Here is a 144,179-nt window from a genome sequence, read left to right on the forward strand (position 1 = left end):
ATTTCTTTAGAATATTTTTCATTCCATTATATTTGATTATCTTTCCTGGTTTCCCTATGATATCCCTTAATTCAACTTCCTTTCATTCCCAAAAAAAATCAAGAAAAGTTCTTGAAAATCAAAATCTCTCGTACCCAAATATTGTAACCATTGGACTCCTAGTACAACATCAACACCACCCATTGGAATGGAAAGCATTGAACTATTCAATACAAATTCTCCCATGGATAGCTTAATATTATGGAACTTTCGAGAGAAAAATATGGTTCCTCCATTTGAAACCATCACTTGACACTATGATGCTGGATATAGGAAGAAATTCAATTCCTTGGCTATCTTACAATGAATAAAATAATGGGTACTACCCAAATCAATCAACACTATTACCTTTTTCTTCTTGATATATCCTTTTATCTTGAAAGTTTGAGGAGTGTTAATTCTTGCCAATGCATTACAAGATATGGTCAGATTCATTTCTTCTTTCTCTAGGGTTGGTTCCTAGTCTATATTCTCTTCTTTTGACATTTCTTGTTCCTTTTCTTCCTCCCCTTCACAATCTATGTAAATTAATTTATTCTCCGCACACTTATGACCTTTAGTGTATTTTCTATCACAATTGTAACAGATCCCTTTTGTTCTTTTTTCTTCCAATTTTTGTGGTGTCAACCTTATAGGTTGTGGAAGGCTAGGAGAAAAAACACTTCCATCTTTATAGTTGTGAGTGGTAGGCTTCCTTGTTGCCATAATTTTTCTTTCAATTTTTCTTGCCAATCTGAATGCCTTCTCCAATGAATCAGGTTCCCAAAGGAGAACCTCATGTTGGATGTAATCCTTTAAAGTCTCTATGAAGACATCAATCCTATGCTCCTCTGGAATATCATTTACCCTTATATTCAATTTTTAGAAGTCTTCAATGTGCTCCACCATTGAACCCTTTTGTTTGAGATTTATAAATTGGCTAAAGAAGGTGTTGCTCTTTGTATCCTCATAATGTGCTATCATTTACTCTGTAAAAATTGACCAGGTGATAATTTATTTACGAGAGCAAAGGCATCGATACCATACAAACTGATTGGGTTCTTAATATAAAGTTGCAATGCGCACCTCTTATGTGTTTTGCACATTATGGAGATCAAAATATTGCTCCATCTGAAGTATCCATGTTACGGGATCCTTGCCATCAAAATTCCTCATATCGATCTTTGGAATATGGTGGGTCTTCAATCCAACATTAGAGTCTATGAAATCATGATTAACATTTCTTTTGTCCTCATCATGAGTTTCCTCTACTACCTTTTCACCATTAGGAAGGATTTCTTGTAGCAACTTTGTCAAAACTTCCTTCAAACCTTCCAAGTCTTCTTTTAAACCATTATTCAAATATTACATGTTGTCTTTCATTTTTGCTTCTATGCCATCCTTCAAACCGTCCATGTATGATTTTAAACTATTCTTCAAACCATCCATATTAGCTTCCATTTCATTTTTGGTTACTCTTTGTGAGTTCAAAATTTGTTACCCCTGGTCTCGTAATTTTCATATATCATGTTGGATTTCTTCTTCTTCTTCATGTGTCATAGTAGAAATTTCTGTTTTCTTACTAGGTGTTTCCATTTTTTTTTCCAGGCATTTCGAAATCAAACAATGATATATATATTCTTCACTATGCCCTTTGAATCACTTCAAACTGATTTTTCAAACAAAAGTTATGCAAATTTAAAAAAAAAATGATACACACCTTTTTCTTCATTTTAGGAGATCGATCTTGAAACAATTGTAAATTTATAATTTCGCATCTCCAAGTTTTGAATTTTCTTCCTATGGTATCTCTTTGAGTCTTCTTTCCAACCCCACAAGTATTATTGAGATTGTATTCTTCGAGAAAGAGCTATGCGAAATCTCCCATGATGACCTAATTATGGACTACTTTAGTAGAGCGAAGTTGTACGAGATACCACGTGTCACTGTTTCAACCTTCAACCCTGCAATTGCTACAAGAAAAACTACAGTCCGTGCACTTTCAACCAATTCTTACATAATTCAAATGCGATGCCTGAAACAAAAGTTATGACGATTTTCTCTATGTCACCTGTTTGAGACAGAATTCTGGAGCCTGCCAAAACCCTAACTTCCTCAGAACATATCTCTGAAAATATAGCGAACCAATATCTGAATTTTTTACACGAATCTCTCTAATATTTCGGATCCACGTGGTAAAAAAATTCGGCTTTTGAAGTCTTGTATAAAAAACTTTATAGTGAAAATTCCAAGATGGCCCGTTTGAAGAAGCAAAACCCTAGAATCCAAAGCTTTGATACCAAATATTATGCAACCAACTCACAAAATAGAAGAAAATATAGATCAACGACTTCAAAATTAGCCTCTTTGAGGGTGAAAACTCCTTTACATTACACAATGGAACAATTCTTGGATGATTCAAATGACAAAACCTCCTTTCTATATAGGAGTCTAAGGGGTCACAATATAATCAGAGCCGACATAACAATAATAATGTAAGGGCACAACAATAACAATAGTGGGCTTCTACGAGGCACAATAATAACAATATGGGGACTACATGGTTACAACAACAAAAATAAGGGGGCTACACTGATAATACCAATGTGTGATACACTAGTATTATAGGGACCTAACAAAAAAAGATCTTCAAATATTTAAAGGCCACGATGGACTTTGGTTTATGGTAGCTCAGAGGTGAGAATTTTTCCTTAACTACATACATAGATGTTGATTGGGCTACAGTGTAGATGATCATAAGAGCTCAAGTGATGGTGCTTTCTTTCTAGGATATCATTTGGTAGCATGGTTAAGTAAAAAGGAAGCATTAATTTCAATGTCCACAACTAAATCTGAGTACATAATAACTGTTGGGTGTTCCACTCAGACTTTGTGAATGAAGCAAACATTGCAAGACAAGAAGGTAACGTATGATGCACTAATTCTCATTGTGTGATAATACCAGTGTTATAAGCATGTCCAAGAATCTCGTTCTTCATTCAAAAACCAAGAATATACCCATAAAGTACCATTTTCTTAGAGAACAAGTGGTTGATCAAATTGTAAGGTTGGAGTATATATAAATAAAGGAAAAAATAGCTAATATATTCATCAAGCCTTTTTTATGAGAGCCATTTGAGTATTTGAGGAAAAGTTGATAGTGATGACTCCCTCATCTCTTCCATAATTTCCTTAGAAAGGAACAAAAGCGACTATCCACTTCTATCAAGAATAATTGTCTACTAGGATGTCAAAGAGAACAAAAGTGAATAAACTTAGGAGGAACTAAAAGATCAATAGGAGAAACACGTGTTCAGGTGAAGAATTTGGATCTTGAAATAGTCATTGGTGTACATTAGCATAAAATTGAATTAGTATAGAAATATAAGACTTCATTTTAGAAACAAAGGACAAATAATAAAGATATATACCTTTCTACAGAAAATGCAATTTGAGCCACACCTGTTTTCTATTGATGCTAAAGGGGGAGAATAAAAAGATAGAATGAGAGAGTGAGCATACAGTAGCCTAATAGCCTACCAAGGGGAGTTGATAGGGGAAGTCAAGTCCAAAGCCATCAATGACTAGCAATGTCTAGTGATGTTCCCATCAATGCCAAAGGGGGAGACTGTTGAGTATATGTTGTCATTGATGAAAAATTCAAGGGGAGATTGTTGAATGCGATAGTAGGTTTCTAATTTTATTTTTTCATTGATATATTTGATGTCATTATTTCTCTAAATTTTGGTTTCCTAGTTTGATTCCTAAGTGTCAATAGTGTAGCTTGAGTAGCATATCTTTGCAAGAACTTTGTCTATAGGTTCTTATTCCAGTTGAGTCTGAAAGATGTATGGTTAGCTAACTTGTTCAAAGTCATTTCCAATGGTATATGGAACTTTTCCTAACTCCCATAGACTGAAAAGAAATTTGGGTTTGAAGTGGATTGGCCAAAATGGGTGATAAAAGGAAAAAGTGCGCCATCAGATCAAACTTCTTGGGTAGATTGACGACAAGAGGGGACCCAAGTCTGTATTAAAGTTAATAGGGATGTAAATCATTGTGGAAACCATCATGGTTTATCAACCAACTAAGTGGCAGCATGCAATTGGTTACACAACCCCCCTCCCTTGTTTTATCCCAAATGAAGGAAGGGCTCCCTCGTGATACTAGTGGTTTCTTAAGGGAATGCAACACACTATCCCATCATTGGATCGACACCAAAAACCCAAATCACAAGCTCAGGAGATAGTGCCAACAACTAGTAGGTAGTGAACCAACAAGTTGTTGGTCACAATTCCTTGTCACAAGGAGCTTGACGATAAGCACCCAAGCATCCATCATACTGCTAGTTGAGACCTTATTTGCACACAACAATGAAGTATACTAACAGGTAGTGGAACAACAAGCCATTGGTCACTGTGCCCAATCACAAGGATCCTAGTGGAAAGCACCTAGGCATGTATCGAACCATTTGTTAAGATTTCTATTTGCATACAACAAAGAAATGACTAGTGAGACAATGGCTAGCACACGTGACAAGTTGGTGGCACATTTTACAAGGATGACAAGTTGCATGACATGGCTGCCACAGTGGAACATATATGAAAAGTAGATGTCATGGCAGGATGTGTGGGTGATATGTGACAAGTAAATTCAACATTTTTTATCAGACAAATTGATAGTTGGTAAGTGACACATGGTAGGAAAGCATGAACAAGTGGACACATGGTAGGCACTTAATGAAAACAATAGATGGTGTGTCAGTACTGATGGTAGGTGATGTGGTAGTGGACCCTATATCAGAGTCTCGACCTCAGAGTTTCATGTTTGGAGTATTGGAAGGTGTTCCCAATATCTGAGAATCAAGAAGCTTAAGCTTATGGCCATAACTCTCGGTCACATAGGGCTTAATAATAAAGTGCTCAAGATCTCATTGTCAAGGGACTTTGATCTTAGTGTTTATGTTTGGAGCTTGATGTTGAAAATATCTTCGAACTTCGAGATTCAAGAAGAGCTTAACCCAGTGGTCACAACCTTGTTCATGAAGGGTTAGCAATGAAGCGCTTCAGAGCTCATTGTCTCGAGAATTCAACCTTAGAGTTGTGTGTTTTGAGTTTAGTGTTAAATGGATCTCTGTCCTTCGAGATCTAAGAAGAGTTATTTAATGACCATGGTCACTCCTTTTGGTCATGAAGGGTTTAACAATAGATACCTATGGGTCTATTATCTTGAAAATGTGGTCTTGGGATCTCGGCCTTAGACTCTAGTGTATCAGCATTGAACCTCATCCTAGACCTTCGGGATGTGAGAGTGTCATTTAAGCTACAATGGTTAGAACTGGTCACATGGGGTCGATCATTAAAGCACTCAAGGCAATGACAACTAATGTTTTAGGTGTCAAAGTTATTAAAACAAATTTAGGTTGAAACCATTTGAGATATGGAGCCTTGCATCTATAAAAGGAAAAAAATGATGTCAGATCGAGCTATTTGCATGCAAATTAATAATGTAACTACCGTGGACGAGTAGAACAACTAATTCAACTCATGATACCATGGGTGAAAACCATGGATCAATACACCTGATAATAGATGCAATAAAGTATAAATACAAAATCTAAATGCTTGAACAAATTGGTTAGCTAATGCATATGAGAATCCAAGAACTAATCTAAAGTGCAATCAATTTGCAGTTGAGCCAAGAGCAAAAGAGAGCATAAGAAGATAATGAAATAACACAAGATCTAAATGTCAAATCAAGTGGATCTGTGAGAGAGAAGTGTAGTATAGAGGTGCAAATGTAGATTCATTGAGTTTTGTAGTTGTTACGTAAAGGATAAAATGTAGATCTAAGGAAGTTAGGAGCCAATGATTACATATCTAAGACAATGGGTGTTGAAATATATACTAAACAAAGGATGAAGGTGAACAATATCAGAGCTATAGAGCTGTTGTGAAAAGCAATGTTTGGAGAGCCTGCAAAGAATTGATGCCTAGAGAAGATATGAGAATATAATTTGTTGTTAGTATTATTCTATGATAAAAGTGCCATAGATCTGAGTCTTAAAATTTATGAGAGAGGGATTTGAGTGGCTAAAGCAAGTGGGTGCTTGCAAAGAAAAGGGGGTTGATGTCTCTTGTAGGCTGGTGCTGACAAAATCTAATGTAAACCACAATTGGCACTTGCATTTACATTGAAAATTAAAATAAGATTTGTGATTTTCCCTTGTATGGGTCTCCATGTAATATCCCGAGTTCAAGCTTGATATGATTTGTGCACTATTGTATTATTGAATGTGTTTGATTGGCAAAATATTTAATTTCTTTTATAAAACACTGATTCAAACCCTCTCAATATTTCCCTGTTTTCCAACACTTACTAAATGAAATCACTGAAAGTAAAGAAAAATAATCAATTACAATTAATACTCTTAAAAATAAGATTTAAGTGAATGATTCACTCTATATAGATAACCTAAAAAGCCATACCTCCTATAGAAAAAAATTACATTTTTCGTATTTAAATTTTAAATATATATATATACATATTACTATTCACCAAATTGGTGTATGAGACCCCCTTGTTTGTGGGACAAGGGACCCACCTTTTAAATATATATATACATATTACTATTCACCAAATTGGTGTATGAGACCCCCTTGTTTGTGGGCCAACACCAAATTGGTGTATGAGACCTCCTTGTTTGTGGGACAAGGGACCCACCTTTGCCCATCGATTTGATTGCTAAGCCTACAAAGACATACATACTCTACCCCCCTTTGATTTTGAACCCGTGACATCGTAGGAGGAAACACATGCTCTTAACCATTAAGCCCACTCATGTTGTATAATTTCACACTTCTAAATTAGAAATGGTACTTAATTAGTTTACTATTTAATTATATATATAATTTTAAATGGTGAAATTTGAGGCTACCAGTTTTAAAATATATTATTATTATATATATATATAATTATATTATATCTATATTATATATATATTATATATATATATATATATATATATATATATATATATATATATATATATATATGAACTATTATTTTAGTAAAGAGCTTTCCAAATTTTAATTTAATTATCTATAATTATTAAAATATTTTAGAATACTCATAGTATTATACAAAAATTAATGGTTGAGATTAATTATGTCATTTTTATTGTTTTAACTAAATTGATTAATTAAAAAAATGTCATATGTACAAGTGTCATTTGAAGTGAGTTACCATTTTTTGGGTATGCACTATTGATAAGCCATGGTATTGACCCATAATATTGTAACAAAACATATTTACAAACAAATTAGGAATCTCCATAATAAAGCGATAATAAAGTAAGGGTAAATCTCCATAATTAAAAATTGTGTCCCATATTCCTTTAAATGTGTATATGTTTAATTTGTATATTAATTTTTTTAATTAATATTGATTTAAAATAAAGTTATAATTTAGTTCAATTTTATGATTATTTTAATTTTAACAATATGAAATGTATTATAAAGTAAATATTTTGATGCGATAAGAATTATTAAACTATTTTAATTTTTGAAATTTTTTTAGCCAAAATTTAATAAACTATATTTTTCACTATATAAATAGATTTAACACTATTAAAAAAACACTCTTATAAAACTTAAATTATGAAAATTTAAAAACTCAAAATGTAATTCCAACTAAATTCGACTCAAATGTATATCCGAAAAAAACTTCAAAACGTAGTACAAGCCGACTACAGCTATCTGCATATCTTGAAATGAAGCCCAATCAAAAAGTTTGGGAACAGGTGAACCTCAATAATTCCGTGACTACAAGTTCGGGGAATAATTCACATCACTATGGCAGCCGTACATGACTTTTTGCACAGGTCATTCTCTATAAAAACATACTTTACACAAAAAGCTTTCTGGTTGGTTACATCAGATATTGTGTGAATTCATGTGTTTTTTAATTCCCGGGAAAGAAAGCATAACTAGTGGGCGCTGGTAAAGTTAGTGACCACCACCTTCACCTTAGAGTTCAAATCAAATCAAAACCCAAATCCTGCATTTGTGCGATACAGGCCATACACCCTCTGCGAACGTCTCAGCCGTCAGTTTTCTGAAAATATCCACGCCCATGTCGGGGATTTGGAAAAGGTTCACACTGCCTACGAAAGTGATCGAACGTCAGCAACCAGTCGATTAAATATCGATATTATATAACTCCGTCACGATTTGGTTAAACCCACCTCCATCTCTACCTTCATTTTCATTTTCAGTAGAGGATGGCAGGGGGTTGTGTAGACGCACCGGGAGTATCAAACGAAAGAGCACAGCAATACCAGGGCCGAATAACGTTCTATGTTGTTTTTGCATGCATGGTTGCTGCGATTGGGGGCTCCATCTTTGGCTATGATATCGGTATATCAGGTATGTATGTTCGAGGTATATCCAGTACACTTATGTATGTATTATGGTGTAAAAGTTATTTCTGGAAAAAAAAACTGTGTTAGGAAGAGGTGGGTGAACTTCTCCCATCATCAGGTACAAGAAACTGTGTGAACTTCTCCCATCATCAGGTACAAGAAACTGTGTGATGAAGAGGTGGGTGAACTTCTCCATCATCAGGTACAAGAAGTAACAAAACATAAAACTTTTCCAATCATTTCTCATCATTAGGAACAAGAAGCATCTCTCATCATCACGGACAAGAAGTAATAAACATAGTTCTCTCATCAAAAACCAATAAACACAGATTAACACTATGTTTATTGTTTCTTGTTCTTGATAATGGGTGCGTTCATCTGAAATGTTAAAAGTTCCACTTTTTCATCCCACAGTTTTCTCAAAAAAATCGCTTCTTTTCAATTTCAGTTTAGAGTTAATGACAAGAAGTAATAAACATAGAATTTCTCTTATCAAAAACCAATAAACCTAGATTAACACAACATAGGTTAACAATATATTTATTGTTTCTTGCTCTTGATAATGGGTGCCTTCATCTGAAATGTTAGAAGTTTCACCTTTTCATCACACAGTTTTATTCAAAAATCGCTTCTTTTCAATTTCAGTTTATAGTTAATGACCAGAAGTAATAAACATAAAATTTCTCTCAACAAAAACCAATAAACATAGATTAACACTATTTCTATCGTTTCTTGTTCTTGATAATGGGTGCGTTCATCTAAAATGTTAGAAGTTTCACCTTTTCATCGCACAGTTTTCTCCAAAAAAATCGCTTCTTTAAAATTTCAGTTTATAGGTTCAGTGCGTACAGATCACTATTAGATTACCATGATAATAGGTAGGTTCATTGGAAATATCAGACATTTCACCTCTTCATCCCATAGTTTTCTCCCAGAAATTGCTTCTAGTTTTCAGTTTCAGTTGCTTCTGGTTTTCAGTTTCAGTTTATAGTTTGTGTACAGATTGCCATGACTCGATTAGAGGATAACGCTTAATGGAGTTGCAGCCGAGGGCTGAATTATGAATTATGTTTTGAATTTTAGGTGGAGTGACATCCATGGACGATTTTCTCCAGAAATTCTTCCCCGCAGTGTACCACACGAAGCATTATGAAAATGACCATGATAGCGATTACTGCAAATACAACAACCAAGGCCTGGCTATGTTCACCTCATCCCTCTACATTGCAGGTCTGATTGCTTCGGTGGGCGCGTCTCACGTAACGAGGAGATATGGGCGCAAGGCCAGTATTGTAAGCGGAGGCATCTGTTTTCTTGTGGGTGCAGCTCTCAACGCCGGCGCCATCAGCTTAGGCATGCTCATTATTGGGCGCATAATGCTTGGAGTGGGAATAGGCTTCGCAAATCAGGTTGGCTTGTATGGGTTGTGGGCTCAATGATTTCGAAAGAGTTTCTCCAAGATATATTGATAAAAGCACGCATTACTAAAGCTTTAGACATTTGGCTTTGAATTGGAGTGATTTGAGTTACAGAGTTTTTTGTTTAGATATGAATGCCTTGGGTTTACAGAGCTTTTTGTTTGAATTTGTGTCAAGGCTGTTCCTCTGTACCTCTCAGAGTTAGCTCCACCAAAATTCCGCGGAGGGCTTAATATAATGTTCCAGTTGGCCACAACACTCGGGATCTTCACAGCAAATATGGTTAATTATGGGACTCAGCACATAAAAACTTGGGGATGGCGTCTCTCTCTGGGCTTGGCTGCAGGTCCTGCACTTTTGATGACCGTTGGAGGGATGTTCCTTCCTGATACCCCCAACAGTCTGATAGAACGTGGTCATCTGGAGAAAGGCAGAGCTGTCCTGGAGAAGATCAGGGGCACTAGGAATGTAGAAGCAGAGTATGAGGATATGGTCGATGCAGCCGCACTGGCTAAATCCATCAGGCATCCATTCAGGAATATTTTAGAGAGGAGGAATCGACCACAGCTTGTGATGGCCATCTGTATGCCCATGTTTCAGATATTGACTGGAATCAATTCAATATTGTTCTATGCCCCTGTCCTTTTCGGCAGTTTGGGCTTTGGTGCAAATGCTTCCCTCTACTCGCCTGTCAGGACTGGAGCTGTTCTTGTAGCTTCAACCCTTGTATCTATTGCCGCTGTTGACAGGTGGGGGCGCAGAGCCCTGCTACTTAGTGGGGGTATTCAGATGATAGTCTGTAAGGTAAGACTAAAACACACAGAGGTAGTCTCTGTTCTGTTTTTCACAGCATTTCATGTTTCCTGTTTTTACGAATGACAGTATATATCTTAGACCTGGTAGTTGAGCTGCCAAAGCTCAAGAATCATGACCCATGTTCTAACCATGGATTGGGAGGTCCCCACCAGACAGGGAATACCAGTTCCTATCCATTTTCTGAGATTTCCTGTTCTTCAAATCTAGAAACCGAATGGAAGTGATGATCTCTTATCGATTATTAGGGTCAGAAAAGTTTTAAACCATGGGAATTGTATTGGTCTCTTACTTTTACACCAGCTAAACAAAGCCCCAGATAACATGCTTTCTTTTTTATTTGAGTTTTCTGCAACCATGGTAGCTCTCGATGCCCGAGTCCTTTTGTGACCTGTCTCGCTTACATTTTCAGAGCTGAATAGGAAACCAGAGTTCTTGCCTGCAGAAGCTGCGTTAGGTGAGAACGGAGCTTGAACAAACATGCTTCAATTATCTTGATGAATGCCTTTATTCACCACAGAAGTCCCTATTACTTCTGAAATGGAATTGTTACAGAAATTCCTGTTAATTTATGGAAAAAACTTGGATATAAATTCTCCAATTAAATTAGAAATTTACTTAGCCAGCGTGATTCAAAATTGGGGGGAGGCATTACATTGTGCCAACCACAGATATGGGATATTTAAAATTGGGTGGAGGGGATAATATCGATGTAGGATTTAAAATTGGGTGGAGGGGATAATATCTCATTGTATCAGCAACCACTCAGATGTCCAAAATGAGATGAATTGTAAGTTTGTAACCCCATCTTCTAAATAGCTTGGAAAGAGAGATTTTATAATCAGTCCAAATCCGAGTCCAAAATGAGATGAATTGTAAGTTTGTAACCCCATCTTCTAAGTAGCTTGGAAGGAGAGATTTTATAGTCAGTCCAAGTTGCAACAAGACACCCGAATCTGTTTCTCGAGTTTTTAAATTTAAATCCCTTCTTTAATCTGGGAAACTGACTGCACTGCAAAAACGAAGTTGACCATATTTTCATTTGATCCCGAAAGAATTAGTAGCAGATTATAGAGATTTGAATTAGTCTTTCTTGCTTTTGACATGCTTGAAAACAAGAAGCAACAAAATTAAAAAAGGCCCGTCGTCTCTCAGTTTTGCTCTTACCTGACATGATATCATTAGAATACAACCACCGAAAAACAAGGGTCTATGGCTCCACCTGTCAACAGTTGCAATTGATACCAAGGTGGAAAGTACAACAACAGCTGCGGTCAAAACAGAGGAATACAAGGAAGCATTTGAACCAAACTGCCGAAAATAACAAGGGCATAAAACAATATGGAATTGATTCCAGTCAAGATATGAAACATGGCAGGGAGATGGCCATCACTAGCTGTGGTTGATTCCTCCTCTCCAAATATTCTTGAATTGATGTTCAATGGTGTTAGCCAATGCACTTGCATCCAGCATATCCTCATACTCTGTATCTACATGCTTGGTGCCCCTAGTCTTCTCCAGGATAGCGCGACCTTTCTCTAGATGCCCGCATTCTATCAGACTGTTGGGAGTCTCAGGAAGGAGGATCCCTCCAATTGTCATCAAAAGAGCAGGAATTGAAGCCAAACCCAGGGAAAGATGCCATCCCCACGATGTTATGTCCTGAGTACCGTAATTAACCATATTTGCTATGAAAATCCCAAGTGTTGTGGCGAACTGCAACAACATATTAAGTCCTCCACGGAGTTTTGGAGGAGCCAGTTCTAAGAGGTACAGGGGAACCGTGGAGTTTTGGAGGAGCCAGTTCTAAGAGGTACAGGGGAACGACCTTGACACAAAATCAAACAAAAAAAATTGTTAACCAATTCGTTCAAATTCCAACCAAAAACTTTGTAAACCGAAGCCCTCTTGTGTCCAAACTACCAAAAAAGTCTGCAAACCCTAGTAATTCAGATTAAAGGGCCTGTAAACCCAATTCGTTCAAAGTCAAACATAAGCTTTGTAACCAAGTCATTATAAGTGGAATTTACATTGCTATGACAAATGACCTCCATTACTCCTTATTTTGGAACGGTGGCAAAGCAACAAGTAACAAGGCAGAGGCAATGGCCGTACATGGTCTACTTTTATTCTGCATTTTCATGGATATAGAGCCTATTAAGGTATACGGGGACTCAAAAATTATCATAGAACATGTGAAAGGCATACATGCAATTCAGACCGACAGCCTCACTGGATGGTTAGCAAGGATAGCAGCTCTATGGAAGCCGGCGACATTCCCTATCACTCATATAAGGCGCAAACAAAATGGACAAGCAGATATTTTGTCAAAGAAAGGATTACATTCGCCTCTCGGTAAGTGGCACCTGTTTATCACTTCTGTCCCCTGTACATATGACATACAGCCCTTCACAATGCCAGGAATATGAAGTCAACATGTACAGGTATGCAATTACAGCCATATATCTGAAAATATCTCAATCTGCTGGCTTTCTACATATTCTGGAAAGTTATAGATTTTGTTTTGATCATTCGATAACAAGATCCCCAAAAAATTTTGTAATGTATAAGGAAAGATATCTCCAGATGCTCGCTGGAAATTTTGCCTTCTCCTGGGACAGATGCCCGCTCTTTTGTATACAAATCTGTTTATATTGAACATAATATAATCAATACTGCTTTTTTTTCTGAAAAAAAAGTCATTATAAGTGGAATTAAAAATTATGTAATCCCAAGTCATTGAATTCCATAGAAATAACTGTTAAAGCCAAAAGACTATAACCGTTGGTTACCCACAATTTTTTCGGTGAAGAAAACCGCTTTCAAAATCCCCAAAATCCATACAAGCCTACTTGATTTCCAAAGCCAATTCCGACTCCAAGCATAACGTGCGTAATAATAAGCATGGCCAAATTCACAACACTAACATTCGGAGATGCACCTATGATAAAACTGATACCTCCACTGATAATACTGACCCTGCGCCCATATTTCCTAGTCACGGGACACACAAACAACGAAGCAACGAGGCCTGCAATGTAGAGGGACGAGGTGAACATGGCCAGACCCTAGTTGTTGTACTTGGAATAATCACTTTTGTGGTTTATTGCGATAGACTAGAGCGAAGAATTTCTCAAGAAATGGATCCATGGATGTCACCCCACTTGTTATTCACAACACAACACATAATTCAATAAATTCATCGAAGTAGATAGGCTTCAATTATTGTCTTCTTATCATTATCAATTCATAGCATTATTTTCCAACTCAAAATATAAATTGAAATTGATTTTTTTTAAACATTGGTCACAAATACCAGATATGTTGATATCATAGCCGAATATGGAACCCCCAATAGCACCAATAATGCATACAACAACAACATAGAACGTTACTCGGCCTTGGTATTGTTGTGCCCTTCTTCATGACACTCCCACTACATGCAGAGAACCACTTGCCATCCTCTACAGAATCAACCCAGGCGGAAATGGGTTCTAGGAATATATAGGCTCAAAAGTGGGATATGAATCCTAGTGTGTAAATTCAGCATCTCATGTATAGGAAATCCTACATTTAGTAGTGGACCTACGTGATGGTGACTAACGTTATCAGCGCTGCTACTTGTCACCCTTTCACAACCATGGACAATAAAAGCTTGAATGGGATAGTTTCCTCTTCTAGACTTAGCGGAGGTACCCTTATTAGGCAAGTCGACATTACTAGATTTCCAATTTGCTATCAACGTTATGTGTCAAGTAAACCAGTTAACCCAACAAGATCAATCACAACAGCGATAGTTCCATAATGGATAGAGAGGCATATAAATCAGAAAGGTTGTGTGAATGGATAAATTATCCACGCACTAAACATGTCGCGGTCGACCCGGCTAGAGTACATTAACTCACATGTATGACCTTGTTGTAGCTTTTTCTATCACCTGTCTCGCAATTGCTTCAAAACATATAGAAGCCTCCTAGAGATAGCCTCTGGGTTGAAACCAGACTAGTGCCTAGGGCATCCGAGAGGAGTGCTTTTGAAGATTATCTAAGGGATTTCTGCCGCATTACATATGTCACATAATTTGGAAATATATAATTCATGGGATTGGTTCAATAGTCCTTCATCAAGGTAAACTCAAGCAAATACATAGATCTAAATACTCAGGGGGTAAATATGGCTAATTTGAAAGAGAAATGTCTTGGTTCTAGTCGCTGACACACAACAATAGGTAACTTAATATTGGCGTTGTACTAAAAATGAAGATGGGGAATGAAATGAGGGAATTCGATGCAAAGGGTTGGCTACAACACAGAATCCTAAGCAACAAGTTCCAGCAGAAGTATGGAAGAATGAAGAGGTGAAAATGCGTAAATAGAGGAGTGCAAATTAAGGTCTCATGCTCTATGCCTCATGGACACATTTATCACCAAACAACAATAAGTAAATCTGTGCACACATAGGTACTATAAGCTATAAACTAACACAAGTAAATTTGTCATTTCCACAGGTATTGTTCACTACTTAGCACCATAGATACATCCATCAATCAGAGTGAAACCGATAGCTTCATTACACAATTTTAGAAGAGGAAAGACATATGTGAAATGATATACAGAGGGGAAAACATACTGCGCATTGCTCTTATTGGAATCAACAAAAAATTTCATTAATCCTTCAAGATGGCGTCCAAATCACTGGTCCATTTAGATTCAACAATTGAATTGCTCAAGTCACTCATGAACAGGGAAAATAGAACGAATGTGGAAACACAGAAATTGAGCCTCTTGGATGCAGAATTCAGGAACCTCTCTTAAGTGTTTCTTCCCTATATTTATAAGGAGAGGGGAAGCTTTGAACAACAGTTACAAAATATCTCAGTCGAGCTTCGACTATCTAATCGACTAGCTATATCAACGTGCGAAGGTATGCTGCCGAAATCATTGCAATCAGATTTGATTTCGTTCTTTAAAATGCAGAAATTATAGAATAAAAGAAAAAGGAAAACTGAATGATGATTTGAGGAAAATACATCCACACCATTCTTGTTATTGCCTCTGATTATTCCAAGTCTCTGCCACAATGTTCCTCTTCAGTCACTCTGTCGGTTCACATGTCGCTTTCGCCTTAACAGCTTGAATCTCCCACTTTCTAGAGCCGAGAGCAATCCACTGTAGTTTCTTGTCACAGAGCAGAAGTGGAGATTGACCTGGCAGTATTTCATTGCCTAACTGCGTGGAGCTCCATGCTGAGAAATTACTACTCCCTGAGTTCGATACCTCCATTTACCTCACTAAAGACATGCACGCAAAACAGTAGACTTCATTTCTGCGACCACTGTTGTCCTTGGTTTCTTGTTATAGGGTCTTCCACAGGATTAGACCTTTTCAATCACCAACTCCTTTGCGCCTTCATTCAATATCGCAGCTACCGGCCCATAGGCCCTTAAAGCTCTGTACTTCCTTATAGGAGCGATTCCATATCGCAAACTTCACGGTGGTGCAATATTATAATATTCTGATTACCGACCTCCGATATGACAAGACCCTTTCTGCTTAACCCTTCCTGCATTTCTCACCATAAGACCATGGGTCATGACCTGTTGCCTAACCTTGAGGCGCTAGAGAGTTTAAATTCCCGTCGGGGGCCATTCTCCTTTTGTTAACTGCTTAGCACCCAAGGTTCTTTAACTTCTTATAGACCATGCACTAGACAAATGTCAGAGCCCCTCTCATTGGAGGTTTCCAATCAAGCAAATAAATTTGGAGTTGCGATATTCTGATATGTCGATAACACTTGGTGCTCAGCGCCTGCCTTTATGCCTTTTTTTCTTTAAGTCCTTGTCACTGTGGTGCCAGCCTATTATCAGTCCCCTTATTGGAAGTTTCCAATTGAAAACTGTTATAAAGTGTTGACATCCTTAACCTATGATATGACGTTATCACTTCCATGTGGCACCTCATAAGTGGTGACACGTGTCACCCAGATCTGTCCCCTTAGGCCCCCTCAAAATGCCAAAAATGCCTACCATGTGTCCTGTCGTACCGCCACGTCAGATGTCACTTTAGCTTTATTGGAACCAATCCTATGTCTCCATGTGTCCGGCTAGAGGAGAGAGAAAAAGGCCCACTCACCTTTGGTTTTACGATTAAATCCCTTGGTAATATTTTTCGGCGCTGCCCGGTGGCTTTTAATGTTATCATAACTTTTCCATGTCGCAAGTTATAAAAGGTTGTCACCTTCAAAAGCTTTGATTCTCCGATTGTCAATTTGTTTGATGCTCCGACGTGTCGATCTCCTCGAAGCTCTGATACTTCCTACTCCGATGGATTGGACCTCCAACATGTGGGACCTCCGATATGCCAGGACCTACGATATGCGATTGCCTATATGTGATGCTCTATTGTTGCAATGTGGTGGTATGTTTGACCTCCGATATGCGATTGACGATATCTATGATGTTGTGATCGTCGATATCCCTGATGTCGTTGGACCTCCAATATTGCAATTTTTGATATTCTGATATACCTTCACAAGGCTTCAATCCTTGAAACTTGACAAGACCATAACTTTTGATTTAGGAGTCCATTTTTGGACTTCTACATATTTTTGGAAAGCTTGTTTAGAGAACTTTCCAATGGAGAGAGTTTGATTTGGGCTTTGAGTCTTTTTGGGGCTTGGAAGATGAATGCAAACTTCTCTGCTCATTTACTCTTTGGGCAACGGAAAACACATTTTGTAGTGAGTGACAACATTGGTTCCATTTGGGGATAGTGCTTTGCTGGAAGGGTGTTGAGAACCTGCAGACTAATAATCTTCACCATTGGGCATGGAGTCAAAAAATATATTGAACCTATAAAACTAGAAAATCTCCATGGAAATTTATCTATTAGGAGTCCTTTCCTCATAATACTGAGATGCAGAAATATAAACTCTAACAACTAGAAATTAAATGCTCAACTAATGAGCTTATTTATATACAAATCCTTCTTAGACATAGGGCTCAATGCACCCAAGTGAGGTCAACCTTCCAATGGTACCAAGTCAGCATTTGGGTGTTGGACCTAATACCTCCATGCTGTTGAAATTTAAAAATCAAAACAAACATGCACCGTGAAAAATCTTCAAACAAAAAGTTTGATACATACCCCAGAAACAACCTCTGCTATTGACCAAAGAATGTTGTCATGTAGTAGGCTACTAGGTCATAGAACTGTCAGGAGAAAATTACAGCTGCCTTATTTTCTTGGAAAGTCTGCTAACCAATATCTTCTTGGTTAGGGCAGCCACAAACACTACTTGGATCTTTTTATTTTTCATAGATGGGCCTAAAAGGGGGAGGTGACTTCTCTTCTTTGAGACCTTTGAGCTTAAAGCAGTTTGGATCTTAGGACTCCCTCTTTTTTTGAATAAATTGATCTAAAGGCCCCTTCCCCTTGTTAGTGGGCTTAAGATGCTCTTGGAAGGAAGTTCCTTCGTTTTGGTCGTGTCCCCTTGATCTCTTTCTAGATGATCGAAGATCATATTTCTTGTGCAGCTGAGCCATCATGAAATCAATGAACTACTTGCAATAATGATCAATCTCACCATCGTTTAGCGGTGCATCAAGATCATCCTCCTTTTCTTCATGCGTTCTGACTTCTTGTTCTTCATCAGAGATAGAGGAATACAGGTTCCCCTGGACTTCGTTGGCATCTTGTATCTGCTCCTCTGGATCATATTTTATATATAATGGAGGATGGTTGTGGTCTTATTGTTGTTTCCTCTCCCTTTGCAATATATATAGGGGAGGCCTTCTGTATTGGGGATTTAAACCTCGATTAGTAGACTGGGAGTTTTGCCATCGAATGTTTCTATTTTCTAGCTCGAGTTTTAACAATTTAATTGAGTTCTTTATTAACCTCTCCATCTCATCCATCTTTTCTTGCATGACTTGACAGTGAAGTCGCCAGGTTGTTTACCATAAGATTGAAATAGTGGAGTCACCAAGGTGAGATGTCTTCAACCCACACTTCCCTTGCTCACCCAACAAAGGGAATGTAAAAATTTTCATACCCGGGGAAAAATATTCTAATCTATTCCCCGACAATGGCGCCAGAAATATGTTGTCGTTGTCGGATATTTAAAATAAGATTCAGACAATGGAGTCACTAGGGTGAGAGATCTTAAATCCACATTTCCCTTTCTACCCTGACTGAGGGAATGTAAAAAATTGTCATACCTAGGGAAAAGTATTTCAAATTCGTCCCTGGCAACGGTGCCAGAAAGATGTTGTAGCTTTTTCTATCACATGTCACACAATTGCTTCAAAAGATGTAGAAGGCTCCTAGAGACATCCTCTAGATTGAAAGAAGACCAGTGCCTAGGGCATTCGAGAGGAGTGCTTTTGAAGATTATTTGAGGGATTTCTGTTGCACTCCATATGTCACATAATTTGGAAAGATATAATTCAGGGGCTTGGTTCAATATTCCTTCATCAAGGTAAACTCAAGCAAATACATAGATCTAAATACTTAGGGGGTAAATATGGCTAATCTGAAGGAGAAATGTCTTGGTTTTGGTGGCTGACACACAACAATAGGAAGCCCAATATTGGCGTTGCAGTAAAAATGAAGAGGAGGAAAGAAAAGAGGGAATTCAATGCAGAGGGTTGGATAGAACACTGAACCCTACGAAATAAGTTCCAACAGAGGTATGTAAGAATGAAGAGGTGAAAACATAGAAATAGTGGAGCGCAAATCAAGGTCTCATGCTCTATGCCTCCTGGACACATTTATCACCAGACAACAATTAGTAAATCCGTGCACACACATGTACTACAGGATATAAACTAACACAAGTAAATATGTCATTTTCACAGGTACTGTTCACTACTTAGCAGCATAGATACATCCATAAATGAGAGTGAAACTGATAGCTTCATTACACAATTTCAAAAGAGGAAAGACATACGTGAAATGATATACACAGGGGAAAACATAATGTGCACTTCTAGGATTCGAATCAACAAAATAGTTTCATTAATCCTTCAAGATGGAGTCCAAATCACCAATCCATTTACATTCAATAATTGTATCGCTCAAGTCCCTCAGGAAGGGGAAAATATAACCAATATGGAACCATAGAATTCGAGCCTCTTAGATGCAGAATTCAGGAACCTCTCTTAAGTGTTTCTTCCCTCTATTTATAAGGAGAGGGGAAGCTTTAAACAACAGTTACAAAATATCTCAGCCGAGCTCCAGTTGTCTAATCGACTCGCTGTCTTGGGATACGAAGGTCTGCTGCCCAAGTCATTGCAATCAGATTTGATTATGTTCTTTAAAATGCAGAATTTACAGAATAAAAGAAAAAGGGAAATTGAATGATGATTTGAGGAAAATATCTCAACACCATTCCTTTTATGGCCTCTGATCAGGCCACGTCTCTGCTATAATGTTCCTCTTCAGCGACTCGGTTGGTTCACCTATCGCTTTCACCTTAACAACTTCAATCTGCCACTTTCTAGAGCCGGGAGCGATCAAATGTGATTTCCTGTCACAGAACAGAACTGGAGATTGACCTGACAATATTTCATTGCCTGACAACATGGATCTCCATGCTGAGAAATAATTGCTTCCTGAGTCCCATACCTCCATTTACCACGCTGAAGACATGCACGCGAAGCAATAGACTTCATTTTTGTTGCCAATGTTTTCCTTGGTTTTTTGTTACAGGGTCTTCCACATGATTAGACATTTTCAATCACCAACTCCTCTATGCCTTCATTAAATATCATTGCTACTGACCCATACACCCTTAAAGCTCTATACTTTCTTATCAGAGTGATTCCATATCGTAGACTTTACAGTGGTGCATAATTATAATATGTCGATTGTCGACCTCTAATATGACAAGCCCCTTCTGCTTAGCCCTTCTTGCATTTTTCACCATAGGACCATGGGCCATGACCTACTACCCAGCCTTGAGGCATTAAAGCATTTAAACTCCTGCCATGGGCCATTCTCCCTTTGTTAACTGCTTAGTGCCCGAGGTTCTTTAACTTTTTATAGACCATTTTCTAGGCAAATATCATATCTCCTCTCATCAGAGGTTTCCAATTGGGGAAATAACTTTGGAGTCGTGATATTTTGATACGCCGATAGCTCTTGGTGCTCAACCCCTACCTTTACGCCTTTGGTTCTTTAAGTCCTTGCGACCGTGGTGCTAGCCCAATATCAGAACCCCCTTATCGGAAGTTTCCAATTGCAAACTGTTATAAAGTGCCAACATCTTTAACCTTTGATGTGCGACCTACGATATGATGTCATCACTTCCACGTGGCACCTCATGAGTGGTGATACTTGTCACCCATATTTGCCCCCTTGGGCCCCCTCAAACTGCCAAAACGACCTGCCACGTGTCCTGTCATACTGCCATGTCAGATGCCACTATAGATTTACCGGAACCAATGCTATGTCGCCACATGTCTGGCTAGAGGAGAGATAAAAGGGTTTGCTCACCTTGGTTTTTGTGATGAAATCCTTTGTTAATACTTTTTGGCACTCCTCAATGGTTTTTAACGCTATCAGAACTTTTCCATGTCGCAACTTTTAAAAGGTTGTCAGCTTCAAAAGCTCTGATTCTCCGATTTCTGATCTGCTTGATGCTTTGATGTGTCCATCTCCTCCAAGCTCTGATATTGCCTACTCTATTGTATTGGACCTTCGACATGCGGGACCTCCGATATGCGATTGCTTATATGCCAGGACCTCTGATATGCGATCGTCGATATACTGATGCTCTGATGTTGCGGTGCGCTAGTATCTCCGACCTCTAATATGCGATCGCCGATATATCTGATGTTGTGATTGTCGATATGCCTGATGTCACTAGACCTCCGATATTGCAGTCTTCAATATTCTGATATGCCTTCACAAGGCTTCAATCCTTGAAACTTCAGAAGACCATAACTTTTGATCCAGGAGTCCATTTTTGGACTTCCACATATCGTTGGAAAGTTTGTTCATAGAACTTTCCAATGGAGGGGGTCTGATTTGGGTTTTGAGTCCTTTTGGGGCTTAGAAGATGCCTGCAAACTTCTCTTCTCATTTACTCTTTGGACAGCTGAAAACACATTTTGCAGTAACTGACAACAGACCTGACGACTTAGTATTTGATTCCTCCTATCCACCCTCTTTCTGCCAAATGTTTTTGATTCACATTGACAACGACTTTACAATAGAAAATGATAGTGCAATTTTCAATGTTAGCTCTTCTCACCATGGAAGAGAGAAAGAGTCATTTTTCAGCGTGAAAAAGAGTGATTTCGATAAAAAATTATATTTGAAATTTTGATAAATTGATTCCTTCATTATATTATATCTCCTCAAATTTTATAAATGATAAATGTTATTAAATATTCAGATATTTTTCTAATATATTATTGTTCAATATTATAGAGGATAAACATTATTTTATATATTTATTAAACATTTAGATTTTAATAAAAAAATTATATCAAACTTTTTAAAATATATATTCTAATCAATTTTATTTTGTATTTTTAAAAATAAAATTTAAACATAAAAAAAATTCCATTTCATCACAAATTGTATTATTAATTAATATCCTAGACGATAAACATGATTAGTCTAGAACTTATTGAACTTTGAAATATTCTTTCGAATGTATCATTCTTTAATATTGTAGATAATAAACATTGTCGTAATTTAACTAGGCTACAAATTTGCTCTGAAAATCATAGAAATTCCGGCAAGATTTTGATAAAATCCGACAGGGATTTTTGTAAATCCAGGGTACAACTGTCAAACTTCAATATTTTGGGTCCCCTGGATTTTTGTAAATCCAGGTTATAGCTGTCAAACTTCAAGATTTTGGGTTGCCCATAAATATGATTCAAACTGTGCTACTGCGAGATTTCTTGAATTTTTTTTGGCCGGAATCCAGCCACTTTTGACCATCTAGGCAATTCCTCCACCTCGGTGGACGACACCATAAACATTGTTTCTATATAAGCTTATTGTATATTTAAATATTTTTTAAATGTATCATCGTTTAATGATGATAAAATTTGTTTCGATATGAGATGCTTTTTAATACATTTATTAAATATAATAAAATTAAAATTATTAAACAATTTTTTATTATATTGAATTTGTGTTTTTAATAAAGATTACATATAATGTTTTATTTTTCAATATGAAAATTAAATTTAAAATGATTTTCTAGTATAGTTTTGTTTTTGGGGTGGCAGGAGCTAGAGGGATTACTCTCAAAGTCGATGGGAAAATTGAAATTGACTACAGTTTGGGGTTAGCAAATAATGCAACGGAAGCATATGAATTACTGCAAAGGCTCCTTATGAGCAAATAAGTAAACATCAAAGATTTGGTGGTGTTAGGAGATTCACAGTTGGTTATCCATCAACTTGTTCATGGATCTTTTCCCAAGGATTGCAAGTTGTGAAGCATTATTGATCGAATAAAGAATGTGAAACTAGCCTTCTCTACTATTAGCTTCTTTCAGGTTTCAAAAATAAATAACTCTTGTCAGATGATCCCACCAATAAAGGTGTAAAATTGGACATAGGAGTCTTAATGAGAAATGGTATTCCTTCCCTCACAACTATTCCTTAACAATCGACCTACTATGCAATGTAAATTTTGTCTGTATCTACAGGTCTTTTGGAGAATTTACACCTCCAAGACCATGTATCCTTTAGGATAGTAATACGACTAATATATTTTGAGAATAAAGTCCACCCTAAAGTTACATGTATAGCTGGCCTCGAAGGATTATTATTGTACTCACTTGCTATACAGTCTGTGACCTAGGCATGGATTTTGATTTAATACAATATTCTCATTAGGGATATGTGTGTGTGTGTGTGTTTGTTTGTTTCTGATAATAATAGTTTCAAGGAAGTGTCTTTATACAATTATTTAGGAATTGATATGCATAATAAATTGAATTGGAACAATATCATTGAGAAAATGATAAATGAAGAGTCAAAATCTTATTATTGAGTTGAAAGAAAATGCAAATTAGCAAACATTTAACTATGAGAGAAGAAAAAATATCCTCTCAGAGACTCTCATCACTCATGATATCTTATATAGATGTAAAGTTTTTGTATGCAATATGTCTCGTAAACTGTCTTGGATATTCCACTGGACAGTTCATCACAACAGATCTTAAAAAAATAAAAAATCTATGCTAATACAATTTCATTTCTCTTTAGATTTATAGATCTATAGATTATTGTTAAGAGTGTATGCACGCAAATTAAAATTATTCGGAAAAATAAAGAACAATGTAATAAAAGATGACATACACACACACACACACACATTTGACACAAGATATGACCTGGAAAACCGTTTCAATATAAAAAAAAACCCAGCTGGAAGGTGAGGCTTCTTTGTTCTCTTTCTTTTAGTAGAAAATGTCTACAAGTACAAAGAAGTATGGCCTGTGGCATGTGGGCTACTACAATGCACAAATCCTCTCTATGTGCTCTACCTTTTTTCCATCTTAGTTATTTTTTCTCAACTATGGAACAAATGCACTCAAAATAATGGAACCCATATTCCTCTTAGTGGCTTGGTTATAACGCAACTCGATAGCCTACTATTCGTTAGGTTTGATTGCCTCAACTCTTAACTAGAGTTACAATATAGAATCTTCTAGAGTCTTCTACATCAAAATCACATGGCTAGCCCCTTTTTTTATAAATAACGGGAGTTGACATGGCATCCTCTCAAAGTATGGTGGTGAAAACATGAAGGTCAACTTTTGAGTGACATAACTTTCGCATACAGACTCTGATTGACATGATTCTTGCATTGTCGGAAAGACATGTGTGTAAAATATGAAAAAAAGGTGTGGTGCTAAAGAGGAAAAGTTTTACCCCAAAAAATGTCATTTGATGCCCGAAAATGCTCTTGGAAGGTTTCAAACCCCAATTTTCCAAACAGGGCCCCACTTGTAAAAAATTCCCATGAACTAATTCCTCCACTTTTTCCACTATGAAATCATTAAGATGGATGACAAGAAATATAATGATCTAATTTGGATCACACCTCCCCATTTTCGGAGGCTTTTGGTTGCCAAAAGCTTCTATTGAATGAGGTAAGGAAATTTGTACTCCACCTTTTCTCGAGTGTATAATTTATCTTTGTTTGGAAGTTGTCCTTTCAACCCAATCTACCAAAGGTCATGCTCTCTTGTCTTCTAGTTTTGTACCTCTTTTTCAAAACTATATCTTTTGTTAACACTGCCTAAGCATTTACTGACAAATCTACCATACAAGGTAGGACCTATTCCTCTTCTTGATCTACCATGGAAGGGTCATATATTTTTATATTCTCTACATTCGCAACAGAGTAAATGAACATATATGGTGGTAAACTAAGTTGATAAGCATTATCACCCACCTTTTCTATTATCTCGAAGGGACCATACTACTGAGCCTTGATTTTCTTACTAGGCCCTTGTAGCCTCTCCTTGTTCAGCTATAACCATACACTATCTTCCACCTTGAACAATTTCTTTGTTCTATGCCAATCATGCATGGCCTTATATACCTCTCGTGACTTTTGTAGTGTCTCTTATACCTATATATGTATCTACCTAATCTTCTTTATAATTTTTCATCCCTCAAGGTGTATCCTATAAGATCTTCCCTCACTCCTACTTAATGCCCATATGTAATGTCTAAAGGTGAAAGAAACAAATATCCAAAACAAGTTTAAAATGGGGAATGTCTAATAGAAGTGTGGACTACTTTATTGTAAGAATGTTCCATATATACCATATTTTGATCCCAAGTATTTGGATGCTTTTGGTTGTATCCCCTCAAAAGTTGCACCAAAATCCTATTGACTACTTATGTCTTCCCATCTATTTGCGAATATAATGTTGCAAATCTCTTCAACTTTTTGTCCACATTCTCCCACAATGTAATCCATAATGCACATAGAACTTTTATGTCCATATTTGAAATGATGTTCCTTGGTATCCCAAAGTGCACCCAAACATGTCCAAAGAACAATATTTACTGCTTCTTTCCCACTGATGGTCTTTTTACGGCATTAGAAAACACATCTTACTAAACCTATCAACTACCACGAACATGTGGCCATGTCGCTTACTGGTTGTTGGTAAACCTCCCACAAAGTCCATGGAAATGTTTTCCCAAGGACGAGTGGGTACATGTAAGGGATGATATACACCATGTTTCATGTTTCTAGGATTGTTTGTACAACAAAGCATGTGCATCCTCTTACGAACATATCTACCTACTCTTGCATCTTGGGCTAATACACATTCCTTTGCAAGTTGGCAATGGTCTTCCCTACACCAAAGTGCCCTACAACCTTGGAGGTGTGAGCTTCTCTAATCAACTGAAATCGCTCGCCTTTAAGAACACATAGCTTATCCAACCTATAGAGTAACCCATCCTGAAGATGGTATTCAACGGTGTTGTCACCATCATGCACATGCCTATGACTTTGAAACTTTTGAAACACCTCCTTTAAGTCCTCATCCTTTGAATATGCCTCCTTGTGTCCATCATGGGTAAATGGCTCCATGTGCATAAAAGTCTCCAACGTTGTGATATTTGATGTGGGTGGCCTTGAAAGCATGTTTACCAACTTGTTCGTGTTTCCATTCTTATACTTGATCACTAAATGGAATTGTTGTAGAAACCCCATCGAATTGTAATTCCTAGTCTATTGTAGCTTACTCTAGGCCTACAGGTACTGTAGTGGCTGGTGGCCTATTTGTATTATTTTCTCCTTTCCTATTAGATAGTGCTTCCACTTCTTCACATCTTGCACTCAGGCATAGAGTTCCTTGTCATAAGTAGGGTAGTAAAGAGTTTCCCCATGAAATACTTTAGAATGGTAGCATACAAGCCTTCCTCCCATAACATGCCCACTCACATTTTTTTCAACTTCAAAAGGTTGCTACAATTTTGGTAATGCTAGAATGCGTGCTTGACTGATCTTCTTCTTTATCTCCTCGAAGGCACTTTGCTGACCCTTTCCGCACTTGAAACTCTTACCACTTGTTGTTATGGTGTGGAATAATGTTGCTACCACTGAAAACGAGGCTATGCATTTCCTCAGGTATAATTTTGCCCTAAAGAAACTCCTAACCTCAGAAACATTAGTAGGAATTGACCATTTCATGATGGCCTCCATCTTGGAGGGATCTATCTTCATCTCTCATCCACCTATCACACACCCCAGATACACTAAAGACTATTATGAAAACTCACACTTCTTAAGATTTGCTAGAAGTTGCTGATTCTTTAATGTCTCCAACATCTGTGTTAAATGTGATATGTGCTCCTCCCAGGTAGCATTGTATACCACTATATCATCCAAATAGGAAATAATAAATGAATCTATAAAAGGGCGCAATACATCATTCATTAATCTTATAAATGCAGTTGGTGCATTACATAGGCCAAATGGCATGACTAACAACTCATACAAACCTTGCCTGTTTTTAAGGAAGTCTTCCAGGTATTTTATTCTTTGACTCGAACCAGGTGATATGAAGACTTTAAGTCCAACTTGGTGAAGTATTTTTCTTGCTACAACTGACCCAGTAGATCATCTATCCTTGCCAGGGGATACTCATTCTTTAGTGTGATTTTTTTCAATGCCATGTAATCTCTACACATCCTCCAAGTCCCATCCTTCTTTGGCACAATTATAATGGGTCACCCACATGGTGATGTACTTGGTCGAATGAAACCTAGTTCAATAGTTGTTGCAACTTGTTTATTCACCTCACTTACTTCTATGACAAACTTCCTGTGCAACCCAACATTTGGAAATTGGGAGTCCAGTAAAAGGTATATCTCGTGCTCCACTTCCCCCTTAGGTGGTAGCCCTTTAGGCTCTCAAAACACATCCTTGTATGCCCATAGCAACTCTTCCAAGTATTGTTTCTATTTCTTAATACACCCCTTTAGGGATGCCTTACCTCTTACTAAATTTTCTACAGATTGATTTTCTCTAAAAAAAATAAACATACTTCTTGCTGGAACTGATCAATTTCTTGGCTTGGTTAGCACTTACTAGTGAAATTTTAGATTTTTCTTTTTCACATTGATGGTGAACAATTTTCCATCCTTCACGAGTTGATATTGTTTGCCTCTTTGCATGAATATTGCATCTCACATGTACATGTAGGGACTCCCTAAAAGCACGACTCTACATACATCAAGGGGAACCACATCTAGTTCTACTTCATCAATAAAATGAACACTGATGGAAAATCTAATTTTGTTTTGTTATCTTTAGCTATGAATCCTTATTTACCCATACTGGTGGATATGGGCTTGGATGATCATGAACTTCAATTTCTTGAACAAATTTGTTGCAATTATACTCGCATGCGATCTTGATTCAAACAAAGCATCAATATTGGCCTTCTTGACTTATATCTTTATATGAAAGAGTTTGGTCATTTATTTCTCGTCCTATTGCTGAAGGCTACTTAGATTCACCTCCTTCTAAATTTACGTATAGAGAATCTTATCATCCACGTCTGATCTGCTTCAACTTGGTTGCTCAAAACAGTGGCCATGAGATTCTTCTTCTTATTGTCCTTGTTTTTGTTCTTCAGGTTAAGCTCTGGATGCAACTTCTAACACTTGTCCTCTGTATGGTTGTCAATATCACACTAATTGTAGTGGTTGATAGGATATTTTCACTGATGTGCAATGTATGTCATATTTTTATCTTTTCCCCTTTCTGCTTCTTCTTCCCCTCCTTAGAAGTACCATGTTTCTCCTTTTATTTTGATCCACTTGCTTGTGCTTTCTTCAGGCCTATGTTCTCCAAGTACTGTGCATGTACATAAGCCTCACCCACTAATATTGGCTTGAAAAACATCACTTGCCACCATATATGGTAGTGTATACCCCCAAAATACTTGAGGAGTATATTTGGGTTCTTTGGGGAGATACCCAACAATATGACCATCTTTTTTAACTTTGTCATGTACTCCTACATGCTTTTCCTCGACTTTTTCCTGAAGTAGTGCCACCAAATCCACTGGTCCTCTACATACCCAATAGGGTAAAACTGTGACTTAATGAGAGTTTAAAATTCCTCCCACTTAGTCATTGGAGGATCTCCCTCCAACCTCAAGGTCTCTGTGTGGTTTTCCCACCAAGCCAAGGCATGCCCCTCTAATTTCAGTTGCACAAATAAAATCACTTGTTCTTCCTCAATGTTATGGACACTAAAATACACTTCTAGTTGTTGCAACCGGTGATATAGCTTCAGAGCATTTATCTCATTGTGGTATAACTTGATATCAACCTTCGCTTCCGTTTTGAACAGGGACTGTGAAGGATTCACGATACTCGAACTAAGTTGATCTTTTTTAGGTCCTTTCTTTGACTGGTTCTATATTTCTTCCTCATCTCCTGATCCCCCCTCTGATTTTTCCTCTGCATTAGAAAACTCATCTTCTCCAAATATCCTAAAATTATTGGTCAGGGTTGCCATGAGGATATTTACATTATGATTTATATCCACTACTTGTTGTTCCAGTCACAAAAACCTCTCCTCTGCAAGATCGTGCGGGTTATTCATAGATTTGTCGGCCACGATTACGCTTTTACAACTATTGGCCCAAATAATATAGATCCCTTTCAAATATCCATGATATACCTAGAGAAAATCTAGTTCTGATACCAATATGATCTGTAAACTATCGTGGATATTCCACTAGACAATTTGTCATAACAAATCGTAAAAATCTAGAATCTACACTATTACAATTTAATTTCTCTTTATATATGTGTGTGTGTATGTGTGTAGATAGAGAGAGAGAGAGAGAGAGAGAGAGAGAGAGAGAGAGAGAGAGAGATTAGTATTAATAACATATGCATGCGAATTAAAATCATGCCGAAAATTAGAGAACAACGAAATAAATCTCACACACATATTTGACACAAGATATGACCTGTGAAACCCTTTTGGGAGAAAAATCCAACTAGAAGGTCAAGCTTCTTTACTCTCTTTCTCTTAGTAGAAAATGTCTGTGAGTACAAAGAAGTATGGCCTATGGCCTATGGGCTAATACAGTACACAAGTCCTATCTACGTGCTCTATCTCCTTTCCCTCTCAGCTAGTTTTACTCAACTATGGAAAAAATGCACTCGAAAGAATGGAACCTCTTTTCTTTGTAGTGTCCCAGTTATAACACAACCCAATAGCCTAGTAGTGGCTAAGGTTTGAATACCTAAACTATTAAATAGAGTTACAATATATACTCGTCTAGAGTCTTCTACATTATAATCAAGCGACTGGCCCTTTTTCATGAATAATGCGGGCTGATGTGGCATCCTCTCTAATTATGGTGGTGAAAACAGGAAGGTCAACTTCTGAGTGGCATAACTTTTGCATACATACTCGATTGATGTGATTATTTCATTGTTGCAAATGTCTCTTTGTGTAGAATATGAGAAAAAGGTGTGGGTCTAAGTTGGAAAAGTTTTACCCCCAAAAAATGTTGTTTGATGCCTCAAACCACTGCTAGTAGTTTTCATACCCCAATTTGACCAACTGGGCCCCGTTGGTAAAAAGGGTCCTATGAGCTAATTTCACCACTTTTTCCACTCTAAAAGAATCAATAAGGATGAAAAACAATGTAATGATCCAATCTAGATTATAATATTTGAAGAAACTCATGGGAAAAATCAAAGAGTTTCAAAATAATTTTACAACTCAATAACCCCAAAATTAAAATCAATACACCTTCTCTTATTGTCATAAAAAAAAATTTCCACCATTGAGATCACAACTATGCTTAGCTGCTTAATTTACAAGAGCAAGATAAACAACATGGATGACAAGAGGCTCTCCAAAATTTCTTTAAAATCTAGTCAAAATTACCAATAGCTCAAGGAGTATCGTATAAGGATACTAAATCTCCCCTAAATCATTAGGGAATGTAAGAAGATGTCATTTTGTACAATACCAATAATATTAAAAATATTATTATATCTAATTGAAGAAAATCTATTATGCTAGAAAATATTAGAGGATTAAATAAAATTAAGATAATACAAAGAGGTAGTGGTGTAGGTGCACCAATCAAAGTTTTACTTGGACTTCTAGGAAATCAAAATAATATTTACTAGAGGAGTTGGTTGCTCAATTTTCTCATTCCGTTTTGTATATATTATAAGGAATAAAATTGAGTTTTCCATGTAATACGATCATTTTTGTTAATTAGTTTGAAAAGGCTCAAAGAATTCGATCTTAAGCCAAAATTGGACCATTCGATCCAATTTCCATGGATATGATCAAACCCGAGTTGTTGTTTTTGTTTTCTTTCTTGGTGTAAGTGAGTTAAAGGCATTTTTAAGTCTCCAGAGGAACCTCTGTAGAAAATAAATCTTATTTCCTACTCATAGATTTGGAGATTTTTTCCTTTGATTTTCTAAGTGTAGAGTTATGTGAAGAAACCATCAAAGGTTGATTCAATTTTTTTTTAGTATGCCCCACTATTTAATGGAGGACTATTCACATTCATTGTCAGATTAGAATCTCAAAGGAGATTCACCGGAGGAGATTTTAAGTCATTTCTTAATGGAGGCCGAGACAGACCCAATCCAGACAATTGTTGTAAATTGAATCTCCATCTCGGGGACTTAAAAAGGGTGAGACCCGTTAGTTGATAGGGCAAGAACCATAATTAATTTTTGTTGATTGAAATATCTGTCTCGGATATCGATCTCAGGAAATTTTAAAGGTTGCAAGGGTGGTCTCGTTGGGAAAGGCCAAGACTAAGATTTGAGACCGTGGACATAAGACTGGGTCATATGCTTGTCCCACCAAATCTAGGGCTGGCACCGAAGCTGCCAATCGAAATATAATTAAGGCCTATAATTTGGGCGTTTTAGAATCAATATGAAGGAATAAGACTAAGGAGCCAACGTTGCGTTTAACGATTAAAACAAGGAAATACATATAACTTATAATATTGGCTTGCATCAAGTAGTCAAATCTAACCTAGAAAATCAAAAGTATATCTCAGGTTTGACTAGTGCAAAGAAGTGGATCAATATTGCTAAAATAATAATAAACTCTCACAAGTTGTATAATGAAAATGAATATTGTAAAATTTTCAAAACATCTTGAGATGAGAGAATATTTCCTCTTTGTGATATTAAGAGGGTTGAAGATGAGAGGGATTCTCTTTTGAAGTGTCAAAATTTCAAAATATGTGTCATAATATTAACCTTCATAATCTTGTAAGTCATCAACATTATAGTGATATTAAAACCATTTTCTCAATATTTTTCATGCATGAGATTTTTTTAGAAAGTCCAAATAATTTCTTTAAATCTTTTTAAAAATTTTATAAACCTATTCTTTTAATAGATGTTAACCATCATTATTAAAATATTTTTTTTTTTTTTAAGAAAATATTTTAATATATCTTTTTGGTAAGTTATAAGCCTTTGTAATACACTTGTTGTACAAAAATTAGATGCAGGGGAGCTCTGAGGCCCGACTGAGAGTCAAGAAAGTGAAAAACTAGGAGGAAACATAACCCCAAAAGGAGAAACTATATGTTCTCCTAGAATATATTTGCATCATTACATACAAAATCAAAAGGGAAAGGAACCTAAAAAGCACTAAGAAACTATGTGGTGGCTACATAAAAAACTACCTTGATAGTCGTGCTTTACCTAGATAGTGCTCTCGAGGTTCAAGTTCCTAGAAAACTAGGCAGGGCTCATAATAGTATTTGTCATTAGGAAAGAGGTTCCCCATGGAAGCAGGTTGATCAAACATCACTAGTTGGATTGTTTGTTGAGGAGGTGGTGCAACACTGTGGCTATTGACATGGCCACCTTTACTGCTTTTTATGCAACCAACTCACAAAATAGAAGAAGAGATAGCTCAACGACTTCAAAATTAGCCTCTTTGAGGGGGAAACCTCCTTTAAATTAAACAAATGAACAATTCTTGGATGATTCAAATGAAAAAACCTCCTTTCTATATATAGGAGTCTAATGGGTCACAATATAATTAGAGCTGACATAACAATAATAATGTAAGGGAACAACAAGAACAATAGTGGGCTTCTATGGGGCATAATAATAACAATATGGGGACTACATGGGTACAACAATAATAATAAGGGGGCTACACTGACAATAAAAATGAGGGAATACACTAGTATTATAGGGACCTAACATGCCCCTCTCCTTCCAAAAAAGTGTTTTCCTCAATGCTTGAGTAGTTCTGGATATTTCTGTATAAAATTCTCATCCTCCCAAGTGGAATCTTCCATGGGTAAGTTCTTCCACTTGATGAGATACTCTGAAATTGATCGATTTCGTAGTTGTCATGTTCTTGTTTCCATGACTACTTCAGGTTCCAATATGAGTTTTCCTTCCTCATCAAGTTTTGGCAATATTGTTTGAACTGGGAGCTTGTCACCCATAATCTTCTTTAAGTATGAAACACGGAAAACTAGATGCACTCGGGAAGATGTAGGAAGATCCAATTTATATGTCATAGTACCAATATTTTGCAACACCTTGTAAGGACAATAATACTTTGGTGATAATTTATTATCCTTCTTAGCTTTCTTGAGGGACATTTGTTTGTATGGTTGTAGCTGTAAAAATACCCAGTCACCTACATCAAAACTTCTTTCACTGCGATGTTTATCTACATTTTGTTTTATTCTATTTTGCGCCAAAGTGAGGTTATCCTTTAAGAGTTGGAGAACTTGTTGTAGATGATCGATGTGATATTCCATTGCTTTAACCTTAGAATGATTGTCCAAGACATTTTGGAGGTCTAGAGAAATAGATGATTTCGATGTTTGAACCTCTAGTGAACATAGTTGTGCAATTACGCCCCGTTGTTATTTCTTTAGAATATTTTTCATTCCATTATATTTGATTATCTTTCCTGGTTTCCCTATGATATCCCTTAATTCAACTTCCTTTCATTCCCAAAAAAAATCAAGAAAAGTTCTTGAAAATCAAAATCTCTCGTACCCAAATATTGTAACCATTGGAATCCTAGTACAACATCAACACCACCCATTAGAATGGAAAGCATTGAACTATTCAATACAAATTCTCCCATGGATAGCTTAATATTATGGAACTTTCGAGAGAAAAATATGGTTCCTCCATTTGAAACCATCACTTGACACTATGATGCTGGATATAGGAAGAAATTCAATTCCTTGGCTATCTTACAATGAATAAAATAATGGGTACTACCCAAATCAATCAACACTATTACCTTTTTCTTCTTGATATATCCTTTTATCTTGAGAGTTTGAGGAGTGTTAATTCTTGCCAATGCATTACAAGATATGGTCAGATTCATTTCTTCTTTCTATAGGGTTGGTTCCTAGTCTATATTCTCTTCTTTTGACATTTCTTGTTCCTTTTCTTCCTCCTCTTCACAATCTATGTAAATTAATTTATTCTCCGCACACTTATGACCTTTAGTGTATTTTCTATCACAATTGTAACAAATCCCTTTTGCTCTTTTTTCTTCCAATTTTTGTGGTGTCAACCTTATAGGTTGTGGAAGGCTAGGAGAAAAAAAACTTCCATCTTTATAGTTGTGAGTGGTAGGCTTCCTTGTTGCCATAATTTTTCTTTCAATTTTTCTTGCCAACCTGAATGCCTTCTCCAATGAATCACGTTCCCAAAGGAGAACCTCATGTTGGATGTAATCCTTTAAAGTCTCTATGAAGACATCAATCCTATGCTCCTTTAGAATATCATTTACCCTTATATTCAATTTTTAGAAGTCTTCAATGTGCTCCACCATTGAACCCTTTTGTTTGAGATTTATAAATTGGCTAAAGAAGGTGTTGCTCTTTGTATCCTCATAATGTGCTATCATTTACTCTGTAAAAATTGACCAGGTGATAATTTATTTACGAGAGCAAAGGCATCGATACCATACAAACTGATTGGGTTCTTAATATAAAGTTGCAATGCGCACCTCTTATGTGTTTTGCACATTATGGAGATCAAAATATTGCTCCATCTGAAGTATCCATGTTACGGGATCCTTGCCATCAAAATTCCTCATATTGATCTTTGGAATATGGTGGGTCTTCAATCCAACGTTAGAGTCTATGAAATCATGATTAACATTTCTTTTGTCGTCATCATGAGTTTCCTCTACTACCTTTTCACCATTAGGAAGGATTTCTTGTAGCAACTTTGTCAAAACTTCCTTCAAACCTTCCAAGTCTTCTTTTAAACCATTCTTCAAATATTACATGTTGTCTTTCATTTTTGCTTCTATGCCATCCTTCAAACCGTCCATGTATGATTTTAAACTATTCTTCAAACCATCCATCTTAGCTTCCATTTCATTTTTGGTTACTCTTTGTGAGTTCAAAGTTTATTACCCCTGGTCTCATAATTTTCATATATCATGTTGGATTTCTTCTTCTTCTTCATGTGTCATAGTAGAAATTTCTGGTTTCTTACTAGGTGTTTCCATTTTTTTTTTCCAGGCATTTCGAAATCAAACAATGATATATATATTCTTCACTATGCCCTTTGAATCACTTCAAACTGATTTTTCAAACAAAAGTTATGCAAATTTTAAAAAAAAATGATACACACCTTTTTCTTCATTTTAGGAGATCAATCTTGAAACAATTGTAAATTTATAATTTCATATCTGCAAGTTTTGAATTTTCTTCCTATGGTATCTCTCTGAGTCCTCTTTCCAACCCCACAAGTATTATTGAGATTGGATTCTTCGAGAAAGAGCTATGCGAAATCTCCCACGATGACCTAATTATGGACTACTTTAGTAGAGCGAAGTTGTACGAGATACCACGTGTCACTGTTTCAACCTTCAACCCTGGAATTGCTACAAGAAAAACTACAGTCCGTGCACTTTCAACCAATTCTTACATAATTCAAATGCGATGCCTAAAACAAAAGTTATGACGATTTTCTCTATGTCACCTGTTTGAGACAGAATTCTGGAGCCTGCCAAAACCCTGACTTCCTCAGAACATATCTCTGAAAATATAGCGAACCAATATCTGAATTTTTTACACGAATCTCTCTAATATTTCGGCTCCACGTGGTAAAAAAATTCGGCTTTTGAAGTCTTGTATAAAAAACTTTATAGTGAAAATTCCAAGATGGCCTGTTTGAAGAAGTGAAACCCTAGAATCCAAAGCTTTGATACCAAATATTATGCAACCAACTCACAAAATAGAAGAAAATATAGATCAACGACTTCAAAATTAGCCTCTTTGAGGGTGAAAACTCCTTTACATTACACAAAGGAACAATTCTTGGATGATTCAAATGACAAAACCTCCTTTCTATATATAGGAGTCTAAGGGGTCACAATATAATCAGAGCCGACATAACAATAAAAATGTAAGGGCACAATAATAACAATAGTGGGCTTCTATGAGGCACAATAATAACAATATGGGGACTACATGGTTACAACAATAAAAATAAGGGGGCTACACTGATAATAACAATGTGTGATACACTAGTATTATAGGGACCTAACAAAAAAAGATCTTCAAATATTTAAAGGCCACGATGGACTTTGGTTTATGGTAGCTCAAAGGTGAGAATTTTTCCATAACTACATACATAGATGTTGATTGGGCTAGCAGTGTAGATGATCATAAGAGCTCAAGTGATGGTGCTTTCTTTCTAGGATATTATTTGGTAGCATGGTTAAGTAAAAAGGAAGCATTAATTTCAATGTCCACAACTAAATCTGAGTACATAATAACTGTTGGGTGTTCCACTCAGACTTTGTGAATGAAGCAAACATTGCAAGACAAGAAGGTAACGTATGATGCACTAATTCTCATTGTGTGATAATACCAGTGTTATAAGTATGTCCAAGAATCTCGTTCTTCATTCAAAAACCAAGAATATACCCATAAAGTACCATTTTATTAGAGAACAAGTGGTTGATCAAATTGTAAGGTTGGAGTATATATAAATAAAGGAAAAAATAGCTAATATATTCATCAAGCTTTTTTTATGAGAGCCATTTGAGTATTTGAGGAAAAGTTGATAGTGATGACTCCCTCATCTCTTCCATAATTTCCTTAGAAAGGAACAAAAGCGACTATCCACTTCTATCAAGAATAATTGTCTACTAGGATGTCAGAGAGAACAGAAGTGAATAAACTTAGGAGGAACTAAAAGATCAATAGGAGAAACATGTGTCCAGGTGAAGAATTTGGATCTTGAAATAGTCATTGGTGTACATTAGCATAAAATTGAATTAGTATAGAAATATAAGACTTCATTTTAGAAACAAAGGACAAATAATAAAGATATATACCTTTCTACAGAAAATGCAGTTTGAGCCACACCTGTTTTCTATTGATGCTAAAGGGGGAGAATAAAAAGATAGAATGAGAGAGTGAGCATACAGTGGCCTAATAGCCTACCAAGGGGAGTTGATAGGGGAAGTCAAGTCCAAAGCCATCAATGACTAGCAATATCTAGTGATGTCCCCATCAATGCCAAAGGGGGAGACTGTTGAGTATATGTTGTCATTGATGAAAAATTCAAGGGGAGATTGTTGAATGCGATAGTAGGTTTCTAATTTTATTTTTTCATTGATATATTTGATGTCATTATTTCTCTAAATTTTGGTTTCCTAGTTTGATTCCTAAGTGTCAATAGTGTAGCTTGAGTAGCATATCTTTGCAAGAACTTTGTCTATAGATTCTTATTCCAGTTGAGTCTAAAAGATGTCTAGTTAGCTAACTTGTTCAAAGTCATTTCCAATGGTATATGGAACTTTTCCTAACTCCCATAGACTGAAAAGAAATTTGGGTTCGAAGTGGATTGGCCAAAATGGGTGATAAAAGGGAAAAAGTGCGCCATCAGATCAAACTTCTTGGGTAGATTGACGACAAGAGAGGACCCAAGTCTGTATTAAAGTTAATAGGGATGTAAATCATTGTGGAAACCATCATGGTTTATCAACCAACTAAGTGGCAGCATGCAATTGGTTACACAACCCCCCTCCCTTGTTTTCTCCCAAATGAAGGAAGGGCTCCCTCGCGATACTAGTGGTTTCTTAAGGGAATGCAGCACACTATCCCATCTTTGGATCAACACCAAAAACCCAAATCACAAGCTCAGGAGGTAGTGCCAACAACTAGTAGGTAGTGAACCAACAAGTTGTTGGTCACAATTCCTTGTCACAAGGAGCTTGACGGTAAGCACCCAAGCATCCATCATACTGCCAGTTAAGACCTTATTTGCACACAACAATGAAGTATACTGACAGATAGTGGAACAAAAAGCCATTGGTCACTGTGCCCAGTCACAAGGATCCCAGTGGAAAGCACCTAGGCATGTATCGAACCATTTGTTAAGATTTCTATTTGCATACAACAAAGAAATGACTAGTGAGACAATGGCTAGCACACGTGACAAGTTGGTGGCACATTTTACAAGGATGATAAGTTGCATGACATGGCTGCCACAATGGAACATATATGAAAAGTAGATGTCATGGCAGGATGTGTGGGTGATATGTGACAAGTAAATTCAACATTTTTTATCAGACAAATTGATAGTTGGTAAGTGACACATGGTAGGAAAGCATGAGCAGGTGGACACATGGTAGGCACTTAATGAAAACAATAGATGGTGTGTTAGTACTGATGGTAGGTGATGTGGTAGTGGACCCTATATCAGAGTCTCGACCTCAGAGTTTCATGTTTGGAGTATTGGAAGGTGTTCCCAATATCTAAGAATCAAGAAGCTTAAGCTTATGGCCATAACTCTAGGTCACATAGGGCTTAATAATAAAGTGCTCAAGATCTCATTGTCAAGGGACTTTGATCTCAGTGTTTATGTTTGGAGCTTGATGTTGAAAATATCTCCGAACTTCGAGATTCGAGAAGAGCTTAACCCAGTGGTCACAACATTGTTCATGAAGGGTTAGCAATGAAGCGCTTCAGAGCTCATTGTCTCGAGAATTCAACCTTAGAGTTGTGTGTTTTGAGTTTAGTGTTAAATGGATCTCTGTCCTTTGAGATCTAAGAAGAGTTGTTTAATGACCATGGTCACTCCTTCCGGTCATGAAGGGTTTAACAATAGATACCTATGGGTCTATTATCTTGAAAATGTGGTCTTGGGATCTCGGCCTTAGACTCTAGTGTATCGGCATTGAACCGCATCCTAGACCTTCGGGATGTGAGAGCATCATTTAAGCTACAATGGTTACAACTGGTCACATGGGGTCGATCATTAAAGCACTCAAGGCAATGACAACTAATGTTTTAGGTGTCAAAGTTATTAAAACAAATTTAGGTTGAAACCATTTGAGATATGGAGCCTTGCATCTATAAAAGGAAAAAAATGATGTCAGATCGAGCTATTTGCATGCAAATTAATAATGTAACTACCGTGGACGAGTAGAACAACTAATTCAACTCATGATACCATGGGTGAAAACCATGGATCAATACACCTGATAATAGATGCAATAAAGTATAAATACAAAATCTAAATGCTTGAACAAATTGGTTAGCTAATGCATATGAGAATCCAAGAACTAATCTAAAGTGCAACCAATTTGCAGTTGAGCCAAGAGCATAAGAAGATAATGAAATAACACAAGATCTAAATGTCAAATCAAGTGGATCTGTGAGAGAGAAGTGTAGTATAGAGGTGTAAATGTAGATTCATTGAGTTTTGTAGTTGTTACGTAAAGGATAAAATGTAGATCTAATGAAGTTAGGAGCCAATGATTACATATCTAAGACAACGGGTGTTGAAATATATACTAAACAAAGGATGAAGGTGAACAATATCAGAGCTATAGAGCTGTTGTGAAAAGCAATGTTTGGAGAGCCTGCAAAGAATTGATGCCTAGAGAAGATATGAGAATATAATTTGTTGTTAGTATGATTCTATGATAAAAGTGCCATAGATCTGAGTTTGAAAATTTATGAGAGAGGGATTTGAGTGGCTAAAGCAAGTGGGTGCTTGCAAAGAAAAGGGGGTTGGTGTCTCTTGTAGGCTGGTGCTGACAAAATCTAATGTAAACCACAATTGGTACTTGCATTTACATTGAAAATTAAAATAAGATTTGTGATTTTCTCCTGTATGGGTGTCCATGTAATATCCTGAGTTCAAGCTTGATATGATTTGTGCACTATTGTATTGTTGAATGTGTTTGATTGGAAAAATATTTAATTTCTTTTATAAAACACTGATTCAAACCCTCTCAATATTTCCCTGTTTTCCAACACTTACTGAATGAAATCACTGAAAGTAAAGAAAAATAATCAATTACAATTAATACTCTTAAATATAAGATTTAAGTTAATGGTTCACTTTATATAGATAACCTAAAAAGCCATACCTCCTATAGAAAAAAACTACCGTTTTCGTATTTAAATTTTAAATATATATATATATACATATTACTATTCACCAAATTGGTGTATGAGACCTCCTTGTTTGTGGGACAACACCAGATTGGTGTATGAGACCTCCTTGTTTGTGGGACAAGGGACCCACTTTGCCCATCAATTTGATTGCTAAGCCCACGAAGACATACATACTTTACCCCCCTCTGATTTTGAATCCATGACCTCGTAGGAGGAAACACATGCTCTTAACCATTAAGCCCACTCATGTTGTATAATTTCACACTTATAAATTAGAAATGGTACATAATTAGTTTACTATTTAATTATATATATAATTTTAAATGGTGAAATTTGAGGCTGTCTCTTTAAAATATATATATATATATATTGTATAATTTCGCACTTATAAATTAGAAATGGTACATAATTAGTTTACTATTTAATTATATATATAATTTTAAATGGTGAAATTTGAGGCTGTCTCTTTAAAAATATATATATATATATAGATGAATGAATTATTATTTTAGAAAAGAGCTTTTTCAATTTTAATTTAATTATCAATAATTATTAAAATATTTTAGAATACTCATAGTATTATACAAAAATTAATGGTTGAGATTAATTATGTCATTTTTATTGTTTTAATTAAAAAAATGTCATATGTACAAGTGTCATTTGAAGTGAGTTACCATTTTTTGGGTATGCACTATTGATAAGCCATGGTATTGACCCATAATATTGTAACAAAACATATTTACAAGCAAATTAGGAATCTCCATAATAAAGTGATAATAAAGTGAGGGAAAATCTCCATAATTAAAAATCGTGTCCCATATTCCGTTAAGTGTGTATATGTTTAATTTATATATTAATTTTTTAATTAATATTGATTTAAAATAAAATTATAATTTAGTTCAATTTTATGATTATTTTAATTTTAACAATATGAAATGTATTATAAAGTAAATATTTTGATGTGATAAGGATTATTAAACTATAATTTTTGAAATGTTTTTAGCCAAAATTTAATAAAATAAATTTTCATAAATTTTATTATTTAAACTATATTTTTCCATATATAAATAGATTTAAAACTTAAAAAACACTTATAAAACTTAAATTATGAAAATTTAAAAACTCAAAATGTAATTCCAACTAAATTCGACTCAAATGTGTATCCGAAAAAAACTTCAAAACGTAGTACAAGCCGACTACAGCTATCTGCATATCTTGAAATGAAGCCCAATCAAAAAGTTTGGGAACAGGTGAACCTCAGTAATTCCGTCACTACAAGTTCGGGGAATAATTGACATCACTATGGCAGCCGTACATGACTTTTTGCACAGGTCATTCTCTATGAAAACATACTTTACACAAAAAGCTTTCTGGTTGGTTACATCAGATATTGTGTGAATTCATGTGTTTTTTAATTCCCGGGAAAGAAAGCATGACTCGTGGGCGCTGGTAAAGTTAGTGACCACCACCTTCACCTTAGAGTTCAAATCAAATCAAAACCCAAATCCTGCATTTGTGCGGTACAGGCCATACACCCTCTGCGAACGTCTCCAGCCGTCAGTTTTCTGAAAATATCCACGCCCATGTCGGGGATTTGGAAAAGGTTCACACTGCCGACGAAAGTGATCGAACGTCAGCAACCAGTCGATTAAATATTGATATTATATAACTCCGTGACGATTTATATTCCAGCTTTTTGAGTGGATGAAAATTGGTTAAACCCACCTCCATCTCTACCTTCATTTTCATTTTCATTTTCAGTAGAGGATGGCAGGGGGTTGTGTAGACGCACCGGGAGTATCACACGAAAGAGCACAGCAATACCAGGGCCGAGTAACGTTCTATGTTGTTTTTGCATGCATGGTTGCTGCGATTGGGGGCTCCATCTTTGGCTATGATATCGGTATATCAGGTATGTATGTTCGAGGTATATCCAGTACACTTATGTATGTGTTATGGTGTAAAAGTTATTTCCGGAAAAAAAACTGTGTGAGGAAGAGGTGGGTGAACTTCTCCCATCATCAGTTACAAGAAACTGTGTGAACTTCTCCCATCATCAGTACAAGAAACTGTGTGATGAAGAGGTGGGTGAACTCCCATGATCAGGTACAAGAAGTAATAAACATAAAACTTTTCCTATCATTTCCCAAGAAGCATCTCTCATCATCACGGACAAGAAGTAAACTTCTCTCATCAAAAACCAATAAACATAGATTAACACTATGCTTATTGTTTCTTGTTCTTGATAACGGGTGCGTTCATCTGAAATGTTACAAGTTTCGCCTTTTCTTCACACAGTTTTCTCCAAAAAAAAAATTAGCTTCTTTCAATTTCAGTTTATAGTTAATGACAAGAAGTAATAAACATAGAATTTCTCTCCTCAAAAACCAAAAAACATAGATTAATACAATATAGATTAACACTATGTTTATTGTTTCTTGTTCTTGATAATGGATGCGTTCATCTAAAATGTTAGAAGTTTTATTGGCTCCCGAAGTATTATAAGTACTGATAGATCTTGTAAGAATTTTTGACTTAAGGTTCATCAAATGGTATATGGATCAATTTAATTCATTGCACCTCAGGGATATTCTTCAAAGAAGATTGAACATGCCTTTTATATCGAGACCAGGAATTCCCTTTTCGTCAGACATGAGACAGACAGGAGAGATATTTTGCTTGGATCTCCACGATTTAGATGGAATTGTGAATCTATCCAGCTTCGGTGTACTGAAAAGTTCGGAGAAACAAATCCATTGTTCCACAGCTTTGGTCCGCTCAGCCATCTCTCCAAGATGGAAGAGTTCATGTGTAGGTCAAGTAGCAAAAATGCTGTATTTTCAGGTGTATCATTATGGATCGGACGGTATCGAGCTGGAGTAATTTGTTCCTCTTGAATTCCTTCATTTAACCCCAAAGAATTTCCGGTAGCTATCCGATATTATTCATCCTCATCTTCTCCCGGTAGTTGATAAACCATATGTTCTCTGGATATCTCGGAGATCTTATAGATCTTATAGAATGGACTATAGATTAACGCTATGTTTATTGTTTTTGATAATGAGTGTGTTCATCTGAAATGTTAGAAGTTTCGCCTTTTCATCCCACAGTTTTCTCCAAAAATCTCTTTTTTCACTTCCAGTTTATAGTTAATGACAAGAAGTAATAAACATAAATTAATACAATACAGATTAACACTATGTTTATTGTTTCTGGTTCTTGATAATGGGTGCGTTCATCTAAAATGTTAGAAGTTTCACCTTTTCATCACACAGTTTTCTCCAAAATCGTTTCTTTTCAATTTCAGTTTATAATTTAATGACCAGAAGTAATAAACATAGATTTTCTCTCACCAAAAACCAATAAACATAGATTAATGTTATGTTTATTGTTTCTTGTTTTGATAATGAGTGCGTTCATCTGAAATGTTAGAAGTTTCACCTTTTCATCACACATATTTCTCCAAAACCTCTTCTTTTCACTTTCACTTTATAGTTAATGACAAGAAGCAATAAGCAGAAAATTTCTCTCATCAAAAACCAATAAACTTGATAATGGGTGCGTTCATCTGAAATGTTAGAAGTTTCACCTTTTGATAATGGGTGCGTTCATCTGAAATATTAGAAGTTTCACCTTTTCATCACAGTTTTCTCCAAAAATCGTTTCTTTCCCATTTCAGTTTATAGTTTCAATTTCAGTTTATAGTTTCAGTGCGTACAGATTAAGATTACTATTAGATTACCATGATAATAGGTAGGTTCATTGGAAATATCAGACATTTCACCTCTTCAACCCATAGTTTTCTCTCAGAAATTGCTTCTAGTTTTCAGTTTCAGTTGCTTCTGGTTTTCAGTTTCAGTTTATAGTTTGTGTACAGATTGCCATGACTTGATTAGAGGATAACGCTTAATGGAGTTGCAGCCGAGGGCTGAATTCTGAATTATGTTTTGAATTTTAGGCGGAGTGACATCCATGGACGATTTTCTCCAGAAATTCTTCCCCGCAGCGTACCACACTAAGCATTATGAAAATGACCATGATAGCGATTACTGCAAGTACAACAACCAAGGCCTGGCTATGTTCACCTCATCCCTCTACATTGCAGGTCTGGTTGCTTCGGTGGGCGCGTCTCACGTAACGAGGAGATATGGACGCAAGGCCAGTATTGTAAGCGGAGGCATCTGTTTTCTTGTGGGTGCAACTCTCAACGCCCGCGCCATCAGCTTAGGGATGCTCATTATTGGGGGCATGATGCTTGGAGTGGGAATAGGCTTCCCATAGCAGGTTGGCTTGTATGGGTTGTGGGCTCAATGATTTCGAAAGAGTTTCTGCAAGATATATTGATAAAAGCACGCATTACTAAAAGCACGCAAGTTACAATAAAGAGTGGAGGAAACTCATAAACTAAATTAGTCTTTAGTATTTACATCAATCAGAGAACCTAAATTAGTCTTTACATCAATCAGAGAACCTAAATTAGTCTTTACATCAATCACAGATCTGGTTGCTTCAAAGTTTGTGCCCCTTCATCCATGGGTGGTATTATATTCTTCTGAAACCAATGTTTTCTTCATTGAAAAACCATTTCTTCAATGGCTACATGTTCAGTTTCTTGCAAGAAGAGGCATACAAAGACAGTCATGATATAGATCCAGCCTGCAAAGAATAGGAAAATCCCATACTTGAAAGTACATAAAAGATATGGGAAGGCATGATATAGATCCAGCCGGCAACGAATAGGAAAATCCCATACTTGAAAGTACATAAAAGATATAGGAAGGCCTGTGCAATTGCAAATGTGAAAAGAAGGTTCACAGCGATAGTTATGGCCCGTGTAACAGCACAGTCCATCCAAGAGAATCCCATGACCACCCAAATCTAGCCACAAATAAACAGATAATTGTTACCAACAAGAGAAGCCTTTGGATAGTTGTTTGTTTCCTCCGAACTTTACGCTCAAGATTATGCCAACAACAACCTGTGAGAAGATAGGACAATATTGTTATTGTTATTGAAGATTCAAAGAAGAAGCAACGCAACAACAGAGGCAAAAAAAAGCATTCCATAAGCTGCTACTAAGCTTTTCTTAACCAGGCCATAGTAATTCGAATAAGGGATTTTCTTCCCAATGCAACCAGTTGTTCAGATTAAAGAAGGGGTTTGGAATTTGGAACTTTGAAAACAGGTTCACATGTCCCTGTTACACATGGCATTGCGTATGAACTTGGAGTCACTACAAAATCCCCCTTTACAAGCTACTTAATGGATGTGGTTACAACTACTTCTCATTTAATTAGAGAGAATTTATAACCAATTTCCGTCTAACACTTGCAACAATTCCTATCCTTTTAAGAAGTCATACAGGCTTCCATGCAGAATAAAAGAAATCAAGAATACAATTGAAGCATATTTATTCTAGCTTTCCTCTCACTTACTTAACTCATGTAGGCAAAAACTCAGGATTCTGATTCAACTCTGCAAATGTAACTGGAACAGGCCACAAAAGCACTCAAGCAGAGATAGCAACGATGGTTGTAGCCAACCCTACAAAAGAGAAAGCATAATATCTGGAGCTCTGTTTTCGTGGTGCAAAAGGGACTGATGCAATTCCCACTGTTCAAACCTTATTTTGAACTAATATTCGATGAGAAATCACGAAATCCATTTGGCTCCTAGAGTTGAAGCACATGAATCCTCCAAAAATATGGTTTTTCTTGATGGGGGGTTCCCTCACTATGGTGAAAACATGGGTGTATAATAAGGAATGAGTTATGTTTGAACCCTGGGTTTCACTAGCTGAAAAAACATATCTAGGATGTATGGTGACATGCTTGAAAACAAGATGCAACAAAATTAAAAAAGGTCTGTCGTCTCTCAGTTTTGCTCTTACCTCACATGATATCATCAGAATACCACCACCAAAAAACAAGGGTTTGCAGCCCCACTTGTCAACAATTGCAATTGATACCAGGGTGGAAGGTACAAGAACAAGTCCGGTCAAAACAGAGGAATACAGGGAATCATTTGAACCAAAGCCCAAACTGCTGAAAAGAACAGGGGCATAAAACAATATGGAATTGATTCTTGTCAAGATCTTAAACATGGGCAGGCAGATGGCCATCACTAGCTGTGGCCGATTCCTCCTCTCTCAAATATTCTTGAATGGATGTTCAATGGTGTTAGCCAATGCACTTGCATCCAACATATCCTCATACTCTGCATCTACATGCTTGGTGCCCCTGGTCTTCTCCAGGATAGCGCAGCGTTTCTCTAGATGCCCGCATTCTATCAAACTGTTGGGAGTCTCGGGAAGGAGGATCCCTCCAATTTTCATCAAAAGAGAAGGAACTGCAGCCAAACCCAGAGAAAGACGCCATACCCATGGTGTTATGTTCTGTTTACCATAATTAACCATATTTGTTGTGAAAATCCCAAGTGTTGTGGCCAACTGGAACAACATATTAAGTCCTCCACGGAGTTTTGGAGGAGCCAGTTCTGAGAGGTACAGAGGAACGACCTTGACACAAATTCAAACAAAAAAATTGCTAACCAATTCATTCAAATTCAAACCAAAAACTTTGTAAATCGAAGCCCTCTGGCGTCCAAACTACCAAAAAACTCTGCAAACACTAGTATTTCAGATTAAAAGGCGTGCAAACCCAATTCGTTCAAAGTCAAACATAACCTTTGTAAACAACTCATTATAAGTGGAATTAAAAATTCTGTAATCCCTAATCATTGAATTCCATAGAAATAACTGTTAAAGCCAAAATACTATAACCGTTGGTTACCCACAATTTCTTCAGTGAAGAAAACGCTTTCAAAATCCCCAAAATCCATACAGGCCTACCTGATTTCCAAAGCCAGTTCCGACTCCAAGCATAATGTGCCCAATAATAAGAATGGCCAAATTCACAGCACCGACGTTCAAAGATGCGCCTATGATAAAACTGATACCTCCGCTGATAATACTGGCCCTGCGACCATATTTCGTAGTCACAGCAGACGCAAAGAGCAAAGCAACGAGGCCTGCAATGTAGAGGGACGAGGTGAACATGGCCACACCTTGGTTGTTGTACTTGCAATAATCACTTTCGTGGGTGTTTTGATGCTTCTTACGATAGACTACATGGATGTCACTCCACCTGTTATTCACAACAAAACACAGAATTCAATAAATCCATCGAAGCATATAGGCTTCAATTATTGTCTTCTCATCATTATCAATTCATAGCATTATTTGCCAACTCAAAATATAAACTGAAACTGAAAATTCTTTAAAAACATTGGGCACAAATACCAGAGATGTCGATATCATAGCCGAATATGGAACCCCCAATAGAACCAATAAGGCATGCAACAACAACATAGAACATTACTCGGCCCTGGTATTATTGTGCCCTTCATGCAGAGCATCGCTCGCCATCCTCTACAGAATCATCCCCAGGTGGAAATGTGTTCTAGGAATATACAAGAATGACTCTAAAGTAAGATCTGAATCCTAGTTGTCGCCCTTTCACAACCATGGACAATAAAAGCTCGAATGGGATAGTTTCCTCGCCTAGACTTGGCGGAGGTACCCTTATTAGGCAGGTCCACATTACTAGATTTCCAATTTGCTATCAACTTTATGTGTCAAATAAACCAGGTCACCCAATAAGATCAATCATAGCAGCCATAGTTCTGTAATGGATAGAGAGGCATATAAATAAGAAAAATTGTGTGAACGGATAAATTATCCAAGCACAAAACATGCATGGTCGACTAGAGCACATTAACTCATATGTATGACCTTGTTGTAGCTTTTTCTATCACCCATGGCACAATTCCTTCAGAAGGTATAGAAGCCTCCTAGATATAGCCTCTGGGTTGAAAGAAGACCAGTGCCTAGGGTGTCTGAGAGGATTTCTTTTGAAGATTATCTGAGGGATTTTCGCTGCATTGCATATGTCACGTAATTTGGAAAGATATAATTCAGTGGCCTGGTTCAATAGTCATTCATCAAGGTAAACTCAAGAAAATACATAGATCTAAATACTCACAAGGTAAATATGGCTAATCTGAAAGAGAAATGTCTTGGTTCTAGTGGTTGACACACAACAATAGGCAACTTAATATTGGCTTTGTAGTAAAAATGAAGAGGAGGAAAGAAAGGAGGGAATTTGATGTAGAGGGTTGGATACAACACAAAATCCTAAGCAACAAGTTCCAGTAGAAGTATGGAAGAATGAAGAGGTGAAAACGCAGAAATAGTGGAGCGCAAATTAAGGTCTCATGCTCTGTGCCTCATGGACACATTTCTCACCAAACAATAATTAGTAAATCTGTGCACACATAGGTACTATAGGCTATAAACTAACACAAGTAAATTTGTCATTTGCACAGGTATTGTTCACTACTTAGCAGCATAGATACATCCATAAATGAGAGTGAAACCGACAACTTCATTACACAATTTCAGAAGAGGAAATACATACGTGAAATGATATACAAAGCAAAAAACATATTCTGCATTTATCTATTGGAATCATTAAAACAGTTTCATTAATCTTTCAAGATAGAGTCCAAATCACCAGTCCATTTACATTCAACAATTGTATCGCTCAAGTCACTCATGAACAAGCAAATAGAACCAATGTGGAACCACAAAATTGGAGCCTTTTGGATGCAGAATTTAGGAACTTCTCTTAGGTGTTTCTTCCCTCTATTTATAAGGAGAGGGGAAGCTTTGAACAACAATTACAAAATATCTCAGCCGAGCTCCAGCTGTCTAATCGACTAGCTGTCTCGGTGATCCAGATTTAAACAGGAACGCAATAAAATACAGAGATAACCATAAAGACAAATATGCAATGGAAATAATACTTCACTTCATTATTGTAAAATACTTAAATATGCTTGCAAATAGAAATGGAAATAACCCAGCTAGGGCGATGGTAGCTTATCTCTGAGAAGAGATGTGTCGGCTACATGCCTCTGAACTGTTCTCCAAACACTGTGTTACAATGAGGCTCGAGGGCCTATTTATTGTTGAGAAACAATGGAAAACCCTTCGCATTCCAAAACCTAACCCTAGAAGATGAAACGCCAAATTGTGGGCCCCGTTTTTTGGGTAAGTTGGTACATCAACTTCCCGGGGTCGCGAATTGGTCGTACTATCTCCGTTTGACGCACATGATAGCCCATTGAAAAGATCTCTCCGAGGACTACGACGAAAAAGACGATTTTTAGACAGAAAAATCGTTGGCTTCAAAACGGCTGCGGAAGTTTAGGGCCTCAAAACGGCTATGGAAGTTTAGGACCCGAAAAACTGCTAAAAATAGTAAACTGTGCTATAATTAAGGAAACAGAAAAACTGAAAGAGACAGTTGTGGGGGTCCAAATGGGATAGGTGGGTGGCCACCAACATCCACCTAGATCACTCGACATGCAAAATTATGCTGCCCAAATCATTGCAATCGGATTTGATTTCGTTCTTTAAAATGCATAAATTACAGAATAAAAGAAAAAACAAAACTGAATGATGATTTGAGAAAAATATCTCCATTCCATTCCTGTTATGGCCTCTGATAAGGCCACATCTCTACCACAATGTTCCTCTTCAGTCACTCGTTTGATTCACCTGTCGCTTTCTCCTTAACAACTCGAATCTCCCAATTTATAGAGTCGGGAGCAATCAACTGTGGTTTCTTGTCACCGAGCAGAAGCGGATATTTACTTGGAAATATTTCATTTCCTGACTACATGGAGCTTCATGCTGAGAAATTACTGCTTCCTGAGTCCCATACCTCCATTTACCTTGCTGAAGACATGCATGCGAAGTAGTAAACTTCATTTTTGCTGCCATTGGTGTCCTTGGTTTCTTGTTACAGGGTCTTCCACAGGATTAGAGCTTTTCAATCACCAACTCCTTTGTGCCTTCATTCAATATCATAGTTGTTGACCCATACGCCCTTAAAGATCTGTACTTCCTTGTCGGAGCAATTCCATATGACAAGAATTTGTAGCTGTTGACTATTAGTAATAAACATAGATTAATACAATACAGATTAACACTATGTTTATTGTTTCTTGTTCTTGATAATGGGTGCGTTCATCTAAAATGTTAGAAGTTTCACCTTTTCATCACACAGTTTTCTCCAAAATCGTTTCTTTTCAATTTCAGTTTATAATTTAATGACCAGAAGTAATAAACATAGATTTTGTCTCACCAAAAACCAATAAACATAGATTAATGTTATGTTTATTGTTTCTTGTTTTTGATAATGAGTGCGTTCATCTGAAATGTTAGAAGTTTCACCTTTTGATAATGGGTGCGTTCATCTGAAATATTAGAAGTTTCACCTTTTCATTACAGTTTTCTCCAAAAATCGTTTCTTTCCCATTTCAGTTTATAGTTTCAATTTCAGTTTATAGTTTCAATGCGTACAGATTAAGATTACTATTAGATTACCATGATAATAGGTAGGTTCATTGGAAATATCAGACATTTCACCTATTCATCCCATAGTTTTCTCCCGTAATTTGCTTCTAGTTTTCAGTTTCAGTTGCTTCTGGTTTTCAGTTTCAGTTTATAGTTTGTGTACAGATTGCCATGACTCGATGAGAAGATAACGATTAATGGAGTTGCAGCCGAGGGTTGAATTCTGAATTATGTTTTGAATTTTAGGCGGAGTGACATCCATGGACGATTTTCTCCAGAAATTCTTCCCGGCAGTGTACCACAGGAAGCATTATGAAAATGACCATGATAGCGATTACTGCAAATACAACAACCAAAGCCTGGCTATGTTCACCTCATCCCTCTACATTGCAGGTCTGGTTGCTTCGGTGGGCGCGTCTCACGTAACGAGGAGATATGGGCGCAAGGCCAGTATTGTAAGCGGAGGCATCTGTTTTCTTGTGGGTGCAGCTCTCAACGCCGGCGCCATCAGCTTAGGCATGCTCATTATTGGGCGCATAATGCTTGGAGTGGGCATAGGCTTCGCAAATCAGGTTGGCTTGTATGGGTTGTGGGCTCAATGATTTCGAAAGAGTTTCTCCAAGATATATTGATAAAAGCACGCATTACTAAAGCTTTAGACATTTGGCTTTGAATTGGAGTGATTTGAGTTACAGAGTTTTTTGTTTAGATATGAATGTCTTGGGTTTACAGAGCTTTTTGTTTGAATTTGTGTCAAGGCTGTTCCTCTGTACCTCTCAGAGTTAGCTCCACCAAAATTCCGCGGAGGGCTTAATATAATGTTCCAGTTGGCCACAACACTCGGGATCTTCACAGCAAATATGGTTAATTATGGGACTCAGCACATAAAAACTTGGGGATGGCGTCTCTCTCTGGGCTTGGCTGCAGGTCCTGCACTTTTGATGACTGTTGGAGGAATGTTCCTTCCTGATACCCCCAACAGTCTGATAGAACGTGGTCATCTGGAGAAAGGCAGAGCTGTCCTGGAGAAGATCAGGGGCACTAGGAATGTAGAAGCAGAGTATGAGGATATGGTCGATGCAGCCGCACTGGCTAAATCCATCAGGCATCCATTCAGGAATATTTTAGAGAGGAGGAATCGGCCACAGCTTGTGATGGCCATCTGTATGCCCATGTTTCAGATATTGACTGGAATCAATTCAATATTGTTCTATGCCCCTGTCCTTTTCGGCAGTTTGGGCTTTGGTGCAAATGCTTCCCTCTACTCGTCTGTCATGACTGGAGCTGTTCTTGTAGCTTCAACCCTTGTATCTATTGCCACTGTTGACAGGTGGGGGCGCAGAGCCCTGCCACTTAGTGGGGGTATTCAGATGATAGTCTGTAAGGTAAGACTAGAACACACAGAGGTAGTCTCTGTTCTGTTTTTCACAGCATTTCATGTTTCCTGTTTTTACAAATGACAGTATATATCTTAGACCTGGTAGTTGAGCTGCCAAAGCTCAAGAATCATGACCCATGTTCTAACCATGGATTGGGAGGTCCCCACCAGACAGGGAATACCAGTTCCTATCCATTTTCTGATATTTCCTGTTCCTCAAATCTAGAAACTGAATGGAAGTGATGATCTCTTATCGATTATTAGGGTCAGAAAAGTTTTAAACCATGGGAATTGCATTGGTCTCTTACTTTTACACCAGCTAAACAAAGCCCCAGATAACATGCTTTCTTTTTTATTTGAGTTTTCTGCAACCATGGTAGCTCTCCATGCCCGAGTCCTTTTGTGACCTGTCTCGCTTACATTTCCAGAGCTCAATAGGAAACCAGAGTTCTTGCCCGCAGAAGCTGAGTTAGGTGAGAACGGAGCTTGAACAAACATGCTTCAATTATCTTGATGAATGCCTTTATTCACCACAGAAGTCCCTATTACTTCTGAAATGGAATTGTTACAGAAATTCCTGTTAATTTATGGAAAAAACTTGGATATAAATTCTCCAATTAAATTAGAAATTTACTTAGCCAGTGTGATTCAAAATTGGGGGGAGGCATTACATTGTGCCAACCACAGATATGGGATATTTAAAATTGGGTGGAGGGGATAATATCGATATAGGATCTAAAATTGGCTAGAGGGGATAACATCTCATTGTATCAGCAACCACTCAGATGTCCAAAATGAGATGAATGGTAAGTTTGTAACCCCATCTTCTAAATAGCTTGGAAAATCCGAGTCCAAAATGAGATGAATTGTAAGTTTGTAACCCCATTTTCTAAGTAGCTTGGAAGGAGAGATTTTATAGTCAGTCCAAGTTTCAACAAGACACCCGAATCTGTTTCTCGAGTTTTTAAATTTAAATCCCTTCTTTAATCTGGGAAACTGACTGCACTGCAAAAACGAAGTTGACCATATTTTCATTTGATCCCGAAAGAATTAGTAGCAGATTATAGAGATTTGAATTAGTCTTTCTTGCTTTTGACATGCTTGAAAACAAGAAGCAACAAAATTAAAAAAGGCCCGTCGTCTCTCAGTTTTGCTCTTACCTGACATGATATCATTAGAATACAACCACCGAAAAACAAGTGTCTATGGCTCCACCTGTCAACAGTTGCAATTGATACCAAGGTGGAAAGTACAACAACAGCTGCGGTCAAAACAGAGGAATACAAGGAAGCATTTGAACCAAACTGCCGAAAATAACAAGGGCATAAAACAATGTGGAATTGATTCCAGTCAAGATATGAAGCATGGCAGGGAGATGGCCATCACTAGCTGTGGTTGATTCCTCCTCTCCAAAATATTCTTGAATTGATGTTCAATGGTGTTAGCCAATGCACTTGCATCCAGCATATCCTCATACTCTGTATCTACATGCTTGGTGCCCCTAGTCTTCTCCAGGATAGCGCGACCTTTCTCTAGATGCCCGCATTCTATCAGACTGTTGGGAGTCTCAGGAAGGAGGATCCCTCCAATTGTCATCAAAAGAGCAGGAATTGAAGCCAAACCCAGGGAAAGATGCCATCTCCACGATGTTATGTCCTGAGTACCGTAATTAACCATATTTGCTATGAAAATCCCAAGTGTTGTGGCGAACTGGAACAACATATTAAGTCCTCCACGGAGTTTTGGAGGAGCCAGTGTTACATATTAAGTCCTCCACGGAGTTTTGGAGGAGCCAGTTCTAAGAGGTACAGGGGAACGACCTTGACACAAAATCAAACAAAAAAAATTGTTAACCAATTCGTTCAAATTCCAACCAAAAACTTTGTAAACCGAAGCCCTCGTGTCCAAACTACCAAAAAAGTCTCCAAACCCTAGTAATTCAGATTAAAGGGCCTGCAAACCCAATTCGTTCAAAGTCAAACATAAGCTTTGTAACCAAGTCATTATAAGTGGAATTTACATTGCTATGACAAATGACCTCCATTACTCCTTATTTTGGAACGGTGGCAAAGGAACAAGTAACAAGGCAGAGGCAATGGCCCTACATGGTCTACTTTTATTCTGCACTTTCATGGATATAGAGCCTATTAAGGTATACGGGGACTCAAAAATTATTATAGAACATGTGAAAGGCATACATGCAATTCAGACCGACAGCCTCACTGGATGGTTCGCAAGGATAGCAGCTCTATGGAAGCCGGCGACATTCCCTATCACTCATATAAGGGGCAAACAAAATGGACAAGCAGATATTTTGTCAAAGAAAGGATTACATTCGCCTCACGGTAAGTGGCACCTGTTTATCACTTCTGTCCCCTGTACATATGACATACAGCCCTTCACAATCCCAGGAATATGAAGTCAACATGTACAGGTATACAATTACAGTCATATATCTGAAAATATCTCAATCTGCTGGCTTTTTATATATTCTGGAAAGTTATAGATTTTGTTCTGATCTTTCGATAATAAGATCCCAAAAATTTTTGTAATGTATTAAGGAAAGATAGCTCCAGATGCTAGCTAGAAATTTTACCTTCTCCCAGAACAGATGCCCGCTCTTTTGTATACAAATCTGTTTATATTGAACATAATATAATCAATACTGCTTTTTCTTTTGAAAAAAAAAAGTCATTATAAGTTGAATTAAAAATTATGTAATCCCAAGTCATTGAATTCCATAGAAATAACTGTTAAAGCCAAAAGACTTTGACCGTTGGTTACCCACAATTTTTTCAGTGAAGAAAACCGCTTTCAAAATCCCCAAAATCGATACAAGCCTACTTGATTTCCAAAGCCAATTCCGACTCCAAGCATAACATGCATAATAATAAGCATGGCCAAATTCACAACACTGACATTTGGAGATGCACCTATGATAAAACTGATACCTTCACTGATAATACTGACCCTGCACCCATATTTCCTAGTCACGGGACACACAAACAACGAAGCAACGAGGCCTGCAATGTAGAGGGACGAGGTGAACATGGCCAGACCCTAGTTGCTGTACTTGGAATAATCACTTTTGTGGTTTATTGCGATAGAGTAGAGCGAAGAATTTCTCAAGAAATGGATCCATGGATGTCACCCCACTTGTTATTCACAACACCACATAATTCAATAAATTCATTGAAGTAGATAGGCTTCAATTATTGTCTTCTTATCATTATCAATTCATAGCATTATTTTCCAACTCAAAATATAAATTGAAACTGATTTTTTTTTAAACATTGGTCACAAATACCAGATATGTCGATATCATAGCCAAATATGGAACCCCCAATAGCACCAATAATGCATGCAACAACAACATAGAACGTTACTCGGCCCTGGTATTGTTGTGCCCTTCTTCATGACACTCCCACTACATGCAGAGAACCACCTGCCATCCTCTACAGAATCAACCCAGGCGGAAATGGGTTCTAGGAATATACAGGCTCAAAAGTGGGATATGAATCCTAGTGTGTAAATTCAGCATCTCATGTATAGGAAATCCTACATTTAGTAGTGGACCTAAGTGGTGGTGACTAATGTTATCAGCGCTGCTACTTGTCTCCCTTTCAAAACCATGGACAATAAAAGCTTGAATGGGATAGTTTCCTCTTCTAGACTTAGCAGAGGTACCCTTATTAGGCAAGTCGACATTACTAGATTTCCAATTTGCTATCAACGTTATGTGTCAAGTAAACCAGTTAACCCAACAAGATCAATCACAACAGCCATAGTTCCATAATGGATAGAGAGGCATATAAATCAGAAAGGTTGTGTGAATGGATAAATTATCCATGCACTAAACATGTCGCGGTCGGCCCGGCTAGAGTACATTAACTCACATGTATGACCTTGTTGTAGCTTTTTCTATCACCTGTCGCGCAATTGCTTCAAAACATATAGAAGCCTCCTAGAGATAGCCTCTGGGTTGAAACCAGACTAGTGCCTAAGGCATCCGAGAGGAGTGCTTTTGAAGATTATCTAAGGGATTTCTGCTGCATTACATATGTCACATAATTTGGAAATATATAATTCATGGGATTGGTTCAATAGTCCTTCATCAAGGTAAACTCAAGCAAATACATAGATCTAAATACTCAGGGGGTAAATATGGCTAATTTGAAAGAGAAATGTCTTGGTTCTAGTCGCTGACACACAACAATAGGTAACTTAATATTGGCGTTGTACTAAAAATGAAGATGGGGAATGAAATGAGGGAATTCGATGCAAAGGGTTGGCTACAACACAGAATCCTAAGTAACAAGTTCCAGCAGAAGTATGGAAGAATGAAGGGGTGAAAATGCGTAAATTGAGGAGTGCAAATTAAGGTCTCATGCTCTATGCCTCATGGACACATTTATCACCAAACAACAACTAGTAAATCTGTGCACACATAGGTACTATAAGCTATAAACTAACACAAGTAAATTTGTCATTTCCACAGGTATTGTTCACTACTTAGCACCATAGATACATCCATCAATCAGAGTGAAACCGATAGCTTCATTACACAATTTTAGAAGAGGAAAGACATATGTGAAATGATATACAGAGGGGAAAACATACTGCGCATTGCTCTGATTGGAATCAACAAAAAATTTCATTAATCCTTCAAGATGGCATCCAAATCACTGGTCCATTTAGATTCAACAATTGAATCGCTCAAGTCACTCATGAACAGGGAAAATAGAACGAATGTGGAAACACAGAAATTGAGCCTCTTGGATGCAGAATTCAGGAACCTCTCTTAAGTGTTTCTTCCCTCTATTTATAAGGAGAGGGGAAGCTTTGAACAACAGTTACAAAATATCTCAGTCGAGCTTCGACTATCTAATCGACTAGTTGTATCAACGTGCGAAGGTATGCTGCTGAAATCATTGCAATCAGATTTGATTTCGTTCTTTAAAATGCAGAAATTACAGAATAAAAGAAAAAGGAAAACTGAATGATGATTTGAGGAAAATATATCCACACCATTCTTGTTATGGCCTCTGATTATTCCAGATCTCTGCCACAATGTTCCTCTTCAATCACTCCGTCGGTTCACATGTCGCTTTCGCCTTAACAACTTGAATCTCTCGCTTTCTAGAGCCGAGAGCAATCCACTGTAGTTTCTTTTCACAGAGCAGAAGTGGAGATTGACCTGGCAGTATTTCATTGCCTAACTGCGTGGAGCTCCATGCTGAGAAATTACTACTCCCTGAGTTCGATACCTCCATTTACCTCGCTAAGACGTGCACGCGAAACAGTAGACTTCATTTCTGCGACCACTGTTGTCCTTGGTTTCTTGTTATAGGGTCTTCCACAGGATTAGACCTTTTCAATCACCAACTCCTTTGCGCCTTCATTCAATATCGCAGCTACCAGCCCATAGGCCCTTAAAGCTCTGTACTTCCTTATAGGAGCGATTCCATATCGCAAACTTCACGGTGGTGCAATATTATAATATTTTGATTAACGACCTCCGATATGACAAGACCCTTTCTGCTTAACCCTTCCTGCATTTCTCACCATAGGACCATGGGTCATGACCTGTTGCCTAACCTTGAGGCGCTAGAGAGTTTAAATTCCCATCGGGGGCCATTCTCCTTTTGTTAACTGCTTAGCACCCAAGGTTCTTTAACTTCTTATAGACCATGCGCTAGACAAATGTCAGAGCCCCTCTCATCGGAGGTTTCCAATCAAGCAAATAAATTTGGAGTTGCGATATTCTGATATGTCGATAACACTTGGTGCTCAGCGCCTGCCTTTATGCCTTTTTTTCTTTAAGTCCTTGTGACTGTGGTGCCAGCCTATTATCAGCCCCCTTATTAGAAGTTTCCAATTGAAAACTGTTATAAAGTGTTGACATCCTTAACCTATGATATGACGTTATCACTTCCATGTGGCACCTCATGAGTGGTGACACATGTCACCCAGATCTGTCCCCTTAGGCCCCCTCAAAATGCCAAAAATGCCTACCATGTGTCTTGTCGTACCGCCACGTCAGATGTCACTTTCGCTTTATTGGAACCAATCCTATGTCTCCATGTGTCTGGCTAGAGGAGAGAGAAAAAGGCCCACTCACCTTTGGTTTTACGATTAAATCCCTTGGTAATATTTTTCGGCGCTCCCCGGTGGTTTTTAATGCTATCATAACTTTTCCATGTCGCAAGTTATAAAAAGTTGTCACCTTCAAAAGCTTTGATTCTCCGATTGTCGATTTGTTTGATGCTCCGACGTGTCGATCTCCTCGAAGCTCTGATACTTCCTACTCCGATGGATTGGACCTCCAACATGCGGGACCTCCGATATACCAGGACCTACGATATGCGATCGCCGATATGTGATGCTCTATTGTTGCAATGTGGTGGTATGTTTGACCTCCGATATGCGATTGACGATATCTATGATGTTGTGATTGTCGATATACCTGATGTCGCTGGACCTCCAATATTGCAATTTTTGATATTCTGATATACCTTCACAAGGCTTCAATCCTTGAAACTTGAGAAGACCATAACTTTTGATCTAGGAGTCCATTTTTGGACTTCTACATATTGTTGGAAAGCTTGTTTAGAGAACTTTCCAATGGAGAGAGTTTGATTTGAGCTTTGAGTCTTTTTGGGGCTTGGAGGATGAATGCAAACTTCTTTGCTCACTTACTCTTTGGGCAATGGAAAACACATTTTGTAGTGAGTGACAACATTGGTTCCATTTGGGGATAGTGCTTTGCTGGAAGGGTGTTGAGAACCTGCAGACTAATAATCTTCACCATTAGGCATGGAGTCAAAAAATATATTGAACCTATAAAACTAGAAAATCTCCATGGAAATTTATCTATTAGGAGTCCTTTCCTCATAATACTGAAATGCAGAAATATAAACTCTAACAACTAGAAATTAAATGCTCAACTAATGAGCTTATTTATATACAAATCCTTCTTAGACATAGGGCTCAATGCACCCAAGTGAGGTCAACCTTCCAATGGTACCAAGTCAGCATTTGGGTGTTGGACCTAATACCTCCATGCTGTTGAAATTTAAAAATCAAAACAAACATGCACCATGAAAAATCTTCAAACAAAAAGTTTGATACATACCCCAGAAATAACCTCTGCTATTGACCAAAGAATGTTGTCATGTAATCGGCTACTGGGTCATAGAACTGACAAGAGAAAATTACAGCTGCCTTATTTTCTTGAAAAGTCTGCTAACCAATATCTTCTTGGTTAGGGCAGCCACAAACACTACTTGGCTCTTTTTATTTTTCATAGATGGGCCTAGAAGGGGGAGTTGACTTCTCTTCTTTGAGAACTTTGAGCTTAAAGCAGTTTGGATCTTAGGACTCCCTCTTTTTTTGAATAAATTGATCTAAAGGCCCCCTCCCCTTGTCAGTTGGCTTAAGATGCTCTTGGAAGGAAGTTCCTTCGTTTTGGTCTTGTCCCCTTGATCTCTTTCTAGATGACCGAAGATCATATTTCTTGTGCAGCTGAGCCAACATGAAATCAATGAACTGCTTGCAATAATCATCAATCTCACCATCGTTTAGCGTTGCATCAAGATCATCCTCCTCTTCTTCATACGTTTTGACTTCTTGTTCTTCATCAGAGAAAGAGGAATACAGGTTCCCCTGAACTTCGTTGGCATCTTGTATTTGCTCCTCTGGATCATATTTTATATATAATGGAGGATGGATGTGGTCTTGTTGTTCTTTCCTCTCCCTTTGCAATATCTATAGGGGAGGCCTTATGTATTGGGGATTTAAACCTCGATTAGTAGCCTGGGAGTTTTGTCATCGAAGGTTTCTATTTTCTAGCTCCAGTTTTATCAGTTTATTTAAGGAGTTCTTTATTAACCTCTCCATCTCCTCCATATTTTCTTGCATGACTTGACAGTGAAGTTGCCAGGTTGTTTACCATAAGATTGAAATAGTGGAGTCACCAAGGTGAGATGTCTTCAACCCACACTTCCCTTGCTCACCCAACAGAGGGAATGTAAAAATTTTCATACCTAGGGAAAAATATTCTAATCTATTCCCCGACAATGGCGCCAGAAATATGTTGTCGTTGTCAGATATTTAAAATAAGATTCAGACAGTGGAGTCGCTAGGGTGAGAGATCTTAAATCCACATTTCCCTTTCTAACCTGACTGAGGGAATGTAAAAAACTGGGATTACCTAGGGAAAAGTATTTCAAATTCGTCCCCGGCAACGGCACCAAAAAGATGTTGTAGCTTTTTCTATCACATGTCACACAATTGCTGCAAAAGATGTAGAAGGCTCTTAGAGACATCCTCTAGATTGAAAGAAGACCAGTGCCTAGGGCATCCGAGAGGAGTGCTTTTGAAGATTATCTGAGGGATTTCTGTTGCACTCCATATGTCACATAATTTGGAAAGATATAATTCAGGGGCTTGGTTCAATATTCCTTCATCAAGGTAAACTCAAGCAAATACATAGATCTAAATACTTAGGGGGTAAATATGGCTAATCTGAAGGATAAATGTCTTGGTTTTGGTGGCTGACACACAACAATAGGAAGCTCAATATTGGCGTTGCAGTAAAAATGAAGAGGAGGAAAGAAAAGAGGGAATTCAATGCAGAGGGTTGGATAGAACACTGAATCCTACGAAATAAGTTCCAACAGAGGTATGTAAGAATGAAGAGGTGAAAACATAGAAATAGTGGAGCGCAAATTAAGGTCTCATGCTCTATGCCTCCTGGACACATTTATCACCAGACAACAATTAGTAAATCCGTGCACACACATGTACTACAGGATATAAACTAACACAAGTAAATATGTCATTTTCACAGGTACTGTTCACTACTTAGCAGCATAGATACATCCATAAATGAGAGTGAAACTGATAGCTTCATTACACAATTTCAAAAGAGGAAAGACATACGTGAAATGATATACACAGGGGAAAACATAATGTGCACTTCTATGATTCGAATCAACAAAATAGTTTCATTAATCCTTCAAGATGGAGTCCAAATCACCAATCCATTTACATTCAATAATTGTATCGCTCAAGTCCCTCAGGAAGGGGAAAATATAACCAATATGGAACCACAAAATTCGAGCCTCTTAGATGCAGAATTCAGGAACCTCTCTTAAGTGTTTCTTCCCTCTATTTATAAGGAGAGGGGAAGATTTAAACAACAGTTACAAAATATCTCAACCGAGCTCCAGTTGTCTAATTGACTCGCTGTCTCGGGATACGAATGTCTGCTGCCCAAGTCATTGCAATCAGATTTGATTATGTTCTTTAAAATGCAGAATTTAAAGAATAAAAGAAAAAGGGAAATTGAATGATGATTTGAGGAAAATATCTCAACACCATTCCTATTATGGCCTTTGATCAGGCCACGTCTCTGCTATAATGTTCCTCTTCAGCGACTCGGTTGGTTCACCTATCGCTTTCACCTTAACAACTTCAATCTGCCACTTTCTAGAGCCGGGAGCGATCAAATGTGATTTCCTGTCACAGAACAGAACTGGAGATTGACCTGACAATATTTCATTGCCTGACAACATGGATCTCCATGCTGAGAAATAACTACTTCTTGAGTCCCATACCTCCATTTACCACGCTGAAGACATGCACGCGAAGCAATAGACTTCATTTTTGTTACCAATGTTTTCCTTGGTTTCTTGTTACAGGGTCTTCCACATGATTAGACATTTTCAATCACCAACTCCTATGTGCCTTCATTAAATATCATTGCTACTGACCCATACACCCTTAAAGCTCTATACTTTCTTATCAGAGTGATTCCATATCGTAGACTTTACAGTGGTGCAGAATTATAATATGTCGATTGCCGACCTCTAATATGACAAGCCCCTTCTGCTTAGCCCTTCTTGCATTTTTCACCATAGGACCATGGGCCATGACCTACTACCCAGCCTTTAGGCATTAAAGCATTTAAACTCCTGCCAGGGGCCATTCTCCCTTTGTTAACTGCTTAGTGCCCGAGGTTCTTTAACTTTTTATAGACCATTTTCTAGGCAAATATCATATCTCCTCTCATCAGAGGTTTCCAATTGGGGAAATAACTTTGGAGTCGTGATATTCTGATACGCCGATAGCTCTAGTGCTCAACCCCTACCTTTACGCCTTTGGTTCTTTAAGTCCTTGCGACCGTGGTGCTAGCCCAATATCAAAACCCCCTTATCAGAAGTTTCCAATTGCAAACTGTTATGAAGTGCCAACATCTTTAACCTTTGATGTGCGACCTACGATATGATGTCATCACTTCCACGTGGCGCCTCATGAGTGGTGATACGTGTCACCCATATTTGCCCCCTTGGGCCCCCTCAAACTGCCAAAACGACTTGCCACGTGTCCTGTCATACTGCCATGTCAAATGCCACTATAGATTTACCGGAACCAATGCTATGTCACCACATGTCCGGCTAGAGGAGAGATAAAAGGGTTTGCTCACCTTGGTTTTTGTGATGAAATCCTTTGTTAATCCTTTTTGGCACTCCTCAACGGTTTTTAACGCTATCAGAACTTTTCCATGTCACAACTTTTAAAAGGTTGTCAGCTTCAAAAGCTCTGATTCTCCGATTTCTAATCTGCTTGACGCTTTGATGTGTCCATCTCCTCCAAGCTCTGATATTGCCTACTCTATTGTATTGGACCTCCGACATGCGGGACCTCCGATATGCGATTGCCTATATGCCAGGACCTCTGATATGCGATCGTCGATATACTGATGCTCTGATGTTGCGGTGCGCTAGTATCTCCGACCTCTAATATGCGATCGCCAATATATCTGATGTTGCGATTGTCAATATGCCTTATGTCACTAGACCTCCAATATTGCGGTCTTCGATATTCTGATATGCCTTCACAAGGCTTCAATCCTTGAAACTTCAGAAGACCATAACTTTTGATTGAGGAGTCCATTTTTGGACTTCCACATATCGTTGGAAAGTTTGTTCATAGAACTTTCCAATGGAGGGGGTCTAATTTGGGTTTTGAGTCCTTTTGGGGCTTAGAAGATGCCTACAAACTTCTCTACTCATTTACTCTTTGGACAGCTGAAAACACATTTTGCAGTAACTGACAACAGACCTGAAGACTTAGTATTTGATTCCTCCTATCCACCCTCTTTCTGCCAAATGTTTTTGATTCACATTGACAACGACTTTACAATAGAAAATAATAGTGCAATTTTCAATGTTAGCTCTTCTCACCATGGAAGAGAGAAAGAGTCATTTTTCAGCGTGAAAAAGAGTGATTTCGATAAAAAATTATATTTGAAATTTTGATCAATTGATTCCTTCATTATATTATATCTCCTCAAATTTTATAAATGATAAATGTTATTAAATATTCAGATATTTTTCTAATATATTATTGTTCAATATTATAGAGGATAAACATTATTTTATATATTTATTAAACATTTAGATTTTAATTAAAAAATTATATCAAACTTTTTAAAATATATATTCTAATCAATTTTATTTTGTATTTTTAAAAATAAAATTTAAGCATAAACAAAATTCCATTTCATCACAAATTGTATTATTAATTAATATCCTAGACGATAAACATGATTAGTCTAGAACTTATTGAACTTTGAAATATTCTTTCGAATGTATCATTCTTTAATATTGTAGATAATAAACATTGTCGTAATTTAACTAGGCTACAAATTTGCTCTGAAAATCATAAAAATTCCGGCAAGATTTTGATAAAATCCGACAGGGATTTTTGTAAATCCAGGTTACAACTGTCAAACTTCAATATTTTGGGTGCCCCGGATTTTTGTAAATCCAGGTTATAGCTGTCAAACTTCAAGATTTTGGGTTGCCCATAAATATGATTCAAACAGTGCTACTGCGAGATTTCTTGAATTTTTTTTGGCTGGAATCCAGCCACTTTTGACTGTCTAGGCAATTCCTCCACCTCGGTGGATGACACCATAAACATTGTTTCTATATAAGCTTATTGTATATTTAAATATTTTTTAAATGTATCATCGTTTAATGATGATAAAATTTGTTTCGATATGAGATGCTTTTTAATACATTTATTAAATATAATAAAATTAAAATTATTAAACAATTTTTTATTATATTGAATTTGTGTTTTTAATAAAGATTACATATAATGTTTTATTTTTCAATTTGAAATTAAATTTAAAAGGATTTTCTGGTATAGTTTTGTTTTTGGGGTGGCAGGAGCTGGAGGGGTTACTCTCAAAGTCGATGGGAAAATTGAAATTGACTACAGTTTGGGGTTAGCAAATAATGCAATGGAAGCATATGAATTACTGCAAAGGCTCCTTATGAGCAAATAAGTAAACATCAAAGATTTGGTGGTGTTAGGAGATTCACAGTTGGTTATCCATCACCTTGTTCATGGATCTTTTCCCAAGGATTGCAAGTTGTGAAGCATTATTGATTGAATCAAGAATTTGAAACTAGCCTTCTCTACTATTAGCTTCTTTCAGGTTTCAAAAATAAATAACTCTTGTCAGATGATCCCACCAATAAAGGTGTAAAATTGGGCATAGGAGTCTTAATGAGAAATGTTATTCCTTCCCTCACAACTATTCCTTAACAATCGACCTTCTATGCAATGTAAAATATGTCTGTATCTACAGGTCTTTTGGAGAATTTACACCTCCAAGACCATGTATCCTTTAGGATAGTAATACGACTAATATATTTTGAGAATAAAGTCCACCCTAAAGTTACATTTATAGCTGGCCTCGAAGGATTATTATTGTACTCACTTGCTATATAGTCTGTGACCTAGGCATGGATTTTGATTTAATACAATATTCTCATTAGGGATATATATATATGTGTGTGTGTGTGTGTGCGCGTGTGTTTGTTTGTTTTTGATAACAATAGTTTCAAGGAAGTGTCTTTATACAATTATTTAGGAATTGATATGCATATTAAATTGAATTGGAACTATATCATTGAGAAAATGATAAATGAAGAGTCAAAAGCTTATTATTGAGTTGAAAGAAAATGCAAATTAGCAAACATTTAATTATGAGAGAAGAAAAAATATCCTCTCAGAGACTCTCATCACTCATGATATCTTATATAGATGTAAAGTTTTTGTATGCAATATGACTCGTAAACTGTCTTGGATATTCCACTGGACAATTCATCACAACAGATCTTAAAAAAATAAAAAATCTATGCTAATACAATTTCATTTCTCTTTAGATTTATAGATCTATAGATTATTGTTAAGAGTGTATGCACGCAAATTAAAATTATTCGGAAAAATAAAGAACAATGTAATAAAAGATGACACACACACACACACACACACACACATTTGACACAAGATATGACCTGGGAATCCGTTTCAATATAAAAAAAACCCAGCTGGAAGGTGAGGCTTCTTTGTTCTCTTTCTTTGAGTAGAAAATGTCTACAAGTACAAAGAAGTATGGCCTGTGGCATGTGGGCTACTACAATGCACAAATCCTCTCTATGTGCTCTACCTTTTTTCCATCTTAGTTATTTTTTCTCAGCTATGGAACAAATGCACTCGAAATAATGGAACCCATATTCCTCTTAGTGGCTTGGTTATAACGCAACTCGATAGCCTACTATTCGTTAGGTTTGATTGCCTCAACTCTTAACTAGAGTTACAATATAGAATCTTCTAGAGTCTTCTACATCAAAATCACATGGCTAGCCCCTTTTTTTTATAAATAACGGGAGTTGACATGGCATCCTCTCAAAGTATGGTGGTGAAAACATGAAGGTCAACTTTTGAGTGACATAACTTTCACATACAGACTCTAATTGACATGATTCTTGCATTGTTGGAAAATCATGTGTGTAAAATATGAAAAAAAGGTGTGGTGCTAAAGAGGAAAAGTTTTACCCCAAAAAATGTCATTTGATGCCCGAAAATTCTCTCGGAAGGTTTCAAACCCCAATTTTCCAAATAGGGCCCCACTTGTAAAAAAATTCCCATGAACTAATTCCTCCACTTTTTCCTCTATGAAATCATTAAGATGGATGACAAGAAATATAATGATCTAATTTGGATCACACCTCCCCATTTTCAGAGGCTTTTGGTTGCCAAAAGCTTCTATTGAATGAGGTAAGGAAATTTGTCCTCCACCTTTTCTCGAGTGTATAATTTATCTTTGTTTGGAAGTTGTCCTTTCAACCCAATCTACTAAAGTTCATGCTCTCTTGTCTTCTAGTTTTGTACCTCTTTTTCAAAACTATATCTTTTGTTAACACTGCCTAAGCATTTACTGACAAATCTACCATACAAGGTAGGACCTATTCCTCTTCTTGATCTACCATGGAAGGGTCATATATTTTTATATTCTCTACATTCACAACAGAGTAAATGCACATATATGGTGGTAAACTAAGTTGATAAGCATTATCACCGACCTTTTCTATTATCTCGAAGGGACCATACTACTGAGCCTTGATTTTCTTACTAGGCTCTTGTAGCCTCTCCTTGTTCAGCTATAACCATACACTATCTTCCACCTTGAACAATTTCTTTGTTCTATGCCAATCATGCATGGCCTTATATACCTCTCGTGACTTTTTTAGTGTCTCTTATACCTATATATGTATCTACCTAATCTTCTTTATAATTTTTTCATCCCTCAAGGTGTATCCTATAAGATCTTCCCTCACTCCTACTTAATGCCCATATGTAATGTCTAAAGGTGAAAGAAACAAATATCCAAAACAAGTTTAAAATGGGGAATGTCTAATAGAAGTGTGGACTACTTTATTGTAAGAATGTTCCATATATACCATATTTTGATCCCAAGTATTTGGATGCTTTTGGTTGTATCCCCTCAAAACTTGCACCAAAATCCTATTGACTACTTATGTCTTCCCATCTATTTGCGAATATAATGTTGCAAATCTCTTCAACTTTTTGTCCACATTCTCCCACAATGTAATCCATAATGCACATAGAAATTTTATGTCCCTATTTGAAATGATGTTCCTTGGTATCCCAAAGTGCACCCAAACATGTCCAAAGAACAATATTTACTGCTTCTTTCCCACTGATGGTCTTTTTACAGCATTAGAAAACACATCTTACTAAACCTATCAACTACCACGAACATGTAGCCATGTCGCTTACTAGTTGTTGGTAAACCTCCCACAAAGTCCATGGAAATGTTTTCCCAAGGATGAGTGGGTACATGTAAGGGATGATATACACCATGTTTCATGTTTCTAGGATTGTTTGTACAACAAAGCATGTGCATCCTCTTATGAACATATCTACCTACTCTTGCATCTTGGGCTAATACACATTCCTTTGCAAGTTGGCAATGGTCTTCCCTACACCAAAGTGCCCTACAACCTTGGAGGTGTGAGATTCTCTAATCAACTGAAATCGCTCGCCTTTAAGAACACATAGCTTATCCAACCTATAGAGTAACCCATCCTGGAGATGGTATTCAACGGTGTTGTCACCATCATGCACATGCCTATGACTTTGAAACTTTTGAAATACCTCCTTTAAGTCCTCATCCTTTGAATATGCCTCCTTGTGTCCATCATGGGTGAATGGCTCCATGTGCATAAGAGTCTCCAACGCTGTGATATTTGATGTGGGTGGCCTTGAAAGCATGTTTACCAACTTGTTCGTGTTTCCATTCTTATACTTGATCACTAAATGGAATTGTTGTAGAAACCCCATCGAATTGTAATTCCTGGTCTATTGTAGCTTACTCTAGGCCTACAGGTACTGTAGTGGCTGGTGGCCTATCTGTATTATTTTCTCCTTTCCTATTAGATAGTGCTTCCACTTCTTCACATCTTGCACTCGGGCATAGAGTTCCTTGTCATAAGTAGGGTAGTAAAGAGTTTCCCCATGAAATACTTTAGAATGGTAGCATACAAGCCTTCCTCCCATAACATGCCCACTCACATTTTTTTCCACTTCAAAAGGTTGCTACAATTTTGGTAATGCTAGAACGCGTGCTTGATTGATCTTCTTCTTTATCTCCTCGAAGGCACTCTGCTGACCCTTTCCGCACTTGAAACTCTTACCACTTGTTGTTATGGTGTGGAATAATGTTGCTACCACTGAAAATGAGGCTATGCATTTCCTCAGGTACAATTTTTCCCTAAAGAAACTCCTAACCTCAGAAACATTAGTAGGAATTGACCATTTCATGATGGCCTCCATCTTGGAGGGATCTATCTTCATCTCTCATCCACCTATCACACACCCTAGATACACTAAAGACTATTATGAAAACTCACACTTCTTAAGATTTGCTAGAAGCTGCTGATTCTTTAATGTCTCCAACATCTGTGTTAAATGTGATATGTGCTCCTCCCAGGTAGCATTGTATACCACTATATCATCTAAATAGGAAATAATAAATGAATCTATAAAAGGGCACAATACATCATTCATTAATCTTATAAATGCAATTGGTGCATTACATAGGCCAAAGGGCATGACTAACAACTCATACAAACCTTGCCTGTTTTTAAGGAAGTCTTCCAGGTATTTTATTCTTTGACTTGAACCAGTTGATATCCAGACTTTAAGTCCAACTTGGTGAAGTATTTTTCTTGCTACAACTGACCCAGTAGATCATCTATCCTTGCCAGGGGATACTCATTCTTTAGTGTGATTTTTTTCAATGCCATGTAATCTGTACACATCCTCCAAGTCCCATCCTTCTTTGGCACAATTATAATGGGTCACCCACATGGTGATGTACTTGGTCGAATGAAACCCAGTTCAATAGTTGTTGCAACTTGTTTATTCACCTCACTTAGTTCTATGACAAACTTCCTGTGCAACCCAACGTTTGGAAATTGGGAGTCCAGTAAAAGGCATATCTCGTGCTCCGCTTCCCCCTTAGGTGGTAGTCCTTTAGGCTCTCAAAACACATCCTTGTATGCCCATAGTAACTCTTCCAAGTATTGTTTCTATTTCTTAGTACACCCCTTCAGGGATGCCTTACCTCTTACTAAATTTTCTACAGATTGATTTTCTCTTAAAAAAATAAACATACTTCTTGCTAAAACTGATCAATTTCTTGGCTTGGTTAGCACTTACTAGTGAAATTTTAGATTTTTCTTTTTCACATTGATGGTGAACAATTTTCCATCCTTCACGAGTTGATATTGTTTGCCTCTTTGCATGAATATTGCATCTCACATGTACATGTAGGGACTCCCTAAAAGCACAACTCTGCATACATCAAGGGGAACCACATCTAGTTCTACTTCATCAATAAAATGAACACTGATGGAAAATCTAATTTTGTTTTGTTATCTTTAGCTATGAATCCTTATTTACCCATACTGGTGGATATGGGCTTGGATGATCATGAACTTCAATTTCTTGAACAAATTTGTTGCAATTATACTTGCATGCGATCTTGATTCAAACAAAGCATCAATATTGGCCTTCTTGACTTATATCTTTATATGAAAGAGTTTGGTCATTTATTTCTTGTCCTATTGCTGAAGGCTACTTAGATTCACCTCCTTCTAAATTTAAGTATAGAGAATCTTATCATCCACGTCTGATCTGCTTCAACTTGGTTGCTCGAAACAGTGGCCATGCGATTCTTCTTCTTATTGTCCTTGTTTTTGTTCTTCAGGTTAAGCTCTGGATGCAACTTCTAACACTTGTCCTCTGTATGGTCGTCAATATCACACTAATTGTAGTGGTTGATAGGATATTTTCACTGATGTGCAATGTATGTCATATTTTTCTCTTTTCCCCTTTCTGCTTCTTCTTCCCCTCCTTAGAAGTGCCATGTTTCTCCTTTTATTTTGATCCACTTGCTTGTGCTTTCTTCAGGCCTATGTTCTCCAATTACTATGCATGTACATAAGCCTCACCCACTAATATTGGCTTGAAAAACATCACTTGCCACCATATATGGTAGTGTATACCCCCAAAATACTTGAGGAGTATATTTGGGTTCTTTGGGGAGATACCCAACAATATGACCATCTTTTTTAACTTTGTCATGTACTCCTACATGCTTTTCCTCGACTTTTTCCTGAAGTAGTGCCACCAAATCCACTGGTCCTCTACATACCCAATAGGGTAAAACTGTGACTTAATGAGAGTTTAAAATTCCTCCCACTTAGTCATTGGAGGATCTCCCTCCAACCTCAAGGTCTCTGTGTGGTTTTCCCACCAAGCCAAGGCATGCCCCTCTAATTTCAGTCGCACAAATAAAATCACATGTTCTTCCTCAATGTTATGGACACTAAAATACACTTCTAGTTGTTGCAACCGGTGATATAGCTTCAGAGCATTTATCTCATTGTGGTATAACTTGATATCAACCTTCGCTTCCGTTTTGAACAGGGACTGTGAAGGATTCACGATACTCGAACTAGGTTGATCTTTTTTAGGTCCTTTCTTTGACTGGTTCTATATTTCTTCCTCATCTCCTGATCCCCCCTCTTATTTTTCCTCTGCATTAGAAAACTCATCTTCTCCAAATATCCTAAAATTATTGGTCAGGGTTGTGATGAGGATATTTACATTATGATTTATATCCACTACTTGTTGTTCTAGTCACAAAAATCTCTCCTCTGCAAGATCGTGAGGGTTATTCATAGATTTGTCGGCCACGATTACGCTTTTACAACTTTTGGCCCAAATAATATAGATCCTCTACAAATCTCCATGATATACCTAGAGAAAATCTAGTTCTGATACCAATATGATCTATAAACTATCGTGGATATTCCACTAGACAATTTGTCATAACAAATCGTAAAAATCTAGAATCTACACTATTACAATTTAATTTCTCTTTATATATATGTGTGTGTGTGTGTGTAGATAGAGAGAGAGAGAGAGATTACTATTAATAACATATGTATGCGAATTAAAATCATGCCGAAAATTAGAGAACAACGAAATAAATCTCACACACATATTTGACACAAGATATGACCTGCGAAACCCTTTTAGGAGAAAAATCTAACTAGAAGGTCAAGCTTCTTTACTCTCTTTCTCTTAGTAGAAAATGTCCGTGAGTACAAAGAAGTATGGCCTATGGCCTATGGGCTAATACAGTACACAAGTCCTATCTACGTGCTCTATCTCCTTTCCCTCTCAGCTAGTTTTACTCAACTATGGAAAAAATGCACTCGAAAGAATGGAACCTCTTTTATTTGTAGTGTCCCAGTTATAACACAACCCAATAGCCTAGTAGTGGCCAAGGTTTGAATACCTAAACTATTAAATAGAGTTACAATATATACTCGTCTAGAGTCTTCTACATTATAATCAAGCGACTGGCCCCTTTTTCATGAATAATGGGGGCTGATGTGGCATCCTCTCTAATTATGGTGGTGAAAACAGGAAGGTCAACTTTTGAGTGGCATAACTTTTGCATACATACTCGATTGATGTGATTATTTCATTGTTGCAAAGGTCTCTTTGTGTAGAATATGAGAAAAAGGTGTGGGTCTAAGTTGGAAAAGTTTTACCCCCAAAAAATGTCGTCTGATGCCTCAAACCACTGCTAGTAGTTTTCATACCCCAATTTGACCAACTGGGCCCCGTTGGTAAAAAGGGTCCTATGAGCTAATTTCACCACTTTTTCCACTCTAAAAGAATCAATAAGGATGAAAAACAATGTAATGATCCAATCTAGATTATAATATTTGAAGAAACTCATGGGAAAAATCAAAGAGTTTCAAAATAATTTTACAACTCAATAACCCCAAAATTAAACTCAATACACCTTCTCTTATTGTCATAAAAAAAAATTTCCACCATTGAGATCACAACTATGCTTAGCTGCTTAATTTACAAGAGCAAGATAAACAACATGGATGACAAGAGGCTCTCCAAAATTTCTTTAAAATCTAGTCAAAATTACCAATAGCTCAAGGAGTATGGTATAAGGATACTAAATCTCCCCTAAATCATTAGGGAATGTAAGAAGATGTCATTTTGTACAATACCAATAATATTAAAAATATTATTATATCTAATTGAAGAAAATCTATTATGCTAGAAAATATTAGAGGATTAAATAAAATTAAGATAATACAAAGAGGTAGTGGTGTAGGGGCACCCATCAAAGTTTTACTTGGACTTCTAGGAAGTCAAAATAATATTTACTAGAGGAGTTGGTTGCTCAATTTTCTCATTCTGTTTTGTGTATATTATAAGGAATAAAATTGAGTTTTCCATGTAATATGATCATTTTTGTTAATTAGTTTGAAAAGGCTCAAAGAATTCGATCTTAAGCCAAAATTGGACCATTCGATCCAATTTCCATGGATATGATCAAACCCGAGTATGTGTTTATGTTAGATTTGAGTGTTAATGGAGGTCATATTTTTTGTGTCATTAACATTTGCAGTGTGACCTATGGTTCTTATCTAATTCTCGTAATCCACTGTGTGAAATTATTGTTCTCTATGTTTTATTACCTACAGTGGCATGATAAGAATCCCTAATTTCCTATGTTAATTGAATCGAGGTATGTTGGAATAAGTTTGTGAGATCTAATGAGAATTGAACAAATTCCTCTTTCAGAGATTATCCTGAGTGTTGTTGTTTTTGTTTTCTTTCTTGGTATGAGTTAAGGGCATTTTTAAGTCTCTAGAGGAACCTCTGTAGAAAAGAAATCTTATTTCCTACTCATAGATGTGGAGATTTTTTCCTTTGATTTTCTAAGTGTAGAACTATGTGAAGAAACCATCAAAGGTTGATTCAAAAATTTTTTAGTATGCCCCACTATTTAATGGAGGACTATTCACATTCATTGTCAGATTAGAATCTCAAAGGAGATTCACCGGAGGAAATTTTAAGTCATTTCTTAATGGAGGCCGAGACAAACCCAATCCAGACAATTGTTGTAAATTGAATCTCCATCTCGGGGCCTTAAAAAGGGTGAGACCCGTTAGTTGATAGGGCAAGAACCATAATTAATTTTTGTTGATTGAAATATCTGTCTCGGATATCGATCTCAGGAAATTTTAAAGGTTGCAAGGGTGGTCTCGTTAGGAAAGGCCAAGACTAAGATTTGAGACCGTGGACATAAGACTGGGTCATATGCTTGTCCCACCAAATCTAGGGCTGGCACCGAAGCTGCCAATCGAAATATAATTAATGCCTATAATTTGGGCGTTTTAGAATCAATCTGAAGGAATAAGACTAAGGAGCCAACGTTGGGTTTAACGATTAAAACAAGGAAATACATATAACTTATAATATTGGCTTGCATCAAGTAGTCAAATCTAACATAGAAAATCAAAAGTATATCTCAGGTTTGACTAGTGCAAAGAAGTGGATCAATATTGCTAAAATAATAATAAACTCTCACAAGTTGCATAATGAAAATGAACATTGTAAAATTTTCAAAACATCTTGAGATGAAAGAATATTTCCTTTTTGTGATATTAAGAGGGTTGAAGATGAGAGGGATTCTCTTTTGAAGTGTCAAAATTTCAAAATATGTGTCATAATATTAACCTTCATAATCTTATAAGTCATCAACATTACAGTGATATTAAAACCATTTTCTCAATATTTTTCATGCATGAGATTTTTTTAGAAAGTCCAAATAATTTCTTTAAATCTTTTTAAAAATTTTATAAACCTATTATTTTAATAGATGTTAACCATCATTATTAAAATATTTTTTTTTTTTTTTAAGAAAATATTTTAATATATCTTTTTGGTAAGTTATAAGCCTTTGTAATACACTTGTTGTACAAAAATTAGATGCAGGGGAGCTCTGAGGCCCGACTGAGAGTCAAGAAAGTGAAAAACTAGGAGGAAACATAACCCCAAAAGGAGAAACTATATGTTCTCCTAGAATATATTTGCATCATTACATACAAAATCAAAAGGGAAAGGAACCTAAAAAGCACTAAGAAACTATGTGGTGGCTACATAAAAAACTACCTTGATAGTCGTGCTTTACCTAGATAGTGCTCTCGAGGTTCAAGTTCCTAGAAAACTAGGCAGGGCTCATAATAGTATTTGTCATTAGGAAAGAGGTTCCCCATGGAAGCAGGTTGATCAAACATCACTCGTTGGATTGTTTGTTGAGGAGGTGGTGCAACACTGTGGCTATTGACATGGCCACCTTTACTGCTTTTTATGCAACCAACTCACAAAATAGAAGAAGAGATAGCTCAACGACTTCAAAATTAGCCTCTTTGAGGGGGAAACCTCCTTTAAATTACACAAATGAACAATTCTTGGATGATTCAAATGACAAAACCTCCTTTCTATATATAGGAGTCTAATGGGTCACAATATAATTAGAGCTGACATAACAATAATAATGTAAGGGAACAACAAGAACAATAGTGGGCTTCTATGGGGCATAATAATAACAATATGGGGACTACATGGGTACAACAATAATAATAAGGGGGCTACACTGACAATAAAAATGAGGGAATACACTAGTATTATAGGGACCTAACATGCCCCTCTCCTTCCAAAAAAGTGTTTTCCTCAATGCTTGAGTAGTTCTGGATATTTCTGTATAAAATTCTCATCCTCCCAAGTGGAATCTTCCATGGGTAAGTTCTTCCACTTGATGAGATACTCTGAAATTGATCGATTTCGTAGTTGTCATGTTCTTGTTTCCGTGACTACTTCAAGTTCCAATATGAGTTTTCCTTCCTCATCAAGTTTTGGCAATATTGTTTGAACTGGGAGCTTGTCACCCATAATCTTCTTTAAGTATGAAACATGGAAAACTAGGTGCACTCGGGAAGATGTAGGCAGATCCAATTTATATGTCATACTACCAATATTTTGCAACACCTTGTAAGGACCATAATACTTTGGTGATAATTTATTATCCTTCTTAGCTTTCTTGAGGGACATTTGTTTGTATGGTTGTAGCTGTAAAAATACCCAGTCACCTACATCAAAACTTCTTTCACTGCGATGTTTATCTACATTTTGTTTTATTCTATTTTGCGCCAAAGTGAGGTTATCCTTTAAGAGTTGGAGAACTTGTTGTAGATGATCGATGTGATATTCCATTGCTTTAACCTTAGAATGATTGTCCAAGACATTTTGGAGGTCTGGAGAAATAGATGATTTCGATGTTTGAACCTCTAGTGAACATAATTGTGCAATTACGCCCTGTTGTGATTTGTTTAGAATATTTTTCATTCCATTATGTTTGATTATCTTTCCTGGTTTCCCTATGATATCCCTTAATTCAACTTCCTTTCATTCCCAAAAAAAATCAAGAAAAGTTCTTGAAAATCAAAATCTCTCGTACCCAAATATTGTAACCATTGGACTCCTAGTACAACATCAACACCACCCATTAGAATGGAAAGCATTGAACTATTCAATACAAATTCTCCCATGGATAGCTTAATATTATGGAACTTTCGAGAGAAAAATATGGTTCCTCCATTTGAAACCATCACTTGACACTATGATGCTGGATATAGGAAGAAATTCAATTCCTTGGCTATCTTACAATGAATAAAATAATGGGTACTACCCAAATCAATCAACACTATTACCTTTTTCTTCTTGATATATCCTTTTATCTTGAGAGTTTGAGGAGTGTTAATTCTTGCCAATGCATTACAAGATATGGTCAGATTCATTTCTTCTTTCTATAGGGTTGGTTCCTAGTCTATATTCTCTTCTTTTGACATTTCTTGTTCCTTTTCTTCCTTCTCTTCACAATCTATGTAAATTAATTTATTCTCCGCACACTTATGACCTTTAGTGTATTTTCTATCACAATTGTAACAAATCCCTTTTGATCTTTTTTCTTCCAATTTTTGTGGTGTCAACCTTATAGGTTGTGGAAGGCTAGGAGAAAAAACACTTCCATCTTTATAGTTGTGAGTGGTAGGCTTCCTTGTTGCCATAATTTTTCTTTCAATTTTTCTTGCCAACCTGAATGCCTTCTCCAATGAATCAGGTTCCCAAAGGAGAACCTCATGTTGGATGTAATCCTTTAAAGTGTCTATGAAGACATCAATCCTATGCTCCTTTAGAATATCATTTACCCTTATATTCAATTTTTAGAAGTCTTCAATGTGCTCCACCATTGAACCCTTTTGTTTGAGATTTATAAATTGGCTAAAGAAGGTGTTGCTCTTTGTATCCTCATAATGTGCTATCATTTACTCTGTAAAAATTGACCAGGTGATAATTTATTTACGAGAGCAAAGGCATCGATACCATAAAAACTGATTGGGTTCTTAATATAAAGTTGCAATGCGCACCTCTTATGTGTTTTGCACATTATGGAGATCAAAATATTGCTCCATCTGAAGTATCCATGTTACAGGATCCTTGCCATCAAAATTCCTCATATCGATCTTTGGAATATGGTGGGTCTTCAATCCAACGTTAGAGTCTATGAAATCATGATTAACATTTCTTTTGTTGTCATCATGAGTTTCCTCTACTACCTTTTCACCATTAGGAAGGATTTCTTGTAGCAACTTTGTCAAAACTTCCTTCAAACCTTCCAAGTCTTCTTTTAAACCATTCTTCAAATATTACATGTTGTCTTTCATTTTTGCTTCTATGCCATCCTTCAAACCGTCCATATATGATTTTAAACTATTCTTCAAACCATCCATCTTAGCTTCCATTTCATTTTTGGTTACTCTTTGTGAGTTCAAAGTTTGTTATCCCTGGTCTCGTAATTTTCATATATCATGTTGGATTTCTTCTTCTTCTTCATGTGTCATAGTAGAAATTTCTGGTTTCTTACTAGGTGTTTCCATTTTTTTTTTCCAGGCATTTCGAAATCAAATAATGATATATATATTCTTCACTATGCCCTTTGAATCACTTCAAACTGATTTTTCAAACAAAAGTTATGCAAATTTAAAAAAAAAAATGATACACACCTTTTTCTTCATTTTAGGAGATCAATCTTGAAACAATTGTAAATTTATAATTTCATATCTCCAAGTTTTGAATTTTCTTCCTATGGTATCTCTCTGAGTCCTCTTTCCAACCCCACAAGTATTATTGAGATTGGATTCTTCGAGAAAGAGCTATGCGAAATCTCCCACGATGACCTAATTATGGACTAGTTTAGTAGAGCGAAGTTGTACGAGATACCGCGTGTCACTGTTTCAACCTTCAACCCTGGAATTGCTACAAGAAAAACTACAGTCCGTGCACTTTCAACCAATTCTTACATAATTCAAATGCGATGCCTAAAACAAAAGTTATGACGATTTTCTCTATGTCACCTGTTTGAGACAGAATTCTGGAGCCTGCCAAAACCCTGACTTCCTCAGAACATATCTCTGAAAATATAGCGAACCAATATCTGAATTTTTTACACGAATCTCTCTAATATTTCGGCTCCACGTGGTAAAAAAATTCGGCTTTTGAGGTCTTGTATAAAAAAATTTATAGTGAAAATTCCAAGATGGCATGTTTGAAGAAGCGAAACCCTAGAATCCAAAGCTTTGATACCAAATATTATGCAACCAACTCACAAAATAGAAGAAAATATAGATCAACGACTTCAAAATTAGCCTCTTTGAGGGTGAAAACTCCTTTACATTACACAAAGGAACAATTCTTGGATGATTCAAATGACAAAACCTCCTTTCTATATATAGGAGTCTAAGGGGTCACAATATAATCAGAGCCGACATAACAATAATAATGTAAGGGCACAACAATAACAATAGTGGGCTTCTACGAGGCACAATAATAACAATATGGGGACTACATGGTTACAACAATAAAAATAAGGGGGCTACACTGATAATAACAATGTGTGATACACTAGTATTATAGGGACCTAACAAAAAAAGATCTTCAAATATTTAAAGGCCATGATGGACTTTGGTTTATGGTAGCTCAAAGGTGAGAATTTTTCCATAACTACATACATAGATGTTGTTTGGGCTAGCAGTGTAGATGATCATAAGAGCTCAAGTGATGGTGCTTTCTTTCTAGGATATCATTTGGTAGCATGGTTAAGTAAAAAGGAAGCATTAATTTCAATGTCCATAACTAAATCTGAGTACATAATAACTGTTGGGTGTTCCACTCAGACTTTGTGAATGAAGCAAACATTGCAAGACAAGAAGGTAACGTATGATGCAATAATTCTCATTGTGTGATAATACCAGTGTTATAAGTATGTCCAAGAATCTCGTTCTTCATTCAAAAACCAAGAATATACCCATAAAGTACCATTTTCTTAGAGAACAAGTGGTTGATCAAATTGTAAGGTTGGAGTATATATAAATAAAGGAAAAAATAGCTAATATATTCATCAAGCCTTTTTTATGAGAGCCATTTGAGTATTTGAGGAAAAGTTGATAGTGATGACTCCCTCATCTCTTCCATAATTTCCTTAGAAAGGAACAAAAGCGACTATCCACTTCTATCAAGAATAATTGTCTACTAGGATGTCACAGAGAACAGAAGTGAATAAACTTAGGAGGAACTAAAAGATAAATAGGAGAAACACGTGTCCAGGTGAAGAATTTGGATCTTGAAATAGTCATTGGTGTACATTAGCATAAAATTGAATTAGTATAGAAATATAAGACTTCATTTTAGAAACAAAGGACAAATAATAAAGATATATACCTTTCTACAGAAAATGCAGTTTGAGCCACACCTGTTTTCTATTGATGCTAAAGGGGGAGAATAAAAAGATAGAATGAGAGAGTGAGCATACAGTAGCCTAATATCCTACCAAGGGGAGTTGATAGGGGAAGTCAAGTCCAAAGCCATCAATGACTAGCAATGTCTAGTGATGTCCCCATCAATGCCAAAGGGGGAGACTGTTGAGTATATGTTGTCATTGATGAAAAATTCAAGGGGAGATTGTTGAATGCGATAGTAGGTTTCTAATTTTATTTTTTCATTGATATATTTGATGTCATTATTTCTCTAAATTTTGGTTTCCTAGTTTGATTCCTAAGTGTCAATAGTGTAGCTTGAGTAGCATATCTTTGCAAGAACTTTGTCTATAGGTTCTTATTCCAGTTGAGTCTAAAAGATGTCTAGTTAGCTAACTTGTTCAAAGTCATTTCCAATGGTATATGGAACTTTTCCTAACTCCCATAGACTGAAAAGAAATTTGTGTTCGAAGTGGATTGGCCAAAATGGGTGATAAAAGGGAAAAAGTGCACCATTAGATCAAACTTCTTGGGTAGATTGACGACAAGAGAGGACCCAAGTCTGTATTAAAGTTAATAGGGATGTAAATAATTGTGGAAACCATCATTGTGGCAGCATGCAATTGGTTACACAACCCCCCTCCCTTGTTTTCTCCCAAATGAAGGAAGGGCTCCCTCGCGATACTAGTTTTTTCTTAAGGGAATGCAACACACTATCCCATCATTGGATCGACACCAAAAACCCAAATCACAAGCTCAGGAGGTAGTGCCAACAACTAGTAGGTAGTGAACCAACAAGTTGTTGGTCACAATTCCTTGTCACAAGGAGCTTGACGGTAAGCACCCAAGCATCCATCATATTGCCAGTTAAGACCTTATTTGCACACAACAATGAAGTATACTGACAGGTAGTGGAACAACAAGCCATTGGTCACTGTGCCCAGTCACAAGGATCCCAGTGGAAAGCACCTAGGCATGTATCGAACCATTTGTTAAGATTTCTATTTGCATACAACAAAGAAATGACTAGTGAGACAATGGCTAGCACACGTGACAAGTTGGTGGCACATTTTACAAGGATGACAAGTTGCATGACATGGCTGCCACAATGGAACATATATGAAAAGTAGATGTCATGGCAGGATGTGTGGGTGATATGTGACAAGTAAATTCAACATTTTTTATCAGACAAATTGATAGTTGGTAGGTGACACATGGTAGGAAAGCATGAGCAGGTGGACACATGGTAGGCACTTAATGAAAACAATAGATGGTGTTTCAGTACTGATGGTAGGTGATGTGGTAGTGGACCCTATATCAGAGTCTCGACCTCAGAGTTTCATGTTTGGAGTATTGGAAGGTGTTCCCAATATCTGAGAATCAAGAAGCTTAAGCTTATGGCCATAACTCTAGGTCACATAGCGCTTTAATAAAGTGCTAAAGATCCCATTGTCAAGGGACTTTGATCTCAGTGTTTATGTTTGGAGCTTGATGTTGAAAATATCTCCGAACTTCGAGATTCGAGAAGAGCTTAACCCAACGGTCACAACATTGTTCATGAAGGGTTAGCAATGAAGCGCTTCAGAGCTCATTGTCTCGAGAATTCAACCTTAGAGTTGTGTGTTCTGAGTTTAGTGTTAAATGGATCTCTGTCCTTTGAGATCTAAGAAGAGTTGTTTAATGACCATGGTCACTCCTTCCGGTCATGAAGGGTTTAACAATAGATACCTATGGGTCTATTATCTTGAAAATGTGGTCTTGGGATCTCGGCCTTAGACTCTAGTGTATTAGCATTGAACCTCATCCTAGACCTTCGGGATGTGAGAGCGTCATTTAAGCTACAATGGTTAGAATTGGTCACATGGGGTCGATCATTAAAGCACTCAAGGCAATGAAAACTAATGTTTTAGGTGTCAAAGTTATTAAAACAAATTTAGGTTGAAACCATTTGAGATATGGAGCCTTGCATCTATAAAAGGAAAAAAAATGATGTCAGATCGAGCTATTTGCATGCAAATTAATAATGTAACTACTGTGGACGAGTAGAACAACTAATTCAACTCATGATGCCATGGGTGAAAACCATGGATCAATACACTTGATAATAGATGAAATAAAGTATAAATACAAAATCTAAATGCTTGAACAAATTGGTTAGCTAATGCATATGAGAATCCAAGAACTAATCTAAAGTGCAATCAATTTGTAGTTGAGCCAAGAGCAAAAGAGAGCATAAGAAGATAATGAAATAACACAAGATCTAAATGTCAAATCAAGTGGATCTGTGAGAGAGAAGTGTAGTATAGAGGTGTAAATGTAGATTCATTGAGTTTTGTAGTTGTTACGTAAAGGATAAAATGTAGATCTAATGAAGTTAGGAGCCAATGATTACATATCTAAGACAACGGGTGTTGAAATATATACTGAACAAAGGATGAAGGTGAACAATATCAGAGCTATAGAGCTGTTGTGAAAAGCAATGTTTGGAGAGCCTGCAAAGAATTGATGCCTAGAGAAGATATGAGAATATAATTTGTTGTTAGTATGATTCTATGATAAAAGTGCCATAGATCTGAGTCTGAAAATTTATGAGAGAGGGATTTGAGTGGCTAATTCAAGTGGGTGCTTGCAAAGAAAAGGGGGTTGGTGTCTCTTGTAGGCTGGTGCTGACAAAATCTAATGTAAACCACAATTGGTACTTGCATTTACATTGAAAATTAAAATAAGATTTGTGATTTTCTCCTGTATGGGTGTCCATGTAATATCCTGAGTTCAAGCTTGATATGATTTGTGCACTATTGTATTGTTGAATGTGTTTGATTGGAAAAATATTTAATTTCTTTTATAAAACACTGATTCAAACCCTCTCAATATTTCCCTGTTTTCCAACACTTACTGAATGAAATCACTGTAAGTAAAGAAAAATAATCAATTACAATTAATACTCTTAAATATAAGATTTAAGTTAATGGTTCACTTTATATAGATAACCTAAAAAGCCATACCTCCTATAGAAAAAACTACCGTTTTCGTATTTAAATTTTAAATATATATATACATATTACTATTCACCAAATTGGTGTATGAGACCCCCTTGTTTGTGGGACAACACCAAATTGGTGTATGAGACCTCCTTGTTTGTGGGACAAGGGACCCACTTTGCCCATCAATTTGATTGCTAAGCCCACGAAGACATACATACTTTACCCCCCTCTGATTTTGAATGCGTGACCTCGTAGGAGGAAACACATGCTCTTAACCATTAAGCCCACTCATGTTGTATAATTTCACACTTATAAATTAGAAATGGTACATAATTAGTTTACTATTTAATTATATATATAATTTTAAATGGTGAAATTTGAGGCTGTCTCTTTAATATATATATATATATGAATGAATTATTATTTTAGAAAAGAGTTTTTCAATTTTAATTTAATTATCAATAATTATTAAAATATTTTAGAATACTCATAGTATTATTGAAAAATTAATGGTTGAGATTAATTATGTCATTTTTATTGTTTTAATTAAATTGATTAATTAAAAAAATGTCATATGTACAAGTGTCATTTAAAGTGAGTTACCATTTTTTGGGTATGCACTATTGATAAGCCATGGTATTGACCCATAATATTGTAACAAAACATATTTACAAGCAAATTAGGAATCTCCATAATAAAGTGATAATAAAGTGAGGGAAAATCTCCATAATTAAAAATCGTGTCCCATATTCCTTTAAGTGTGTATATGTTTAATTTGTATATTAATTTTTTAATTAATATTGATTTAAAATAAAATTATAATTTAGTTTAATTTTATGATTATTTTAATTTTAACAATATGATATGTATTATAGAGTAAATATTTTGATGTAAGAAGAATTATTAAACTATAATTTTTGAAATTTTTTTAGCCAAATTTTAATAAAATAAATTTTCATAAATTTTATTATTTAAACTATACTTTTCAATAAATAGATTTAAAACTAAAAAAACACTTATAAAACTTAAATTATGAAAATTTAAAAACTCGAAATGTAATTCCAACTAAATTCGACTCAAATGTATATCCGAAAAAAACTTCAAAACGTAGTACAAGCCGACTACAGCTATCTGCATATCTTGAAATGAAGCCCAATCAAAAAGTTTGGGAACAGGTGAACCTCAGTAATTCCGTCACTACAAGTTCGGGAAATAATTGACATCACTATGGCAGCCGTACATGACTTTTTGCACAGGTCATTCTCTATGAAAACATACTTTACACAAAAAGCTTTCTGGTTGGTTACATCAGATATTGTGTGAATTCATGTGTTTTTTAATTCCCGGGAAAGAAAGCATGACTCGTGGGCGCTGGTAAAGTTAGTGACCACCACCTTCAGCTTAGAGTTCAAATCAAATCAAAACCCAAATCCTGCATTTGTGCGGTACAGGCCATACACCCTCTGCGAACGTCTCCAGCCGTCAGTTTTCTGAAAATATCCACGCCCATGTCGGGGATTTGGAAAAGGTTCACACTGCCGACGAAAGTGATCGAACGTCAGCAACCAGTCCATTAAATATCGATATTATATAACTCCGTCACGATTTGGTTAAACCCACCTCCATCTCTACCTTCATTTTCATTTTCATTTTCAGTAGAGGATGGCAGGGGGTTGTGTAGACGCGCCGGGAGTATCACACGAAAGAGCACAGCAATACCAGGGCCGAGTAACGTTCTATGTTGTTTTTGCATGCATGGTTGCTGCGATTGGGGGCTCCATCTTTGGCTATGATATCGGTATATCAGGTATGTATGTTCGAGGTATATCCAGTACACTTATGTATGTGTTATGGTGTAAAAGTTATTTCCGGAAAAAAAACTGTGTGAGGAAGAGGTGGGTGAACTTCTCCCATCATCAGTTACAAGAAACTGTGTGAACTTCTCCCATCATCAGTACAAGAAACTGTGTGATGAAGAGGTGGGTGAACTCCCATGATCAGGTACAAGAAGTAATAAACATAAAACTTTTCCTATCATTTCCCAAGAAGCATCTCTCATCATCACGGACAAGAAGTAAACTTCTCTCATCAAAAACCAATAAACACTATGTTTATTGTTTCTTGTTCTTGATGGAATTGTGAATCTATCCAGCTTCGGTGTACTGAAAAGTTAGCAGAAACAAATCCATTGTTCCGCAGCTTTGGTCTGCTTAGCCATCTCTCCAAGTAGCAAAAATGTTGTATTTTCGGGTGTATCATTATGGATCGGACGGTATCGAGCTGGAGTAATTTGTTCCTCTTGAATTCTTTGATTTAACTCCAAAGAATTTCCGGTAGCTATCCGATAGTATTCATCCTCATCTTCTCCGGTAGTTGATAAACCATATGTTCTTCTCTCGATATCTCGGAGATCTTATAGAATGGACTATAGATTAACGCTATGTTTATTGTTTTTGATAATGAGTGTGTTCATCTGAAATGTGAGAAGTTTCACCTTTCTGTCACACAGTTTTCTTCAAAAATCTCTTTTTTCACTTCAGTTTATAGTTAATGAGAAGAAGTAATAAACATAGATTAATACAATACAGATTAACACTATGTTTATTGTTTCTTGTTCTTGATAATGGGTGCGTTCGTCTAAAATATTAGAAGTTTCACCTTTTCATCACACAGTTTTCTACAAAATCGTTTCTTTTCCATTTCAGTTTATAATTTAATGACCAGAAGTAATAAACATAGATTTTCTCTCATCAAAAACCAATAAACATAGATTAACGTTATGTTTATTGTTTCTTGTTTTTGATAATGAGTGCGTTCATCCGAAATGTTAGAAGTTTCACCTTTTCATCACACATATTTCTCCAAAAATCTCTTCTTTTCACTTTCAGTTTATAGTTAATGACAAGAAGTAATAAGCAGAAAATTTCTCTCATCAAAACCAATAAACATAGATTAACACTATGTATATTGTTTCTTGTTCTTGATAATGGGTGCGTTCATCTGAAATGTTAGAAGTTTCACCTTTTGATAATGGGTGCGTTCATCTGAAATATTAAAAGTTTCACCTTTTCATCACAGTTTTCTCCAAAAATCGTTTCTTTCTCATTTCAGTTTATAGTTTCAGTGCGTACAGATTAAGATTACTATTAGATTACCATGATAATAGACATTTCCCCTTTTCATCCCATAGTTTTCTCCCGTAATTTGCTTCTAGTTTTCAGTTTCAGTTGCTTCTGGTTTTCAGTTTCAGTTTATAGTTTGTGTACAGATTGCCATGACTCGATTAGAGGATAACGCTTAATGGAGTTGCAGCCGAGGGCTGAATTCTAAATTATGTTTTGAATTTTAGGCGGAGTGACATCCATGGACGATTTTCTCCAGAAATTCTTCCCCGCAGTGTACCACAGGAAGCATTATGAAAATGACCATGATAGCGATTACTGCAAGTACAACAACCAAGGCCTGGCTATGTTCACCTCATCCCTCTACATTGCAGGTCTGCTTGCTTCGGTGGGCGCGTCTCACGTAACGAGGAGATATGGGCGCAAGGCCAGTATTGTAAGCGGAGGCATCTGTTTTCTTGTGGGTGCAGCTCTCAACGCCGGCGCCATCAGCTTAGGCATGCTCATTATTGGGCGCATAATGCTTGGAGTGGGAATAGGCTTCGCAAATCAGGTTGGCTTGTATGGGTTGTGGGCTCAATGATTTCGAAAGAGTTTCTCCGAGATATATTGATAAAAGCACGCATTACTAAAGCTTCAGACATTTGGCTTTGAATTGGAGTGATTTGAGTTACAGAGTTTTTTGTTTAGATATGAATGCCTTGGGTTTACATAGCTTTTTGTTTGAATTTGTGTCAAGGCTGTTCCTCTGTACCTCTCAGAGTTAGCTCCACCAAAATTCCGCGGAGGGCTTAATATAATGTTCCAGTTGGCCACAACACTCGGGATCTTCACAGCAAATATGGTTAATTATGGGACTCAGCACATAAAAACTTGGGGGTGGCGTCTCTCTCTGGGCTTGGCTGCAGGTCCTGCACTTTTGATGACCGTTGGAGGGATGTTTCTTCCTGATACTCCCAACAGTCTGATAGAACGTGGTCATCTGGAGAAAGGCAGAGCTGTCCTGGAGAAGATCAGGGGCACTAGGAATGTAGAAGCAGAGTATGAGGATATGGTCGATGCAGCCGCACTGGCTAAATCCATCAGGCATCCATTCAGGAATATTTTAGAGAGGAGGAATCGGCCACAGCTTGTGATGGCCATCTGTATGCCCATGTTTCAGATATTGACTGGAATCAATTCAATATTGTTCTATGCCCCTGTGCTTTTCGGCAGTTTGGGCTTTGGTGCAAATGCTTCCCTCTACTCGTCTGTCATGACTGGAGCTGTTCTTGTCGCTTCAACCCTTGTATCTATTGCCACTGTTGACAGGTGGGGGCGCAGAGCCCTGCTACTTAGTGGGGGTATTCAGATGATAGTCTGTAAGGTAAGACTAAAACGCACAGAGGTAGTCTCTGTTCTGCTTTTTCACAGCATTTCATGTTTCCTGTTTTTAAGAATGACAATATATATCTTAGACCTGGTAATTGAGCTGCCAAAGCTCAAGAATCATGACCCATGTTCTAACCATGGATTGGGAGGTCCCCAACAGACAGGGAATACCAGTTCCTATCCATTTTCTGAGATTTCCTGTTCCTCAAATCTAGAAACCGAATAAAAGTGATGATCTCTTATCGATTATTAGGGTCAGAAAAGTTTTAAACCATGGGAATTGCATTGGTCTCTTACTTTTACACCAGCTAAACAAAGTCCCAAATAACATGCTTTCTTTTTTATTTGAGTTTTCTGCAACCATGGTAGCTCTCCATGCCCGAGTCCTTTTGTGGCCTGTCTCGCTTACATTTTCAGAGCTAAACAGGAAACCAGAGTTCTTGCCTGCAGCAGCTGAGTTAGGTGAGAACGGAGCTTGAACAAACATGCTTCAATTATCTTGATGAATGCCTTTCTTCACCACAGAAGTCCCTATTACTTCTGAAATGTTATTGTTACAGAAATTCCTGTTAATTTATGGAAAAAAACTTGGATATAAATTCTCCAATTAAAATAGAAATTTACTTAGCCAGTGCATTGCATTGTGCCAACCACAACTACTGGGATGTGGGATTTAAAATGAGATGGAGGGGATAACATTGATGTGATATTTGAGATTTAGAATTGGGTGGAGGGGATAACATCCCATTATATCAGCAACAACTGATATGAATTGTAAGTTTGTAACCCCTTCTTCTAAGTAGCTTGGAAGGAGAGATTTTATAGTCCATCCAAGTTGGAACAAGGACACGCGAATCTGTTTCCAGAGTTTTTAAATCTAAATCCCTTCATTAATCTGGGAAATTGACTGCACTGCACAAACGAAATTGACCATATTTTCATTTGATCCCGAAATAATTAGTAGCAGATTATAGAGATTTTTCCCTTTATTGTTGGATTGTTTACTGTTGGATTCATCAATAATAATGTTATCCTTTTTCATAGGTTTCTGTTGCCATAATCTTGGGCCTAAAGTTTGGAGGGGACAAAGTACTATCCAAAGGCTTCTCAGCGTTGTTGGTGGCAACCTTCTGCTTATTTGTGGCTGCATTTGGGTGGTCATGGGGTCCTCTTGGATGGACCGTGCCAAGTGAAATTTTCCCACTAGAAACACGTTCTGCTGGACAGGCGATAACGGTCTCTGTGAACCTTCTTTTCACATTTGCAATTGCACAGGTCTTCTTATCTCTTTTATGCACATTCAGGTACGGGATTTTCCTATTCTTTGCGGGCTGGATCTGTATCATGACTGCCTTTGTGTACCTCTTCTTGCCAGAAACCAAGGGTGTACCCATTGAAGAAATGATTTTTGAATGGAGAAAGCACTGGTTTTGGAAGAAAATAGTTCCTTGCGTTGAGAAGGGGGCACCAAATGGAAAACTACCAGAACTGTAATTCACTTAAAGAATAACTTAGTTTAGTTTAATAATTCACTTAAAGAATAACTTAGTTTGGGATGTTTGTCATTTGTTCATTGTAACTTACAAGTCTATTTCAGTGGCTTTTGTCTCCACTTCTGGAGAATTGTCAAGAAAGTTCAGGAAAGGTGATGGATTTTCTTTGATGGTTTTTTTTGTTTCTGGAGTTCAATGCGTTATGAATTTCTGAATACAAAACATCAAAATTATTATCACCAAAATGATCATTCATAGACGAACATGACTGCAACGATTTTACACCCTAAATAAGATTTGTCAATGGTATCAATCACTGTTTCTCAATCTCAATAAATCATTTATGCTTTCTTTTCATCCCTGACGAGGGATGATGATGAGTGAAGTTCTTCTCGAAACATAAAGAATAACAAATTAACAAATTCATGAAGTTGTACAAATCCAAATAGACAATTGTCAAACCTATAGCAAATTAACAAATTCATGAAGTTGTACAAATGCAAATAGACAATTATCAAATCTCCGAATGGGTCAATCGTTTAATTGTTTACTTCATCGACTTAAGATAATACTCATCTCCCTTTCTCCATGGTCAAGTTCCGCTTACCAGTTCTTTTTGTTGTTTTAACATCATGTAAATTTAGATTGTCAAATCATGGGACTTTGGACGATAGTTAGCATTTTGACAATGCCCATGATGGGTGGTGTGGCCAATTCAAGTCCCGCCTTCTCTTCCAAATGTGCTAGTTGATCTTGTGCAGGTTGGTGTTGTTTATGAGAAGAGGCAATAAAGCCATGAGGGAGACGTAGGCCCCTCATTGACCTCCATTTACTTTGTACCAAGGTCCTCCGAGTCCATTAAGAAGGCTTATTTACCATTTTGAAGTTAGTGAACTTGTGTTTTATTTGTAACATATCCAATCTCATCGCATCTTTGGTGGGGTAATTAATTTTCCCTCTTAATCATTTTACGTAACATGATTTTAATGTCACTTTTAAGTTTATTGGTGTATTGTATTCATTGAAATCTTTCCAATTATTGTGTTCTTGCTCAATTATGAGAACTAAGTAAGAAACTATAACTTTCTTAATAATTTTTTAAAACCAGATTTCAAAGGCATTTCTATGGGCATTGATATACTCTACTAGTTGAGATTTTTCCAATAATTATATTCTTCCTCAATTTTAAGTTCCAAGTAAGATATCACGACCTTTTGAAGTTATTTAGGCATTTCCTTTTTACTTGATGATGTTATCACACCTACATGACACTCACTTGTACATGGAACGACACATGCCAACTAATGCGACATCACATCTTTAAAAAAATTCTTCAGTGTGGTGTATTCACATGGAACGAAAGTTCATTTTCTTATGAAAAAAAAGATTCTTTACCTTTATCACAACACAAGAAAGTTTCCATTCTTGTGACATTATCACACCATAATTTTTTATTATGTAATTATATAATGTGATGATTTCTTTTTGCCTGATAATTGACTTTCGATAAATGACTTTCTTCTATCTTCTAGTTCTCCTCCAACTTTTTTCCTTTTTTTCTCTTCTTTCATTCTTCCCTTCTATCTCATCTTAAGATTTTATTCTTGTAGGAGCTTTATTATGTTAAATAATTTTATTCATAGCAATGCACCACACCTCACAAATTTCTATTTCGCGACATATTATGTCTTTAAAATCTACATTTTGCACCAAATGATTGTTTTTGTGGCCGTGATGTATTTCATCCCACGAATTTGTTCCATGTGGTTTATCACACCACAAAACTTTATCTTTCCATACATCACAACTCTTAATTTTGGGGTCCCTTCTTTTGAGTTTTTTTCTTCTTAAGTGTATTGTCTATATTACACAAAGATTTTCTTTGTGTGACACATTGTATCACATGAAGATTTGTGATATGTATTGTGTTACATAAAGAATTTCTTTGTGTGATACACAAACTTTCTCTAAAATTTACTAAGAAAACTAACTGATTTTCCCCATGATAAATTAAGGAAAAACACCTCTTAATAATCCTTCAACTTCTATGAGAGAAGAGAAAAGTCCTCTACCTTAAACTTCATCTCCCACTTACTTTGGCTTGCAATCCAATTTCTACCAAACCCATACAAAGCATTTTTCAACCAATAAATATGGCTAAACTTCAAATGATTTAAGTTTACATTTTCTTCTCTCACTGGCCTCAATTTCAAGGGTCTCAAAACCCTAAATATTTACTTAAAACATTTACCTTTTATTAACTCACATGAACTTATGTCATGCATGTATGTAGGAGCCTCATAATATCAAGATAACTCCCTTCCACTTTTAAACCGCAATAAGCAATCAAATTGAACTAATACCAATGATTAAGGAAGCACCTCTTCCCAATTAACTAGGTACAAGGCCCACCTAGACCTATTTTTCTTAAATAAAATTGTTTATAGAAATGATCTCTATATTAGAGTAGAGGATCCTATAGACTTACCCTAAGCCTACATAAGTAAATACTCAACAAACATCCATCATGGGATTTTAACAAACTTTAAGTCTCTAAAGAAGAATTAATTGTCTTATTTCACAACACCCAAATTATCATTATGATAGAAACCAAACTAATATTATTCTAGTGAAGGTAGCCTCCCAAGTTATGCCATTCATGTTTAGTACTGTAACAAGTAAGCGAAGGTCACTCCCACTCGAAGCTATTCAATTGTTAATTATAAGAATAGTTAGGGATTATGATAACTAGAAAATCATATTATGACATTGTTTTGAAGCATATTATGACGAGAGAGCTCCCTCTCTACTTTTAGATCATGGAGGGAAAAAAAGATTGAATTAAGGCTAATGATTCAAGGAATCATCTCTTCCCAATTATTTAGGTACAAGGTCCACCTAGACCTCTTTGGTTTAAATAAAAATGTTCAAGGGTAATATCTTTGTGGTAGAGGAAGCCTATAGACTTAATCCAAACCTAAGTCGCTAGAAACTCAACATACATCCATTACAAACATTCAACCGGATTTAGGTCTCTAAAAGAGAATTAACTATGTTTTTGTATAACAACTAAATTAGCATTATAATAGAAATAATACTAATATGATTTTAGTTAAAGTAGCCTCCCAACTTATGCCATTCAGATTTAGTAATGCATTAGGTCACTACCATTAGGGAATAAAATAATAGTTGAGCTCATGTGATTCAATTGTGAATTATAATAATGATATAAGCTTATTATGATCGGAAAATTCTATTATGTCATTTATGTCATTGTTTAGATGCATGGATGCAGATTTTGGAAATTCAACATAATTCCTAAATGCAGTGAATACAAATTTCATTACTTTATACAAATATCTTTTTTTTTGGTCTAATTACTCTGTTTCAAATGAAAGTTGGCATTCCATTTTGTTCACTAGGTAAGAAATAAATTAATAAACCTTAGAATTTAAATATTTATTTAAATATGTTGAATGTCCAACCATGTGACTAAGGGTGAGTGGTTTTCCACATATCTGTAAATGAAATTGCATGTTCTCTCTCTAAAATTAGGAACCCCTTAGTTAAACCATGGTACCATAACAGAGAAAATCTAGGTAACTCTTAGCATTTGTGGGAAATCACAACCTCTCAAAGGATAATTTCATAGGGAAATATCAATGTTGACTGTTAGGACCTTCTGAACTCTAGGTGGCCTTTTGATTGGCTCTACATATCAAAATAGAAATCTCTTTCCATTGCTACACAATCAATTGAGTATCTCCTCTTTCTAGTGCATTCTTCCATGCACAATAATGTAATAATTTCATTGTCTTGCACTCTATTGTTTGCTAGAGAGGATTCTCCCTGTGATTTAGGGTGTCGAATAGGGATTTTTGATTGGTTTTTCATTGGCTAATCTGATCATGGCTTCATTCTCACCTCTAGCTATTTCTACATGCCAAACTAGTACCTTTCATTCATGTGTGCCAAACACAATCACTAATTTTTCTTCTCCCATGCAGATTTGGTCTTAAACTCCACCATGAATATACTTGACCATACCTTGCATTTTTTCTGGAGATGAATCTTCAACTATCATCCCATGCTTCCATAAATTTGGGAGGTTACAACTTCCACCCATAGATTTTTACTGTAGATTCTTAGCTTATGTGATATGCTAAAACACAAGACAAGAATCTACACTACTCTTCAGTGGAAACCAAAATTGATTGATGAAAACAATAAGCAAAAAAGGAAGAATATCAATTGCACATAACACAATATTTTTCTGGGGAAAGAAACTGCTAAAAAGCCTACTATCTATATTGCACTAACCAGAAGATATCAGAAGAAAATACAATGCTTGTTTGTCATAAACAATTCTTGCACAAGTACAATTTATCTCTCTGCCTCACATGCCAGCTGAAGCCAACACTTAGCCAATTTTATTTCCTTCCATGCCCCTACTTCCTTGCGCAACCCCTAGAGGAATTAACCCATATTTAATTGGGAAATCCACTTTCCATAACTGTGCAATCCAAACATAGGTCCTCAATTGATTGCATGCATCATCTGTACAACTCAGAAAATTATACAACTAATAGTACACTGCCCCTGAACTCTAATCTCAACTGGGCCTTCCTATGAACTAATATGCATGAGTTAATTATGAGTGAATTTTCAATTAACTGGTGTGGTATTAGTGATGCACTAGTGCACTACTCCACTACTAGACTTATACCAGTTCCTCCAATAGTTAGAAGTAGTTTAACTGACTTTAACTCAATTACACTGAGTTATCTAACTACAAATCAAAAGAACTCAACCCGGACCCCTAAAATTTAGGGATCACTCTACATGACTCTAGAAGGACTTCCAACTCGAATTTCCTAAGTCAATTAATTCAATTTAACTTAATTAACTATTACAAGTTGCTATGAGAATAGAATTTCAATTTAATTCGCAATTTAATTCAAGGACAAATTAAATTGGAATTTCTTGTTAATATTTTTAATCTTTCCTCCCAACAAGAAAGGGATTATCAGCTACCTTGATCCTGTCTCTGTGAAACTCAAATTTGCATCTTGACAAAGCCTTTGTCAAAATATCTGTATCTTGACAAAGCCTTTGTCAAAATATCTGCATCTTGCCCCTTCGTGGGAGTGTACTCCAACAACATAATTCTCCTTTGCACATGATCTCGAAGATGATGATAACAGATATCAATATGGTTGGACCAATCATGAAAACTGGATTTTTAGAGAGTTTGATACAACTCTGATTGTCACAGTGAATCACAGTTGGATCCATCTGTTGACCAAACAAACCAACTAGAATCTTCCTCATCCAAATAACCTCACAAGCTACTTAACTAGTAGCCATGTACTCTGCCTCTATTGAACTAAGTTAAACTGATCTCTGTTTCATGTTATACCAAGAAATAATTGCTGACCGAATACTAAAGATCCCTCCTGGTGTGCTCTGCCTATCGGATGGACTCCCTACCCAATCTGCATTGGTGAAGCCTTGAAGATTCACTCCCTCAGTTTGTCTGTACCATAAACCATACTAACTAATGCCTTTGAGTTATCCCAACACATGCTTGGATGCCTTCCAATACAGCTTGGTCGGCTTAACCATCACTTTACTAACTTAGTGAACTGCATAGCAGATGTCCGATCGTGTGTTCCCCAAATACATGAGTGAACCCACAAGCTGCTTGTAAATATTAGCTTCCACTACTTCACCAAAAGTAGCATCCTCCTTCCTCCAGTTACCTTCTAGAGGAGTCTCCATGGGTTTACTACTCTCCATGTGGAACCTTTTGAGTATCTCATTGGCATACTTTCCTTGAGAGGCAAAAAATTCCTCATCACCTTGCCATACTTCCATGCCCAGAAAGTAGTGCATGAGCCCGAAGTCCTTCATTTCAAGCTCTCTTGCAAGGTCCTCTTTGCAAGACTAGATGATCTTATCATCAGGTCCTGTCAAAATCAGATCGTCGACATATAAAACAATAATAAAAAAGTTAACTTCAACCAAAATATGGTAAAAGTCTGCATTTGCTTCACTTTTGGTGAAGCCCAACCCAGTGAAGTAGCTATCGATCCTGGTGTACTAAGCACGGGGTTCTTGCTTCATCTCATACAATGCTCGCTTGAGTCAGCACACATGTGACTCTCTATCGAAGGTCTCAAACCATTTAGGCTACTCAATACACACTTCTTCATCAATCATGTCATTAAGTAAGGTTGTATTTACGCCCATCTGATGTATCTTCCATCCCATCTGCACTGACAGTGCCAAAATGGATTTGATTGATGAGTACCTTGCAACATGAGAAAAGGTCTCATTGTAATCAATCCCCTCCACCTGAGAAAATCCTCAAGCCACAAACCTGGACTTGTGTTTCTTCACACTACCAGCTGCTGCTTGCTTTACCTTGTAAATCCATCGGGAACTCACCACTAACTTGTCCGTCGATATTGGGACCACATCCCAAACACTGTCCCTGACAATGGAGTCATACTCCTCAACCATTTCATTAACCCAAACTCGTTGCTACACTGCCTCCTCAAAAGAAGATGGCTCAGTCTCTACACATCTGCTCATAAGAGCCATGTATCGAGTGTACCTCTCTGGTGACCTCATCTGCCTGCACTGTGATGTGGGTGCTCCCACATTCTCTCTAGCATCATGCAATAACTTGTTAACCTCTTTGATCTTCTTTCTCCCATCTCTCGAAGACTCTACATGAGTGGGTGTCTCCACTCCATGATCTTCTGCATGTGGTTGCTCACATCAATCTGCGGTTCCTCCTTAGGAGCTAAAATCTCCTCAACCACATGTAGCTAAAGCTCGCTCTCAAGGGAACTTCTCATTGCCTTCTTCTCATCGAATTTTACATCCCTACAAACCACTGTCATCTTGTTGGTCGAAAAGTACACCCAATAGTTGTGAGGTGTATCATTGTACACCACAAATATCCCTGACTCTACTGTTGGCTCAAGCTTCTTCCATGCATCTTTGGCTACATGGCAGTAGACTGATGAACCAAAAAACCTGAAATGATCCACATCTGGTCTCTTCCCTGAAAAAGCCTCTTTCGATGTATTCATTGCAAGAATTCTTGAAGGCTTATGTTCTACAAATAAAAATTTGTGTTGCATGCCTTGGCCCACAAGTGTAGTGGTATGCCTTGATGATGCAACATCACCCATGCTACCCCTACTATGATTCTATTATTCCTTTCATCCACCCCATTCTGCTATGGGTTATGAGGTGTTGTCAACTCTCGTCAAATTCTTTCTGTCGCACATAAGTATTTAAAATGATTCGACACATACTCTCCACCGTTATCACTCCTAAGAGCTTTAACTTTTCTTCCAATATCTTTCTTGACCTTTGCTTCAAATTCAAAAAACTTTGCAAAAGTATGATCTTTCTTCTGCATGAAGAAGATCCAACATTTACAAGAAAAAGCTCAAAAAATATAACATAATACACATGTTTGGCCTTGGATGTTGTCGAGAATGGTCCACACAGATCTTATTGGACTCGATTGAGGATCGCTTGTGCTCGACTGTCTTTGTCGTGAAAGGAAGCTTTGGTGTATTTTCCCAAAGTATACCCTTTGCATGTGTCAAGATGTTCTAGTGTACCTTTGAGAAGATTGGTAGAAATTGGCTGCATGATTTTCAAAGCACCATGATGCAAGTGACCCAACCTCTTATGCCACAACTCACCGATGTCTCAGCTCTGCACCTTCTCTTCTTTCGTGCTCAAGGAAACAAAATCTTCTACCTCCAACTTGTAGATATTTTTCACTATAACTCCAATCCTCTTCACCTGCCCCATGGATATGTGACTAAGGAACACCTTTCCCTTATTAAATATCACATCATACCCTCTATCCTCCAACATGGTAACAGATACCAAGTTCTTCTTCAAACCAGGAACATACATAACATCTCACAAAGTGAGGGGAGGACCTAAATCCCTCTAAAAGGTAATTGTACCAAGCCCTATAGCACTATACCTCCCGTCATCACCCATCTCAGTATGCATTTGGAGATCCTTCTCCTCCAAGTTACTGAAGATCTCTTTGTTACTAGTCATGTGGAAAGAAGCTCCACTATCTAGGTACCATACACTACCCATCATCAATGACATCATAAATGCAATGAGGCTAAAGTCCAGTTCAAATTTGTGAGGTAAGAGCCTCACCTTCCACTCATCCTGAGGGCTTCTTACTGGCCTTCTTGAGCAGGCACTTTGTGGCGAAATGTCCCATCTCGTGGCAGCGAAATCACTTGACTTTCAAGATGTCCTTATTCTTGCTTCCTTGACAAGAATATGATTTGGAATGCTATGCCTTCCCCTTCCCTTTCTTTGCATTACCTGCTAAGGCAAAATTCCCCTCATCATCAGTATTTGATGAGGATCTATCTTTGGTGTTCCTCTGAATCTCTTCATGTACCAAATCCGACCACAGATGTTCACAATTTGGTAGCTTCTCCCTCCCATTAATTTAGTCTTGGTAACTTTGCTAACTCTTGGGAAGTCCTAGAAGAGCTAGTCTCACCATATTGTCTTTAGAAACAGTAATCCCAACACTTCCAAGCTCATCTAGACAATGGGTGAAATTGGTTAAACACTTCAGAATTGAGTCACCCTTCTCCATATTGATCTTTCTGAGTTTGTCCTTGAGTGTAAATTTCCTATAGTCACTGCTATTTTGAAACAAGTTCGTCAATGCCTTCCACATTGAGTATGGAGTATCCTTACCGTGGAGATTCAAGACAATGTGGTCTTGAACTCCTTCCAGGATAATTCTTCTTGCTTTTGCCACATCATCCAATGATGGAGGCTTAGGAATATCATGATCTATGAATTCCTTGAGGCCATTGTTTTCCACCACTGCCTCCATCCTATCCTTCCAAGCTACGTAATTCGAGCTTCCCCCCAAGGCATACTCAAGTCACAAACAATAGAATGAAATATTGCTACTTTGAAGTATGAACTTTCAAATTGGATTTTCACCTGCACAACAAATTCGAATTATCCTCTTCTATATTGTCTTCAGCTTTGATACCATATAGATTTTTACTGTAGATTCAATAACTTATGTGATATGCCAAAACACAAGACAAGGATATACACTACTCTTCAACGAAAACCAAAATTGATCGATGAAAATAATAAGCAGAAAAGGAAGCATATCAATTGCACATAACACGATATTTTTCTGGGGAAATCAACTGCTAAAAACCTTGACTATATATATTGCATTAACCTAAAGATCTGAGAAGAAAATACAATGCTTTTTCGTCCTAAACAATTCCTGCACAAGTACAATCTATCTCTTTGCCTCACAAGCCAACTCAAGCCAACACTTAGCCAATTTTGCTGCCTACCAAGCCCCTACTTCCTTGCTCAATCGCTAGAGGAATTAACCCATATTTAATTGGGAAGTCCACTCTCCATAACTACGCAATCCAAACATAGGTCCTCAACTGACTACATGCATCATTTGTACAACTTGGAAAATTATACAACTAACAGTACATTGTCTCTGAACTCTAATATCAACCGGGTCTTCATCTAGATTGACATGCATGGGTTATTTATGAGTGAATCTTCGGTTAACTTGTGTGGTACCGGTGATGCACTAGTGCACTACTCCACTACTAGACCTCTACTAGTTCCTCCAACAGTTAAAACTAGTTTAACTGACTATAACTCAGTTAGACTGAGTTATCTAATTACAACTCAAAAGAACTCAAACTGGGCCCCTAAAATTTAGGGATCACTCTACATGACTCTAGATAGACTTCCAACTCAAATTTCTTAAGTCAATTAAGTCAATTTAACTTAATTAACTATTACAAGTTGCTATGAGAATAGAATTTCGATTTAATTGACAATTTAATTCAAGGACAAATTAAATTGGAATTTCTTGTTGATATTTTTAACACCACCCATGAGATTTTTGCATTTATTGATTGGCTCAAATAAAAAGGAAAGGATAAGTGAAATTTTTAAAATTTGTATATCAACGCAAAAATAAATTTGGCAAGTGTGCCTTAGGTCTTATTAATCATCATGAATCCCTCATAGGCCCCTTCACTATACTTTGCTCATGCTATCATGGTCCCTGTAGGCATTCATGCCTCAATCACCTATTATAATTTTCTTATTGACTAAAAGGCATAATATTTACAAGATCAACATGTCTTTATCATCATTAGCTAGTAACTATATATCCATGCCAAAAAAACAACTAGAATAATTAATTACATTAAATCAAGAGATGAAAATGGCGTTGTTACAATTCCCTCCCTCCAAAAATAACATCATCCTCTATGATATCTTCTCATAGACAACATTTGCAAATTCTTCATTTGTAAACTACACTATCATTTCATCCTCTTCATGGTGTGGCTCACCTACATACTTTTAGCATTCCAACATATGTCTGCAACAATTATTAAGTAATCATGCATATTAGAACCTATTACATGCATGAATGTTCCGTTGATGCTGAAGATTGAGGGTAAAGTATATATTTTAAGATAATACTTATCTCTCTGACCATGAATCTGCATCCATATGGATTCCATAGATATAAATCATCTCTTTATTTTATCAAGCATACCCAATACACTCTTGATCTAAGCTAAAATTTTATTCATTCAAACCTCATCTTCCTTGCAAACATTCACCCTCTCGGCTCAATCATCTCCTTCTATGTTACATAGTCCCTCAAGAGATACAACATTTGCCAAAGATTCCTCGCAATAGAAGAGTATTTAGAATCATAGATTTATAGCATTCCCTACTCCACTCTAACATAAAATATGGCATATCATAGGGTTCTCGTGTTTGTGCTTTCCAATTCAACAATAGTCCTTCGTTGTAGCAATACCTTCATGTCTCTTCAAGTTTTTGTTGTTTATGAGGGATATTAATGATGCGTTGAGTGTCTTCGAGATGTCAAGTTCACAAAAACCATCGAGATATAAGACTTTGCGAAACTTGGGCCATCAAGGAATTCCATGAAGACATAAACTAATTTTTTGAATAACATATCATACTGTACTGAAAAATAATATTATAATTAGGATAATTTTCACACCTCTTTATATATATATATATATATAAATATAATCATGCATTCAAATAAAACAACTATAAAAAAACTCCTCGTATGCATATGTGTTATGTGTTCGTTCAATATATATCACCTTATTACATGAATTTTATAAAGGTGTCTCAAAATAGTTATTTAACCAATCATGCTTTTAAATATGGGTAATCCAATCTTACCATAATTATAAATCAAAAGTATTATTATCATAGCCAGTTAAATCAAAAGTATTATTACCATATCATATATATTGTGGCATATACTATAATTAACACAATCACATTAATAAATGTGGTTAATAAAGGGTGATAGACGTATATTAACCACATTTATTGTTATTTATAATAACAGTAAATAATAATTATTAATATTCGTTATTAATAAATAATAATTATTAATAGTTAATAATTAATAATTATCAACAATTAATAATTTTAAATAATGAAAAGTAATTTTAATAAATAGTAATGGTTAATAATTAATTGTTAATAATTATTGTTCATATAGGGATAAACATTATAAACGAAATGGATTGAAACTATAAACCATGTTCATATTAATAATAATAATTAATTAATAATTATAAATAATTATAGTTGTTAATTATTATTTATTTATAAATATTAGCATTAATAAATTTATTATGATTTAAAAATGATATATTATCATTATCATTATTATTATTTATTATTTAGCACTATTAATGAACTAATAAATAAACAATATAAATATTAAAATTCAAAATTCAAAATAATATTTTCACTATAAATGTGGTACCATGCTTGACCATGGTTGATTTTCATATTGAGACAATCTTTTCCATAATGCGACATTGGACCATGTTTGACAATGATTGACCATGGTCAATTATGGTTGACCATGGTTGATTTTCATATTGAGACAATCTTTGTCACAATGTGACGTTGGACTATGGTTGACCATGATTATAAACCCAAGGGATCAATATTAAACCCTAGGATTAATATTATAAACCCTATGAATAATATTATAAACCTAAATATTAGTAAACCCAATGGATTTATATTATAAACCCAAGGGATTGATAATAAAACCTTAAGGGATTATAAACCTAAAGGAATAATATTAAACCCAAGACATTAATATTATAAACAGAAGGTATATAAACCCTAAAATAAATATTATAAACCCTAAAATAAACATTTTTGACCATAGTTGAGCATGATTGATTTTTGTATAGAGACAATCCTTGTCATAGTGCAACGTTGGACCATGGTAGACCATGTTTGATTTTCATATTGAGACAGTTTTTGTCGCAATGCAATTAATAAACCCAAGGAATTTATCCTATAACCCCAATGGATTATAAACCCATGGGATTTACATTAAACCCTAGGGTTAATATTATAAACCCTATCAATAATATTAAACCCTAGGAATATGAACCCTTACATAAATAAACCCAAGGGATTGATATTATAAAGCCAAAGCACTAGTAAACCCAAGGATTTAATACTAAGCACCCACAAGAATAATATTAAACCCAAGGGATTATATTGTAAACCCAAAGTATATAAACCCTAAGATAAATATTATAAACCCTAAAAAAACATGGGTGACCATGGTTGATTTTCATATTGAGACAATCTTTGTCACAATGCAAAGTTGGACCATGGCTGACCATGATTTATTTTCATATTAAGAGAATCTTTGTCACAATGTGACATTGGACCATGGTTGAACATGGTTCACAATGATTGACCATGCATGACCATGGTTGATTTTCATATTGAGACAAGCTTTATCACAATGCGATATTGGACCATCATTGACCATTGATGGCTATGGTTGTCACAATGTGACGTTGGACCATGAGACAATGTTTGTAACAATGTGACCATGGTTATTCACCATGGTTTATCATGATTGACAATTTTTGACCATGATAGACGATGGTTGACCATGGTTGATTTTCATATTGAGACAATGTTTGTCACAATGTGACATTGGACCATGAACCTTTAGATTAATAAATCCAAGGGATTGATATTATAAATCCAAGGTATTAATAAACCCAATGGATTAATACTAAAAATGCAAGGCATTATAAACCCAAGGAAATAATATTAAACTCAAGGGATTAATATTATAAACCCAAGGCATATAAACTCTAAGATAAATATTATAAACCCTAAAATAAACATGGTTGACCATGGTTGATTTTCACATTCACACAATCTTGGTCACAATGCAACATTGGACCATGGTTGACCATGATTGATTTTTATATTGTGAAAATTTTTGTCACAATGCGATGTTGGACCATGGTTGACCATGGTTGATTTTCATATTGAGACAATCTTTGTCACAATGTGTCGTTGGACTATGGTCAACCATGGTTGACCATGAAACATGGTTGTTACAATGTGATGTTGGGAAAAGAGACAATCCTTATCACAATGTGACTATGATTATTGACCATGGTTGACCATGATTGACCACGATTGGTTTTCATATTGAGACAATCTTTGTCACAATATGACATTGAATCATTGTTGACCATGGTTAACCATGATTGACCATGGTCAACCCTATTTGACCAATATTGACCATGATTGACCATGATTGATTTTCATATTGAAAAAATCCTACAATAAACCCTAAGATAAATATCATAAATCAAGGTATATAAACACTTCGATGAATATTATAAATGGCAAAATAAACATACTTGACCATAGTTGATCATGATTGATTTTCATATTGAAGCAATCTTTGTCACAATGCAATGTTGGACCATGGTTGACCATGGTTTACCATAATCGATTTTCATATTGAGACAATCTTTGTCACAATGCAATGATGGACCATGGTTGACTATGCTTGATTTTCATATTGAGACAATCTTTGTCACAATGTGACATTGGACCATGGTTGACCATGATTAACCGTGATTGAAGATGGTTGACAATGGCTGACCATGGTTGATTTTCATATTGAGCCCTCAGCCAATCTTTGTCACAATGTGACATTGCACCATGGTTGACCATGATTATAAACCCAAGAGATTTATATTAAACCCTAAGATTAATATTATAAACCCAATGAATAATATTATACCCTAGGAATATAAACCCTTAGATTAATAAACTGAAAATATTGATATTATAAACCTAAGGGATTAATATTATAAACCCAAGGTATATAAATATTGATATTAAATATTAATATGAATATTAACCTTAACCTTAATATTAAATTCAAATTTTAAAATGTTTTAATATTCATATTAACCTAAACATTACAATTATCAAACTAAAATATTAAATTAACCTTATCAAACTTTAATAACAACACTAACCTTATTATTAAACTTATTAAAATCAAACTTTTTTTAATATTATTAAACTTATTAAGTTTGATATATTTTTTATAATATAAAATTATTAAACATAAATTATATTTAAACATTTAAAATTATTAAATATAAATTATATTTAAAATTTGACAAACATTGTTTGGCGAATGTTATGGATTAGGTTGGATTATTAATATTAAATAGTTAACCATTATTAATATTATTAATAAAATTATTAACTTTTAATATTAATTTCTAAACATTTAGAGTAATATTAATTTATTAATATTAACCTTAACCATAATATTAAAATTAAAATTATTAAATTTATTAATATTCACGTTAACTTTATTATTAAAATTATTAATTCAAATCTTACTAGCACAACCAGTTGAGGATGGGCATCGTAGCAAGGTGACCCAAGATCAATCTTCACAGGAGTGGTTATGGCCTAAGTTGGATGCGATCCTCCTGTAACTTTGATAGATTAGATGCCCCTGAGTCATGATTCCTCAAACCACAAATCAAACCTAGAAAATCACATATAACTTGACAAAAAAATATTAAAAATATTAAACTTAAATATTAAATAAATCTTATTAAACTTTAATGATAATATTGACATTAAAATTAACTTTAATATTAACTTATTATTAAGCTTATTAATAAGTTTGATATGTTATTTTATGAGATAAAAAGAAAAATATTAAAAACCAAATACATTAATAATATATTTATTTTTTTGATACAGTGTAATATATTAACCTAATATTTTAAATTATATATTAACCATTTCATAATAAAGGCTAGGGCTAGGTAATATAACATGACATTTTCGATTATATATATATATATATATATATATATATATATAACAAAAACATTACTAATATTATTAATAAATTTATTAAATTTTAATAATATTATTACATATTGATAATAATATATTAAAAATAAAAATAAAAATAAAAATTATATATATATATATATAGATATAAATATATATTTATTTTAGAAAAGAAGAGTTATTGATGATGATGATGATGGTGGTTAACGTCCGCTGAGACCAAATAATGGTCTATTGGACCCAAAGAAACAAATTATCTATTTTGATTTAAGATTTTATTCCTATGCTCAAAAAGCTTGGAGAGAAGCCTCCCGAGCTCATTATAATTTTGACATTGTAAAAGGCTAGGAAGGTCAGTATTGTAACAAAGATTGTGAAATTGAGATCTAATGTGGTTATACGCGAGGCACTCTAAGAGGAAGTGGTTTTCATCCTCGATGTTCCTATTCTTACATATATGGCAGATCCTTTCCGTCCATGGCGTTTTAGGAACTGCCCAACGACCTGTTTCACTATGGAGCTCATGAGAATTCGTTCTAATCTTTGCTATATTAATTTTCTTCTTTGAGCTAGTTAAAATAGAGAGATACTTTTGATCTTCTAGGGTGGGGTTGATGACCTTCTTATAATAACTTAATTTTCTTTTAGCCGCTAAGTCTTTCTCACACCACATTTTTTCTTTGAACTTAGAAGTAACAATATCTTTAATGTTATTTATGTTTTGCAATGCATCATTTTCGTTGATCTCCCAATAGTTTAGCCAGGCCCTTGTGTCTTTATGCCACCCTCGATTGAGCCTTAGGTGGTTTTGGCTAGAATTTAAAGCTAGCTTAGGAAGTCTATGATCGTTTATGTTACTGATTTTGTGCTTGTACAACAAAAACCTAAGCATAGCTAGGCTCTCAATAGGGGAAAGACCTGCTTCTATAAGGAGAATAGGATAGGGTGTATTACTTTTAATTTTCAGGTTATAAGTTATAAAACACTTCTGGATTTGCTCAATCTTTCTCCATGATTCTCTGGAGATGCTACAACCCCAAACCTCACAGCCATATAAGATAACAGGAGTGACTAAAGTTTCAAAGAGGAACTTCTTTTTATCCCACATTACAAGGTTTGCAATTTTACAATTATTTTCAAGACCATAGTAAGCTTTCCACCCCCCATTAATCCTTTTCTCAATGCTATGGTTCCAGTTGAGCTTGTGATGAATATCAATTCCTAGGTACTTGTAAGAATACACTTCCTCCAAGTTATTATTGTCATACATAAAATTAGCATAAGTGTCCTTCTTGGATTTGATAATCGTAACTTTTGTTTTGTCAGTGTTAACAATCATACCCATGGTAGAGCAGAAATCCTTAAGAAGCCTGAGTTGCTTATTAAGATCAGATGGGCACCTTGCCAAAAGAACAATATCGTCAGCATAAAGAAGAAGGATGACGACTATCCCAGCTAAGATCGTGCCATCACATCCTGCTTCCTCTAAATAGCCTTCGAGCTTATCGATGTAAATGCCAAATAGGGTAGGGGAGAGGGGGCAACCTTGTTTAACTCCGATGTTACACTTAATATCTTTCGACCACCCTTCATTGCTCTTTAGCTTGGCAATTACATTCTCGTATAACCTTATAGCGGCAGCTCTCAACTCGAGAGGAACCTTTAGCTCTTCTAATCTATTCCAAAGGTTGGATCTAGGAACCGTATCGAAAGCCTTTCTAAAGTCCACAAAGCAACAAAATAAATTGGATTTATTATTACGACATTCCTCCGCAATGATCCTAAGCGTAACAAGGTGGTCTGTTGTTGAGTGATGCCTTCTGAAACCTGCTTGGCCTTTAGCCCGCTTACCTTCACTTTCAAGCCATATGCTTAACTTTTTTTCCAAAATACTACCATATAACTTGGCTAAGAGAGGGCTGATCATAATTGTTCGATAATTAGAGGGGTTATTTGTATCCCCACTTTTAAAAATAGGGATAATGAGGCTCTCAGTCCAAGGTTTAGGGAACCCTTGCTTGACTGCTTGATTGAAAAGCTTGTGGATGTGGGGGATGAGGACAGGACCTCCAATTTTTAAGATTTCCGCTTGGTAACCTTCAATGTCCTTAGCTTTCCCATTAGCGAGGCGATTAACCCCAAACTTAATGTCTTCTAAAGAGAAAACTTCTTTCGTTGTGAGAAGGGTTTCCAAATTATCCATGACATTTGGAGATTCATAAAGCTTTTTAAGATAGGAATTCCAATCGCAAAGAGCAATTTTATTATTATCCTTAGTCTTCCTAGTTAGAATCTTCCTCCAAAATTTCTTAGGAGCTACCTTAGAGAGGTGTAAGAGATTCTCCTGTCTTTGACGAATGTACTGCCTCTTTTTCCTTTTAGTTAGGGCTTTGTATATTTTTATCTTGTCCATTTTAAGAGATTCATCAACAGCGTCCTTAATTGCTCTCCTTGCACTTTTACAATCTTTGTCATACCATGGATTGGTTTTGCTATTTCTTTTATTATTTGAAACTTCAATTGAGAACTTGTTAATAGAATATGAGAGGGTTGTAGTAAAATTATGATAGAGGTCTTCTATGTTGTCTATATTAGATAAAGGAAGCAAATTAGGTTTTAATTCATTTAGAAAGAGATCATTTTTATTTCTATCAAATATTAAGTTCTTTTGGCTATAAGTATTATTTTCTATGGGAACTCTATGCATGACAAAATTGAGAGTTATAAGTAAAGGCCTATGATCAGAGTCAGGTTCATGGTCGTTTAAGATGTCAAAATTTATTATTTCGTTGTATAATGGGAGATCGGAAATAACATAGTCTACCACACTGCTACCAAGCCCATGGATGCAGGTCATCTTGCTAGAATTGGGCCACTTCTTTAGACCGTTGCAAATTATGAGATCCTGAGCACTACAGAGCTTGACTAGCTCCGACCCAAACAAATTTTCCCCGAGATCTTCAGAGTTCCTTTTGTACCTGCTAGCCAGAGTAGGGTCTTCATCTAACCAAAGAGGATTAGGGTTGGAATGATTGCTTAGAATAATAGCTTGGTTTTTTGAAGTTCGAGCATTAAAGTCACCTATTAAAAGGATATTACCATCATTCCTTAGGCTAGAAATATCATTCTCTAAACCATTGTAAGGGTTAGTTTTATCTAGATTCTTCTTCTTATAGAAGTTAGAATTAATGGGGGGAAAATAACATATTGCTATGTAGGACTTTTTATTATTAATGTCTTTGATCTCTATCCAACTATATTGGTTGTGAGGGTCGTTTTTATAAATCCTAACATGGGGGGAGATGTTCTTCTTAATGTAACAAGCTATTCCCCCAATGCCTCTACGGGAGGATCGCTTGTTCCAGGTAGACCATAACGTAAAGCCATCTATGTTAGGGACCTTAGATTCTTCGTGCTCCCAAGTTTCAACAAGCAAAATAATATCAACATCATTTGAAATCGAACTTAGCTTGGGGCCTTTGTTCCATGGGAAGCCCCGACAATTCCAAGAAAGGATCCGGAGCATGTTTAATTGCTATTTATTACTATCTTTTTGGTTTCTATCTCGAATAAAGGCTTTTCTATTTCTGATTATTGCCCATTTTCCTTCCTTTCTAGCTTCTTTTACCTTTTGAACCTCCTTTCTTAATTCTGCTTGGTCTTCTGGAATGAGATATTCATTAATAAAATTATATAAAAAAGTTAAGGAAAAAAATATCAGTATAAATTTATCTTAAAACCAAGAAGAGTTATTATTATTTCAAGCATGCTTATTTTCTAATTCTTTTGTAGGCATAGGATTTTTGTATACTTGTAAATTTTGTGACATCTTTGATAATAATAATATTTTATTAACGCATGAGGATATCATGATTTTTATTTTTATTTTTGAGCCGAGAGGCTCATTTTAGAGATCAGTGTGATGTGTAACCTTATCCGTCCATCATCGAAGTTGAAATTTTTCTCGTATCGGCCCCAAAATAAATAAATTAAATAACTATACACAATATTTAAATAATTTCAATTCATAAAAAAATTTACACGTGAAGAAATTGGATCTCTGGGCTCATGCTAAATCCGTATTTAAAATAAATCTATAATGATTTTAGTTTTTTTCCAATGTTTAAAATTTACACTATACAAAAATTGTTTTTGTTTTCTAGGAGTATACAGAACATTAGGTCTAAACATACAACTATATTACATTAGTTACTTAAAACTCATGTGTTACTCTTGTTGGAATATGTAATTCCTACTTGTCTTAGTTGTGATTATTTCTATCTAGAAGAGTCTGCTCCTAACTATGTTCCTATGTTGGTGTGTGGTTGAGATTTTCTCTCAACCAACAGATTGTGTGTCTATGATAGTTTTTTTATCTTGAGACAATACTCCTTTATATATGTATTATCATATTTGATTGATGGATAGTAAGATAGTTTGCACTATCGGTTTAACATCGTATCAGAGCCCTGAAGGCCTTGCCCATTCTCGGCTTGGCCCTTCCTAGGCTGAGGGAAATAAATAGTTTGTTGAATGTTTGGTTTTGATTTGTCCATATATTTAAGCCTACCGGAGGAGTGATCAGATTACAGCAGAGGGATTTCTACATGCAGGTGCTTTCATGGTTGCAACGAGATAACTTTCAAATTAATATCACATGCGTGTGGCGAACCAGAGAAAAATGCTTTCAATTTAATATCAAAATTGTTGTTACGAAAAAGGAGGTTTTGAAGGTTGTTGTTACGAAAGTACTTGGCGGTGGAAAATTTTGTTTGGAAATTGCTGGGATTTGAGTGCAACAGAAGCACGTTTTCGAAGGTTGATTGGTTGCTCGACGTGGAGAAGGCCACAACTACTACCTAAGGTGCATTTGTGTTTGGGAGTTCTGCCAACTCACCGTCTCTTTCTAGCTATGTGCTGTTAGCATCTTCATTTTCATGTAGTTCTTTATGTGGGAATACAAGCCCCTCTTTGTCCGAGTCAACTTTGTTTGCTTCGACTTCAAGTGCTTTAGGTAGCTTATTTGGCTTAACTGCACCCAGTTCATTAAGATAATTCAATCTACTTTTTTTGGCCTCAACAATAGTAGCACTTCTGCCCAATTTGCTTCTAATAGTACCCCTGCACTTCGTTCGGGCATGACACCTACATTTGGTGCTGGCAGTAGCATCTCAGTAGGTTCTACTGACACTTCTAATTTCTCTGGTAGCATCAGTACTTCATTTGGATTGGGTATCACCTCTCTTAGTTTGGTTCAAATACCTCTTCTTCGTTTGGGTTAAGTACTACTCCACAGTTTGGTTCCAACACCTCTCCTTCATTTGGATTGAGCACCACTCTGCATTTTGGTTTTAATACATCTACCTCATTTGGTGGAAGCAACTCCTCTTTTCGTTATGCCAGTGCTCCATCATTTGGTGGAAGCAGTGTGTCATTTGGTGCTGCCAACACTCCAGTATTTGGTGGAGGCAGTGCCTCGTATGGTTCTGCTAGCACTCCATTATTTGGTTCAAATAACACTCCATCATTTGGCTTGGGATAGTCTTTTGGAGCTTCCAGTACAACATCTTCACAGTAAACAATGAACTAGTTTGGATCTGGGTTTGGGGGCACTGCATCCTTGCCGTCCATAGGTTTTTATTTTGGTGGAATTGCAGCTGCAAGAAGTGGCTCCTTTACTTTTGGAGGTGCAGGAAGCACTCCATCTGGAACTACATTCTAGTTTGGATTAGCTAGTACCCCCCCTAGCACGTTTATATTTTCTTCGAAAGACAGTTCTTCTATGACTTAACCGATTTTTTGGGTTGACCAACACAAATTCCGCTTTTGGGACTGCACCATCACCAACACCACCGACTGATCAGATGGAAGACAACATAGCAGAGGATCCTACCCAGGTATCTAGTCCCGTTCTACTAGTATTTTGTGGATAAACTGCTTCATCGGCTCCATCTTTGTGTTTGGATCTCAACCAACTGCTCCGTCTGCTGGGCAATCTGTTTTCTAGTTTGGTGCAGTGAGTGTGGAGTTTCATCTAAGTGGAGATCTAACTATGCTGTGACTGTTTTTCAAATAGTGATCTAAAGTCATGTTGGGCAGAGATACAAAAATTTGATCAATTATTAATATGAAAGTTTATTTTTTATTTCTTGGAGTCATGATAAAATTATTGTGCTTTATTAAGCCTATCTAACTCAATTTAGGTACATTTATTTTGTTAGAATTCATGACTCTAACAAATGAAGACAGGTTAAGCATGGAGTTCTATAATTTAATTAACAAAGAAAAAGATGCCCAAGATGTGAAATGAGCAACAACAACGATTAAACGATGATGGAAAACTAGGTGAAATTTAGTGTGAGTTTGTTTGTGGTTGTGGAATAGACTCTATTATGTTGTAATGTGAATCACATGTGTAAGCAAGTCTAGGATGTTTTGTAGTGGTCTTTGTAGTGTATGTACCTGGTAACTCCAATAGTTGGAGTTGTGTTGTAAGCCTTGTAAGGCACGTGCAACCCCATATAGTTCGTGGTAATCTAAAAACCACTTTGTATTTGCAGTGTCGGCTTGTGGTAAGTTAGAAACCACATGTAAGAGTGACTTGGGACAAATATTCTTGTTGGCATGGTTTAGGGTTAGTTGAGAAAACCCTTGACTTGGTTGAGTCGGGTCTTTGGAGTGCCCTAGTGGCAGGCCTGTACCCAAAGTGGCTGGAGTTCCATAGTGGCAGGTTTGTACCCAGAGTGGCTGGAGTGCCCTAGTGGTAGGTTTGTGGCCCAAAGTGGCTAGAGTGCCTTAGTGGCAAATTTATGGCCCAAAGCGGCTGTGTTGGGCCTTCATGGCTATGTTGAGCTTTCATGGCTGAGTTGAGACATGGTCGCTAAGAGCCCTTGGTGGCATGGTTGAGCGTGATCCGATAAAACCCAGAGAATGGTTACGGGTAATCCGATGAAACCCATGATGATGACATTGGAGGAGGATTTATAGGTACAAGTACATTTATGCAGTTATAATGGTTGACAGAACCATGTATGCGAAGGGCATCCTAGTACACTGGCAGTTGCAGTGGTTGGCACCCATTCATTCCAGTGGATGGTTTTTCCTTTATATGGACATCAACATATTCTTTTGTTATGTTTGACCACAACTAGACTTTGCAGATTGTTATTGAAACAAGTATTCTTTAAGGGGGTGTGTTGGAATATGTAATTCTTACTTGTCTCAACTGTGATTATTTCTATCTAGAGGAGTCTGTTCCTAACTATCTTCCTATGTTGGTGTGTGGTTGAGATATTATTTCAACCAACAGATTGTGTGTCCAAGATAGTTTTCCTATCTTGAGACAATACTCCCGTATATATGTAATATCATATTTGATTGATGGATAGTAAGATAGTTTTCACTATCAAGTTTTAACATGGTATCAGAGCCTTGAGGGCCCAGCCTCTTCTAGGCTTGGCCCCTCCAGGGTTGAGGGAAATAAATAGTTTGTTGAATGTTTGTTTTGCTTGTTGATTTATTTAAGCCTACCGAAGGAGTGATCAGATCACAACAGAGGGAGTTCTACGTGAAGGTGGTTTCATGGTTGCAGTTGTTGAAAAGTGTGCAACAAGAAATGCTAAATTTAGAATGTGCTAAAAATAGAACTCCTAAAAATAACACTTCTAAAAATAGCAGTTTGGCTAATAAGCATTTTGGCCACCTTGGGTGAGAGGTGAAACTGCTAAAAATAGAATCTTCTAAAAATAGCATTTCTGGGTCCCTTCCTATTTTTAGCAGTCCCTGGTCTAACTATAGGAAGTAAAAATAAATTTCGTCTTAACAATAGTTTAAAATATTAATTAATTAATCTCCATGAGTTAATTAATTACGGAAAATTAAACTTGAAGTCTTTGTGAGAACATGCAATTAGTTGTCCCACTGATTGAGGAATTTATCCTTGATTTTCTCCACTGATTGAGGAATCAAGTATGAGTTCTATAATGAGAGGATTAGTTGGCTTAGTTTTACTTAGTCAAGTCCAGTTAGATTAATTTAACAAGTTGTTAAATTAATGAGATATAGTTTGTTAATGACTGCATGCATGTGACAACTATTATTTCAGATAACTGAGCATTCTCTCATGGATGATTGATGCATGTCAGTTTAGACAGACAGCTAGTTGAGTTCAAATGAGGGACAATGTACTATCAGATGCTTGGATATTTTTGGTATGTATTCCTTGCATGGAAAAGGATCTATTTCCAAGAGAAATACATAATATAGGAGATTGGAGGAATTGTGGCCTATATATTGAGGCCTAGGTAGTCTATGATCTTCATCACTTGATTGTAGAGAGTACATGATAGCTCTTGAGATAATTATTTTTGTAAACAGAAGAGGATTTCCACTTGATTGATAATACAGATAGGGGTTTTATGCTAGTGCTTTCCCCAGTGATAGATCTTGTGTTATGGTTGATTATTTCTCTTGATCAGTTATATGTGTTTATGCTTGATGTTGCTCATGAAATTGATTATGCTTCCACTTAATGTTTTGTAGAACTAGATCAAGTATTATGCTTTAGTACATTGCATATATCAGTTTGATCTAGAGGTGTGAAATTTCTACATGGTATCGGAGCACAGGTGATCAAGGAAGAACAATATATAGGCAAGAGAAATTCAAAATTTATTATTTGGGATATAGATCTCAAGTTCTTATCACATCTATTTCATCGATGGCTTTCTATGGTTTGAGGCTTGAGTATGCCCTTGATGGCAGCTCAAACTAGATAGCTTGGAAGGATCGGATGGAGGCAGTATTGGAAGATAACAGCCTTAAGGACTTCATTGATCAAGAAATCCCTAAGCCTACTGATGCTACTCAACTGGCGGAATGGAAGAATTGTGTGGCTAGAGCTAGGAGAATCATCTAGGAGGGAGTTCGAGATCACATAATTTCGAGCCTCCATGGGAAGGAGACTCCGCATGCAATGTGGAAAACATTGAAAGATTTATATCAAAATAGCTGTGATTAGAGGAAGCTGGCACTGATGGACAAACTTCGCAAGATCAAGTGCAAAAAGGGTGACACTATCTCTACGTTCTTGAACAAGCTCACCACCTGCAGGGATGAGCTTCCAAGTGTAGGGATCATGACTGCTAATGATGATATGGTGAGTCTAACACTCCTTTGCCTTCCTAAGAGCTGGCATAGCTACCAGGACTCAGTGAATGGAAGGGAAAAACTACCAGATTGGGAACGACTATGGTCAGATTTGATGCAGGAGGAGATCAGACAGAGCACCAAGGATGGAGCTTCTTCATCAAAACATGATGATGAAGAGAACTTGGCTTTAGCATCTAAAGCTAAGAAAGGGAAAGGGAAGGCATCCCAATCCAAGTCTTCTCAAGGAGGGAAGAAGTTTGACAAGTCGAAGGTGAGATGCTTTCATTGTCATGAGTTGGGCCATTATGCTACTAATTGCCCAAAGAAGAAGTCCAAGAAAGGTTCCTCCAAGGAATTTGATGGTGATGCACTAGCTTCACAGTTTGAGATGGATTTCTCACTTATTGCATGCATGGTTTCATCCAGCATGGGATGTGTTTGGTACTTGGATAGTGGAGCCTCTTTCCACATGTCAGGTGACAAGAATATTTTCAGCACTTTGGAGGAGAAGGATCTCCAGATACGGATCGAGATGGGTGATGACGGAAAGTACCATGTCTTAGGTGAAGGTATGTTTGTGTTTCAGAGGGAGCATGGTTCTCCCCTCACTCTTTCTAATGTTATATATGTACCAGGGCTGAAAAAGAATCTTGTGTCTATTGCTATGCTTGAGGGTAAAGGCTATCATGTAGTCTTTAGTTTGGGAAAGGTTTTCCTAAGGCATATGGGCACTGGACAGACCAAACAGATAGGGATTCGAATTAAGAATCTCTATAAGTTACAGGTAGAATACTGTGCTACATTGAGTTCCAAAGCAGAGGTGGTGCATGGCCAAGATATAGGTGAGTTATAGCATAGGAGATTGGGCCACTTGCATCATGGGACCTTGAAGATCATGCAGCAAATTTCTATCGGATTAACCAAGTGCAAGCTGGAGAAAACGAGCACATGCAAAGGTTGCACTTTGGATAAGTATGCAAAAGCTTCTTTTAATGATTGGGATAGTAGAGTAGGAGCAGTTTTGGAGCGAGTTCATTCAAATGTATGTGGGCCCTTCTCTACAGTCTCCACGTCAAAGCATAGGTACTATGTTATTTTTGTTGATGATTTTTCTCGTAGATGTTGGATCTACTTCATGCAAAAGAAGGATCAAACCTTCTTGAAGTTTTGTGAGTTCAAAGCTTTGGCAGAGAAAGAATTAGGGATGAAAATAAAGGCCTTGTGGACTGATAATGGTGGAGAGTATGTTTCCCAGCAGTTTAAAGACTTCTGTGATTTAGAAGGAATTAAATGGGAACTCATGGCACCTCATAACCCATAACAGAATGGGGTGGCCGAATGGAAGAACAGGTCTATTATGGGAGCAGCTCGAGTGATGTTACATAACCAAACCCTACCACTTCATCTGTGGGTTGAGGCATGTGATACAAGAGTATATCTTCAGAACAGAAGTCCTCATCGCATGTTGGGGATGAAGACACCTATAGAGGCTTTTTCGGGGAAGCGACCAGATGTGAGTCACTTCCGCATCTTTGGATCACCAGTCTTCTGTCATGTGACCAAAGATGCTCGGAAGAAGCTAGACCCAACAACTGAGTTAGGAATACTTGTGGGGTACACGGATACACCTCACAACTATCGTGTGTTTCTGCCTGCCAGTCAGAGGACCGTAGTGCACAGGGATCTGAATTTTGATGAGCAGCGAGCCATGCGAGTGTCACTTGAGAGGGAGCTCAAGTTGCATGGTGATGATGAGGAACTATTAGTTCCTAAGGAGGAAGAGCCTCCTGATGACGTGGATCAGCCACACGTAGAGATTCCAGTAGTGGAGATCACCACTGCTGGAGAGTCTTCCAGAGATGGGTGGAAATGCTCACGAGAAGCTGATAGATTGATGCAGGATGCGAGAGAGAATGTGGGGCAGCCATCCTCTCAGTGCAGATAGAGGAGATCTCCCGATAGATACACTGGCTACATGGCCCTGGTTGGGGAGTGTGTAGCGACTGAGCCTTCTTCTTTTGAGGAGGCAGTGCAACAGCCAGTTTGGGTGGATGCGATGGTAGAGGAGTATGATTCTATCATGTGGAACAGTGTGTGGGATGTTGTCCCTAGACTGGGGGACAAGTCAGTGGTTACTTCTCGATGGCTTTACAAGGTAAAGCATGCAGCTGATGGCAGTATTGAGAAACACAAGGCAAGGTTTGTTGCTCGTGGTTTCTCATAGGTGGAGGGGATTGACTATGATGAGACCTTTGCTCCTGTTACAAGGTACTCATCGATCAGATTGATTCTAGCACTATCAGTAGAGATGGGTTGGAAGATCCATCAGATGGATGTGAAGACAACTTTTCTCAATGGGGAGATTGAGGAAGAGGTATACATAGAGCAACCTGAGGGATTTGAGACCTTCAATCGTGAGTTTCATGTGTGTCAGCTCAAGCGAGCATTGTATGGGCTGAAGCAAGCACCCCGTGCTTGGTATCCCAGGATTGACAACTAGTTCACTGGGTTGGGCTTCACTAAGAGTGAAGCGGATGCGAACCTCTACCAAATCATGGTAGAAGGTAAGCTATTGATTATTGTACTTTATTTCGATGATCTGATTTTGACAGCTGATGATCAGTTGATTAAGTCTTGCAAGGAGGACCTTGCAAGAGAGTTTGAGATGAAGGACATGGGCCTCATGCACTACTTTCTAGGCATGGAGGTGTGGCAGAGAGATGGGGAAGTATTTGTGTCTCAAGGCAAGTATGCCAATGAGATACTCAGGTGCTTCTACATGGAGATGTGCAAGCCCATGGAGACTCCTCTAGCAGGTAACTGGAGGAAGAAGGATGCTACTTCAGGTGAGGTAGTAGTTGCTACTATTTATCAGCAGCTTGTGGGTTCACTTATGTATCTAGTGAACACACGACTAGATTTGTGCTTTGCGGTGAACCAGCTGAGTCAAGCTATGGTTCAGCCAACCAAATTATTTTGGAAGGTGGCAAAGCATGTGCTGAGATATATCAGAGGTACTACACAGTATGGATTATGGTATATGCAGATAGAGGGAGTGAAGCTCCTAGGCTTCACGGATGCAGATTGGGTAGGTAGTCCATGAGACAGGAAGAGCACTTCCAGAGGAATCTTCAACCTTGGGTCAGCTACAGTTTCTTGGTATAGCAGGAAATAGAGATCAGTTGCACTTAGCTCAGCGAAGGCTCAATACATGGCTGCTAGTCAGGCTGTATGTGAGGCCATCTGGATGCGGAAGATTCTAGTGGAATTGTTTGGTCAGATGATGGATCCTACCGTGATATATTGTGATAATCAGTGTTGCATTAGACTCTCTGAGAATCCAATGTTTCATGACAGGTCCAAGCATATAGATATATGCTATCATCATCTACAGGATTGTGTGGTTAAGAGGATCATGATGTTGCTATACATTTCGACTGAGGAACAGGATTCAGATATTTTGACAAAGGCGTTGTCAAAGGGAAAGTTTGAGTTCCAAGAGACAAGTTCGGGGTTGCTGATAATCCCTTTCTTGTTGAGAGGGAGTGTTGAAAAGTGTGCAACAAGAAATGCTAAATTTAGAATGTGCTAAAAATAGAACTCCTAAAAATAGCACTTCTAAAAATAGCAGTTTGGCCAATGAGCATTTTAGCCACCTTGGGTGAGAGGTGAAACTGCTAAAAATAGAATCTTTTAAAAATAGCATTTTTGGGTCCCTTCCTATTTTTAGCAGTCCTTGGTCTAACTATAGGAAGTAAAAATGAATCTAGTCTTAACAACAGTTTAAAATATTAATTAGTTAATCTCCATGAGTTAATTAATTATGGAAAATTAAACTTGAAGTCTTTGTGAGAACATGCAATTAGTTGTCCCACTAATTTAGGAATTTATCCTTGATTTTCTCCACTGATTGAGGAATCAAGTATGAGTTCTATAATGAGAGGATCAGTGGACTTAGTTTTACTTAGTCAAGTCCAGTTAGATTAATTTAAAAAGTTGTTAAATTAATGAGATATAGTTTGTTAATGCTTGCATGCATGTGACAACTATTATTTCAGATAACTGAGCATTCCCTCATGGATAACTGATGCATGTCAGTTTAGATAGAGACCCAGTTGAGTTCAGATGAGGGACAATGTACTATCAGATGCTTGGATATTTCTAGTAAGTATTCCTTACATGGAGAAGGATCTATTTCCAAGAGAAATACATAATATAGGAGATTGGAGGACTTGTGGCCTATATATTGAGGCCTAGGTAGTCTATGATCTTCATCTTTTGATTGCAGAGAGTACATGATAGCTCTTGAGCTGATTCTTTTTCTAAACAGAAGAGGATTTCCACTTGATTGATAGTACAGATAGGGGTTTTATGCTGGTGCTTTCTCTAGTGATATATCTTGTGTTATGGTTGATTATTTCTCTTGATCAGTTATATGCGTTTACGCTTGATGTTGCTCATTAAATCGATTATGCTTCCGCTTAATGTTTTGTAGAACTAGATCAAGTATTATAGTACATTGCATATATCAGTTTGATCTACAAGTGTGAAATTTCTATAGTAGCGAGATAGCTTTCAAATTGTGACCATGCATGCAGTTAAAACTCTAATTTCCTTTTGTTGTTAATTTTTTTTTTGCAAGTTCTTTGTAGTCACCATGCGAAAGTTCGAGCCTTTGTGAGACCTTGGGTTTTCTCAGTCAACTTTCCTAATTTTGGTGGTCGTCAAGTTTAACTATGATCCATTATTCTTAGCTGGTTCGAGCCTTATTTAGGTCTACATTCAATTTATATTATCGTTAACTATTCCCTCTTTTGGCTATTGACAATTTTCTCATGCATATAGGTAGACAGAAACACTACATGAAGTTTTCTAGTATTCAGGTTCATTTCAGTGTCCACATAAAGGTTGCACTCTGTTTGTTCATAACCTTTGATTTTTGTGTAAATTATTCCAAGGATATTTAATGTTTAAGATTTCTCATTCAACTCTTTCGTCTCTTGCTTCCATAGGTTCGACACCATATCCTAGTAGAGGAAGTAATGCCATTGTGTTTTTCCTTGTAGTTGGGTTCTTTTAAAGGCAAGGTCCTTTATATCTAATCTCTAGGTTTTGGACCAGGGTTTTGACCATGAGGCCAACACTGTGTTTTGAGTTTTCTTGCAATTGTTAGGGTTGGAATGGCAAGGGTTTCATTGTATGTTTTTAGTTTAGCTCCTCCAAAGTTGCTGCCGAACCAACTTTTGAAATGGATCAATGTCCAGACCTATGATAATTTTTAGCATGGCCACCTTGTATGATATGAATCTTTTAACTTAAAAGATGCATTTAGAATTGCATATAAAAGAGCATACATAACCAAATAATTGAACACATAAAAAAAAATGGAAATCATAAGCAAACATGAGATCAAAGACACAACGATTTAATTACGGAGTTCACCCAATATGGGCTACGTCTCCAGGCCCTGCTTAAAAAGTGGGGAGACCTTATTTCATTAAGTGGCATCAAAGAAATCAGTTACATGCAACTTTTACAAAAATGACCCTTATACCTCAAATTTGGATGACGACTTGAAAATAGAAACATCAGCTGGAGAAACAAACTGCATGGTTGGATTCCTGGCACAAAATTGTGAAAAATCGACTATTACTTTGTCTAGTTTTGTCACCGGCACCTCTGGCCCTCTGAGAGAAGGTTTTTAGCATCTTACATATTCCCTCACTCATGGTTTGACACCAAAAGGTCGCTCTTGTTTCCGCGCCCTCTGTCATTCTATTGAGCAATTGAAATGAACTCTTATATAATTTTTGGGGCAGGCAAAACAAGGTCTGGACTGTTGGCCCATTGGCAACAATAAGTAGAAGTAGGATTTGGTTGGGGCGGACAAGGTTCAAACCTCGCCCACCCCATATATAGTGTGAAATTGTTTTACGAATGTGGTGGTGTTATATTTTATGGTTCAATAGTTAGGCGAGTTATTATAAGCCTAGAAATTATCATATAATGTGGTCGCATACAACAACAGTCGCAATATTATTATTTTTGGGGCCGCTCGTTGGGGTCTCGCCCACATGAGCCGAGCAGGTTCAAACTCCGTCGGCTCTCTTCCACACGGTTCTATGACATATAGCATGTGGTCATGGATGGGGTTCAGGTCACCCACGACCTCGACCCAACATGTTTTATTTATTTATTTTATATATAATAATATGTCAATGTCGTTGGGGGGTGGTGGGGTTGGTGGCCCACCACCCCAAAATTATACTTTTATTTTTATTTTTATATATAAGGGGCTCAAATATTTCCACCAAATTATAAGGGTTATTAGACAAATTAAAGAGATTACAAATTCATCCGTTCTAGTAGCTGGATTCCGTGCATCGAGACTCTGCCAAATTGTTCCCTCGTTAAGACTGTTACTTGGCCAAGTTTGACCCGAACTTTGACAAAGTATAACTTGAGCATAAAAACTTGGATCTTAGTGTCATTCACATTGTTGGAATCAAGGCAACGAGCACTGCGATCTAGTTCTAGTTTCAATTCCATCTGATAACTTTGATGTTTGTGCCATGTTAAGGCTACTTGTATTTATGGATCCACCTGGATCATTCCTCCCCACTGAGGAGGTTTTGTTCCTCTAAAAGCATGAACACATCCTACACACTACCCGTGTTCTCTTCAAGCCACATTTTCAACATCTGCATTTCATGGAAATTTGGTACATTCTTTGCAATCACATACAAAACCACACATGACTCAAACAACCCCATACGTGCCAAGAGTTTATAACACACACTCTTTGGTCAAGTTTTACATAATAGAAACCAATAGCCCAACTACCAAAAAAATGCCAAAAACATTATCATTTCTTTAATAAGCGATGGAAAACACATCATCACTTTTACAATTATTCGTAATGCATGATTTACAAAATGTGGCCATGACAAGCGACTATACCTAGTAAAACTATCTGTTACTCAACCAAGTGAATGGGTCATCTACTTGTGGTGAATTCTCTTCTTGAACATATTCACCAAATAGTTTCTTCATAGGTGATTTCCAGACCTAGAGTCTTTGACATGCGAGTTTCTGGTGTCCATCCTCATTGCAGTAACTACAATGATTCTTTCTCCTCCAAACTTTATGGATCATATTGGAACACTTTCTCCTCGTGCACCTCAGATAAGTGCCAGTGGAATCCTCACTATCACTGGAATGCGATTTGGTGCTTTCACCATCTATCGTTGGTTGGTCACTCGCTGTCTTGGAGAATTACCCAACCTCTTTTATGACATCCAAGTCACGCATAACAAGGCAATTCCTCCACTTTGATGGGGTTCACAATGCCTTGGCTGTTAATGTTGAGGCCCCTTCCATGATACCCCATTTTCTTCAACAATTTTGATCCAATTCTTATAGTATGCTTCTCAAAAGTAGCGAAATCATCATCATAAAAAGTACATGAAATTGGCGAATCACTTTTTACCTCAGACTTGTCATGTTGCAACTTCTTCAAGGCCTCCTCCTTAGCTTGTAACTGATGTTGCAACCTCTACTTCTTGTGGGAGTCTCCTTAGTTTAACATTATCTACTTGAATGGTTCGTTTGATTTCTTTGAGTTCTTTGAGCCATGCCGTATTTGGTGCCCTTTTCATTTTTGGCACAACATTTGCTGAAATATTTGTCTCATTGGCCGAATCGGAACCCAAGTCAATGGGTACATATTTTGTAATCCTGAGAGTGCCAAATATTCATTTCGTCACCTGAGTCCGATTCTAGGTCAATTAGTCCAACTCTTGCAAATCCTGCAACTTTGATCCTCTCATCATCCTCTGATTCCAATTCTTAGTCTTGCTACGCAGTTGTAACTATCTTCTTCTTCTCTTTTCTATCATTTCTCTTAGGCCTCAATTCTGGATGGAGTTTCTAGTGATTCTCCTCATCATGCCCTTCATTCTCACAATGAGTACAAGAGGTCCTTTCTTCTCTTCTCTTGGCTTCTTTTTCCCTCTTTGGGCAATCATCTTGCTCATGCTTTTCCCTGCTTTCAAGATGTACAACTTTCACACTAGCTTCATCAAGAGACCTAGGTTCAAATAATAACAATGAATGGCGCAAATAACTATGCAAAGATCCGATATATTTCATCAATGTCTCATAAGTGTCTAGTGGAACATTCAATGCTAATGCTTGTTTTCTAAACTCCTCTGTAAAATTTTGAATAGTTTGACCTTTGCTTTGTTTCAAATGTTTCCATTCCATCATGGCCTTTTTTCTGTAACCCAATGGGTAAAATTGTCTTCTTAAAGAAGAAATGAACTCAGACCAAGATGAAAGAAGTTTACAACTACTCTTACCACCTTGCTGCAGCTTGCCTTCCCACCAGACGAGAGTAGTGCCACTCAATCGAAGGGATGCTAGCTAGACCTCAGATTCATCCTCTTTGATTTTTTATATTCGACAATACACTTCAACTTGTCTTATCTAGTTATCTAGATTTTCTGCATTATATTCTCCACTAAATACAGGTAAATCAAACTTGACATCCAACTTGAAAAAGGGATTTTTAGATGCATTCCTCTGATTCACGTTAGAATGATGAGAAGAGGAAGAATAACAACTTCCATTGGAAGATGAAGAGGGAGGAGGCTCTTCTCCTCCACCTTCATGATTTACTTAGGCATGATCGTCTCATTCCTTCTTCTCAGGCTTGCGTACCTTCTCATATTTTGCAAGCAACTTGTCAACTTTCTCTGCCATGGTGAAGAAGATTTTGCCATAATTTCACTCTTCCTCCAATCGATCTTCCTTATCTGCCATGTTTCGTCTTCGTGGTGCATGCCCTACTTCAAGATCAAAGGATTTGATTTTTCCTTCACCTATTTGGCGATTTTTCTTGGTTAGCGTTCAATCATGCAACTCACATCAAGAATACCTTCTCTGATACCAAACTTGATCCGAATCTTTTAACTTCAAGGTTACATTGAGAATTGCATATAAAATAGCACACATAACCAAGTAACTTAACACATGCAAAAGAAGCGGAAGTCATAAGAAAACATGAGATCAAAGACACAACAATTTGATTACAGAGTTCACCCAATGTGGGCTATGTTCTAAACCCTTCTCAAATGTGGGGAGGCCTTATTTCATTAAGTGGCATCAGAGAAATCAATTACAAGAAACTTTTACAAAAATGACCCTTATACCTCCAATTCAGATGATGGCCTAAAAATGGAGACCTTAGTTGGAGAAACCAATTACATAGTTCGATTCCTGGTGCAAAATTGTCCAAAATCTATAAACTTGTCTAATTCTGTCATTGACACCTCTGGCCCTCTAAGGAAATCTTTTTGGCATTTTGCATATTCCCTTGCTCATGGTTCCACACCAAAAGGTTTCTCCTGGTTCCACACCCTCCGCCCTCTGCCGGTCTGCTGAGAAATTGAAATGAGCTCTTATATAATTTTTGGGGCAAACCAAACAAGGTTTGGGCCATTAGCCCGTTGGCAACATCGGAGGAATTAGGTTTTGGTTGGGGGCGGACAGGGTTCGAACCTTACCCGTCCCATATATAGTGTGAAATTATTTTACAAATGCGACGATGTTATATTTGATGGTTCGAAGGTTAGGCAGGTTTTTATAATCCTGGTGGTTATCATATAATGCAGTCACATATAAAAACAGTTGCAGTGTTATTATTTTTTGGGATCCTCATTGGGTGCTGATCCACATTGACCGAGTGAGGTCAACCCCCGCCGACTCCCTCCCCACACAGTTATATGAAATATAGCATGTGGTCATGGGTGGGGTCTGTGTCACCCACGGCCCCGACCAAACATATTTTTTCTTTGTTTATATAATATAATATGCCAATGTCATTGGGGGGTGGCAGGGTTGGTGCGCCGCCACCCCAAACTTATACTTCTTTTTTATGATTTTTATATATAAGGGGTTCATAAACTTCGGCCAGATTATAAGAATTATTAGAAAAATTAAAGAGGTGATAAATTCATCCATTCTAATGGCTAGATTTTGTGCGTCGTGACTTTGCCAAATTGTTGCCTCGTTAAGACTGCCATTTGGCCAAGTTTGACTCGAACTTTTACCAACTATAACTTGAACATATGAACTCAGATTTGAGTTTCGTTCACACCGTTGGAATCAGGGCATCGAGAACTATAATCTTATCCTAGTTTCACTTCCATCTGATGATTTTGGTTTTTGAGCCATTTTAAGGTCTTCTGGACCCACTTGGATCATTGGATGCCAGAGGGCATCATGCATGTTGATACAACACTCTCTATGCAAGGATAAATCAACGATGGTGGCATGAAATGAAATTGAGATATTGTTTCAAATATATTAATTCAATATTAATATTATTTTGTTCAATGGTTCAGACTCCCTTAACACTTCAGTCATTGATCATCGACTCAGACGAAGGATATCCCTCGCAACGCTTCCTCCACCTATGGTTGAAATATATACGCAAAAATAAAAGCCAACAACCCTTCCTCCACCTGAAGTTGAAATATATACATACGCCTATCGACGAATAAGTTGACAATTATTATGGTGAATTAGTCCCAATACTTTCTCATTATATTGGTGAGAATATTAAATTTGATATGTCACATAATATAAGAACTAGTTATATATTTAGTTATTTATTTTCAAGAGTTGATATAATAAGGTAATGTAAAAGAACATACAATGTAATTCAAGTCAAGGTCATTATTACATACTCCAACAATATGGGCCAACAATCACTGTGGCGATTTTTTTTTAATATGAACAAGCATTATTTTAGATTTTTTAAAATTATATACATCTATAAAAGTTGTAATCATATAAATGACAACAATATTATTTTTTTAAATATTTTTGTTATTTGTTTAAATAAAAGTGCATGTTTATATTTTGAAAAAAAAAACCATTATTTGCTATATTTTGTGTACTCTGTCCTCTTTTTTATTTTTATCTTTGCATATCGCTGAACTTTCCAAAGTATATGAACCAAAGTACTTTGAACCAAAGTGGAACCAAAGACAGTGGACCTCTTTCTTAATTTTATCTTTTGTTCTTGCTATTTTTCTGTGTTTTATATTTGTTGCAATTTTGCAGCCATGCCACATGGGAATTTAATGTATTTAAAATTCAATGTAGTAATGACAAACCAAACTAACTACGCACATCCAATTTGTGAAAAAATAATTAGGTAATTTTATCTAACCAATGTCTGTTGGATTTATGTCTCTAATATATAGAATTTCTTGAAGCTTTCAACCTTGTATCTGCATTGTTTGAGCCTCTTGCAAGTCTTCCTCATTCTGTCCTTTGACGAATTTTGGAATTTATTTCTTAGTCCTTTTTTTTTCATTATCACTTGTATTACTAATTAATTGTATCATTTTTGAAGTTATAATCATAAATTTATAATAATATTTGATATATATTTGTTTTGGCCTAGGTAACTCAGTATGTGTCACTCATTACCCACATTGTATTGAACACCCTTTACAATTGAAAAGGAAAACTCTTTTTGGTGTTGGAAAAACATGTTTATTCCAAAATGAATATGATATACAATTCTTACGCCCCCGCGCGCACAGATATGTATGTGTGGGCACGTGTCACTGGGTGTAGATATGCCACCGCGGATATTATATTTATAAGAGCGATAAGTCGGTGTTTTATATATGTTGCAGACACATGTGGAATATCTACAGTTAGTGGCATATATTGAACACCAAAGTCTTGCTCTTATAACTATAATCTCGCGGTCATATATCTACACTCTGCGACATATATAAAGCATCGAAGTCTTGCTCCTATAAATATCTGCGGTGGCATATCTACACTCTACGACATATATAAAACACTAAAGGATTGCTCTATGGCACTGACGTCTCACTTACTTTTCTATAAGCACCAAAGTGGCTTATATAAAACACCGAAGTGTTATAGACATATTTGGGCACTTCAACCCCAATCTTATTTGTCGATAAAATAGGGCTCTTTAAACCCTAAAAGTGTTGTTTCATACCCTAAAAGATCATGGTCAACTGATTACATCATTCCCCAAAAGTTCCACCTGAAAAACCATGCATAACTGGCCTAAACTGGACCATATTGACTGCTCCACTATCAGGGTGCGATGCATACTGACTTCTACACTAGCCACGTGCAATGCATACTGACTTCTACACTAGCCAGGTGTGATGCATACTGATGAGGCCTTCTGTAGGGTGCGATGAGTGAGGATGGACAAATGTTCGAGATAGTTTGCTAAGTGGATGCTCATGGAATCTTCTAGAAACTTCTCCTATGACACTTGCCTCTCTAAATCCGCCCAGGGATGAGTAAGAGATCCAAGAAATCTCCAAGTGGAACCAAATGTAACAAGTGGAATGAAACTAATCAAAACCCAGAGATAACTAACTCCCTTGCACACATCTATAAATGGATCCATCATCTAAGAGATCCAAAGGCTGGAATATTGTGAATTGCAAGGAAGTGCTGATAGTTTGTATTTGAGAAAGAGAATTGTATTGTTGGGTGATTTTTCTATTTCATGAGGTGAAGAGAGCTATGATGCTGGATTAGACAACTGGGTTGTAATTCTCCCTTCTATTTTAATAAAGTTCTTCGAGTTTTCTTCCATATAATTGTGCAATTGTGAATGTTATTATTTGTGAATGCCATTATATGTTCATTACATTTCTGATTCCGTAATGATTATGATATAATAGATCAAGATGCTTTGACTGTTCTTTGATACTCTGTTTCTATAGGTACTCTCCAAGTGGGATAAGTACAACGAGGAGTTGCAAGCTCTGTCAAGGGGGAGAGAGATCAAGCAAGGAGTTAAGCAGAAGACCCAGGTTGGTTCCTTTGTCTTTCTCTTGTCTATTATACATAGAAGAAATCATGAATTGCTTTGAACTGTTGTTTCTAGGGTAGCTACCAAACCTAGAGGGCTAGTTGCTCGAAAAGACACTAGTTTTCCCAGAAACAAATTGGCGACTCCGCTGGGGACCAAATAGATGTTTGTTTGTTGTTATTGTTTGTTTTATAAACTATAGACAGAGCCTGAAGTCAGCCAGGTAGCCTTCGAACTACTCTTGCTCTGTAATTGTGTAGTAGATGAATGTTGCTTCAGTCAATCTCTGGTTTAGTTTATGAATTAAGCATTTGACTTACAAGCATTTTAGATGCCCTTTTGGTAGCTCAGTAACCTCTCAAGATCATTCCTCTGTAATTTTCTCTTTACTGTCCATCATAGCTCAGCTTAACTCACTAAAATTAGCGGCAAATTTGAGCCAAAACCCATTTCAGTTGCGCTCCCAGGCCCATCGGACTGTCTGTCACTATAAACCAGTATGAATCGCACTTCTTGAGTGTAGCAGGTGTGATGCAACCCTGTTTCTGTGAAGCTTAGGTGCGATGACTAACTGAACCTATTTCCATTCTTGAAATTTGGGGTTTTTGTCCTTGTTTTTAGCTCTGTTTAGTTGCTTTGCTGCTTATGAATAGTACCTCATTACTAAAGCCTGTTTGCATCACATAGATCAGCCTAAATTGATTAGGATTAGTAAATTTTTTTATGTGTTTTTCCATCATTTACAATCCTTTGTTGAAAAGTTGCTTAAATCGATTTGTCATTTTCGTACAAAAAGTGTCGTAACTGTCATTTTGTGTCAAAAAGAGAAGTGTTGTGGAGTCTTCCTTCCCTGGATAGTTGATTGAACTTTTTGTCATATATTTGATTTGTTTTTTTGATATTTGAAGTGTCGAAAGCATTTTCTATTCGAAATTGAAAAGTGTCATTTAGTCTTCCTTTCTATTTTGAAAATGAAATTGTCAAAAATGTCGCTTTGAAAGAAATATTTCAGATGTTTGATACATTTAGTTTTCTTTTTTGAAATTTTTCACATTAAAGAGAACAAAAAAAAAATACATGCATTTAGGTTGTGTGTGAAAAATGATTTAGGAAAATGCACTAGTGTGTGCTCTTTTCTCTTTGTTTGAAAGAAATCATAATCTTCTTTCCCTAGTAGCTAGGATTTTCATTGATCAAAATAAACAATGATTGTTTATCATTGTAGATTGAATTTTTAGGAATTTCAAATCAACATCACGCAGTGAACCATTGAAAGGAAAACTTTAAACAAGATCAACTCTAAAATAAATTTCAATGAACTTAACAACGCTTTGGAACTTAACGCAACACATCTAGAGGTCTAGGCTAGAGACGTGTTCCAGCGTCGTAAAATCTAGTAAATATCATTTTCATTGAAGGTTGGGTGATTCCTCCTCCTTGATACGACAAGTGCTATCACGGACTTGTGCTCCCCTTACTGTCACATATATATTGGGAGACCACAATAGACTTATATCCTTTATCCATAGGAAGTCGAGTCTGCCGCCCTATCGATCGCAATGCACTGAACACAACATTTGGGAAGATTGACTGCCATAAATAATTCCTTGATAATTTCTCTTTAATTTACCACCAAGGTGTATTTTGGAGTTTTGCGATTGGTTTGGTAATCCCTCTGTCTAGATTTCCAGAGTAGTCACTTTCGTTCCTTTTCGACTCTTTAAAAGAAGAGGTCAACCTGAGCACTTTTCACTTCAGGCTCATTAAAAATCAAAGGGGACTAGAGTCATCTTTAGCTTTTTCTCGACTCTCAAAAATTGAAAAAGCAAAGTTGTGTGAAAGCATCATTAAAATTTATTAAATTCGGAATAACATCCCTTTTCCTTTGTTGGTCTTAGGTTGAGATAATGGAGTCCACCAATCAAGGAATCCATTTTGAGGGGAATCCTAGTCCTTATACTTCTTGGGGAAATATTGGTGCTTCTCATATGGCCACTTTGTCCCTTCCGGGACTCACCATTGGCCTGCCAGTACGGTTGTTCTCGACCTCTTGGGTTCAAAATAACATGATTCCTCAGCAATCGAATCAACATCCAGTTGATACTAATGTTGACCCTTCACCTTCTTCTTCATTTGTTTCTCCCTCCCCTTCTTCCTTTTCGCTTGGTGAAAGTAGTGATGCTAATAACCAGGTGGCTAAGAAGAAGAAGAAAGGTAAGGAGAAGAAGAAGAAGCCAATTTAGCAAGGGGGAAACCAAGCAACCATAGATTTGGATGCATCAGCTGGTGAAAATCCGCACATTAAAACTCCTAAACTTAGATTTCCATGCATAATTTGTAGAGGATACCATTTTCATCGAGATTTTCCATGCCTACCTCGGATCTTGAGAGAATGGTCCCCCCGTTCGCAACAACTATTGTCATCAACCTCTACTGATCATGTTGATAATACACCATCAACTAGTGATAGTGAAGTTCACAGACATAAAGGAAAGGTCAAAGTTCCGTGTAGGTTATGCGAAGGGAACCATACCCTTCCCCATTGTCCTTTTTTGGATGAAGCCAAAAGAGTCTTGGATAACTGTCCTGCTTCACCACAGCGACTCCCATCTAGATACAGGAAACTCTCCCCAAGTCCTTTACTAGTTGAAAAATCGACTGACTTAACTCAACCATCAGTCGAAACTCCTATCACTGAAATTGAATCTTCTCAGTCTATACCGGACCAAAGTCAACAGGTCGAGATGGCAGTCGACCCAGTTTTACCTTCAAAAGCTCATATCCTTCTTGAAGAGAGTGAGAATGATACCGTTCAAATTATTTTTGTTACTTCAGAGTCAGATGAACTTGGGGGCAATCTGCCTATTCCTTCACAATAGGAGGAAAATGCCCCAGTTCCTGCTACTCAAGGGTTTAATTCAACCGTTTATTCGATACCCCCTCCAAGCAGTCTAGTCACTTCCTTTGATTGGAATCGACTAGCAAGATCCCGCCTTCCATCTTACGTGCCTTTTCGGATCATAGTACAAGTTTACAAAATGATCGTGTCTAGCACTATCATAGATGAAGGGGCATCAGTGAGTATCCTTTCCTCAACTGCTTGGAAAGTGCTTGGTTTGCCAACGCTTATGCCTGTCACACAGAATTTGTCAGGCTTTAACAAAGGAACCAATCGACCATTAGGGATCCTTCCTAAGTTACCGATAACTTTGGGAAGGAAAACCGTTCACCTGAATGTGATGGTAGTCCAAGGACCGTTAGATTACAATCTACTCCTTGGATGTGACTATGTTTATAACATGGAGGCTATTGTTTCAACACTCTTTTGAGTGATGTGTTTCCCACATGAATGAAAAATTGTCACTGTTGACCAGCTATCATTTCCCGCTTCAAGCATAACTCCAAGTCGGCCATCATCCCTAAATAATCCTTGTACATTAGCAGTATCTCTTCAACCTTCATTCCATCCACCTGATTCCCAGGAGTAGTCCGGTGAATGTAACGAAGCTAAGGGGGCATGCACCCTTGTCTATTTGGCAGAGGAACCCATCTAAAAAGATAGGTTTCCCTGTAGGTTATGTGAGTGGTCGAGACACCATTCACCTTCATCTATTTGGCAGACAAAGCCAAGGAAGTGTTTTGTCTATTTGGCAGACAAAACCATCCTACCATATGAATTTCTCTATAAGTTAAGTGAATGCTCGAGACACCATTCACCTTTGTCTATTTGGCAGACGAAGCCCAGGAAGTGTTTTTTCTAATTGTTGACAAAAGCCATCCTGCTTAACCACAGTGATTTCCATATGGTTATTGGAGATTCTCCTTTTCATCATGCTGGGGGCATGCAAACCTTTTTCAATTTCATTCTCTAGTTTTTTTAGCTTTTTATCTTTTTAGCTGTTTAGCTTCTTAGGTTAGGTGATTGGTCTGACCACAAAGGAAGTTTTTTGTCTAACCGCTGACAAAAACCATCCTACCTAACCTCAGTAGTTCCTTAACTTTTTAGTTTTTCTAGCTTTTTAGTTTTGCCTTTTTAGTTTTTTCATTTCTAGTTTGCATAAAAAGTAAAACTAAAAACCGAGCATAGTTTCCGCAAGGTTCAAGTTCACTAAAAAAATGAACTCACCTCCAGTAAATAACCTCTGTAATTGCCATGCTATTAGCCTTTTGAGCCTTGGTTGTGTATTGCCCATCACCTCCATCTTTTTGGCCAATCATATGCTTCCACTTGGTTGTTTACCATTTTGAGGAACAGCTGTGATGAGTGGTCTTGTTAGCCAACCTCTTCACATCACCATGTTTTGAGAAGTTCCAAACCTACCCAGAACCAGTTGCTACCCTAGACACCACTCGTTCCTAAAAAATGAGTCCTCTTTAAACCCTTTTCAGACTCGTTAAATATGAAAAGATTGTCGAGCAATTGGCCTTTCATCTTGTTAAAGTGGTCGAAAATGCCATCCCTCCTGTATATTTTAATCTTTTTCAGACCTGAGGGATTATCTCACAAAAAAGTTCGAGCGCTTGTCTTTTTCGGCTCGCTAAAGTGATCGAAAATTCATCCCTTTTGTATTATTTTAATCTTTTTCGGACCCAAGGGATTATGCTACGAAAAAGAACTGCCGGAGTTTCCTTTTCGTCCCTTTTCAAACTCTCTAAACATGAAAAGAACTGAGTTATCCTTGTTGTTAAACTTGGTAAAACAATAGTGACAAACTCGTCATGAACGGGACAGAGTTTCCTTTCCGTCCTTTTTCAAACTCTTTAAACATGAAAAGCACCGAGTTATATTTGTCGTTAAACTCATTAAAACAATAGCAAAAAACTTGTCCACCCAGACAAGAACGAATTTCACTGTCGCTAGACTCGCTAAAACATAGTGACAGGTTTTCCCAAAGGGAAAATTATAGAACAAGCATATGTTATCCACCTCAAGCTTGACAAAAATAAAGAGGTACTGGTCAGCAATGACTGGGGAAAAAGGGAAGAAAACTTGAAAACTTTACGGTATCAAGTCGCTCTTGAACATGACACTTTCACTCCATCACCATGATTGAGTTGGGTTGGGTTATTCCGTTCATTGGTCATTTCAACATTGGTCTTTCACACCATCCATTTTTGGGGTTAACACTACCAATCCATTTCAGTGTCGCCGATATGTTCAAGAGAAGTCATTCAATCGAGAATTCACCATCCAGTTAATGTCTCATCCACTGCAATACCTTCAACCTCCATTTTTCATGACTGCCATTCCTGAACCTTGTGTCGTCGATTGTTTTCACCTCCATAAAATCATTTGCTTCATTTCGTGTCGTAGATGTGGGATACATCAAGGCCCTCCTATGACGAGTCACTTCTTGTTGACATCAGCTCATTATCCAAGAAGTTGACTTAGAAACAACCCTTTCAGTACTTTGAAGCTTGCATGCCTTAATGGCAAGTTTCTCACTTCTGGCGATAGGTTGACATCAATGGCCTTCGACCGAAAGATTTTGCGTGGTGTTCAACATCGGATCATATATTCACACCATGTGAATTGTACTGTAGTACCTTGAGGGTCATTATCATTATTGGTGATTCCTCTCACGTCTGTTAATAGCTTACATTATTGGTTGGTAATCAGGCAATGTCTTTCCATGTTCGACTTCAAAAAATCTTTTCACATGGATCGACTTGTACATCGGGTGAAGATTGAACGAGTTTGAAGACCCCGGATCTAGTTTCATCCATCTGGGCTATGATATATTCAGGGATATAAAGACATCAAATGTACACAGAAGCTGCACAGATGGTCATCTAAGCCAGGGAGGATGACTCTACATATGAAGAATCACCAGTCTGCAACTACAGACGATTATCTGTTCTATGTACATGAAATGAATTTATAAAGCTGAGCATGGGAATGCCCACCTCAGCTAGATCATGAAAATTATATTATGATGATGTATTGTATTGTATCTTATACAGGTCACCTTCCAGTTTCGAAACCTCGGATCCTCATGTTAAAGCATTTCACCCGACATCAAAGATTTATGACTTCATGCTTTAGGGGGCAACTGTTATAGACATATTTGGGCACTTCAACCCCAATCTTATATGTTGATAAACTAGGGCTCTTTAACCCCTAAAAGTGTTGTTTCATACCCTAAAATATCATGGTCAACTGATTACATCATTCCCCAAAAGTTCCACCTGAAAAACCATCCAAAACTAGCCTAAACTAGACCATACTGACTGCTCCACTGTCAGGGTGCGATGCATACTGACTTCTACACTAGCCAGGTGCAATGCATACTGATGAGGCCTTCTATAGGGTGCGATGAGCGAGGATGGACAAATGTCTGAGATAGTTTTCTAAGTGGATGCTCATGGAATCTTCTAGAAACTTCTCCTATGACACTTGCCTCTCTGAATTTGCCTAGGGATGAGTAAGAGATCCAAGAAATCTCTAAGTGGAACCAAATGTAACAAGTGGAATGACACTAATCAAAACCAATAGATGACTCACTCCCTTGCACACATCTATAAATGGATCCATTATCTAAGAGATCCAGAGGCTGGAATATTGTGAATTGCAAAGAAGTGTTGATAGTTTGTATTTGAGAAAGAGCATTGTATTGTTGGGTGATTTTGCTATTTCATGAGGTGAAGAGGGCTTTGATGCTGGGAGGATGATGCTGGATCAGAAAACTGGGTTATAATTCTCCCTTCTATTTTAATAAATTTCTTCGAGTTTTCTTCCATATAATTGTGCAATTGTTAATGTTATTATTTTTGAATGCCATTGTATGTTCATTATATTTCTGATTCCGTAATGATGATGATATAATAGATCAAGATGCTTTGACGGTTCTTTGTTATTGTGTTTCTGTAGGTACTCTCCAAGTGGGATAAGTACGGAGAGGAGTTGCAAGCTCTGTGAAGGGGGAGAGAGATCAAACAAGGAGTTAAGCGGAAGATCTAGGTTGGTTCCTTTGTCTTTCTCTTGTCTATTATACATAGAAGAAATCACGAATTTCTTTGAATTGTTGTTTCTAGGGTAGCTGCCAAACCTAGAGGGCTAGTCGCTCGAAAAGACACTAGTTTTCCCAGAAACACAAAGTCTCGCTCTGTGCCACCAAAGTCTCGCTCGCTCTTATATAAACTCTGTGGTGGCATATCTACACTTAGTAGCTTCCAAATTCTTGCTCTCCTACTTCTCAAAGAAGTATTTGTGGCCATACTTCTTCATTGATATCCATCACACATATCATTTTGTGGCTCTTCTCTGCGATGATCTATGCAGTGACTTTCCACATATTCTATGTATGAATGGTTGATCATTCCTGCAGTGTTTTATACTTCTCTGGGTGGAGAATCATTTCAGCCCTAAATTTGGCGGTGACATGTACATGATATCTCTCTTCAGTGGTGAAGAATTCTTTCAAACATGTGCAATGATATTTGCATGTTATCTCTCCGCGGTGGTGATACAACTATTACATATGGTGATCTCCGTGGTGGGTACATCTTTGTGCAAACTTTGCGGCCACTAATATAACTCTATGCACTACAATCTCTTACTAGGTGCATATGTTCCTCTTACCTTTTTTTTACTAAGCTTTATTTACTATAACTATGAGTATTTCTCCTCATACCTTTAAGCTTCACTCTAGCAAAGGGAAGCCAAGCAAAATTACCCTATAAAGTATTTAGGAGTACATTGAATCTTTAGAAAAATGAAGAAGAGAGTCTATACAAGTACATTTAATTTTTAGAAAAATGAATAAGGAAAGAGAAAGACAATTTAAAGTATAATTATCTACAATGATTGAAAATAACCACAAATCATTCAAAAATAAAATAATAGAACTTGAGATTAAACTTCTAAAAATGAAGGTAGGAAGCGAGAAATTGAACACATAAAACAATTAATGATTGAAGAAAACGACACCTCGAAAGACGAGATTAAAAATCTAAAAAAAAAAAAATAATAACTCAAGCCAGGATAACACATAGACTAAATTAGATATCAAACTCATAAAAGAAGAAATTAACAAACTAATGAACTAGACCATGAGGGCCACAAAATATCCTTGAACTTTTTAATCGCTGGTATAAAAGAGCAAGACAATGAGATACATTAAACATAGTAAAAGAACAATTGAAAAGAAATCACAAATTCAGAAAACCTAGCTCACAGAATCAACAAGGGTGGGAAAGATAATCGAACATAAACACAGGCTAATTCGGGTTAAGATAAGTTATGATGACCATAAATTAGATATTCTTAGGAGATCCCCAAGCTTAAAATGATCAAGAATCTTCATAAATGAAAACATTATTCCAGAATACTAAGATGAACTAAGGAAAGAGGTCCAAAAGGTCAAGGAGGCAAAAAAGGAAGGGAAATGGGAAATCATTAGGAATAGGAAAGCTATTATTAGAGATAGATCCCAAGATAAGAGTGACAAATAGGAATTAGGATCACTGTGGATCCTATTTTGGAAGTGTCATGGTTTCCCGTGGTGTAAAGGTCCTATGTTAAGTTGGATCCCGAGTGATTTTGATCTTATTTTCTTAGTTGAAACTTGGGAACATGAGGAATCTAAGGCCCCACACATTTACGGGTTCATTCTTTGGTCAACGTGGAATAAGAAATATTCCCACAAAGGTGTTGGTGTTATATCTTGTTATATAAAGGATAAGGTTTATTCTCACATTTGAATTCATAAAATTGATCCCCTCAATCTGTACATTTGGATTGAAATTTCTAATTCTAACACAATAGGATTTTCCTCGCAATTTATTATTTCACTCCTATCAACTCTACCTCCTATAAGAAAAACAATTTGGATAAGAACTTCCCCTTCAATACCTTAGAAGAAGACATCCATAGCCTAAGGAATGAAGGTAATGTCCTTTTACTTAAGGAATTCAATGCTAGAAGCACTACTAACGAGACTACTATACCAATCAATAACCATAGCCCTGACCTCCTATGGGTGGATGAGGATAGTGACTTAGTAGATATATTTGAAAGAAATTCAAATGAAATTACCGAGAACCTAATTGGTACTAAACTTCTCAAGCTTTGTAGTTCCCAAGACCTGATAATTTGTAATGGAACTAACAAGTGGCCTACTTTTGTCCAGATGGTTTGTATTCATGGGTTGGGAAGTAGTGTTGTTGATTGTGCGATATCTGACACCCATGTTTTTAACCGTTTTGCAAACTTTGAAGTGCTAAATGATCACGAACCTGACTCTGACCACAGAGCTCTGTCTGTAACTCTCAATCTTGTTATGCATACTAGCCACATGCAAAAGATCTATGAGGGCTAAGTGCATACTCGTTTTGATAGAAGTAACATAGATATCTTCTTAAAGGATTTAGAGATGGATTTAGGCTTCCTAACATATAAGAATAATATTAATCAAATCTACTACAATTTGACTACAACCCTTTCTACCATCATTAAAAAATTCTCTACCGAGGTGTCATAAAAAAAGAATAATAGAACTTCCAACCCTTGGTATGGTAAGGACTATAAAATTTCAAAGAGAGTGATTAGAGATGCTAACAATGTAAACTTTGAAACGGGAACTCATACGATTACCCGTTTTTTTGAGGTAGCAAAAAAATCAATTGATTTTGAAAAGTTCTCATGCAGAATACATATATATTTTTTTTGAGAAGATTTTTGACACTTTAATTTTTCTTATGTATCAAATATGAACATTTGTTTTTAAATGTCAATGATTTTCATGTTAATTTTGAAAAGGGTTGATGTGGCATCAACCCCTTTCTTTAGAGGACTTATTTTTGACACTTCAAATTTTCTAATGTATTAAGTGTGGACTTTTTTTTAAATGTTGATTATTTAACCATTTTTCAAATTCTTTTATTTCTCTTCATGTTTTTCATTCTTAGGTATTTGTTTTTTAAGGGTTTTCGATTTTTTTTTGTTTTGTTTTCCTTTGCAGTTTTTTTTATAATGAAAATTTTAATTTTTTTGCAAAGTTTAAAAAAAATAATAAAAATGATATTTTGAGATTAGGATTTTTATATATTTATAAATCGTTAATTAATATTTCAATGCAAAAAAATAATTGTCACAAAAAATTAATAATTTAAAGAACTCGATAGAAAATACACATTTTACATATATATATGGTTAAAAAATATATATTTTAGGATATTTCTGCTAAAAATCACATTCAATAAAAAAAATATGAAAAATTTGAAAAAAAATAGGAGAAATAACAAATTTTATGAATTTTATATAAAAAATGATGACATTTGAAAATAAAAATTAAAAGAAAATTGGTTCAGATATATTTCAAGTAAAAGAAAAAATAAAAATAAAAATTTAACATAGAATTAAAAAAAATTAAAAATATCACACATAAAATTTAAAAAATAAAAAAATACAATTAAGTTATAGAAAAAACCATTAAAGAAAAAAAAAAAACTTTGAAAAAAAAATTTAAAAATAAAAAACAAGAAAAAAAAATTATATAAATATATTTTTTTTAAAAGAAAACATTTATAATAAAAAGAAACAATATAAATGTGAAAAAAATTAAATTATACATAAAAATTTAAAAAGTATAAACGTTATAAAAAATATATATGAAAAAAATAGGCTTCTTTGGGCTTCTTGGTGGGCTCAACCCGATTTTGAGAATTGGGTGAGGGGCTCATTTGATTCTCATAATTAGATTGAGCTCATCCAGGGGCCCAGGGGGGCGTGACCCTGGGCAGGCAAAGCTGCATATAACTCCATTGCCCAGGACCGCGACCCCAGGCCAATGGACGGGTCTCAATCAAATTATTATTTTTATAATAATTATCATTTATTTTATAAATTATTATTATTTTTTTTATGTTTTTTTCCTTTAATTTCTTAATAGGATTTTTGTTATTTTAATTTTGTTTGTATATTAAAATTTTAATTTTTGTTATAATGTTTTTTTTAATGTTTTTTCAATGATTTTTTAAAAATTTGTATGTTGTTTATTTTTTAATATTTTTATTTTGACTTATTTTATTAAGGTTTTTATTTTTATTTTTTAATTTAAAAAAATGTTTTATTAAATTTTTTTAATGTGTGTGTATTTTTTTTTTTTTAATGTTTTTGTTTGTTTGGTTTTTTCTTTAATTGTTCAATGATGCATTTTTTTATTTTCTTTCTTTCATTATTTTTTGTTTTTCTTTGTCACGTTTTTTGAAAATATTTTTTTGTTATTATTTATTTCTTTATTTTTTTTAATTTTATTTTTTATAGGTTAATTTTGTGTTTTTTTTTAACATTTTTATGATTGTTTCTTTTTTTTTTTAAGGTTAATTTTGTTTTTTGTTTTTGTTTTTGTTTGTTTGTTTGTTTGTTTTTTTGTTTTTATGTTTGATTTTTTTTTTTTGTCTTTTTTAAATATTTGATTTTTTTTTGTGTCATTTTTTTAATTATATGTTTTTTTAATATATATTTTTATTTACTTTTTATTATTTTTTAATTATTTTTTTGTTTTTTGTTTTTTCATTATTTTAACTTTTGTTTTTATTTTTAAATTTATGTTTTCATTGTTCTTTTGAAGTTTTAATGTTTTCCGGAGTCATGATAAAATCTTTTATGCCACTATTTCAAAATGTTGAAAATTTATCTTGAAGAAAAATGAGACATTATTTCAACATCAACACATCAACACTTTTCGTTTTCAGGGTGTTTTTTGCACAATTTTTGCACAAAAAATTGGTTTTCACTGCCATTTTTAAAACATGTTGAAATTTTTCCCTAGAAGAAAAGGTGTTATTTCAGCATCAACACTTTTCATTTTAGGGTTGACATTTCATGTTTTTTCGGGATTTTTTGGCTAAAGTTCTCATTTTGAGATTATAGTTGCTGTTTCAAAGTTTACTTTGTTTGCTCTAAACAAAACTATTAAGATAAAAAACACAAGTATATAGAAAGCTCTTATCAAAAAGAAGAAAATGTCCTATATTAATAAGAGACAAGAACATCTTCTTCAACTTTCTAAAGTTGAGCCGAGAAAGTTTTGGCAAAATGTACTTGTTTACAAAACTAAAGAGAATCATTTGATTCCCTTAGAGAGTTGGGATATGTATCTTAAGAAGATTTATGATTCCTTGGTCACCATGGATGTTCCTTTAAACAATCCTATAAAGGAGGATATTTTTCTTTTGGAAGACGTGGAGTTTAGGATTAAGAAACTCAAGAATGGGGAACCTAGGAACATTAAAGGATACCAAGATAAATATTCAAAATGGGAAGGTCTATCCTAATCATTCATATCCGCAATCTTCTCAATTTGGATATAAAACACAACTTCCCTAAGCTCGGGACACAAATCCTTATTTTTCTTATCTTTAAAAGTGAGGACATAAATGTTCCCTCTAACTATATGACCATTATGATTGTCCATATTTTAGCCACACTATATGGGCTCATTTTGGAGAAGAATATTAGCCACTAGCTTGAAAGCTATGATAAAAGAGCTAAAGGGAAAGCTAGTTTAAGGAGACATCACTCGACTATTGATAATCTAATAATGCTTAGGATCACTGCTGAGGAGTGTAGAAATAGTAAAACCAACCTCTTCTTTTGTTTTCTTTACTTTAGAAAAGCTTTTGATATTTCTCCTTAGGATAAGCTGTGGAAAAGACTGTTGAAAAAATGTAGCAAGAAAGGCTCAATTTTGATTAGCCTTAGTCAAATTGAGTAAAATTGAATTTCCACATTAGCAGGTGTTACAGGGAAAAGTGTCTATGCAGAACTGCTAATCCCACTAAGGTGTGGTAGCTACCTTAGAAACAAACAAAGTAAAACTACTTTCGTTTCCCTTTATGAAAGATAGATGGGAGAAGAATAAAGGAGACCAACCTCTGTCTTGCGCTTGGTTCCTTGCTCGATTCTTCTCTCTTGTGATAGTCCTTTGCTACTTGCTCTCTCGTATACCCAGCTTCACAGAGTACCTGTAGAATCAAAGCAGCATAACACTATACGAGAACATGGATCTATTATCATAAACAATCTAGGATCATATATAAATTGACCATACAAATGCACAAAACATAGATTACACAAGAGTATGGAGGAAAACTTGAATAGCTTTATTGATAATCAAGAAAGAGCCAAGAGAGTTACAACCAGTTGTTCTGACCCAGCATCATCCTCTCAGCAAGTAAGCCCTTCTTCACCTCATACAAAGCTTAGATCACCCAACACTATGATGTTGCCTCAAGAAACCAACAGCAATTCCTTACAAGATGCAAAATTCCAGCCTCTGGATCTCTGAGATGAGGGATCCATATATAGATATCTGTAAGGGAGATGAGTCAGCTTGTAATTTGATTAGTGTCTTCCCTCTGATAGTTCTTGCTTCCACTTGGAGATTGGTGATCTCTTACTCATCCCTGGTCGAATTCAGAGAGGCAAGTGTCACAGGAGAAGTTTCTGGAAGATTCCATGCTTTTCCACCTCGCGGATTGACACTGCCATTTGTCTCTTCTCGCCCATCGCACCCCATAGAAGGGATTTTTGAAATGCAACGCACCCACTGAGTGTACTTAGGTGAGATGCAATGCACTTTGCCTATGGAGCAGGTGAAATGATCCTGTTTTGACCAGTTCTGAGTAGTTTTTCATGGAGAACTTCTGGGAGAAGCTGTAATCAGTTGACCTTGTTCCTTTAGGGGTTGGAACAACACTTTTAGGGACTTAGGAGCCCTTGGTTTATGGACATTTTATGCTTGGGGTTGCAATGCCCAAAAATGTGTTCCAACTTTTAGGGACTTAGGAGCCCTTGGTTTATGGACATTTTATGCTTGGGGTTGCAGTGCCCAAAAATGTCTATAATAGTTGCCCCCTAAAGCATGAGGTCGTTAATATTTTTTGATGTCGGGTGAAATTCTTTATCATGAGGATCCGGAGTTCTTTCAAGCTGGGAGGAGACCTGTAATAAGATACAACACAATACATTATCTTCATAATATTTTCATGATCTAGCTAAGGCGGGCATTCCCATGCTCAGCTTTATAAATTCATTTTCATGTACATAGGACAGACAATCGTTTGAGTGTAGACTGATGATTCTGGTAGAGCCATCATCCCTTTGATTGGATGATTATCTGTGCAGCAATGATGTACATTTGATGTCGTTATTTTCCTGAATATATATCGTAGCCCGAATGGATGAAACTAGATCTGGGGTTTTCAATCTCATTCGATCCTCACTCAAAGTACAAGTCGATCCATGTGAGAGATGTTCTGGAGTCGAACATGGAAAGACATTGCCTGATTACTAGCCAATGATGTACGCTGTTAACAGGCGCGAGAGGAATCACCGATAATGATAATGACCCTCAAGGTATTGCAGTACAATTCACGTGGTGTGAATAAAGGGCTTGGCATCGAACACCACACAAAATCTTTTGGTCGGAGGCCAATGATGTAAACCTATCACCGGAAGTGAGAAACTTGCCATTGAGGCATGCAAGCTTCAAAGTACTGAAAGGGTTGTCCCTAGATTGACTTCTTGGATAATGAGCTGATGTCGACAAGAAGCAATCCGTCATAGGAGGGCCTTAGTGAATCCCACATCAATGACATAGAACGGAGCAAATGATTTCAATTGAGGTGAAAACGATCTGGTGATATAAGGTTCAGGGTGGCGGTCATGAAATAATGGAGCGTAAATGTATTGCAGTGGGTGAGACACAGGTGAATTCTCTGAGTGACTTCTCTTGAACATATCGGCGACACTGACATGATGGATTGGTAGCATTAACCCCAAATGTGGATGGTGTGATGTGACCATGGTGATGTGACCGGTGAATGAAACAACCCAACCCGACTTGGATGCGGAGTGAAAGTGTCATGTTCAAGAGCGACTTGCTACCAACAAAGTTTCTTCAAGTTTTCTTCCCAATTTTTCCCCAGTCATTACTGACCAGTACCTCTTTATTTTTGTCAAGCTTGAGGAGGATAACATATGCTTGTTCTATAATTTTCCCTTCGGGCAAACCCATCGCTATGTTTTAATGAGCCTAGCAATAATGAAACTCGTTCTTGTCTGCTATGGACAAGTTTGTCGCTATTAGGTTTTAACGAGTTTAACGACAAAGATAACTCGGTCCTTTTCAATTTTAGAGAGTCTAAAAAGGGACGTAAAGGAAACTCCAAAAATCCTTTTTCGTCATCTAATCCCTTAAGTCCGAAAAAGTATAAAACAATACAGAAGGGATGAATTTTCGATACTTTTAACGAGCCGAACAAAACAAGCGCTCGATCTTTTTGTGTAATAATCCCTCAGGTCCAAAAAAGATTAAAATTAAAGGAGGGATAGCACTTACGGTCCCTTTAACGAGCTGGAGAGGCCAATGGCTCGGCAATCTTTTCATATTTTACGAGTCAGTTGAAAAGAGCTTAAAGGAGACTCGTTTTTTGAGGAACGAGTGATAAATTTGGGTAGCAGCTGATTCCAGGTAAGGTTTGGAATTTTCCAATCATGGCAGTGTCACAAGGATGGCTAACAGGATCACTCTTCGCAGCTGTTCCTCAAAAGGGGTAAACAATCAAATGGAGGTGAATGATCGGCCAATACAGAGTGGAGGTGATGGTGAGAACACGACCAAGGCTTTAAAGGCTGAAGTACTACATTCACGATGGTTATTTACCGGAAATTGGTTCATTTTTTTTTATTGAGCTTAAACACTGGGGGAAACATTTGCTCATGACTTATGTTTATTTTTTAACGAGCTTGAACTATGTGCTAAAACTGCTCGATTAATCCAGTCGTATAATAAGAATGTCTCATTTAAAAATGACAATTTTTCAAATCTTTGCCCCACATCCTTTCTTTATGCAAGTTAGGAAACGACCAATCCAAAAAAAAGATAAATGATCGCTCTTCGCTTGCACGCCAAAAGGTTTGCATGCCCCCAGGTATAAAACAGAGTTTCAAGGTCACCTTTTATTCTACTGACAAAACATTTGTTTTATCAGGAAAGGTCTACCTCTTTCAGGTTACCAAAGATTGTTCTATTCACACCGCAAACAAAACACTTCTTCGGCGATGTCTACCAAAATAGACAAAGGCGAGCGAATCCACTCACATAACTTTGACGAGGGAATCTTATTCCAATCTAACCCCCTTTTCCAATCACGGACGGGAGTACAGACTAGTCATATATCTCTCGCGGAAACCTACCCTATACCCAAAGTTTTCCTGTCGAAACAGACCAGGGTGCATGCCCCCTGGGTTTCAGTCATGCCCCTGAATCACTCGCGCTCATCGGGCGGACGGACTGGGGATTGATGAGACATTCCTTGCGTGAAAAGACCATTCAGGGATGGTATATGACTATTTGCTATGCGTGAACCGGGAAATGAAAGCTGGTCTACGAGCTTGACCACTCTTCCTTCGTGCGGAAAACACATTAATCTAAAGAGTGAGGAGACAATCGCTCCCATGCAATAAATATAGTCTCGTCCGAGGAGTAGATTATATTCCAGGGGTCCTTGGACTACCATTACGTTCATTTGAACGGTTTTCCCTCTCAATGTAATGGGCACATTGGGAAGGATCCCTAACGGTCGACTGGTTCCTTTGTCAAAGCCTATTAGATTTCTCATTTCAGGAAAAAGTGATGGCGAACCAAGTGCTTTCCAAGCAATCGAGGAAAGGATACTCACAGAAGCCCCTTAATCTATGATGGTACCGGCCATGACCATTCTATATATTTGAGCAATGATTCGGAATGGTACACTAGCCGGTAAACGGGGTCTACCTAGCTGATTCCAGTCGAAGGAAACAACTAGGTTGCTTGGAGGCGGGACCGAATAGACGGCCAGGTACGACTCTGACGAACTTCCTTCCTGCGGTAAAGGAATGGGTAAATTTCCCCCACGTTCATCGGAGTATGTGTTTACGAAAAGAATTTGGACGGTGTCATCCTTGTTCTCTTCGATGACTGTATCATCTGAAGACGGAACCTCTGAAGGCAAGACCGGGTCAACTGCCGCCTCGACCTTTTGACTTTCATCTGGTATGGGTTCAGATGGTTTATCTTCGATGATAGATGCTTTGGCTGACTACCGGCGGGTCAGCCGGATTTTCAACTAGTGACGGAGTCGACAAGAGTTTCTTATACCCAGGAGGAAGTCGTAACGGTGAAACCGGAAGATCGTCCAAAACTCTTTTAGCCTCATCTAAAAAGGGACAACAGTGGACGGCATGATCGCCTTCGCACAGTTTACAAGGAAATCTATATTTTCCTTTTTGTCCTGGGGCTTCACTTTCACTAGTTGATGGTGTGTTTTCAACATGATCATCAGAGGTTGACGACACCGGATTGTGCAAACGAGGAGACCAATCCCTTAAGATCCAAGGGATGTAAGGACAATCTCGATGAAAGTGGTCTCCTTTGCAAATGACACATGGCGATTTAGGCCTGGTTGGTGCAGTGTGTGGATTTTCGCTAGACGACGCTTGGTTGCCCCTTTTCGCCTTTGGCTCCTTCTTCTTCTTCTTTTCCTTCTTCTTCTCTGGTACTTGATTTTTGGCTTTACCAGCCTCATCAAGTGAAGAGGAAGGAGGAGAGGAAGAATTGGAGGAAGTAGAGGGTTGGGGGGTAACTCCGAAATTGTCTAGTTGCTGACTCGATTGTTCAGGAATTGCGGTGTTCTGAACAACGGAGGTTGAGAAAAGCCATATGGGCAAGCCTATTGTCAATCCTGGAAGCGACAATGTGGCCATATGGGGTGCACCAACATCTCCCCAAGAGGAGAAGGGACTAGGATTTCCTCCAAGGGGAACTCCTTGGTTGGTGGACTCCATTTTCTTCAACCTAAGACCAACGTAGGAAAGGTGATGATTATTCCGTTTAAAATAAATTTTAGACGCTTTGACACAACTTGTTTTTTCAATTTTAAAGAGTCGAGAAAAAACAAAAGATGACTCTAGTCGCCTTCGATTTTTAATGAGCCTGAAGTGACAAGTGCTCAGATGGACCTTTTGCATTAAGGAGTCTGAAAAGGAACGAAAGGGACTACTCTGGAAATCTAGGTAGAGGGATTACCAAACCAATCGCAAAACTGCAGAATACTTTTTACGGTATGGTAGTCAATCTTCCCGAATGCTGTGTTCAGTGCATTGCGATCGATAGGGTGGCAGACATGGCTTCCTATGATAAAGGATTAAGCCTATTGTGGTCTCCCAAAATATACTCGACGCTACGTGGGAGCACAAGTCCGTACTGGCACTTATCATCTCAAAGTGGAGGAATCACCCAACCAACAGTGAGAACAACAGTTACCAGGCTTTACGACACCGGAATACGTCTCTAGCCTAGACTTCTAGATGTTGTGTGTTAGGTTCCAAAGCGTTGTTAGATTCATTAAATTTATTTTATAGTTGATCTTGCTTAAGAAATTTGCCTTTCAGGTTCACCATGTGATGTATATATACAATTCCTAAAATGCAATCTAAGATGATAAACAGTCTTTTTATCTTCTTTGTGCAATGAAAATCCTAGCTACTAAGGAAAGAAAGGCAAAATTCTTTCAACAAAGAGCAAAGAGCACACACTATATGCACTGTCCTAAATCAAACCAATCAAACAATCTAAACGCAAATGCACATGCATGTATTTGTTTTCAGCCTTCTTAATATGTGAATGATAAAAAGAAAGCTAATGCGCAAATCTGAATTATTTTCAAAGCGACAATTACTAACAAGCTTCTTTTCAAAATCAAAATGAAGACAATGACAACACTTCGCGATTTGGAAATGAAAACTTGCTTTCAACACTAGAAAAACTACTAATTCAGATCAAATACAACAGTAACAGGGCAATCAACTATCAAGAGCAATCAGACTCTCTTCTATGACTGAAAACGACACTTGCGACACTTTCAAATCAAGAAACGACAATACAATTACGTTACTTTTTTGCAAAGGAGAATTGAAAATGAATCAACAAATACACAAAAACACTTACAGTTCTTTGCACAATGGAGGCGGAATAATAGCAAGGAAAGGGGTTTCAGACAGAGGTGTACTGACTACAGGCAGCAAAACTCATGAATAGAACTGAAAAGAATGAACACAGAAACCAAAATTTAGGAACAATGCCTAGTCTGATCAGCGTACCTGTAACACAGTGAAACTGAAATGCAACGCACCTTCTACACTCGGGAAGTGCACTGAATTTGATATTCACAGAACAGACAGTGCGCTGGGCCAGGGACGAGACTTTTCTTGGGTTCCGGGTGATAGTTTGC

At 36.7% G+C, this 144,179-nt stretch overlaps 3 protein-coding genes and 4 pseudogenes across 10 annotated transcripts; 3 read left to right on the forward strand and 4 right to left on the reverse strand.

Moving 5' to 3' along the window:
- Positions 1 to 8,050: 8,050 nt before the first annotated feature.
- LOC149145134 (sugar transport protein 7-like) lies at positions 8,051 to 50,839 on the forward strand. Of its 4 annotated transcripts, none has more exons than XM_089448087.1 (4): positions 8,051 to 8,444; positions 9,524 to 9,849; positions 10,036 to 10,662; positions 42,708 to 43,829. In XM_089448087.1, exons 1-4 carry the CDS (start codon positions 8,300 to 8,302, stop codon positions 43,017 to 43,019), a joined length of 1,410 nt encoding a protein of 469 aa, XP_089304213.1. In that variant the 5' UTR covers positions 8,051 to 8,299; the 3' UTR covers positions 43,020 to 43,829. The 4 variants fall into 4 exon arrangements, with proteins under 4 accessions (XP_089304213.1, XP_089304216.1, XP_089304215.1 ...); XM_089448090.1 differs by lacking the exon at positions 42,708 to 43,829 and adding an exon at positions 50,711 to 50,839 and having other exon boundaries at positions 8,062 to 8,444; XM_089448091.1 differs by lacking the exon at positions 42,708 to 43,829 and adding an exon at positions 44,081 to 44,215 and having other exon boundaries at positions 8,065 to 8,444.
- LOC149145135 (sugar carrier protein A-like) lies at positions 11,755 to 13,836 on the reverse strand (annotated as a pseudogene).
- LOC149145136 (sugar transport protein 7-like) lies at positions 44,417 to 50,703 on the reverse strand. The gene is made up of 2 exons (XM_089448092.1): positions 46,973 to 50,703; positions 44,417 to 45,100 (listed from the first exon to the last, which is right to left on the reverse strand). The coding sequence occupies exons 1-2, from the start codon at positions 47,177 to 47,179 to the stop codon at positions 45,026 to 45,028; spliced, it is 282 nt and encodes a 93-aa protein (XP_089304218.1). The 5' UTR covers positions 47,180 to 50,703; the 3' UTR covers positions 44,417 to 45,025.
- LOC149145137 (sugar transport protein 7 pseudogene) lies at positions 45,084 to 46,962 on the reverse strand (annotated as a pseudogene).
- LOC149145138 (sugar transport protein 7 pseudogene) lies at positions 50,806 to 52,005 on the forward strand (annotated as a pseudogene).
- LOC149145139 (sugar transport protein 7-like) lies at positions 51,792 to 87,711 on the forward strand. 5 transcript variants are annotated; one of them, XM_089448086.1, is made up of 4 exons: positions 51,792 to 51,930; positions 84,908 to 85,233; positions 85,420 to 86,046; positions 87,096 to 87,711. In XM_089448086.1, exons 2-4 carry the CDS (start codon positions 84,922 to 84,924, stop codon positions 87,543 to 87,545), a joined length of 1,389 nt encoding a protein of 462 aa, XP_089304212.1. In that variant the 5' UTR covers positions 51,792 to 51,930; positions 84,908 to 84,921; the 3' UTR covers positions 87,546 to 87,711. The 5 variants fall into 5 exon arrangements, with proteins under 5 accessions (XP_089304212.1, XP_089304208.1, XP_089304210.1 ...); XM_089448082.1 differs by lacking the exon at positions 51,792 to 51,930 and adding an exon at positions 53,691 to 54,268; XM_089448084.1 differs by lacking the exon at positions 51,792 to 51,930 and adding an exon at positions 83,172 to 83,365 and having other exon boundaries at positions 85,055 to 85,233.
- LOC149145140 (sugar carrier protein A-like) lies at positions 51,939 to 55,375 on the reverse strand (annotated as a pseudogene).
- Positions 87,712 to 144,179: the final 56,468 nt, after the last annotated feature.

Source organism: Pinus tabuliformis, chromosome X (genome assembly GCF_031772625.1).
Source record: "Pinus tabuliformis cultivar Carrire ecotype Pingquan chromosome X, CPIR1, whole genome shotgun sequence".
NCBI classification, from domain to species: Eukaryota; Viridiplantae; Streptophyta; class Pinopsida; order Pinales; family Pinaceae; genus Pinus; species Pinus tabuliformis.

What these genes read in the sequence shown, in the direction of transcription:
- LOC149145134 (XM_089448087.1), top strand. Translation starts at nt 8,300, where the DNA reads ATGGCAGGGGGTTGTGTAGACGCACCGGGAGTATCAAACGAAAGAGCA. An exon ending in GAATAGGCTTCGCAAATCAG is followed by an intron (nt 9,850 to 10,035) that starts GTTGGCTTGTAT and finishes ATTTGTGTCAAG; the next exon opens with GCTGTTCCTCTGTACCTCTC. An exon ending in TTCAGATGATAGTCTGTAAG is followed by an intron (nt 10,663 to 42,707) that starts GTAAGACTAAAA and finishes ATTGCACCTCAG; the next exon opens with GGATATTCTTCAAAGAAGAT.
- LOC149145136 (XM_089448092.1), bottom strand. Translation starts at nt 47,179, where the DNA reads ATGTTCACCTCGTCCCTCTACATTGCAGGCCTCGTTGCTTTGCTCTTT. An exon ending in GAACTGGCTTTGGAAATCAG is followed by an intron (nt 45,101 to 46,972) that starts GTAGGCCTGTAT and finishes ATCTTCTCACAG; the next exon opens with GTTGTTGTTGGCATAATCTT.
- LOC149145139 (XM_089448082.1), top strand. Translation starts at nt 53,950, where the DNA reads ATGACAAATGACCTCCATTACTCCTTATTTTGGAACGGTGGCAAAGGA. An exon ending in AGGATTACATTCGCCTCACG is followed by an intron (nt 54,269 to 84,907) that starts GTAAGTGGCACC and finishes TTTGAATTTTAG; the next exon opens with GCGGAGTGACATCCATGGAC. An exon ending in TTCAGATGATAGTCTGTAAG is followed by an intron (nt 86,047 to 87,095) that starts GTAAGACTAAAA and finishes CCTTTTTCATAG; the next exon opens with GTTTCTGTTGCCATAATCTT.